This window comes from Tyto alba, unplaced genomic scaffold (genome assembly GCF_018691265.1).
Source record: "Tyto alba isolate M040663 unplaced genomic scaffold, T.alba_DEE_v4.0 Super-Scaffold_19, whole genome shotgun sequence".
NCBI classification, from domain to species: domain Eukaryota; kingdom Metazoa; phylum Chordata; class Aves; order Strigiformes; family Tytonidae; genus Tyto; species Tyto alba.
Genome location: NW_024881281.1, coordinates 4,165,069 through 4,275,268, shown reverse-complemented (window position 1 = coordinate 4,275,268; position 110,200 = coordinate 4,165,069). Strand labels below are relative to the sequence as shown.

At 46.2% G+C, this 110,200-nt stretch overlaps 4 protein-coding genes and 3 non-coding genes across 13 annotated transcripts; 3 read left to right on the top strand and 4 right to left on the bottom strand.

The window, feature by feature from the left end:
• The first annotated feature begins 221 nt into the window (after window positions 1-221).
• On the top strand, window positions 222-35,001 carry DOC2B (double C2 domain beta). Of its 2 annotated transcripts, XM_033004786.2 has the most exons (10): window positions 222-764; window positions 12,053-12,132; window positions 13,684-13,707; window positions 18,345-18,419; window positions 21,092-21,201; window positions 30,553-30,679; window positions 30,883-31,040; window positions 33,102-33,183; window positions 33,427-33,523; window positions 34,115-35,001. In XM_033004786.2, exons 1-10 carry the CDS (start codon window positions 434-436, stop codon window positions 34,249-34,251), a joined length of 1,221 nt encoding a protein of 406 aa, XP_032860677.1. In that variant the 5' UTR covers window positions 222-433; the 3' UTR covers window positions 34,252-35,001. The 2 variants fall into 2 exon arrangements, with proteins under 2 accessions (XP_032860677.1, XP_032860678.1); XM_033004787.2 differs by lacking the exon at window positions 13,684-13,707.
• Window positions 35,002-37,466: 2,465 nt separating this feature from the next.
• Window positions 37,467-40,576, top strand: LOC104367715 (pinopsin-like). The gene is given in 10 exon segments (XM_033004896.2): window positions 37,467-37,532; window positions 37,848-37,923; window positions 37,926-38,012; window positions 38,015-38,152; window positions 38,715-38,777; window positions 38,780-38,896; window positions 39,419-39,577; window positions 39,774-39,972; window positions 40,427-40,476; window positions 40,479-40,576. Coding segments are annotated over 10 exon segments (1,053 nt in total).
• A 3,003-nt stretch (window positions 40,577-43,579) lies between these two features.
• TEX14 (testis expressed 14, intercellular bridge forming factor) lies at window positions 43,580-76,272 on the bottom strand. The gene is made up of 32 exons (XM_033004714.2): window positions 76,137-76,272; window positions 70,522-70,636; window positions 70,052-70,217; window positions 69,169-69,305; window positions 68,427-68,508; window positions 67,837-67,967; window positions 66,918-67,031; window positions 66,332-66,404; window positions 65,390-65,568; window positions 64,154-64,305; window positions 63,157-63,347; window positions 62,821-62,971; window positions 61,615-62,474; window positions 60,694-60,800; window positions 59,455-59,531; window positions 58,648-58,914; window positions 58,369-58,458; window positions 57,992-58,092; window positions 57,556-57,672; window positions 56,761-56,854; window positions 55,971-56,061; window positions 54,597-54,659; window positions 53,381-53,508; window positions 52,386-52,576; window positions 50,677-50,728; window positions 50,072-50,143; window positions 49,182-49,259; window positions 47,553-47,670; window positions 47,273-47,368; window positions 46,167-46,285; window positions 44,804-44,867; window positions 43,580-44,615 (listed from the first exon to the last, which is right to left on the bottom strand). Exons 1-32 carry the CDS (start codon window positions 76,270-76,272, stop codon window positions 44,582-44,584), a joined length of 4,446 nt encoding a protein of 1,481 aa, XP_032860605.2. The 3' UTR covers window positions 43,580-44,581.
• On the bottom strand, window positions 71,158-71,369 carry LOC116964667. Its single transcript, XR_004408876.1, has one exon. It is a non-coding gene; the product is annotated as a small nucleolar RNA U3 (small nucleolar RNA).
• On the bottom strand, window positions 73,082-73,293 carry LOC116964666. The gene has a single exon (XR_004408875.2). It is a non-coding gene; the product is annotated as a small nucleolar RNA U3 (small nucleolar RNA).
• On the bottom strand, window positions 75,165-75,376 carry LOC116964669. Its single transcript, XR_004408877.1, has one exon. It is a non-coding gene; the product is annotated as a small nucleolar RNA U3 (small nucleolar RNA).
• Window positions 76,273-76,810: 538 nt separating the features above from the next.
• RAD51C (RAD51 paralog C) lies at window positions 76,811-95,396 on the top strand. 6 transcript variants are annotated; one of them, XM_033004715.2, is made up of 9 exons: window positions 76,811-76,975; window positions 78,082-78,340; window positions 78,599-78,765; window positions 79,731-79,864; window positions 82,601-82,732; window positions 85,033-85,099; window positions 88,708-88,768; window positions 91,363-91,423; window positions 95,074-95,396. In XM_033004715.2, the coding sequence occupies exons 1-9, from the start codon at window positions 76,858-76,860 to the stop codon at window positions 95,173-95,175; spliced, it is 1,101 nt and encodes a 366-aa protein (XP_032860606.2). In that variant the 5' UTR covers window positions 76,811-76,857; the 3' UTR covers window positions 95,176-95,396. The 6 variants fall into 6 exon arrangements, 5 of the variants coding, with proteins under 5 accessions (XP_032860606.2, XP_042647327.1, XP_032860608.2 ...); XM_042791393.1 differs by having other exon boundaries at window positions 91,363-91,475; window positions 95,074-95,132; XM_033004716.2 differs by lacking the exon at window positions 76,811-76,975 and adding an exon at window positions 76,985-77,200.
• Window positions 95,397-110,200: the final 14,804 nt, after the last annotated feature.

The window sequence follows — 110,200 nt, the reverse complement described above, 5'->3', positions numbered from 1 at the left end:
AACTTCTGCTTTGCACCCCCTGGGCATGGTGGGGCTTTTCTGGGGAAGGGGCGGGGGGGGGCTGACTGCCCACGCTGGTGGCTGTGTGGCCGGGGAGGCAGGCCGGCCACAGCCCTCATTCCTCCGCTCCTCGGTACCGCTTTGTTGCTAGCTGGTGACATCACCCGAGAGCCCACCCCCTGCCTCTTATCCGTCTCTCCGTCTCGCTCATTTATTCACAGGCAGCGCTGGCAGGATCAGGGGCTGTGCGAGAGCCAGGGCTGGCGGCAGCAGCATGCGTGCGGTGTCTGAGGCTCAGGGCACGAGAACCACGTAAGGTGCCCACTGGAGCCTCCCCCCTCACCTGCCTCTGCCTCCCCTGGCAAAAACTTCACGGCTCTCTCACGCACAGTCCGGGCTTCTCCGGGGGGGCTTGGCACCGACAGCCGCATGCATGACACTCCGAAAAGGAGAGAAAATGACCATAAGTATCCAGGAGCACATGGCTATTGACGTCTGCCCCGGCCCCATCAAACCCATCAAGCAGATCTCCGACTACTTCCCCCGCTTCCCCCGCGGGCTCCCCGCCGCCGTCGGCCGCAGCAGCACCCTGCGCTCTGCCGTCAGCCAGCCCTCCGTCAGCCCCGCCGAGGCCCCCCGTGAAGAGGACGAGGACGTGGATCAGCTTTTCGGGGCGTATGGCACGACACCCACCGAGCAGCCGGCCAAGTGCCAAGCACCCGAGGAGCTGGTGGACCCCGAGGGCTACGAGTCTGACGACTGCAGTGAGTTCCTGAGTTTCTATGGGAGTTTTCTGGGTGCTGAGGGCAAGGGTGGGTCTTAGGACTGGTCCCCCATCTTGCCTCCCAAGCCGTGCACCCTTCCCAGCTGCTGGCCACGCTGTCCATCCCTGGGCTTATGTTGCAGCAGTGACAAGCCCTCTGCTCTAGCCAGGGAGGCTGTCACAGCACTGCTCCAGCGCTGTCCCTGGGTGGAGGGAGGCCCTGGGAGTGTCCCTGCTGCAGCCAGGCTGGCCACTGAACCCAAACTAGGGAAGTCTCCCAAGAGCCACCAGTTGCTGTGCTTTGCCGTTGTGGTTGATGCACTTCTCTGCCTCGTCCCTGCTCGGCTCCTTGCCTCCAAAGGCTGCCAGCCAGGCTCAGACCCTTCGGTTAATCTGTCTCAGTGGTGCAGCCTGCTCCAGCCACCCTGCTGATTAGCTGGCAATACGCTCCAGCATCGCCCGGCTCCAGATTGGGGAGATCTGTTCAGAATGATAGCCGCCCGGGGAAGTCTCTGCCCTCTCCCTCAGCCAACTCCAGCGTGTCATTCCTCACCCTCTGGCTTCAGACAGAACCCTGCATGAGACCAGGAGGGGCTTTTCAACAGAAGGCTTTGGTTCTGGTAGATGCAGGTGTTTGCAGTGAGGTTTAACCCCTCCCCACCCAAAACGTCCTTCCCACCCAGCTCGGTGGAGCTTGCAGGCTGCAAAGCAGCTGCTGTCTGGCTCTGTCAGCCACAGTGGGTAGTGTTGCTTTCCTTGAGGTCGGTTAAGACCCAAGGTCTCGATTCAGCCCAGCATTTAGGGGCCAGATTCTGTGAGGGGCTGAGCACAAAGTTTGAAGCCGAGAGATGCCGAGGAAGGGAGTCAGTGCTGCTGAGAGGTGCTGTGTGCTCATCCTGGGGGAAGGAGGGAGGCTGAGCTGTTTACAGCCCAGCGCTGGGCAGGCGGTGGCTTTTGCTGTGCAAAATGTCACAGCCCTGCCTCGGCATCGCTCCCTCGCTGCTGGGCACTGGGCTGCTGCCATCTATGCCAAACCCCAGAGCATGACCCCAGGGAGAGCTCCTGGAAGGGCTGTGCTTGCTGCGCAAGGCAGCACGGCAGCCCCAGTGCCCCCCTCTGCCTGCTGACCACCAGCTCTGGGAGAGTCTGGGGCTCTGCGTGCAAGCCCAAACTCTCCCCATCCCCGTGTCAGGGTCACGCTCTCTTTGGAGGAGGCAATAGCCGCTGCACTCCAAGGGAGAACATCTCTGCTAAGCCACGTTTATCCCAGCTGGGCAGTTAACAGTGACTTTAACCGGATTTGGGTTATTTGCTGCTCTAATTATTAGATTATCTTTGCTCATCCCGGCAATAGAAATGGGAGCAGCTGAGCTTCAGGGGGCAGGAGCTAGGGCAGAGGTGTGTGCGGGAGCTGAAGCTCTCGGGGCTCTGGGGTGCAGCGCTTGCACTGGGTGACTTGCAGGGAAATTGCCCAAGGTGCTGTGTTCTGCATTTAGCTCCAGTGGGGATGCTGGAAGCGGCTCGGCTCTGTGCCAGGGGCTGGCGGGTGTTTGTCTCACCCCGGCTGGTGTTAAGAAGAGTGTTTCTTACAGCGTAACAGGTGTCAGGCAAACTGCTGAGGCTGTTTTGCCAGATGTGGTGGGTTTTCAGCTGACAAAGACACAGCGGTGCCAGGAGCAGAGTGGGAAGGTGGGACTGCTGGTGTCACATCTCTGCAGACAGCACGGGATGGCCCCAGCTACTCTCAGGGCACTGGTTGGCATAAATGTGGAAGATGAGACCGTCACTCCTCCCATGTTTAGCAGCCAAGTTGCAAAGCCAGATGAGGGCTTGCTGGCCCCATTTCCTGGGTGGGGAGCTGGGAGGGGATTCGTGCAGCCTGACTTGAGCCATTTGCTATGCTGGGGAGTCTTTCAGCTCCCCCACATCCCTGGCAGGTGATTCAGGGCTGCTACATTAGTCACCTGCACGAAATTTCCCCTGGGGAACCTGTCTCTGCCTGTATGGCAGGACGGTGTTGGGGTTTAAGTGGTGTCAGTTCCCTTGGGTGACACACAGGGTTCAGAATGTTGACCGAGGTCTCTGGGGATGGTGGTGTCAGAGCCTGAGTGCAGCACCCACCAGTCGAGGTTTTGCTGGGCAGGGGGGCGTCTTGCCTCACTCCCCAGAGATGCTCCCAGCACATCTCTGGAAAGATGCAGGGAGAGGGATTTTGCCTTGGCAGGATCCATTGGGAGGAGGAGAGGATGGCTCCTTTCCCGTTTGTCCCACCTGCCTGTGGGTTTCCCTCCTCCAACACCAAAGCAGAGGTGCTGGCTGGCCGGGTGGGAGGAGTAGAGCTGCCCCTGCCTGAAGAAATGCGTTTGGCTGGGTTTCCCCTACACTCATTCCTGCCCGGGGTTACTTCTCCAGCCTGGTACTTCTGGGTTTCCAGCAGCACCAGGCTGATGGGTGACGGGGCCGTGTTGCTCAGTCACTGCAGGGTGGCATCAGGCAGGGGCTGGATCCCCTGGCAGGGCTGCAGGGAGCGATGCAGGGTAGGTTCTGCCTGTGCCCTTCTGCAGCTCCCCTGGGCTGGCTCCCTGCACTGCATTTCTTAATCCTTTGCCAAGTGATGTTCCTGACCCCACCAGCAATCCTGGGAGGTGCCGGTGGAGCTGGCAGGAGCTCCTCTCCCGCAAACAACCTCTCCCTGGGATGTGGGCAGCCCTAGAACAGGGCAGCCCTGGGAGAAGCATCAGTGTCTGCTCCCATCCAAGCAGGGTGGCCTGACCCAGCGGTTTGGCATCCACAGGGAGCAGGGAGCAGTGTGTGCATGTGTGTGTTTGGTGCTTTGGAAAACCAAGAATCCCAGGGCTGCAGGAGGCAGGTGGGATCTGTCCAGAGATGAGTAGGGACCCGGACAAGGTGCGGTAGGGTGGGAGGGGACCTGCTGACCAGGGTGTTTGCCACAGGCAGATGGCACTGGTCACTGGGAGGCTGATGCAGAGGCTTGATGGCTCTGGGGCATGTGGGGCTAAGGCCAGCGGTTCTGGGCACTGCAGTGCAGCCCTGTGGAGCCAGGGAGTGCAGTGCTCAGGGGAGCTGGGGAGGTGCCAAGGAAAACAAGCGTGGTCCCTGTGGGGTAGCTGTAAGCAGCCTGTTGAATGCAGCGAGTGGCAGGGAGCAGGCAGGGCCGGGGAGCTGACAGAGCAGATAATGAGCAGAGACGTTGGGGCTGGCCCTGGGAGCACTGGGAATCACGTGGAGCCAGCCTTTCCCATCAGACCTGCCAGCAGCAATGCTGTGAGGATTTTCAGGGTTGTGTTCAGCATCCTCTGCCATACCAGGGCCTTTGGGAGACCCCTGGGAGAGGGACTCGTCGCTGCCCTGTGCTTTCTCTGTTCCACCTCTGCAGGGGCTCTTCAGGACTGGAGCTTAAGCTTGACAGAGCAGGACTCTTCCCGCAGTGGGTTTGTCCCCAGCAAAGCTGCTGAGGAAGGGGGAATGAGGCAGGAGAGGTGGGAAAATGGGCGTTTGGTACCAGTGGACCAGTGCTAGCATCTGCTGTGAGCTGAGAGGACCAGCAGGGATTTGGGGATGGGAGGCGGGGGATTTGCTTTTACTACCTCGGGACACCCGGCTCTCACCTCATCTTTGGTTCTCCCGTCTGGACCCTGGTGACAGCAGCAGTGCCTTGTCCCCTGGGGTCCCCAGCCACCAGGGATGCTTCCTACCCAGTTGGGTGGCACACTGCCAGGGGAACTTGGTTCACAAGAAAAATAAGCAAATGCCAGCTAGATGGCAATGTGCCACCTGCAAGGAGCTGGATCTCACCTCCCATCTCCCCTGATTCCACACAAATCACTGCCCCTTGAGTGGCTGTGCTTTCCCCTCACCAGCACCAGTGTGAATTTGTACCTGAGGGATTTTTAAAGGTCTCTGAAATCTCTGCATAAGCAGCACAGAGGTAGAAACATGGTCTCTCTGAGGGAGCACAGCCATGGCTGCTTTTGCTGGGGGACAGCACTGGAGGAAGCAGTCATCCTTCTGTAATGTGCCAGCAAGTTTCTAGCCCTTGAAAAAATGTTCTGTTCCCCTGAGCTGCTGTTTGCCTTTGGAGCAAGGCTGTGGCCGGTGCTGGAATTTCCTCCTTCCTCTATATGTGTTTGGCTCTGGGTTTCCAGATGGGGAGGCAGCCCAAGAGCAGGGGATTGCAGTGGGAGCTGGCATTTCTGGAAGAGCTGCCCCATACTGTTCCTGCCAGTGCTTCAGGGCTGTTTATATATGTACAAACCCAGCCAATTTTATAGCGTGCCCAGCTTTATTCATGGGAGAAGCAGGCTCGCAAGCTCCCAAGCTGCAGTAGCATAAAAACGACTTCTCCAAACTACAGCTGAGAGGCCTGTCCTGGTGCACGGCTGCTCGTGACGCCTGCTGCAAGGCAACGGCACAGAAGTTATTTAGGAAGACTCTTATTTTGAGCAAAGAAGATAATTAGGCAGGCAAAGCCGTCACGCAGATATTAATTACTGGCTGCTTAAAGACGTAAAGAAGAATGAAGGTCTTAAGGGGTGCAGGGTTTGCAAGTCACCTGGCAGTGCTTTTGGCCAGACAGGAGGAGGCAGGAGAGATGATGAGGGGAAATGTGCATTGAAACGATGAGGATATTTACTTCTGAAACGCAGCTCCTTAGCATATGTTGCCACTGCTATTTATAACTTTTGAATCGTCTTTTCAATCCAGATAAGGCCAAAAGAAGTACTTTTTTACTCGGGAAACTAAACAAACCACTGCTGATTTCGGCAGAGCCTGGAGCATCGTTTTGCCAACTGTACCACAACCTGATCTGCTTACACCAAAGAAATGTGTGTAGGTACCAGGCAGTGTCAGACCCGAGGTTTAAGAGTATCGGGGAGCTTGTAGCCCTCTCAAGGTAGACATGGTGTCTTAACCAAGGTGACTTTAGATTAGATTTTGTCTGGTTTCCCGTGGGATACCCAGGTATCAGGAAGGTGCTGGCGTGGGGTGAGCTCTCGCCCTGTCCTGCTGGCCGCCTCAGCAGCGATCCAGGTGGAGGCTGCACGTCGGGTGCTCCTGGTCCTCCAAGGAGCCGAGAAGCCTTCAGCCCCCAGAAGTACTTGTTCTCAGGGGGTGGCCATGGCCAGGGACACCCTGCAGTGCTGGAGATAAATGCGGGACGCTCAGTGAGGCCAGCGTGTGAAGGCGAGGAGGGTCTGTCCAGGCTTCCCCTCCTCCAACAGTGATGGAGGGAGCATACAAGTTGTGGCCTCCAGAGTCTCTGCTAATGAAGGGGCCGTGTGGGTGCTGGTTAATGAGGGGCCCTCCTTCTGCCTGGCTCCCTCCCTCCCCAGCAGCCTGCCCAGCCCTTCACCTTCCCCTGCTCCCAGCGTGCAGGAGGGGAGGCAATGCCTGGATGGAGGAGCGAGGCTTCCTACCCCACAGTAGCTCTGCTGCTCTCGTCCCTTCACTGACACCCCTCTCTCCAATGCGCTTGAGCCCACGAGGTTCCCAGATCTTTTATCTTTGTATTTAACACTGAAGGCAATTTTGGGGTGTTGTTAATTGTGATACCGTGTTTCATTAAGGGAAGAGAGAGGGAGAGATTTGAAGGCCATCTCTAAATTGAAATTGCTGAAAGTCTAATTGCTGCTGACATCAGGGACCATTTAGTGCTGTAAAACATAATTGCATCTCTGAACTGTTCTGAGCAGATAAGTGTTCCTCTGAACACTCCTCCTGGAGAAGACAGAAGAGCTGATGAGCATCCATCAACCAGCCTCACAAAGAAGCAGCTCCCTACTCCGGAGCTTCGCCAGGGGCTGGCGCTGTGTCTCCAAAATGAAGAAATAGTAATTGCTGTAGATTTTAAGTGAAAAACCCGTGACGAGGTAGGGAGCAGTTGCAAGAAAGAAAAGTTGTGCTTGTTCTTCACTCCTGGTCCTGCTGAATTCAACCACACCCATGGAGCTCCTGAGGAAGGAAGTTCACCTGCCTGTGTGCTGGATCCAATCCCTGCTGGGTTTTTGTGTAGACTGGGAACGTCCTTCCTTGCCTGCAGCAATGGACCGGAGTCCCACAGTGCTGCCAACTGGCACCATGTGGTCCAGGTGCCGACAAGAATGTCTGTGTCCCAGCGTGATGTGCTGCCCCTGGGACACGTCCCAAAACCTTCCACAGGACACCTTTTTCATGGAGTAGCTCATGGTGATGCTGACTTTCAGAAGTATCCCGTGGCCACCTGCCTTCACCACCTTCCCCAGCTGATGCTGAAACCCACAGCGATGCCAGTGGCTGTAGGTTCATGCCAGAGGTCAGTGCTACCGTCAGACCTGGGGGCTCACAACCATCAGGGTCTGCAGCGCCTTGACTCAGCACCTTACAGGATCCATCCCTGACAAGCCAAGCACCCTCTCCCCTTGGAGGCACATGAGTTGTAAGCAGCAGCCCAACTGGGTCTGTGCACAGACCAGGGGCGCTGCAGCTGCTGGGCCAGCTTGGCCCCAGCTGTGGGAGGCTGCTGAGACTGACAGTGCTGTTTTCCAGGGGTAACTCTGGGGGGCACTCAGGGGCTTGGGGCTTTCAGGGGCTCGTTCCCATGTGGGGCAGGGTAGTCAGTCCTTGAGCCTGCCCTGCTGCTCGCTGCTGGTCGCTGCCCCATCGTGTTCTGCTGGACCTGGATAAGGTGTTACTGCGCTTGGGGAGGCAGGAGCGAGCACACACAGCCTGCCACCAAAGCAATCTTCAGCAGCCCTGCTTGGAAATGGCAAGAAATAATTTTTGTTCCTCCGGAGGAGTCATTTACCGACATTTTACATGGGGCTATAAGTGCACAGAATTACTTGCTGCCTTTCAGGACCTTTAAAATTATCTCCATTGCAGAGGAAAATTAAAGCAACAGAAGAATAGGGACCTATCTTTTATAGTGCATTAAAAAATACCCAGTCTGAAGGTTACTGAACCTGTGCTTTCTGTAAGGGAGAGCTAATCCAGACAATCCCCAGCAGTCTTTTTACTGCTCCACTCTGATCTCCCTGGCACAAAATCCTTGAGCAGATTATCTTGGGAGCAGCAATGCTGATAAGCAGAGGGACTTAAAGCTTTTGGACTTCTTTTTAATTAGTTCTATAGTGGTTTTTCTGTGCACACCTCGATTTCTCCCAGTGTGGAACCTTGCTGAGCTTTGTAATGGCAGTTGTGATGTGAAAGCTTCCCTGACTTTGGAAGGTAAGGAGCCCACTCAGTCATTGGTTCCCTCCTCTGCGGGCTGTGCTGAATCTCATGGGTCTGTGCTGCAAGTGCCGGTGCCTCTTCCAGGTCCTGAGCATCTCTTGGGCTGAGAAACTCTTCTCCATGGGGTGTCCCAGGGCCACTGAGGGGGTGGATTTGCCACCCTGCATGGGCCAGGCAAGGGTACGTAGCCTTCAAGGACAGGGGCTGGATAAGGGAGCAGAGCACAGATTTATCACCGCGTTTTGCCTTTCATCCCGCAGGTATAAATAGAAGCTACTTCAGCCTCCCCATCACCCTGGGCGCTGATGGGAAATGTCAGCAATAAACAATTTCTGCCGACTCCACCAACAAGGGCAGTAGCAGTGCTGTGCCAGGACGCCGCGCTGCCCGTGGGCTCTGGGCGTGCTCGTTGTATCCCACGGCTAAGCCCAGAGACACATTTGCTGGTTATGATGGCCTCTCATAATTTTGTGGCCCACTGAATTAATCAAAATGCCCAAAGGTCAGTGGGAGAAGAGGCCGCATTCCTGTGCAAGTCAGATTGATTTTCCTTTTTAGAGCCTGTGTTAAATGCCAGACCCTGGCTGGCACCTTCCCATCAATCTCTCCCAATTCGTGGAGAGGAAAGAGGGTCAGAACCTGCTAATGAGTTTAGCTCTTCCTAATGGTTATTTTATCATTGGAGCAGAATAATTGTAATAATAATGATACATCCTGCCTGCTGTCTGGAGAGCGCAAAGCTGCCTTTGTAATGCCTGACAAAGACATTTATTTATATTTTTTTATTTGCAGCCTGTGTGATTAGAGGGCAGCGTTCAGAATAGCCCAGTCGAGTTAAATACATCTAGTAACAGCGCTTCGAGTCTAATTGCTGCCCTTTTCTTTTTTAGGCACTCGCTCCCCTAATTAAGAGCACAATCGAGTTGCATCTCAGCTGCAAGGATGGGTGGGAGGGGGAAAGCAATCGGAGAAGGGCGATTCGGCTGCTCTGTGGAGGGCCGTGTTTGGAGCTGGCTGCTGCAGCCCGGAGGCTTTGGGCCCAATCCTGCCGGCTGGAGACTGCAGGTCTCCCACAGCCAGGGCTGGATGTGCTGCCGGAGGTTTGCAGGAGGGCTGAGAGAGGTGAGACCCATGCCAGTGTTTTGGTGTTGGCTTGCTTAGCCGCTCACTCGGTGTGCTCCCCACTCTGGGAGCGCAGGGCTGGCTCTCCGACTGGGCTGCAGTCCCGTGGGGGTTCACACAGAGCTGTTGCGGGCTGCAGCATGGTTCCCACCCTTGGATTCAACCGGAGGTCTCCTGCCATTTCCTCAGCCCCCTGAGCAACCCTGGGGCCAGTCTGCCTGGGAGCAGCCAGCCAGGGACGTGGGCAGCTTGAGCACCAGCCTCGTCTCTGCCTTTGCCACTGTGCTGAATCCGGTGGCGCATCCCCAGGAGGTAACAGAGGCTGTGGGGCTGCTCCCATGGGAGATGTGTCCTCAGCACCCGCCGCCCTGCTGGGTCCTGGCTCTCTCAGCAGCGCTCGCCCTCAGCTCCACAGCAGCACCTTAGCTGCCAAACCCCAAGTTAGCTGATCCCTTTTGTCAATCTCCATATGGCCGCAGTTTTTAAGCAATTAGCACAACACGTTCTGCTGATGTTTCCACATCCCTCAGCTGCAGGCAGACCCTTCCTCAGGAATCAAGACTCACCATCAATTAAAAAAACTCCCTGCGTAGAGGAAAACCCCTCCAGGGCTGGAGGAGAGCCGAGGAGGGAGCCCAACAGAGCTAGGGGGTGTCATGCACTCCTGTCCATTCCCTCCCATCTGCAGGCAGCTCCAAGATGAATAGGAACTGCTTAAGGTTTGCTCGTGGGCCACCAGTGCTGAGGAGCAGGACCTTAGTCCCCATCTGCAAAACAAGCTTTTGCTGACGGTGCTTTTAGGTTTTGCCCGTCTCGCCGGAGCGGGGCTCCCTGCTGCCTTCACCCCTGGGGCAGATTGCAGCGCTGAGGGGACAGGAGGCTTTGTAAATATTTCCTGGCCGAAGTCTGTTTTCAAGCCAAGCTTTTAATTTGTTTTATAAATTGCCAAATCCAGCAGGCTAAGCCGTGGGCCCCTTTCAGCGATAAAAATAAAATAACAGCTTGAACTTGGGAGGGCCGACCAGTGGGTCTGGCAGGAAGCGGCTGATTAAAGGGCAGGTGGAAATGATGAGGCTCTGAAACTGGAGGCTTCATCTTCTGCTCTCGAGCGAAAATGCAGATTTGCTGAGTTTTGCTGACTTGGCTTTCACCCATGTGCCGTGGAGCCTCCCGGCTGCACCAGCCCAGGGCTGGTGCTCTGACACTGCCGTGAGCTCCCCATCGCCAGGCAGGGGACAGCCAGCCCCCAGCACGCTGGGGCACTGCTCCGCTTTCCTCCTTGCATGATATGGAGCAAGTTTGGCCATTAATTGCTCTGGAAATGCCCACTTGGGCCAACCCCAGAAATGATCCACAAAGTGTTGCAGGTTTGGCCTCACCCTGTATCAATTCCATCTTCTCTGAGCCCTGGCAGGTAAACCCCACTGATTTATGACTTACCTAAACCAATAGCTAATGTGCCATGAAATTACTCCAGAATAAGCGGGGGGGGGGGGGTGGGGTACATTATTCTGGCAGAAATTTCTCTGAATATTTGCTGTGCTTTGAAGGCAAGATATTTGCTCTGGAGCAATGATTTTTATTTGCTAGCAGGCAAACCTGTAGCTCACTTGTGTTTGGGCTGGAAGATCTCTGTGAAATTGCAGCAGGAAGGTTTCAGTCCCCTGAACATTTGCTACCTCCTGGGGTGCCTTGCTACAGAGGCTATTGACTCTGGGAAAAAAAACGCCTTATTTCCTGCCATAAAGTTTGTCTAACTTACCTCCCAGGCAGAAAACCCTGCTTTGATATTAAGCAAAATTGTTCTGGTTTTTATTAGGGATTTTTTTTTTTTTTCCCCTGCTCTGAACCTGCGTGCGTGGCGGGAAGGTGCAGTTACCTTGGAAACAGCGGTGGGATGCTGCGTGGTGGCGGCAAGGCAGTGCTGGGGCAGACCCCTTTTGGGAAGGTGGGCCTGGAAAAGTGTGGGCTGCCGGGTTCAGAGCCACCCTGGAAGTTCAAAGCTGGTGGCAGGCAAAGCTGTGCTGGGGGAGCTGCTGCTCCGTGGCCAGGCTTTGGTGTGCAAATCGGATCCGGAAGCCTTGGAGAAGATTAAATGATGCTTTTGGAAAGCGTATCTTTTTAAGGTTTTTCCTCTGCTTTGGATTAGCGCAACTTGCTCAGATCGTCTAAAGGGAAAGAATTTCTCAAATCAAATGTACTTTTGCTGCTGAGGTTCCTGTGGTTTGTCCTGATCTCCTGTCCCTTCCCTGTGGTCACATCCCACGAGCTGCCCCATTGCTGCCATTCCTGGGTTGCAGATGCTGTAAGGGAACACTGCTCAGATTAAAAGCTGTTGGTGTTTTTCATTTTGACCATAAAAGCATTTCCATTCTCACTGGGTTTAATTTACAGTTTGCAGCCAAATTGGAGCTGGGAAGGGATCCCATTGGTAGCTCATTTGTTTGAAGGTGTCAGTGTACAAATACTCATTCTGGGAATGCCAGTGGTTCTGGAGAGGGGGAGATGTGCTGAGAGCAGGTCTCGGCTGTGTCCCAGCCCTGCCTGGCTCTTCCCAGACAAGAGCCTTCAATGCCTGGGGCCCGGGAAGCTGCTGGCTGCAGTGAGGCTGCTGATAGATGGGGGTGACCCGTGTAAAAGCCCACAGAGGCAAAACCTTTGCGCTGGCAGCAGTGCCTGGGCGAGCCGCAGACCTTCATCCCTCTCACTCCTCTCCCAGGGCTGTGCCAGCCCCACTGGCCAAATGTGAGCATGGCCATCAGCCTCTCAGCATGAAGCCATGTTTCATAACAGGGCTCACAGGGGGATGCTTTATGTTTTATAATGTCTGCAGCCATTTGTCTAGCATCTTCATCTGCTCCTTTTGTGCTTAGAGGGAGAAGAGACAATGTTTGCTGGCCCCCACGGGTTAATAACATCTTTTCTCCTTTGCAGCCACGCTGGGGACGCTGGATTTCAGCTTGCTCTATGATCAAGAAAACAACGCTCTCCACTGCACGATCAATAAAGCCAAGGTACGTCTCAGCGCTGGGCATGTGGACAGCAAAGACTGAATATACCTGGAGCTGGCCACCTCTGTTCTGCGTTGTGGGGCCACCAGAGCCCTGCCAAAACCACAAGGCCACGGGGGTGCTGTGCCTGTGCCAAACAAATGCAGCAGTGAGGGCAGCACGTGGGGGCGGCCAGGTGTCCCCCCGTCCCCAGGTTGTGCCAGTGGCTCTGGTGACCCCAGCTGCAGCCATCCCTTTGCCAGCTCTGCTCCTATCCTGGCAGCCAGTGCTTCTGCCCTCTCCTTCCCCTCCATCCCTGCCTTTCAGGGTGTTTCCAGTGGGACAGAGATGGCTGCTCATCCCTGTGACGAGATGGTCGCAGCTATTGATGCTTTTTTGAAAAGCACCCAACCCGATGTTGTTATTTACTTGATACTGTGACTGGCTGTCAGTTTATAAATGGCTCTTTTAAATGCTGCTAATCATTGCCACAAAGTGCCCTGCCTCAGCGCCTTTGCCGTCTGCGTGATTGAAGCAATTAGAGGTTTTTTGCACATTTTGGAGCAGAAACAGATAGCTGAGGTCCTGATTCTGCCTCCGGGCCCATAGAAGGTGCTTCTGGGTGTTGCTCAGTTCCTCTCTGCTTTCCCTGGCACGAGGAGTAGAGCAGTGAGGGCTCTAGGTCGATACGGCTGGGCCCCGACAGTGGTGGGTGGGTGGAGGAAGACCTAAGTCTCTGTAGATCTTGGGAAGGGGTGGAGGGTTTTTACAGAAGACAGGAAAAACTGCAGGAGAACATGTTGTGAGCTGAGCCCCCAGAGGATCAGCCCACGCCATTTGCCTTCATAGGATGTTCTTCTTCCCTCCAGTTGCAACTGCCTTATTTGCAGCCCCCACCCTAGAACCCACTGCACTGGGTGCTGAGCTGGCTGCTGAGAATGCATGTCCTCACCCCAGGGTTTTCCCCATCTGGAATAAGACCCCAAGCACAAAAGCTTGGCTTTGGGGCTGAGCAGGGAGGAATGTGCCCTGGAAGACCTGGAGCTGCTCCCGGCCGGGGGGCGAGCCCAGCACCGGCAGCTCCCGGGGCAGGGGTGAGGCAGCTGGCAGGTTTTGCTTCCCTCCCCGTTTCCCCCCTGCCTGTTGCCGGTGAATTCGCCGGCAGCCTCCGGGTCAGGCTTCCCTTGGTGCGCTCGGGAGCGGTGCCAAGGAGGAGGTTTCTAATTGGGTTTGCAGTGGGTGGAAGACAGGGAGGAAGGAGACCTGCAAACGGCAAGTGATAGATCTAACAGCAGCGAGAGCAAAGGCAGGGCGGATGAAGGAGAGCCCCGGTCCCCACAGTGCCCACCCAGCTGTACAAGAATAGCAATTGCTGACCCCGTCCCACGGGGCTGGGGGGCAACACACGGCACCAGCATCACCCCTGCTCACGGGGTGGGCAAGACCCCCCCTCGCCGCTCTGACATCCAAGCGTTCGAGTTCTGTTCATTTCCATTCTGCTCTCATTCTCCCATTTTTCTCTTTTATTTACGTTGCCATCTGCTCGCTCTCATTTCATCTCTCGCCTGGGGGAAGCTGCCAAAACTTGACTTCAAAAAGGTAAGGGCCAGGACCCCGGCTGCTGTCGGTGGGAGCCGGCGTTGGCTGCGTAGATGCTAGAAGTAGTGCTGTGGAGCGGGTGTTGCGGTAGCCAGGGGAGTGCCAGGGACATGCACGTGAGCCACAGCACAGCGCTGGGATGTACATTGCCCTCGGACCTGAGCTGGGGCTGGCCTGGCTGGTGTCTTGGGTACTAGGTTCCAGGCCCCCAAGGAAGGTGCCCTCAGGACATGCCCCAACTCCAGCAGCTCTTGGAGCCTCAGTGGCTGCCAGCAGACATTAAAACCTCGACTATTGTAGCCATGCAAGAAGTATTTTTCTTTCTCCCGTTGATAATTCCCCCAAACAACCCTCTTCTTTTAGATGTTTTTGCTTCTCTCTATGTATTTTAGTCTCCAGCACTTTTGTATCTGCCAGTCTCCCTCCCAAGTCCTGTTGCTGGCTCCTGGGGAAGGGATTAGCAGGCTCTTGGAGGCACTGGCAGCAGGTTAAATCCAATCTGTTGTGCTCTGCCACCAATTTTCTGCTCTGCAGCCATCAGCTGCAGGAGGTCAGGATAGCCACTCTGTGCGGGGGGTTTGCTCTGGTGCCGGGTGCCTGGGGACATCTGAGGTATTTCTTGGTTTACATTCACAGAAGGATCTGCGAGGTACTGACTGTTTCTCAGGTCAGCCTATATCCCAGGTTTGGATGGAGCTGGAAGGGGGAATGAAAGGAGGTTTGGAGCTGGTGTAGGGAATGAGAGGAGGTTTGCTTTGTTGTGGGAAGTCAGGCTGTGGAAGCTGGTGGCTGCAGGGCTCTCCCCAGGCTGTGTGGTTACAGCAGGAGTGAGGCACATGGTGCATCAGTTTCCCTTATAGCACACAGAGGTGACCTGCCATCAGGAAGCTGATTTTGGAAGGCATCAGGTTGTCACCCCTGGGCAGCCTCGGGGCAACTGCAGCAGCATTAGAGCTCGCTGGTGCGGCACTATGGGGCTGAAACAGATGCTGTCCTGGGATATCACAACACCAGGGAGGTAAAGACCAAGAAACCCCATTACTCCCTGGCTGGGGCAGGGCTGTGGTGGCGTGCCCAGCATTCCTGCCACCTCTCTCTGGCCGCGAGAAAGCTCAGGACCCTGTGCAGGCAGGAGCAGGCAGGCTGCCAGCGGCTGCCTCGTGCCAACGGCTTTCAGTCCTGGCAGCAGCCCTGCCCGTACCCTGCCTTTCACACTTCAGGCGCAGCTGAACTCAGGCACGTTGCAGCTCAGCTCGGATCAATGGGAGAATAAATCACGGCGGTGTGGGAGCCCATTTCTGGACTGTGGGGCAGGCTGGCAGGAGGGCTCTCCCCCTGCAGCCCGATGCCGTGTGCTCTCCCCGGGGTTATGTTGGACTGTAGCATCATGTGTGGGAAACAGCCAGCTGCCCCTGGGCTGCGCTGGGCATCACCCCCTCCTATAAAATGTGATAGAAAATGATGCGATTAACGTGCAGGCACTGGGGTCTGTGTCCTGGCATGCTGGGCTGTGGCTTGGGTGCGGGTCTCATTTTCTGCTCAGTCCTGCAAAGCCCGACCTGCTGCACGGAGCAAGATAATAATGTGGTATAGGGGGATCTCTAGGGGGGTGAGGCAGTGCAGACGTTGTGGGGCTGTGCCGTCCTGTAGCTCTGTTAGTCTCCTGCTTTCAGGAGGAAGATGCCCTGGGCAAGCTTCAGGTGGCTGTGCAGGCAGCTCCCTGGCCCCAGGCAGGACGTGCAGAGCAGACACTGCCCGTCCGAGTATACCTGGGTGCTCTCCCTGCACTTCAGGCTGCGGCCACAGCTAGAAAACACTCAGGAGTTTCCACCCTTCTGAGCATTTGGATGCTCCCCTACTTCCAGCCAAAGCTGAGCGCTGGAGGTCTGCACTGAGCATTACTTATGGATTTACTCATAAATATTCATCACTGCGGGGAAATTCCCATCTCCAAGCTGTGTGTCTCTGGGCTGTCAGGGTGGAAGCACAGAGTTTGCCCCATTTCAGAATGGTATGCCGTGGCCCCGGGGAGCCAAGGAGCAGGCTTTTGGCAGCAGGGAGCCTGCTCACTGGGCAGGCAGCTTGCTGTGGGGTGAATGATGGAACGAATCTGTCTCCTGTGATTTCTGTATGCCTCTAGCGTGGCGTTAATCGGCAGCCCGATTAGCCCAACTTGTAATTAAATGCTATTGATTAGCTAAATGTCAGTGGCACTGAGAGCAGCTGGCAGCAGCTGGGATGCAGCGGGATTGTTGGTCTCTGTAGGATTGCAGCAGGGATTTTGAGGTTGAGTAGAGGAAGGGAAAAGATGAAACTCAGTCTCAGCTCCATTGCCCGTGCCATGATGCACAGCACTGTAAACTGGTCCTGACAGGAGGACTGGTTGGAGCTGGGGCTGCGCTGGCTGAAGCCAATGGGAGACTCTGCCCCCAGATATGAGCCCTGTGGCCCTCCTCTGCCTCTTGGCTCTCTTGGAGCAGCTTTGGGCTGGAGGTCCCGCCATTCAGGGGAAAAAATGGTGCTGGGTCACCCTGCGTGTCCCTGGGAAGGGTGAGCTCCCACAGGAGCAGCTTTGCGGGGCAGAGCCATAGGAAATGCTCTCATGTTAATTCAGCCCTGTGCCAAACTTGTATCAAGTGTCATGGGAGGGAGGTAGATGTGACATTGGGAGCCATTTTCCAGGTTCCTGTCACTCCACCTTCCATAGCACATCTATTTAAAAAGCCTTTAATAGCCTCCTCAGAAGGTAATTTAATTGAACTGAATTGATGGGTGAATTACAGAGCTGTCTGTCTTTCTCCGTCCATTTTGATGGGAATTTGCTTGCTTGCCTCTCATTTCACTTGCTGCACAGCGTTGGGCAGGTGAAGCTGGGGTGAGCCTTCGCTTTGCTTGGCTGTGAGCAGTCTGTGCGCTGGGCCGGCCGGACCCCTCTGCAGCCTGGGGGGCCAGCTCAGCCCCTTGCTGCCATGTCTGCCCAAGGAGCCCCAGCCGATACCAACCCCCTTCCTCTCATCCTCTGCCTTCCTCTTCTGCTGGGCCAGGGACATCACCTGAGAAGCACTGCAGTTAAAGCACAGCCATTTAGCCTCCATTCACTGCTGATATTTTTATCCTTTTGGCTCTGCTTTAGAAGCAAAGTCCTCTTTGCTGGGCACCATTTGGTCTCCCTTGCCCCAGGGCAGAGTGCTTGTCTCTGAAGCAGAGCCTGCACCAAGGTCAGGAGCAGCTCGGGCCCTCAACCGAACTGTGTGAATCAAGGAGGACGGGTGGGACAGGGGCATCCTGAGGGGCTGCCTTGGGGCTGTGGGGTAAGCTGGGTGTGTTTTTCATACGTGTAAAATATGGAAGGCAATTTCCCCAGCATTTCCCTCTTTGATTTGTCCAAACCCAGGCTTTGATGATTACATTTTCATTTCACGCAGCCTTTCCACCAGCCACCCATACGAATGCTTTCCTGCCAGGTGGATCCCTGGCAGCTGCACACGCTCATTAAACCCAGGCACTGAATACTCTGCTCATCACACAAAAGGTGTGACAAGTCTTTAGCATCACCCAGCCTGGTTTCCATGCCTGGGTTGGAGTCAGGGTTGGATGGATACCTCTGGAGAGAAACCTTCCTCTGATCCAGGCAGAGGATTGCCTTCAGACAGCCTAGAAATAATTCCTGCAGGAATCCCGCAGCCAGGCTGGAAATAATCCAAGGACTTTCATGATGTATCCATTATAATTTCCATTTAGGACTGGTAAAAATTAGGCTCCATTTTTCATGCTCCTATGTTGCTTCCCTACCCTGTGGAGTTTGTTTCCCTGCAGTCTGTGCAGTAATGGCTTTGAGCTGAGTTTGTGCGTCAACCTTGGATAATTTTCAGCCCTCTGGTTGTTTAGAAGAGGAACAGGTTTGTCTCCTCCCTCTGCCCGAAGCAGGATCAACTCCAGAGCATCTCTATAGCTAACATGATCCATGTCATCCTTTAAAAGCTGTGAGGGTCTCATAGAAAATCCATCAGGAATGGCCGCAGTGAGCATTTCCTTATGTCTGTGCTCCTGTACCCACAGATTTCCCTGCAAATGCCGTGGCAGTCGGCTGGTGACAGCCTCCCACTGGCCTGAAAGCTGTTCTTCCTTCAGCTGTGCCTTAATAACAAAGAGTAGGTAGGTGCTATCACACCCTCTGGGAGCACTTAAAAGTAACACCACAACAGCAGAGGTGTATGTTTGCTCATAAGCAATTATTAAATGACAAAACCCTGTAATTTCAATCCTTGAAAATCACTGCGCTGATTTACTTAACCCCCAAATTAATTGTGATCAAGGTGTCGGAGTCAGCTGCTGGAAGAGCAGAGGTGCTTTGCGGCCGATGCCAAGTGCAGGTGAGGAGTTTTCTTGCAGCTCCTCCTCAGCGCAAACCGCAGACGTCGTCTGAACACTGAGTGTGCTCAGCTTTTGCTGTGCAGCCCGGATCCTGCACCGACCGTATTCTCCTCCTTCCCCGATCCCAGGGAAGCGGTGCAGTTACTCCGTGGACCGACGACATTCCGGGGAAACGGGCATCAGTAGCTGGGCTCAGCGAAGCCACCCCGCCTGCCAAGTCTCGCTGGTGTCCTAACTCCTGCTTTTTACTGTTTCCTCTCCAGGGCCTGAAGCCAATGGACCATAATGGTTTGGCTGATCCATACGTCAAATTGCACTTGCTTCCCGGAGCCAGTAAGGTGAGATGCGTTTTCGCTTCTCCTTCCCTTCCTGGGGGTGCACCTTTCCCTTTGAAATCAGGGCTGGGAGGTTCCCCAGGGAGAAGCTCTACACTCAGGGGCTGCTGCAGCCAGACCTCAAGTCTCCTGCCCGGCTATCACTCAGGGGAGCAGGAGAGAGCAGCAGCAGGAGGTAAGAACCGGGGCTAAATCCGTCCTTGTAGGGGTAGCAAGTGCCTCTCCAGTAAACCACTGCCTGGGAGCCGGGTGCCAGCCTGACTCCCCACCCTTGGGAGCAGGGGGTGTGAATGCTGCGCTCCAGAAGCCCCTGGGAAGCACCAGGTGAAATGATCTGGAGCTACAAACAAACCAACTCTTTTTTTTTTCCCCCCCTTTTTCTTTTGCATTTAAAACCCCTCGGATCATAATAAAGCAGAGTATAAATCGTAAGGGAAATATTTCCATCTACTTAGGTTCAGCGCTTGCTGGAGAGAAGAGTAATTAAAGATATTGATGTGTAGCAAGAGCTTGGTATAGCTGATGGGGATGTTGAATTTAAATGTTAAATGTATGTGTTATGAATATTAATTGCATTCTTATTTTACACTAAAGGAAAGACCTTTTGGGGGGAGGTATATTTACTTGTTACGGTTCAGTTGAATTAATTCATAATGTTTAGGGCGGTAGAGGGAGTTTTTAACCACATTTCAAGTTCCGTTGGAAACAGGAGAGCCAGGAGCGTTTTCATCAGCGATATTATGTCATTTCCATGTTTTGAAAATGCATTGATTAGCATTTCTTCTGGAGGTGATGGAGACCAGAGAGGCAGGAGGGAAGCGGTGAGCTGAGGGTAGCGCAGGAGCTGCAGCCTCTACAAGCCCGGAGCAGCCGTGGGGAGACCCTCTCCTTGCCCCCACGTCCCTCTGCTGCTGTGGTTGCTCTGTTCATGTGCCCCGTTTCCAAACAGCACTGCCCAAATCTGCTCAGGGGGAGGTGAGAAGATCTGGGGGGGTCGTGAATGTGTCCTGGGCTGGATGTTTCTGTACAAGTGTTCCAGCAGCAGGACAGTCCCCAGGTCCTTCGGGTGTTTCTGTCCCAGCCTGGGGCAGGCAGGCACCTGCGGCAGAGCCCAGGCCAGAGCCGTGGGAAGCAGGGTTGGATTCAGTCACCTCATGCACAGGTCTCCATGTGAGCTGGTTACTGACTATTAAGTCATTCCAGATGGGAGAAAAAGGCGCTCCGGGAGCTCAGTTCCTCTGATTTAATTCGTGTCCCTTGCCCAGGGCAGCATTAGCTGCTGGGTGATGCCCATCACACTCCCCCCTTTGGATAAACCCACGGTCCTCCCTGATCCCTGGAGTCCCAGCCCCAGGATCAGGCCCCACCAGGTCTACACAAGCAGTGGGTACCATCAGGGCGTTTTCCCTGTTGTCCTTGTTACCACTCAGCAGGCTTTACACTGAGGCAGAAACAGCTTTGGAAACCTAAATGGAAGGATGACACAAAATAGAGACTTTATCTCCAAGAGATCAAACCCAGAGCAAGCAGCTGCTTTGCACAAAGCGTTTGGGAGCGAGACGCTGTGCCATGGTCCCTCAATGGCTCCGTTGCACCAGCAGCTCCTCCGGCCGGTGGCCGTGTCTAGTTGATCTGGAAGACACTGTGTGTTTGGGGTGTTTTTGGTGGGGAAAGGACATGCCAGCAAGATAACCCGTCCTGCCTCTTTTGCTGGAAGCACAAGCTCTTTTCTTCACCCCATGCTTTGCATCCCACTCGTATTTAGCTTAGGGCTGGTGAACCAAAGCTGGTGAATGTAGCACCTTCCCATAAAGACACACGAGATGACTCTGAAGTACTGATTTCTTGAGAGTTCCTTATGCCCAGCAGTGGCTGAGGCAGGGATTGAACTTCCTGACTTTATACCTTATTAGAGGGAAAATTGCTGCTCTGTCAGACTGTTCCAGGGAGAAGCCCCATCTGAAGCCTGCAGCCCTTTGCTTCTGCTCCCCAACAGAAGCAGGTGGCCCAGGGGGTAAAAAAATTAATGTCCCCTGACCTCGGGGAGTGGCTGTGTGCCAGGATGACCCATCAATGCTGGGGACACGAGCAGGTACGACAGCTCCGCTGTCCCTGGCCTCCTGCTCTGCAGAGCTGCGGTGCTGGAAAGAGTTGCCAGTGCTAACAAAATGTGTATCAAGGAAGTTATTTTGAGTCAGGCAGGAACAGGAGCTCTGCTGGGAGCAGGAATGCAAATAAACAGCCAGAACAGCAAATTGGTATATTTTAATGAACCTGAAAATACATTTTTTCCCCCCCTCTCTCTCTCTCTCACTCTCACTCTCTCTCTCACTCCTCCTGCATAAATGAAATCCCCGTCCTCTCGCTGTGCTCTGCCAAGGTTCCCATTTTGCTGGCTGTTTGCAGCATGTGGGATGTGGGGTTGGATTGCTGTGCAAACGAGCCAGTAAGTCACTGTGTCTCTTCCCCTCTGCTTATTGCTGTGGTCGGGGTGGGTCTAGGCCACCCCATCGAGGACCGTCCGGTTTACGGCACTGGGGCAGAAGGGTGACAGCACCAGCTGCCCCTTCATCTCCAAACTGTGCTTCCTTTTCTCCCCCCCTCTCCGCCCATTGCTGCCTAAACAATCGCCTGGGGCCAGATCCTGTTGACCACTGTCTCCTTTGCTTTTCCAGGCAAACAAGCTGAGAACCAAAACGCTGCGCAACACGCTGAACCCCACCTGGAACGAGACGCTCACCTACTACGGCATCACCGACGAGGACATGATCCGCAAGACCCTGCGGTAAGAGCCCCACGGGGTGGGAGATGTGAGGGGGTGAACAGGGGGCTGAGCCCAGCGCTGGGGGGGAATGCGTGTCCCCTCCCCTCAGGGCCACCCCAGGCATCCCTCCCCATCCCAGTGATGATTTCCCGGGAGAGCTCACAGGGACCCCCAACCCCCCAGGACGATCCTGGCAGCTCCTTTGAGAACAGCAGTGCACTTATTACCCGCCAAAGCCTATAGCTTGTGTGCATGCCCTGCACACATCCATCACCCCCACGGTGATCGCCACTTGATTTATGGGGAGCCTGGGCTGGAGCAGCCTGTGAGGAGTGTGGTCCTGCTTTGTCATTAACTTCATAACTCACTCATGGGGCTCCTGACTGCAGAGGTGCTGTTACTTGGTTTTAACCTCTTTGTACCCAGCTCTCATGGGCACGTGTTAAGGCTTTGCAGTCACATCTTGCTGAGAAAATCTCTCTGGGAAAGCTCCGGGCCCCTTTCAGGGCAGATTTTTTTGACAACAAGCTGGAGGCATCTATATATTATTGTTAAACTAAATGAAGAGCATTTGTATGTATTTCTTCTATTCTCTCGGTTTGGTTCAGTCTCCGTGCATTCAGCATCTCCCGGCAGCATCTCCCAGGGACTGGGAGCTCTTGTGTGGAGCTGGAGGTGGGCAGGGGCAGCGTGGTGGGGCTGTGCGAGCTTGGAAGTGCAGCTTTTTGGGGGGCAGACCCCTGCGAATGCAAAGGTTTTCATGTCTTGGCCACCGTCCCACCTGGGTGAGGGCAGGGAGTGACCTGGAGCCTGCGGACGGATCCTGCCTGGGGGAGGGTGCTAGGCAGCATCGGTCGCTCCATCACCTCTCTGAGCTGGGACTGCTACGCAGGAGGGTTTGCTTTAAGATCTGCTGTCACACAAAGGAGGATTTTGCATCCTGCTCTGAGGACTGGAGGCTTTGTCAGCTCTGTGGCTGGAATCTGACCCTCCTTATTTGCAGGTACCCTGGGAGTTTATTATTTTCCCCACGACAAGAGCACAAAGCTGCCTTATAAAAGGTCCTGCTCAGAGGTGAATTTGGGCAGAGCCTACCTGTTGTCTGCAATGTGCATAGAGATGAGAAATTTAGCACCACAGATTATTATTTCACATGGAAAATATTAGTCATGCTAAAAGTGCTGCAGGCTTGTCGGGCTGAAAAGCTTCTGGTTTATTATTATTATCGGTGGGTATTTTATTTATTTTTTCACTCCAGGCTTTGAAGTTTTTGGCCTCTTCAAGTGTGGAAATTGGTTTGTAGAGAGACGTTTGTCTGAGTTGTTTGGTGAAAGGCACCAGGGAGCAGAAGGGCTTGACCCCCACCTTTTTGGGGGCCTGGTAGCTGCTTCTCCCTAGGGAAGGGTTGCGCTTGCTCCCTCCTGGGAGGCAGCGGGAAGGTGTGGGATGCTCAATGGCAGCGGGACACACAGAAATGTGTGCGTGGGCCAGGATGAATTTGCCATTCTCTCCACAAAAATCAAAGAACCACAGAGTGGTTTGGGTTGGCAGGGACCTTAAAGATCACCCAGTGCCACCCCCTTGCCACAGGCAGGGCCCCCTTCCCCCAGCCCTGTCCAACCTGGCCTTGAACCCTTACAGGGCGGGGAGAGCCACAGCTTCTCTGGGTACCCTGGGCCAGCGCCTCACCCCCTGCACAGTAAATCCCTTGTTAGCACATCCCCGCTCCTGCCCACCCCCCTGGGTGCTGTGGGGAGCCGAGTGTGGCCACAGGCTCCCCCAAGGCTCAGCACATGGGGCTCCTTGTGACCCCTCCAAAGCTAAACGCCACACATAGACCCCTGTACCCCACTTGCAGGACCCCAGGGTGATGCGCAGGGACCCCTCGCTCTGCGGGGGGGATGTGGTTGAACGGAGACAGCGTTTCTGTCTTGGGAGCTCTGTGGGGAGCTCAGGAGATTGCTGGCAAGGTCGGTTAACAGCCAATTAGCCAAAGCAGCTTCAAAGGGCACCTTTCCGGGGAGGCGAGGGAAGCCCCCGGCTTTCCTGCGGTGCAGTTGCCCTGTGTGAGTTCCCAGCCGGGCGCTCTGCGGGGAGCGAAACTCCCTGCGAAGCCTCATTTGCTTGTGCAGGGGCAGCATCCCTGGGGTTTGGCGTCTCCTCGTGCCATCAGAGCCATCTATCTTGTGCCTTCACGCCCATCGAGCTGCCACTTCACAGGGAGTTGCTCAGGCTCTCCAGCGCTCTGCACAAAGCCTGCACTTTGTAGCTGAGGTTTCCTTGCCAGCAGCCGACCCCGGTGAATTAAGTGATAATTAAGGATCAAAATCTTCTCCGCGTGGAGAGGAATAGCCAAGTTCTGACTCATCGGCATTTGCAGCTAGCCAGCAGGGTTTGCTGGATCCTGTCCCCATGGAGGTGGCGAGCCCCACGGCGACGTTGCCATCAGGGCAGCCGGGGGCCACGCAGATCCCCACCTCACCTCCAGGCACAGGGCTGGGGTCTGGCACTGCATCCAGTTGGAGTGGGCTCCATCCTGCAGGATTTAGCCCCACCGCCCCAGCACTAATGAGGCTCAAGGTTTGGGCTCCTCAGCAGCATCCGTGCTGGTGGGCATGAGCAGCCTTTTCCTGTGTGGGGCAGAAAGGGGAATCGCATCCTTGGTGTTACCATGGCAGTCGGCACGCCAAAGGTGACCTAAAAGCCTTCAAACTCTGGGGTAGATGTTACGTTTTTTTGTGAGGGGCTCAGGTGGCTCCACCACCTCCCTGGGAAGGTTGTATGAACAGAAAAGTGGAGAAGTGGAAAGTTGCGGCTTTGGTTTTGCCTGGAAATGACTCCAAAGAATTAAAGAAACGAACTTTTGGGTGAAGAAGGTTTCCCATTTGGCACCTCTGCTGTGGGGCTGTCACCCAATGCGTGGGCCAGCTCCTCCCCTGGCTGTGGTGGGTCTTCCTGGGGGTTCAGCCTATTCTCTTGTGTGGACCGCAAAAAATTTTCTAGTCAGGACTCAGATCCCTTTAAAAAATGTCCCACATGTAGATGGGTGCGTAAAAGTTCCAATGAAATAACATTTCTTGGTCCCAACTCCAAAACCAGTGTACTGCAGGGTGGGTGCTGGGACACCCTTGATGGCCCCATGTCCTTCCTTGTGCTCCGTGCTCCTTCCCGTGCTGAGCTTCTGCTGGCACAAACAGCCATGGCAGTGGCAGGGCCCAGGGAATTCCTCTGCTAAAACAAAGCTTCTGAGCACCCTGGCTCCATTTCTTACCTTGCATGGCAGGGGAGCCAGAGCCTAAAATTCACGTGGTCTTCATTTTCCATAAGAGCAATGCCCCAGACTCCTTTTTTCTCTTCTCCACCTTCGTGGTTGAAGATACTGGCAAAGGAGATTTTGTTTATCCTGAAGCAGGTTTAGGTGAGAGGAGGCTTCTTGCAAACCAGCTGCAAGGTAGAAAAATCCATCTTTTCTTTTAATTCCTTTCTTGGATTTTCTTCTTTTCAAACACTGGATGTTTAGTTGAGTAGAAGGATGTAAGGCTGGGAAACGTTGCATCTCCTCATTTAGATACTCTCAGACTGGTGCCCTCACCACCTGGCTGGGAAGGGATCTTTGGTTTATATGAGGAGGGATGGATGGGCTGGGGTCCCTGCTGGCTGGGACTCACCGAAGATTTTTTTTATTTTGGTGTGGGTTGAGCTGTTTCTCTTCTGTGAGCCTCTCCCTAACACCAGTGGCAATGGCCCTTCACCCTCCTGGTGCCGCTTCCTGCAGGAAGCATCTCCTGTGCCCTGTGTTGTCCTGCCTTCAGTGTTTCGCTTCGCTCACCCGCCATCTCGGCAAAATATCTCCTTCCCCGTTAGGAAAAGCCGACTTCAAAGCTACGGGATGCTGGCTTTTCTTGCGCTAATCAGGCGAGGCTCCTACAAGGCAGCTGTTGGTAGTTGAAAGAGCATGAGTGATGTTCCCCTCGGTCTGGGAGGTGATCATTCCCTGGCTGCTGAGATTCACGGAGGGGCAGGGAACACGATTGCAAAGTCTCTTTAATGTAAAAATAACGGCGGAGATCAAAGCTGCCGCCAGCCTTCGCCTCCCTGCTGCCTGGAGAGCGTGTGATGCAGCAGAAAAGCTGGAAAAGCACCCAGAAATCTTCCCTGCCTACCTGGGCTCTTGTCAGGATGTGTCCAGCATGGGTTGGTGGGTCGGTGTTGGCACAGGGCTCTCTGCCAGTGCCTGCAACCCTTCTGGGGGGAGAAGAGGCATTCGCCTTATCGCAGGGGCTGCACTAGGGGCATCCTCAGCCTCTTGGGGAGCAGCATAACAGACCCCCTCTTGCCCGAGCCCCCCAGCCCCACGCTGTGCCCGGACAGGCTGCCCCTCATCCCTGTGTGGCCTCGTCTGAGCTGGTCAAATGACTTTGCTGTGACGGCCCCAGGAGCCGTTGATGTTCACCTCCCCAAGGGAGAAGGAGAGGTGAAGGCAGCCCAGCTAGTTGCACTGGCAAGCAGGATTTTGTTAATGAATCAACCCCCTCAAAAAACACCAGATACTTCAGATTTCATGAAATGCGGCAGGTGGGAGGATCTTGAAAGGTCTCGTCCATTCATTGAATTAAATATCCTTGAGTCTAGCCCAAGGCTTAATAGCAGTGAAACCACCCACCATCCTGAGAGAAGGCAAATTCAGAGCCGCTCAAAAGATTCTGGGCTTGGAGGGCCGGGGCTTGGGGGACAGGTTCTCTGCCAGCACGAGGGCTAAATCCTGCCCTGCAGTCCCCGCTCCCAGGCCCTGTCTGCAGGCACCACTGCTCCCGGCCTGCGATCTGAGCCCGGCCGTGCCGCAGCAGCTCGGCCACGGTCTCCGTGGTGGGAAGCCGGGGTGCATGACAGGGGGAGGCAGAGAAATGCTGCAGGGGAAATTGGAATAGGCAGAATACAATCGCCTACATTTAAATAATACATGTAATATGCAATGAATAGATTGTGTTCATAATAAATATCAGAGCTGGCCAGATACTGGATACAATTATTCATATCCAGATACATTGGCGAAGTGATGCATTATTCATATGATAGCTAGCCCACGAATGCCAGGAATTCTTTGTTTAATCATGTGTTTGACAAACATCATGACTCATTAAATACATTATTCAGAAAATAGTATTTGATCAGGTCTAATAGGCGTACTGCAGACACTTAGAGATTTGGGGTCCCAAATTGCTTTACTCCAGAAGCGCTGAATGAGAATTGCTCCAGAACCGCAAGCACACTCATAATTTCCTCTAACTTTTACTGTGGTTTCTGTGCTCAGACTTTGAGGCATTTTGTGATGGAGCCCAGCACTGAATCCTCCTTTTGGTTTTAGGAGAGCTGGACAGGCCCAGGACACCGCCTTTTTCTGTTTTCTCTCCTTGCCAGGCGCTGCCTGTCCTTAAGCCAAGCAGGCATCACCTGCGCATCTGCTCCTCAGTCGAGAGCCTCCCAAGTTGCTATAGGGACCATAAGGGATCTTAGATACAGGAGATGCATCTTCAGGCTCCACTGCCTGTTAGGTGTGTGTGCATTGTGGAGAAGGGTCCTCAGTGACCCCCCTTCTCCCCTTTCCACAACAGGAAAGAGGCCGGGGGAGCGTGTGTGCGTTCAGAAGTTGTGAGTCAGCAGAGCGGGGTTGCTTGAGCTGCGCGGTGAGTCAGGACTGTAACCCAGGAGCCTGGGCTGAGTAGGAGGGAGAATAAGTTTAATGAGCAATGATTGTTCACTTGCTGCTTAGTTTTCTTCCAAGGTAGATTTTACTGCCCTTAACTTAAAGATCAGGACCCCTCAGAGGAAGCTGTCAAATCAGAAGCCGAGCTCAAGGGATGGGGTTTATTAAAGAGAGGCGAGGGAGGGGGTGATGTTTGAGTTAAAGGGCTCGGGATGGCAGGTGAGCGTGGCTGCCAGAGGCGTCTCTTGCTGTTCGTCAGGGAGCTGATTTTCTAACCCAAGGCATAAAAATTCCATCACATCGATTTCTCGTAATAAAATTCAAGCCAGTGTAATTGCCTTATGCCTGTTTCCAAAGGGAGGGCTGGGGCCGGAGCTGTCTGCTCGTCTGAGTCACTCTTGCTGCCTTCGCTTATGGGGCGGGTGCACTACCAGCCTGCTCGAGTTAAAAATACCGTCCTGGTGAAGGTGAACCGCAGGCAGTCAGAGGGACTGGGGTTCAGGGGCTGGGTCCGAGAGACTGGGAGGGCTGCCACGAAACTTTGCGGCTGAACCGCCTCTGGTCATCACACCCAGATGGGCACAAAATGTGGGGACCCACCTGAGAGGTGGCCAGAGACGCCGGAGGGAAATTGGGGCTGGGAGAGACCTGGCGGCGTCTCTGGCTCCGTAGTGCTGCTCGGAGACAGGGGCAGTTCCCACGTCTTGCAGGTGTGCCAAAAACTGCCTCGCAAGGGACCCGGCCCTGCACAGACACCTTAACCAGCCTGGGACTTCAGCGGGGACAGGGAAGGGGGCCGTCGCCCCCGCGCTGTGCCCGGCTGGGCTGCCTCCAGCACGCAGCACGTGCGGGTCTGCTCGGGGCGCTGCCGGTCCCGGGGGACGAAGGGGGATGTTCATTCCGCGGCAGGCCGGGGCTTGGGGACCCTGACGCTACCCCCGATTTGTCACCTTTCTCCCTTGGGGGAAGGGTTTGCCCTTCGATGGGCTGCAGCGGGGCAGCTCTGGTGGTCTGGCTGCTGCAGGGCGTCCCTGTGCCCTGGCTGCTGCAAAGGGCGGGCTGTGCGGTGCGGGGGGGACAGGAGCCGTCCCGGGGGCACACGCCGGGGCTGGCGGCTGCCCAGGGCTGAGCTGAAGGTCTCTGAGCTGTAACACGCTGCAAGGGGTTGGTGAACTCAGAGCTGCTTGTTAAGGTGGGAGCAAGGGGCTTCCCGTGTCCCCCTGGGCAGTGGAATGGGGCTCGGTGGGGCTCTCCAGCCTCTCCCAGTACGACACTGGAGATGCTGCTCTCCCTGCCACCACCGCTGAAGTTTTCCAGCCATTTCCTTCCCGGGATTCCGCCTGTCCCAGGTGGTTCTGGGGCTTCCCAGCAAGTAGGACATTGCATTTGGTATTTTCTTGTGCTTCTGGGTCATACCCAGACCTTGTCAGAGGAAGATCTTGTTACTCATGTTCTTAAGAGGCAAAAAGCAGTATGAAACCCTGCCTCCCCTGATTGTGCAGGAGACGGCACCACTCTGCAATTGCCGGCTGTAAAAATAAACCCCTGGCTGTCAGCTCCCTGTGAGGGCCACGCTCCTCTCCTCTTCAGCCCGGCTTTCATAACTGTGCACTTGCTTTCCCTCCCCAGAGCTTTGGCCAGATGGGTGTGGGGTTGTGCACGCCTGTGCCGCTTCTCGTCTGGAGCTGCTGCTGCTGCTCCTTTTTTGGTTTTGTTCTTTAAAGGAGAGGCGAGAGGAGGAAGGAAAATAGGAGATATTGTGCCTGCATTTGAGATTCTCTTTGAGGATTTTACTGTTGCGGTGGGGTGGTTTTTTTCACGGGTATCTATAGTAACGCTGCATCCAGCTACAGTTTTCTGGAGAGCAGCATTCCCCATCTTCCTGCTTGTATTATTTTTTTCCCAAGCCCCCTTCCTTAGCTGCTCCCCAGCACTGACAGTCCTTGTGCTGTGCGACTGAGCCATCCCCATGTCTCCCTCGCTGCCTTGTTATTCACTTGTGAACGTGAGAGTGGTCAAACCATCCACGGATGATAAACATCCATGGATGCTGTGCAGGCCAGAGGCATGGTGTGCAATTAGTTTGAGGCGGGATTGCAGGGCACTATTTATCTTTAATTACTTCTAAGCCTTCCTGAATAGGTCCTGTTTGTCAAAACCTGGCAATGTGGAGCGTGGTCCCTGGAGGCGGAGGTGCTGCCTGTGAGAAATGGGCACCAACAGGAGTGGGTGAAAGAGAGAAAAAAAATCAGGCAGCTAAAGGACAAGAAGACACTGCAGGAAAATTTTTAAAAAGGGGAGAAAAGAGAGAAGGAAAGGGAAACGCCTTTCCTTTATGGACAGGGAGCCCAGCTGGTCCCTGTGTGGCTCTGCTGGGGGCGTGGGATGGGGGGTGCTCCCTTTGGAGGGGGCTGGGACAGCTTTCCCTGGCCCCAGCTCCAGGCTGCGCTGCTGGGGGACGGCTGGTCCCTCACAAGGCAGCCACCGCCCTCCTGGTCCCCTCTCTGGGATTGCAGGAGCTGCGAGCAGAAGCTCCCTGCAAACACTAACTTTGTTCTTGTGTCGTTCCTCCTGACGCCCAGAGCGGGCTGGGAAGCAGCAGAGAAATGACTCATTAGCTGCCAGCTCAGGAAAAGGCATTTATAGCTTTTGCACAGAAAACAGCCTTCGCGCAGCATCGCCATCACTGCCCTCAGATGCAGGCTGCCATCACGGGCTGCATCCCGGGACCCGGCCCTGCGCAGGACCCCGCGGGGGCCGGGAGAGCGGCGCTTGGCTGAGGTGTGATGCCTTTCGCAGGCTGGGTCTGCAAATCCCTCCTGGTCTTGTCTGCAAGGTGGGAGAGGAGGTGGAGGACCCACCCTGCATGTCCCAGACAGGGCAGCCAGGTCCCCCACGCCAGGGGACACCCTGGGAGCTGCCACCCTCAGAAAAGGGCCCGAGTTCCTCGAGTGGGGAGCGAGGGAGGGACGCTCCTCCTGACCACACAGTCCAAGAGCGGGTTTAGGAAGAGCCTCCTCAGCCAGGTAGGATGCAGCCAGGCTGGTGGAGGCTCAGAATAGTTTTGCTTTAGTCACCAACGGCTTTGATGTTTTAATGGAAGCACTGTTAGGATGCTTGAGGCTCCAGGTTGCTTTTCTGAGGGTGCCGTGCGTCAGACACAGCGACTGTGGCGCCGCAGGGTTGTGATGGTCAGGGTTGGTGAGCCTGTCGCCGGAGGGAGCCCAATCCCCAGGGCGGTGACAGCCATGCCGAGGGGTGCAGGAGCCTTGGCCACGATGAGCTCTGAGCAGGAGAGACGGCCATGGTGGCCACGGGGCCAGCCGGGGCGTGCAGGCAGCTCTGCATGGAGAGACGGGAGAGGGGGCTGGGGGATGTGGCGCGGTGCAGCCTCCACCTCCTGCATCTCTCTCCTTCCTCAGACCCGGCCCGTCCTCCATCCCGGCAGCCTCGGGTCGCAGCTGCGGAGGTAAAGCAAACCAAGGTCTTGGGTGTCGCATTTAAACATCATGAGCTGCCCTGGCTGGGCTGTAGCAGGTGCCTGGGGAAGGGTGGCCTCGGAGTTGTCCCCTTGCTGGGGGGACCTGCAGCGTGACGGGGCAGCCCCTTCCCTCGCGCCAGCGCCTCCCCTCTCCCCGGCGGGCCCGCTCACCCCGAGCTTGTTGCAGGATCTCGGTCTGCGATGAGGACAAGTTCCGCCACAACGAGTTCATTGGGGAGACGCGGATCCCGCTGAAGAAACTGAAGCCCAACCAGACCAAAAACTTCAACATCTGCCTGGAGAAGCAGCTGCCGGTGAGTGGGGGGGATCAGAGCAGCGTCCCTCACCGTGGGCCCGCAGATACAGCATCTCCCTGCACCGTGTGGGAGCGTGGGCTCGTTTGACCCCTCAAACGTGATCGGGGATGGGGGGAGCCTCCCTCGCGCTGGGGAGGTGGGTGTCGGGCTGCGGCTGGGTCCCGAAGCAGCCCCCGGACTGGGTGCGTTCCCTCCCCCAGATAGATAAAACAGAGGACAAATCGCTGGAGGAGCGCGGCCGGATCCTCATCTCCCTCAAGTACAGCTCGCAGAAGCAGGGGCTGCTGGTGGGCATCATCCGCTGCGCCCACCTGGCCGCCATGGACGCCAACGGCTACTCAGACCCTTATGTCAAAACGTGAGTGCTGCTCCGCGGCCGGGCCGGGCGAGACGCTGCCAGCCCTCGGTGAAGCTGCGCTGTCCCCTCTTGCCTCTCCCTGCAGTGGAAATTAATTGATCTCATTAGGAGATGCAAATGAGGGCGTCACGGCAGCAGCTTGCATTCGCCTGGAGCGCGTTATTCCCCGGCAATTATTTTCCAGCGCTGCAAAGTACGGTGGGTGGGGGATCTGCCCGGTGGTGCGTGGCCGGGCAGCGGCTGGGTGGCCGTGGTGCCCCGCAGCTGGCTTGGTGCTGCCCTCGCTTGGGAGAGGGTCTGTGGCAGGGATGTGGCCCTGGGGACAGATTTGGTGGCCCAAAGCAGACAGGGACAGTCAGGTTTTGCTGGCGGCACGGTCCCAGCCCAGCGGGTGGTGGGGATCCCCCGAGCAGGACGGTCCTGGACCCTGTTCAGCCTTCGCTTTCCTTCCCGGTGGTGCCCCCCCAGCCTTTTTCCTCTTGGGAGCCCGCCCAGTCCCTGCTGGGGTGGGGACAGCTGCTGGGTCAGGTCTGGCCCCCCCAGCCGGTGACTTTGGGGTGCAGGCATCCCCCTTCCCCAGGTCCCAAGGAAGAGGAGGCTCCTACCGAAGCTCCCAGCCCAGCAGCGGGGCCACCGCTTAGAAAAGCTCTAATTACAACGTGCATGTAATTAGGTCAGACAGCACTTTAATCGCAACCCGTGGCTCCAGAGCCTGATTAACAGAGCTGAGGGCACATTTACAGGTCCCGCTGACACTTTCCAGTGTGACAGGGAGTACCTTCCTTTTGAAAAATACCAGCACCATTAAAAAAAAAAACAAAAACAAAAAACTATTAAAATGACTACAGTGGGCTGCTGCGACTCGGTGTCACCCAAGTGATTCGTGGAAGTCAGTGTCATCCCGGGGCTACTAAGGGATGCTGAGGAAGATGATGGTTTGCTGGTGCAGAGCCAGGCTGGCGCAGGGCCCTGCGTGGCTGCAGCTCCTGTTTTTTGGGTGGATGGTATTTTTCAAACTCGCTCGCCGCGAAGCAGGGGGGCCCCTGGCAAGGAAGGGCCGGCAGCCCCCGCTGTGTCCATCCCACATCCCTGTCCCCCAGGCGCTGACCCAAACTTGGGCACGTTCCGGGATGGTCTTTGTCGAGGGACAAACTGCACCTGGGAGGCCAGTAACGGAATTTATCGGCAGCACGCTTTCACCTTCCTATTTAATTGCTCTTTAGTAAGAGTGGAGGTGTTCGCATAAAAATCCACTCTGGATTTTTAAATGCTCACTAGAGGCTCAGTCCCTGAGGTAACATAATTCCTGTTGCTCTACACAGTTGTTTTGTAGGTGCCCGCTGTGCTGTCTGCAGAGGGTTGCACCTGCAGGGCTTCAATTGGAGCAGATAGGCAAGTGATGCTTCTCGTTACAAGCCCTAATTTTTTAATTATGAGCAAGATTGGAAAGTGTAAGGAGGAAGCAGAACGGGTGTTTAAAGGAGCAACACCACCACGGAACAGTGACTTTGGGCTGGCCCGGATTTCAGGCGCCCTCTCTGCTTGATGACACTTTAATCTCGTTTACTTTTAGGCCCTGGTGCCGCGTGGCAAAACAGCTGCAGGAAACAGCCCCGCACGAGGCTGCAGCCACTGCACTTGCTCCTGCTCCCTCTTACACGCCTGCGTGTGGTTTTTGTCTCCTGGCAAGGCTCTGGATGAGCAGAGTGGTCACAGAGTCCCAACTCTGGGCTGGGAACGTTTGATTTTGGAAGCTGGGAGTGTCTGTGCGGTGCCAGTGTCCCCTAGGGACTGGAGATGGGATAATCGGTGCTCTCCAGTGGCAGCCGGTGGCTCACCTCGTGCGAATGTGGGGAAATGCCGCTTCCCTCCAGCCAGCTCCAGCACTGTGGCAGGGGAGGAGCGAGCTGCAGGTTCGGGGGGCTCAGCCCTTCATCTCACCCTGCCCCCGCTGAGGAGCGGGTCCCCCAGCCGCCCCCCCCCCCCGTGCCCGGGCTGCCCCCCACGCTGACAGCGCGGACGGGACCTGCGTGTGACCGCGCTGCCTTGCTTTCGTTGCAGTTACCTGAAACCAGACGAGGACAAGAAATCAAAGCATAAGACAGCGGTGAAGAAGAAGACGTTGAACCCCGAGTTCAATGAGGTGGGGTTTTGCCGGTTGGGGTTCTCACCCAGGGGCTTTTCTCAGTCCTCGGTCTTAAAAGGGGGAAAAAAACTAAACCCACCCTCGGTCATTAGGTGAGGGATCGAGGTTGAGTGCCCTGGGGGTGGGAAAGGGCAGCAGCCCAAGGAGGAGGATGGACAGCCCCAGCCCCTTCCTGGGGGTCCCAGCCCACGCAGGAACCCAGCACGGGTCTGTCCTGACTGTGTCTCTGTTCCCCAACAGGAGTTTTGCTATGAGATAAAGCACGGCGACCTGGCAAAAAAGACCTTGGAAGTCACAGTGTGGGACTACGATATCGGGAAATCAAACGATTTCATAGGTGAGTGGGGCGTTCCAGAAGGTCTCCTTGGCCTCTTATCATCACCTTCTCTGCCTCTTCTTTTTTCATCTGCTGCTCTTCTGCACTTCTCCAGCCTCCCAGTTTTTTCTCCATCCCCACATTCATTCTTGCTGGGTTTCTGTTATACTTTTATCCCTCTCCTACACCTGAGCCTTACGTCCCCCACTGCCCTTCCGTTTTCAAATATTTTCTTCTGAATAAAAACCAGGTTTAGCAGGGACACTTCATGCATCTCTGTTGGATGTCGAGGCTTCTTGTGATTTTGTTACTGGTCACGGTGATTTATGGCTACCAAGTGCCCAGTAGCTCTGACAGCCGCTGCAGCGGCAGTGAGCATCCAGCCCTTGGCGCAAGGACAAGCTGCCTGGGGCAGGTCCCAGCCCGGAGCCCTGAGGGGCCGGGGAAGCCGGGCTGGGACCGCCCGTGTGTCACGTCAGGTTGTGGCATTGGCTGCTGTGAGAGCGGCTGCGTGACCTGGCTCTGCCCGGCCTCCCCCCGGCGCCCCCCAGCATCCCTCGCAGGGCTGATGCTCACCCCCACCTCTCCCTCTCCCCCTCTCTGTCCCTCAAGGTGGAGTCGTGTTAGGAATTAACGCCAAAGGCGAGCGGCTGAAGCACTGGTTCGACTGCCTGAAAAACAAGGACAAGAAAATCGAGCGCTGGCACACGCTAACGAATGAGCTGCCAGGGGCCGTCCTCAGCGACTGAGCGCCACGGGGCCGCCCCGGGCGGGCACAGCTCTGCCGGCCACGGCCTTTGGACTTGGCGCGTTTGCGGCTTTGGATACGGGGGATCGTGGTACCGGGGCAGCCGGGAGAGCGGGACGCCCCACGCCACGGCCTGGCTGCAGCGAGACCCTTCCCAGGGAGCGAGGCAGCGGCGGTTTGTTCTGCTCGGCAGGTCCCGTCCCCTGAGGCTTTTCCAAAATGCCTCTTTGCACCCTGACACACTCACGCGCATGCACATGCACGCGCACACACACACGTGTGCACACACACACACACACGGACACCACACGCCTGCATGCACTGCAGTTCTGACTCCTCCCCTAACTCTTTGCTATACTGAATTACCTTCTCGCTGCCTTGCAATTCAGTGGCAAAAATGAATGCATCAGTCTCCGTTTGTGTATTTAATATGAACAAAAGGCATCACTAAAACCCGGAACTATTTTCTCAAGGCGATTGTGCCATATTTCTGGTGGTTTGTCAGTCTCTGTGGTTTGGGCCTAAACAGTCTTTTATGCATTTAAAGCTCCTCCCTTGGAATGATTGTGTCCCCTGGTAACCTAGGAAGACTATTTGCTTTTCTTCCAGAAGTGTTGTGCTCGTCCTCTCCAGTACCCGATGGGAAGTTAGCCAGCAAGCTGAATGCGCTGTGCGGACCACGGCTTCCCTCTCGCGGTCCCCGGGATCGGGTGGCTTCATGTTTGCAGAGGTGGGGGGCAAAATAAAAATCTCAGCGAAGCCGCCGGCTGTTCCCACCTCCCGGCACCGGCAGCAAAGTCTCTCACTGCCCTCGCAGCAGCCGCTCTAATGCACCCACGCCTTCCCGCCCGGGGCCACGCAGCCAGGCTTCCGCAGGGCTATTTTCCCAGTACAGTTCGCTTTCAGGCGAAGTTTTTCTATCACTTCTCCCTTATTCATCTTTTTCCAATTCTTGCCGTTACCTAAACCCCAACCGAGGCGTGTTGCGCTGCGAGCCGCCGGCGTGCAGTGAGCTGAGGCGTGGGGCTGAGCCGGCATCGTGTTTGCAGAGATGCTCAGTGCTGACACAGCCGCCAGCTGGGTCCATTTTCCGCCTCAAACACCGTCCAAACCAACTCTGTGTGTACGGCACGGTAATAATACAATAATACTTAAGCCCAGCTCTCATCCTCCGTGACCCATCCTGGCCGGTCTCTGCATCCTCAGCCCCCCCCGGCACCGGCTCTTGTGCAAACACGACTTTGGTGTGTTTGCGCAAGAGCCGGTGCCCAGTGGGCCGAGCTGAAACTTTCTGCGAAATGCTGCACCTTGCCAGTTTTTGAAGCCTGTAAACCATGATTTCTTAGGAAGAGCTGCTGTTTCCCCAGGGGTCTCAATTACCGACAGCTTCTGAGCCCTGTAGCTGTGTGTGTGCGTGCGTGCGTGTTGCCGACTTCTCTTTTTTTTTCAGAAAGCACTTGGATGGATCTCTGGAAACCTATGTTTACTTTTCAAAGTGACGATCGTGTTATACCTTGTTTGATATGGGGGGGGGGGGGAGGGGAAATCAACATTCATAGGGGCTTTTTTAACAACTTAATATTTGTAATGCATTCTGCAGATATGCATGGATTTTATTTGAATGCTGGCAGTGTGTCAATTAGGCTGTTCCTGTTACTCCTCTCTGTCTGTCACTGGTCCAGCACCTTAAAACCTGGTTTGGGACTGAGCTTCCAGGAGAGCAGCGGGAGCGCCGGGCCGGCTGTGCTTCCCTTTTCTTGCAAAGTTACTTTCAGTCCATCCCTTGTTTCAGCACATCTTGTCCTGAAACTGGTTTATGCCTGAGGTGGAATGGGACATGATCTCGGTGTGTGAGGGCTCCTTCACCTTGTATCCCAGTCTTTTTGAAGCAGACAGTCTGTCTGTCTGCCCCAGCTGCATGCAGAGTGGTGGTCGTTACGCCAGGCCTTGCAAAATGTTTGATACCAATGTTTTGCTACCGTGTGAAGGCTGCAGAAACTGTCCTTACCTGCATCCTAAAAAACTTTTGTATTTCAGTATTATCTGTGTACTTTTTGTCAGATTTGTTAATATTTATAACGAGAACCCAAAATAAAAAGGGAAAGAAAAAAAAAAAAAAAAAAAAGGTCAGTAGTGGCAGTGCAGCTTTTGAATCTCCCCACATTGGTACGCTGGTGGGTGAGCTCGGCCCATCAGAAGTTTCAGCTGGAGCACTGAGTGACCCAGAGGCACGAGGTGAAGAGCTGGGGCCCAGGGAGGACTCGGGGAGCAGGGGATGGTTATAAACCAGAGCATCAGGTGCTGCTTGGCTTTATTCTCCACCTGCCAATCTCTTCCTGCTGCAAAAAAAAAAAAGCCCCAAACCACTGCGCTGCTCCATGTCCCCGCTCTCACCAGGGTGCTGGGAGGTCGCACAGGGACTGTAAGTGCCGGCGCTGGAGGGTGGGAGGGAGATTAGTCAAGGGAGGATTGAAAAAAACCACCCCAAATCTCTGGTCTTTTTGAAGGTTCCGTTAACTTTGCATCACTTGGGGCACCATTCAGCAGCACTAGTGGCCAGGTGGTGGGGACGCCCGTGCGGTGCCCGGGCCAGTCTCCCCGGGGATTTTTGCCTGTCTGTGCCTGTCCCAGACCGGGGCGAAGGTGCAGCGACACCTCCCTGCGTGGGGAGGGGGCCGAGGCGCCGCTGCCCCCGCTCCAGCTGTGCCATTTCATGTCTGGTTTCCTCACTGGAGCTTTGGTTGCACGGATACCATTGGAGGTTACCAGTCGGGCTGCTCACCGGCGCTGAAGGCTGGTGGAGGCTGTTTCCCTTGGGACACCAGGATGGTGGCAGCTCTCCACACCCACTGTGCCCTCCGTCATCGCGCCGCCTCGGCCGGGACTGCTGCGGTGAAATTAAAAAGCTGCTGCTGGTCCTTGTGTGTTACACCGGCTGCTCCTGGCTACAGCAGCGTGTGACGGGGCACGGGCAGGTACTGCACTTCCCTGCTGCTCGGCCCAAATACGCACAAGTATGGCCCAAAGTGAGCTGCCCTCCTCGACACACACACACATATATATATAGCCCTCTACACCAATACAAATATACAGTTATACACATATTATATATACATATATACTTACACACATATGTGCATATAGGCATGTATATGTGCAAGTTATGAACAGACACAAACATATAGTTAGTTAACTTTTTGAAGAAAAAGGTTTGGCATGTCTGCACCGTTTTTACTCGCTGACAAAGTGCAGGAGCAGCAGCAGGGACAGGCACCAGAGCAGGTGAGGGACACGTTTACAGGGGAAGGCAGGTGGGAAGCACAAGGAAAAAAATAAATATATTTCCTCAATCAAATGATGCAATATTCAGTCATCAGATATTTTTTTTTTTAAGTCACTCTTTATGCCCTCTGGAATAAAGAGCTCATTATCAAAAGGGGGTGGGGGGTGGGAGGACAAACCTTTCAGAGTGAAAAAAAGCTTAAGGTATCTTAGTGCAAAGCTCCTCTGAGGTGCATCAGGCCCTCCTGCTTTGTAACAAGGCTTTGCTCTTGGGGAGGGTCACCTGCACCAGCTGGACCACTGCTGGTGCTCCAGAAGACCGACACACTCCAACAGCTCACAGGGACCCCAGGGCCCCCCCAGGCCCCGTGGGGCACGTACCTGTCAGTGCTGATGGCAGCGTTGGGGTCTCCGCCTTGACTGTGAATGGTTTGGTCATCGTGGTTTCCATCAGGTACAAGAAACTTCGGTCACTCCTGACCTGTATCTGGAGAACTTGGCCATGGCCATCCTGCTGGTGACCCTCTGTGGCAGCTCCATCAGCTTCAACAACATGAGTGTCTTCTTGGTGTTCAGCAAACAGCTGTGTGAGCTGCAGGGCTCCATGGTCTGCCTGACAGGTAAGGACACAAACCTCAAGACCTGTCTTGGTCTTTGGTTGGTGCTGTTGTGTTCAGCAAAGAAGCTTTGGGGAATGTTTCATCAGCTTGCTACATCTCCTAAAACTCATATCCTTCAGCTGTTCTTTGGTGCAGGGAAGGGTCATGTAGATGGCTGGCTGTGCCAGGTCACCACATGCTTTTGTCTTGGTCTTCATGGGGTGGGAAATGTCACTTGGGCACATCAGGAGTCCTCACTCTGGATGTGCTGTGTGGGTGCTGGCTGCTGTGTCAGCACACGGATGGTTATGTGCACCAGAAACGTGAACCACTACACAAAACCTTGTGCTGAGGACACTCCAGTGGAGAAACTGTGGTTGTAACCGCCCTGTGTCACAGACACCCCATTGCCAACTTGATTTTTAAGGGCCAAATATCTTCACAGCTATCCCTGCCATAAGAAAAACATCTGACTTCTTGTTACAGCAATATTTACTTCAGCAGCTCTTAATCATCGTCTGCCACGTCCCAGCGTGGGTAGCAGAGCCTGTTCCTAATTTGCAAGCCCTCCTCCTCTCCCCAGGTATCGTGGGGCTGTGGTCTCTGGCCATCCTGGCCTCTGAGTGGTATGTTGTGGTCTGCAGACCCCGGGAGACTTTCGGTTCCAGCACCAGCACGCTGCCGGCAGCTACACCTTCACATGGAGCAGGTCACTGCTCTGGACAAGCCCCCAACTCCTGGGCTGGAGCAGTTATGTTCTCAAAGGTAGGGGAGATGTGCTTCAGACTCCACAGCATCACCTTCTTGCACATTGCTTTCAAGCACAGGGTAATCGGAGAGTGTCTATACTGCTATTTAAAACGTTAACACTTCCTGCTTGCTCAGTCAATAATCCTCTCTCAGAGGTTGCTCTTCAGAAGTTACCCACTGCTTGACAGGCTGCAGCCGTCCTTACACACCTGATGGACACGGGAGCTGCGAGCTGCTCTGGCTGCCAGAGCACACCGAGCAGCGCCCAGCACACACCTTGTCCAAATCTGCTTATGTAGAGGCTTAGCATAATGCTGCACGCCACAACAAATCACCCTCCTACATCGACCAGCCAAAAACCACCGTGGCTGATCTCCCGGTCACTGGGGATGGATGACAAGAGGCGCTTGGGCAGCATGGCTAAGGGAAGGCAGAACCGGCGTTTGCTGTTTTGGAGCCCATGATTGCTTCAGGCCCATGAGACCCCGGCCAAGCCCATGATTGCCTCAGTCTTGCTTCGAAATTTCTTTGTTCCAGGTCTCAGAACCTTTTGCAGACTCTACTGGAACACCAGTGGGTGTAGCAACAGTAGCTCCATCTTGGCCTTGTTTGTCACCTTCATGCTGCCCCTCAGCCTGATTCTCTTCTACACCAACCTGCTGATGACTCTGCAAGTGGTAAGTACGGTGAGTCCAGGTGAGTTAATGGCTTTCTGCCCACAAAACTGCAGGCGAGGCACATCTCCAACGGGATGAGGAGCCACACGGCAGGTTTTAGTGACAGTTGGTGGAGCTGACATTGCCTGGCACGGATGCCAGGGCACCTAAGGGATGGAAATGCTTTGGAAGCTGTTAACAGGCATCTCTCTCTCTTCAAAACTCCACGGCGGCAGGAATCAGACACGGTGCAGCAGGAGGTCACGCGATGGTGAATGCGATGGCCTTCCTCATCTGCTGGCTGCCCTACACCACGTTTGCAAGGGTGGTGGCCACCAACAAAGCCATTGCCCTCCCACCAGCTCTCACACCCCTGCCCTCCTACGTCTCTAAGACCACCACAGTTTACAACCCAACCGTCTACATCATCAACAAAACAAGTGAGAGAAAGCCATTAGCTAACAAAACCACAGCTTCACTGGGGCTTCTGGAGAACAACTTAATGACCTCATAAAACATGGAGGAAACCCCTATCTGGACACATAGACATAGGCTTGATCCAGGAGTTGCTGTATAAGCAGCAAGGTTTTGGGGGAATAAATCGGAGAGGGAGTAGCCTCCGAGTCCAAACTCATTTTCAGCATCTGTGATTTTATGGGGTCAGGCAACTTAATTTATATCACAGGCTGCTCACTGAACACACAAAGCAAACAGAAATTAAACATTTATCGTCAATAAACTGCCAGGGTCTGTAAAGAGTTGGGCTGGGAATTAATACAGATCTCACCTAAAATACAAGGGGCTGAGAAGCATCCACCCTGTAGCCTTTGCCTCTAAGTCTCAAGGTGGCTGCCAGCTTTCTGCCACGACACTTAACCTGCCATTTCCCTGCCCAGTTTCAGAGCTGCCTGCTGAAAACGGTGTCCTGTGGTCAACACCCTGGGGGGCAGAAAAAACAGCCCCAGCTGCCCCCGGCCCCTGCACAGGCACTGCTGCAGATGGGCTGTGGAATAAGGTGGCACCATCTCGCCGTGCCTAACTGCTGCCACATCCTGCCTGCACTGTCAGCTTCGGGATCCGCCAGTCCCCCCAGCCTCTTGCAACAGGAGCACAGAGAAGGGCCCAGTGCTGTAGCTGCTCCCCACACCCAGGAGGTGGGTGGCTCTTGGAGGCTAGAGAGGTCCCCAGCTGCCCTCATGGCGCTCCCCAGAAAGACATGACATAGTCTTCTTGCAGGAGAGGAGCCAGCTCATCACAGGATAAACTGCAAACTTTTATTTCACTCTCCTAAGGAAACACCCCTCCCTTCCAGCCCCTCACCTCAGGGAATCAGGGGTCTCTTAAGAACAAAGAAAATAAGAGCAGTTTTTCCTCAATACAAAACATCCCCAGTGGCTGCTTGGTCCCAGAGTCAGGCTGAACCCGGCCAGGCTGTGACACCACCTCCAAGTGGTCCCTAGGACTGAGCTGCATGTTTGCCATCCCTAGAGAGACCACGTCCTGTTTGCACCACCCAATCTCACAGTGAAGTTCAAGGTCATGCTGTAAAACTTGCAAAAATCCAGCAGGTATGCTTAAGAGCAGACTGCTTCAATAAACACTGACATGTTTACATGCATCTGTCTTACCAGCTGATAAAAGGTGCAACAGAAAACACTTCACCTCCTGCTACCACAGCTGGCCCCACTTCTCTTGTGGCAAGCGTCATACATGTCCTCATAACAGATAGCAAGAAAAAAAATACAGCTCAGAGACACAAAGCTGTATTTTTTATTTATATTTAAGGTAATAAAGAAACAGCCAGGTTGGAACAGGCCCTGTGGATCCTGAGGAAAAGGCACAGCAGAGCCACTGCTGTCCGAACTGCCAGGACATTCATAGAAAGCAAAAGATGCCAAAGCCTCTAAGAAAAAAATAGGACAAAAAATCCTCCATGGGGTTCCACAGCCACACACCTGATCTTGAACCTCAAAACAAAATGTTTATCTACAACAGCTGCAATTACACATCTGGACTGCAATGCAGATTATGTGATTTAGGAGGCTACGGATAAGGCTTCTAATCACAAGACTTAGGCAATACCACAGACAGCAATCCCCTGAGACTGTTTTAGCATTTTTAAAGATAGAGGAATTTGATACCAGCAGCCCATCTGCCTTCATAGCTAATTCTTGCGAATTTTGATTCTGAACACTTAAACTGCTTTCTAAATGAGACTGAACCGTAGTCACAAGATTTAAAGGTTCCTTCTCCCCTCTGCAGTTCGTTTCTATCACACATCATCAACAGGGATGATCCCAAAACACACCCCAGTCCTCTTCTCCAACCATCCACAGCCTCTGCAATTGCAGCAAGCCCACAAAGGAGCTGGAGGGAAACAATGCTGGAAGTTGTTCCTCACCTCACTAAATGGCCTCACTAGCACGCAGCCCACAGCCCAACAACAGGCAGTCAGAAAGGCAATTTGAACTGGCACAGATTAGGGTGAGATGTGGGAGACCGAAAGGGTTTTTCTGAGATTCTCTGTTCCGAGACAAAAACACCACAAAAATCCCCAAACCAAGACCAGTACAATGACAGGTCCAAGTGAGCTGCTTACAGAACAAACATTTGCTTTTTTTCTCACTTGTCTTCACTCAGAGTTATGGCAGGGTCCTGCCAGCACCTCCAGAGACACACGTGCAGCAAGTACAGGCAGTGCGGCGTCCCCGGCGCAGGGGGACGGGACCCCCAGCCTCACCCCTAGCCCTGTGCCGCCGCCTCCCTCGCCCTGCAACCGCTCACACGCCAGGGGCTCCGAGAGGAATTAGTGCTCAGTAGCACTATTTTAATTTAATTAATTGGCCTTTCATTCTCTGGGAAGCTGAGAAGCAGCATTAGATGGGCCCCCTCTGATCTTCTCTGCTGTCTTTCGCGGGTCCTTGTTTAATTGTTCCTGTTAATTACAGCTTTTGTGTCTATGCTCTAATGTTATTAGGATGATTTACATTCGTGTTAAACTGAAATCTGGAAAAGTACAAGCAGCTGAAAAACTGAAAACGGCTGCATTTTGGTCTCAATTAGGAAAGCAGACAGGCTATGGGACTATTTGAAAGGCTTTACCAACAGCAATAAAAATTCTCCACATTAAGATTGAAAAAAAGATAGGGAAATGGTTCACAGTCCGCTCACCATTTGGTCTGACAGATAAAATGGAAAAAGAAATCCAAGACACTAAGGAGATTTCAAATGTTGCAAACCAAAGTGATTCATAATTGCATGCATGTAAAAATGCATGTGTGCTTGCTTCACTCTACCACATTTTAATTACTTTTTATTTAAATGAGCAAGTCTATGAAACATAACAAAACATTACCCAAAGCGAGCAGGAATGACCCTCAGCTACTTGTCAGTTATGGGTCACAAGCCACTATGAACAAAAACACACAATAAATTTGCAATTTAACTTTTACATCCATTTGTCCCATTTGTCATTACCCCCTGTTCTTTGAAACAGGCAGTAATGTAACACAACGCTTTGCATAGCCCCAGGCCGATGTAAAATAGGATCTTGTTCCAGCAGCTTGTATGGAGAATATAAAGTTCCTCTGCCTGCAGCAAGGATACAGAACTTACACACAGAGAAAGCCACGTACCTGCAGTTGATATGAGCCTGGGTTAAAAAATATTAAAACTCTTACCTGGACAGAATCGTGTAATGCACAAAAGTGAGCCCCGTTTCCCATGTGCTGGCACTGCTGTCAACCCAAGGTGCAGAACTCAAACTGCAGCCTCCCTGCTGCTGGTGCTTCTGCTCTAGCTCTAGCACTACCGTGACATGAATAAACAGATGAAAGATTTTTTTTTTTTTTTTTTTTGATCTCTTCTGAAGGTAGTCTGCCAGTTAGAAGCATCTTCCCTGGAGTAGCTCTATTGGTATCTAGCTGTATACATAGTCTGACAATGGGAAACACTGTTAACAACAAGTAAAAAACAATCCCAAAACCAGAAATGAACCCCCAAATAGAACCTCCAAAACCAGAAGAACCACATAGCAGCACAATAACCTTGGAAACTTTTATTAGTATTGTTAAACGAAATTAATTAACTGTTACAGATATGTAGCATTTCCCTAGATGAACAGGAATGAAAAAGCAACATGTGGTACACCCAGCTGCAAGAAAACAGCTAAAATCCAGTGTCTGTCAAAAAGGGACAAGGACCATCTTCACACCTCCTGCACATGAACAGTATTTATCACAAGAAAAGTTAAATATGAAGTTGCTGCGTTCCTCAAAATCCTGATCCAAAGCTCAATTATATCCAGGGAATTGGCTTTTTGGATGAGGCCTACCAAAAGTGTGGTTTAATTAAACAACAAGTATTTTCATAATACTGACCAGATTTCCTCATATTCTTTTCTAATGCTGGCAGAAAATGTATTGCTGCACTTGCAATCTCTGGAGAACACTGCCTTTTTCTCATTAGTTTTTTGCACAGCAATTAATCCTCTTAATCAGTCAAATCAGTTCAACACTAAATCACAAAAGCACTAAGAAAAGAGAAAACAAGAAATTACCTTGTTAAATTTAATGAGCAAGGAAAAACATACACTGTGTGTGCTGTAACAGTGCTCCACATTCCAGCATGGAAAAATGTAAGTGCCTGAGCAGTAACAGGAGCCCACAGAATGACAATCATTATGTCTCTTAACACTGAAAACCGTGTAATGCAACAGAGCGAGAAATTCTTTTGCTTATGAAAGTGTGTGTGCACAGAAAAAAACCCCACCATATAGCCAGCTTCATAAGGATGTTACATTCAGAAAACAGTTCAGTTCTGTGGTATTATTGATACTGCCTCTACATGCAACGATGGCGTAAAACCAGTACAGACTGTGTTACAAAGTAGAGCTTTAGATTTTCTTCTGTACTTGCTGCTGCAGTTAAAGGGAGTTGGAGCTTTACAGTTGTTTATGTGGCCAAAAAGGGTTGCAATTCACAGGGTGTATACTGTACAAGCAGCAGTAAGCAGGTGATGTATTAGAACTTACTATCCATTTTAATCATGGAGGAGAGCTCTGATCCAAAACAATTATCCTGTAGGGGAAAAAAACTAAAAGTTACACTTTTTTTTTTTTTTTTTTCTTATACCAAATTACAAGTTGAATAAGATGTCATATTGCCCCCTTCATCTCCTCAGTGTGAAAAACAAGAATGTACCTCATGCAGCCAGCAAATACACAAATTTCTACCAAAAGCCCAATTTAATTCACAGAGAGCCTCACCTGAATGGTGAAGATGAAAACAGCTGTTCTCTTAAGTGGGATTTCTGATCTTCAGGACACATGTCTAAAAAACATGTAAATTCAGCTCTAACCAAGAACATATACAGAAAAGAAAGCTCGAGTTTTGACAGCACATAGCAGCATGCTCAATCAAGCTCTGCTGATCTCTTTGCTAGGTCCATTAAGTGTCACTTGTAACCAAAAAACAGCCTCAGCTCTGTCGCTACTGGGTGCACTACACAGGACCCTCTTTGTGATCAGAAAATCATTCTGTTTTCAAAACCTGAAGCCCAATCCCTATCAGCTCAGTTCTGCTGGAAGTCTGACAGAAAATAGAGTCATACAAGTTAATGAGCAAATAACAAGCACAACGATGTTACTTCCACATCTCTAGGTTTAAAAATAGCCATCAACATTTCCAAAAGGAACTAGTGACCTGGGACATTTCAAATTTTGGGTGCCTAACTCGAAAGCAAAACCTGTGTTGTAGAGCTGACTGCTGTAGAAGTGTTAAATGCCCTCAACACTGAAGATCAGCCTCCTTTAGGCCATCTTGTGCTACATACTGAAAAATCAAATGGTCTCTCTGAAAACAAAAGGCTACCTCCTTTTTCTTTCCAGAAAAAATGCCAGTTGTTTCATATTTTTTGCACAGCACTAAATGCACATTAACTTAATGCAGGTATGTCAGCCTGTAACAAGAAACATCTTTAACTGAGAAATGTTGAAAATGGCAACCTTATACTTTAGCTGTAGGATACCAGTCAGCTTTGACAATTCCTAATGGAGATTTGGACTTACAGAACAGAGGAGACACTTTTATTTTATCTTGTGTCTCCTTCCTTACTTCTAGTTTCTATTAAAGGAAAGCCAGGGGAGAAGAGAATGGAACAGATGTTTAAGGGATCTGATGGCATTAGCACACACATCACAGGCATGTACCAAACCACACTGATGGTAACTGAAGCCCTTACAGTGAAGCATTTGGGTGCCCAAGCCAGGGAAGTTAAGCACTGAACAGGACACAGGTACAGAATATCAGATACAGTCTTGCAGTGCTTTCCAGTCAGTAGAGGAAACCACCCTCTCACTATGAGAGACACATTCTGTAACTCCAGCAAACCGTCCATCATGCTGTCAGTCTCAACTGCCCCAAAAAATTAGAAAATTTTCAAGTGTCTCTGGAGAGCTTAAGTCTAGAGCAGCTTCCTCTCTTTTAAAAGCACAGGGTAGAAAAAGGACCCAGGTGGGGGAAATAAAAAAAAGAGGCAAAAAACCTAGCCCGTGCAAGCTCAACAAATTCAGTGCTAACAATGTAATAAATGCAATACTGCCCAGCACAGCATCCAGTAGTGTTACAGACCAAGAGGATCTTCTGAACTCCCTGCACAGCTTTGTGGCGCTCTGCCTCTGGCCCCGGCTCCACCTTCCTCTATTCCCTTCTTCCTTCCAACACCTTCTGGTTCTTGAAGGCTTGCAGCCCTTGAATGACAGAGTTTTGTGCATCATCCCCATTTTGTTATTTTCTTTTAGACAGGATGAATACAGACTACTGAAATACAGAGCCTCTGGAGATAACAGATGCCTTTTTATTTTTACCCTGACCTATAATGGGCATCTGCCCTCTCCAACCACCAAACAAACTGCCTCTCCCCTCCAAGACTACAGACATGCTTTAGTTTTACATCCATAAGCAGACTCCACTGATTCTTTACATAACAGCATTAGGTAAATGCAGCCTGACTACATGTGTGAATGAGCTTTGGATCAGCCATTTATGAACATGGCAGTATATATACTGCAAGAATCTCTCTGCCCTGTTGGCAAGATCCTCCTGGTTATCATGAATTTGCCTTCTGTGTTCAATTAAAAAAAAAAAAAATCCCAATGCCAAACACAACAGTATCTTGTGTTCCTTGGTAATATATGTTAGGAATGGCTTATGAGTAGTCACTGGCATTTACTGTGGAGTGGTTCAGAGTTACTAGGCTCTGATCTTTAGTTCTATGAGGAAAGAAGCTATCTGGGCTATAAATCTTTTCCTTAAAGTGATGTATATATGACTTCTGCCATTTTCTTAATTTCTTCCTATATTGCCGTGACACTATAACCGTTTTCCCAAACTCTTCTTTAAAGTCTTTTCTAAAAGGCTTTCATGATTCTGTTCTCTTAATGTACATTCTTCTCCAACACCATTCTGTCAAATCATCTCTGATTTCTGTGAAGACTATGCACTGCCTTCCAAGCCTATTGAAATATTTGCTTTCCACCTACAGGAAATTATATTAACAAAACGTTCTTTTCCCTCTCAGTTTAGTATGGAGAGTTCAGATCGATGTCTCCAGGCAAGTTCCCTGACACACTACTCTCTAAGGAGTAACAACCCATTTTCTGAAAAGTCCTGCATAGGTCTGTACACAGAACATAAGCAAAATAGACTTATGAACAAAGTATCAACTATCAGCTAACCCAAGAGTGTGTCCCTGAGGTGGTTCTTGGATCTCCTCATCTCCAGGAACTGCATGCAGCATTCTTTCTAAAATATCATCAAGAGTAGAGTGAGCCCTGTCAAATAAAAGATTTAAGATGGATGCTGGCAAGTTAAATACTACACATTTTGAAAGAAAACAGTCATAATTATCAGGGTTCTTAAAGCTGGCTTACAGTAAGCCCTGAATCTTGCTAAAATATGCTGGAACCACTACTCTAAAGCTCTGTAACTCAAAGCCAAACATGCCTTTGTTCATACCTTTCTGTTTCCTCTGTTAGATTAAACGACTCCTTAGTCCATAAACTATGATTGCTCTTCTTATTTCTCTCAGGTTCTTTTTCTGACTCTCCGTTTTCCACTTTAATTTGATCGGGAACTATTCACATAAACAAAATTATTTTAATATCAAAGGTATGAAGGAAGATAATAAAGAAATTAAAATACGTTTTTGCTCACTGTACTTGAGGAACTTCCAGTTGCCCACTTCTCAATTATTCTTTCCGCAGTCATCTGATTTTCTACCCGTTAAGCAAATTCACATTACCTACAAAGGTGGCCAGTAGCAAGACCTAGATAAATATTTTACTATAGCACATTTTTAGATTCACAGGACTGAACATTTTGCTTCATACTAAAATGAAAAATGCATGTGGAAATTAATCTTTAATCTCTCCCCTTACAATCCTAGATATGGGAGAAAAATCAAAAGAAAACCTGTGGATGTTAGCTTTGTTACCCTACTTAGCAAAATTCAATGATGTCCCCCCCAAGACTTATCTCAGTAAGTTCTTTTCCCTACAGCATGTGAATATATTCAGCCACCTTCTGCTAAGCTATGATAAGCAGGAAGCAGTAGGCTGTCACAAAAATGGAGTCTGAAATAGCTGTACTTTATGCAAATACAACAAAACCACAGTGACTGAACAGCAAGCAATACAGGCTGCTGCATTCCTTACCACCTAAAACCAAGATACTCCTATGAATAAAGTCACAGTAGCTTCTCTCCTTTGGGAAAAGATCTAACAAAGCTGTAGGATAACACAAACAAGCGCCAGTATCATTCTCGAGTGACTATGCTATTTAGCTTTTTTACAGACTAACTCATGTTGCGCCTTTTTTTCTTTTTTTGTCTCTTTTCTTTTTTAAAAAATGGCTCTTCACTTTCTGACTCATTGGAAACAAATGCAGAGCCTATAAAGATTTAGGTTTTCTGCTCCTCTGACATTACTTGCAGTACATCTAAAAATTATTCCCACTTATTACTATTTGCAGTTTCAGAAGCACAGAGATTCACTACTGCTATCTTTGGTATCTCTGTAACAGAACAGGAAATATAATATTGATTACCCCAGTGGATGCTATTTTCTTACACTATGAGATCAGAGACATTATTTCATTATGGTGAATAAGAAACTTAAGCAGTTAGTGTGCACTGTCCACTTTCTCAGCTGAACCACTCTCCCAGCAAGGAAACCTCAGCTCTATTTTACATCAGCTGCCTACCATCTATCCTTTTGGGGGTTTTGTCACTTGTGTTTGAACGCAGCATACATTACAGTGGCATAACAAAGTACAAGATTAATTCTGATAGTTCAGACCTGCAAGCCTTCCATATCAGATTCCCACAGACCTTAGAGCATGACTACCCAGAGAAAGACAGCAAACACTGGTGGAAGGGGGTACTATTAGTAAAAACCTTGCATATAACCTCACCAAGAAAGGGAGATCCTCTCAAATTTCAGCTGAACCACCAATACCAAAAAAAGCTAAAAATTGAAGTTTATCATACAGCTGTACATACAGTGACAAGTATTCAGAGTAATTTTGCGGCAATGTAAGGGTGATTTTCTATTTGTAATCTCTACATTAGCACTATGATCAACTAACCATTGATTTGCACTCCGTAGCCACACAATCCCTTCTCTTTAAAGTCTTGAGTGAGGGAATCTTGCTGCTTTAAATATTCTGTTAAAAACAGCATATTTCCTTATTGATATATATACTCTTTCTAAATTTGATATATATACTCTATGCAATCTAAAGTACCACATTACTTTATCCATCCAAACCCAGATGAAAACTTACATAATCTAAAATTAGTTCATATATTAATCCTATGAGTTGTCTCTGACCATCATTTATTCATTTGATGCCAGTCTCCACATGTCCTTGTTTTGGTGAATGAGGAAGTAAGAAGATTAGAATGTGTCTGGGTGCCTCATTTCTAAAAGAGCATAGGACTTAATTGATTATCCCAATGCCTGGTGTTAGTTTAGGCAGATATTGTAGTTGAAGCAAAGCAAATTCTTCTGTAACACACACTAGTAAAAACAATGCAGAGTTCCTGCACTGTGTTCTGTCTGAAGATGTATGTGATTACAAAAAAAACCATAAATCACTGAGACTAAGCTCTGTAAAAATACCTGAGAGATGAAGCTGCCTGGCTTGCATTCGTTTTAATGGAGAACATGCATTGCTCCAGGACATCTTTGAAAAATTCAGTCTACACAGAATTCATCTCATTGTTAAATTATATCTGCACTCAATAAGCTAGCTGCTGTCAGCAGCAGCAACTAACCATTACACAAAATGCAGAAACTTCGAGGACTAACTTAACTGCCAGTTATTTAAGCTGTTGATGCCTAACTTCCTAATCATTGACCTGACCGCAACTAATTTGGAAGCTCTTGTGTATTTTAGTAGCGAATGATTTGGGAGAAATCCTGATTGAACACAGCTGGCAAGCCTCATACCATTTTGGTTGAAGTGCCTCTTACCAATTTCATCCAGCAGCTCTTGGGCTGGTGGAGGCAGCTCATCAGTGAATTGGTTAGATGGCTGTGAGAGTGCTGAGATAGAAAAAAAAGGAGTCTAGTTAATTAGCAGTGATTAATCCTTAATAACTGTGATATAGGTTTACATTATGACAGAATCTTGCTGACATATTTCATTTATCAACCTGCACGAGCCTGGCTCATTCACATTTTATCAAATATTTAAATAATTTCATAATAGAAAAACCATTTAGAGCTAGACTTGCACATTCAGCTCTCAATCCTGTATTGCAGATTTTAGGCCAGTATTATTTACACTTCAAACATAGGTTGATTAGAGGTCAGAGCTCTTAGTCTGCAGGTGCAAACACAAAATCCATAACCTAGTTACGACTAGCAATACACAGTTGTGTGTGAAGCTATTTATACCTATAAAAAGAGAGATGCCCGGGAGGGTTGGGGTGCGTGTGTAAAAAAGAAAAAAAAAAAAAAAAAACAACAAAAACAACAAGGAGGAGGGAGAAGGAAAAGCGCAAAATTTATTTACAAATCTGTTTCTCTCTTTATTGATCATTCTATTTGGGTTGGGGCTGGGTTAGGAGACTTACCAGATGGCTTCCTGGTGCTTCTCAAGCATGAAGCAACTTTTGGCAGCCTATCCTGTGTAAGATCATACAGAATGAAACACAAGAAAGTAAACTGCTGGTCTTCAATCCTCTCCTTCAGTATTCCGAATCCAGTATGAGGTAAGACCTTAGTTAAAGCCTTAGCTAACCATTAAATTTTAAATTTCAAAATAAGCTCTTGAATCAGTTCAGAATATGAAAACAGAGGTAGCATCCAGGTAAGCCAAATGCACCAAAAATTCTGCCTAGGCTGCTGCACACTCATCTCTTAGCCGGCCATAAGATACTGTCAGCTACATAATCTTTATCTATTTCAACACTCTGTGTGGACAACTAAGACAGGAATTCTCTGAAGGAACAGTTCCAACATCTCTTAAGTTCCCAGTCTCTGCTTTGATTACTTAGTTATTAGAGCCAAGCAGACCTATTCACAAAAGGAGCCCCCAAAAATCAAGAATTTGTAATCACTGTCAAGTCCTCACTATCCTCAAAACAGAAACAGGTGCTTCATGCACTTAATCCTAGAATAAGATTTAGACAAGAAAGTGACACAATCAAATACCTCTGTCAAGCCAGGCAAGGCAGCACTGCACTGTTAATGGGCTGAATGAATTCCAACTGTCTGCTACACAAGGAGAAAGACACAGACCTAACCTGATGACAATGAATGCAGTCGCTACTGTTCTGGTTGAACAAACTCTAATTTAATCTTTAAATGACAACCCCATCAATGAGTAACAATAAGAAAGGCATACAGGCAACTATTTTATATATAACTGTCTGAAAAGACAGTTAAGATAATGCTGTGGCTCCAGAACACCTTCAGTTCCAGAAAGATTACTGGAAATCACTACAGTGACCTTGGAAATTGTCAACTCCAAAGAGAGTATTTTTTGATACAACAAAGTTGATAAGATTACATCACATCTGTGCATAAAAAGGACAAACTTAATCCCCTAATACAAGGGCTTTCTGAGTTTACTTGCTTCCAAACTACTACATGAAGGCTTCCAGCTTAGTCTTCCTCCTCAAAGAATCACTCATTTACATATTCATTTACCTCCCCCACTAAGGTTTGAGAATTCTTGCACTTTCACATGAAATCTTATGTACTTGAACACACATGCACATTTATTTTCATTAAACTTTATTCCCCACACGCACATTTATTTTCATTAAATTTTATTCCCTGCTTCCACATAGTCAAAACCCTATAGTTCACAAATCACTTGTAAATTTAGAGTGGTTTACAAAAGCAGCTTGCTGTTGCCTCACCAGAACAACTGATTGACCCCCCTTCTCCCAACAAAACCACATCTTTCCTACCCAACCATTTTGCAGATACTTACCACCACTTTGGTGTTCCAAGATTACCACATCCCAATGCTGGGAAATGGCAATTCTTTACAGTCAGCGGAAGGGATGGAGGGCAGGCAAGACCACTTTGATGGTGGTCAACATTTACACATGATTAGGCCCAAGGGGAAGCCAACTCTTTGTATAATCAGTGGCACGCACTGACTGCTTTGAAATCAATCAGAAATTTTGTCATTATGTCAACAGATCCAGGATTCCAAAATACTCAAAGACCTAGAAGTACTTTTGTGCTTCACATCTACTTATTTTAAGGAAAAGTATTTTAAAAAATATTTTAAAGAAGGGATGGCATAAGGTAAATTTTCTAGACTTACAGGCTCATTCAATTCAGATGAGCAAACTCCTGAAGCAGCCGAGGGAATTTCAGTGCTCCTTCCCTCTTCATAGGCTGTAGTGAATGTCCTGGACACTGCGGAGGAGATCTCTTGAGAACCACAAAAGGAAGAATCTGAAGCTACTTCATGGCAGTGTTTGTATTTCTCAAAGGCTATTGGAATTTTTTCTTCTAGAATTAAAAAAAAAAAAAAAAAAAAAAAAAAAAAAGAAAGAAAATAAAAAGATGATAGCAAAGCTGGATTTTTTTTTTTTTTTAGCAGAAAAGGGTTTCTTGTACTTCAACAGGCACCTAGCACAGGAAACTAAGAAATTGTTGTCCATAAATGATCTCTAAAAAGAAGTGCAAGCTGATTACCTAGGGGTTCCACCTCTGACATTATTTATGCAAAACTTCGCCAAGTGAGAAATTTCAACTACCGTATTACACCAAATTAATGAAGTACAAAGCAAATAATAATTCATTGCTCTTAAACAAGTTCAACAAACATTGAGATTACTTTGTCAACACTCAAAACATATTAAGTGCTTATTACATTGTCGTTAAAATGCTAAAATCTACATGCATCACTCCAAATCAATTTTAAAGGACTAAAACAATTTCTGATTTATGAAGGCCACTGCTAAATACCATGTAATTATCTTTCAGAGACTCTTTAGATAGTGGCTTTTTCAGCTGTGTCCCTGTAAATTCTCCTTTAGTTCTATGTCAGGGATTTCTTTTGACCAAGCAGGCTCTAGATACAAAGCTGTAACTATCCAGACCACAACAGTGAGATTTCAAAGAACAGGTACAGCATTTCCTGGGGTTACTTATTCCAAGCCTGACATTTCTGCATTGGTACTACGTGAATGGAGTTTCCATGATTCACATCAATGATTTTTACATTAGCAAGTCTTGGCAGAAAGGTCTGACTCCTGGCATAGGAAGGTTAAGTAATTCACTGGTTCTTCCTTCTTCCCTCTCTGCAGTTACCTGAGCTGAGTGGAGTGCTGAAGCTCGTTGGTGCATGACTCGCTCTGGGCGTTTTACAATCTATATCCCTGCAGTAGTCCTCTTGCTCACAGGGGATACTCGACAAATCCTGAATATCTGTTACCGATCTGAAGTATTGAAAGATGTTCTGACAATTAGAATAGCCACTTCTTACACTTGTGAACTGATAAATTCTGCTGTTTTCAGGTAAAGTTTTAATTATGTTCAGTCTTATCTACTCTTCCAGAAGGAAGAGTTACATTCCCTTTGAAATCTTCCCACAGAATTCTTGGAAGGCTAAAGATCACCATCTCCAATACTCTTCCAGAGACAGAAAAGGTTAGTTGTTTTGCTTTCCCTTCCTTTACAGCATTTCTTAATTTTAATAATTCTCCCACAAAAGCAAGCTCAGGAAACTGTCTCCAGAAAGGGAAAGAACTTAAAATGTGAACCACTAGATAAAAACTCTCTCCACAGCCAAGGGAAGACCTCAAAGTTTACCAAAATTAACTGTCCATTAATTAAGACCATATATAGGTCTTAGGAGCTTTTAAAAGAATTACTCAGATAAACTGAAACTGCTGAAGATCTGTGCAAGCAGTGATGTCGACTAAAGTTACAGAAATTCTTAAGTGGCAGTAGGACTGGGATTATATTAATCAAACCAACATGTTCTGCAGATACACCCTGGATTACATTGTCCTCAGAAGACCATGAACTGAACAGACATCTGCTGTTACCAAATCAGTAATTTTTGTGCAAATCTCCATTGCCTGTAACTAGTAAAGTCACAAACCTATTCTGCAAATTTTTCCTGAGAATCAAAATCACAAGACTATTTTTGTGATAAAATTTATTTAGTTACATACTAATGATTTGCTCTTTAAAATAATTTTATTTCTTCTGTCCATGTTACACAGAAGAAACAAGAAATCCTAACACTTCACTTTAATGTGAAGAAGCACACCTGGATTGACACCAAATTAATTACTTATGAATATTAAAATATTTCAAACAAAGGACAACTGTATATGATAGCTCTTTTACATCAATCACCCAATTTATCACAAGAAAGTATTATTTCAGTATTTCAGATATTTTTCTCTCTTTCAGTATTGGTCTGTCTCATCTTCCTGTTCTGCATCACCACAAAACTTCTACAATGATAATGACCACCTTCCCGAAGTTTTGATATAAAATGGTCTGTGGCTCTTACACATCTTTTTCTCTGCATTCTTCCTGTGGCTTGCAGGGTATCACTTCTTGTGCTGCTCCAACACTGGAATGAGGGAAGAAAGGTGATATACATTGATTCTCTCAGAGAACTATGAAAATAAATGTATTTAGTTTCCTCTCTCTCAAAAAGTTTAAAGGGCTACCTTCTCTCTGAGGAAGACTGCAGCTTATAAATAATTTTTGCTTAAAACCTTAGAAAATGGAGAGTGCTAGGAAAAAATTGCTATTTTAAGCATATTATGGATTTGTATCCAGTAAGGAGAATTGACATATGCAGTTTCAAACCAAAACTGGAAGTTAAATAAAAATCTGCAAATATACATCACTTCATTGTTTTATCATCCCTTGATTGGTCTGCATTGTAAGCTGCTCTCTCAAACAACCCCAGTCAAGGTCAAAGACGCATTCAAATAGAACCAGTCAGATGGTCAGAGAGCAACAGTCCTCTGTCCTGCTGGCAAAAACTCAATTCCCAAGTGAAGGGAGCGACTAAAACCATTACCTTCTACCTTAAGGGCAAGTATTTACACGCTTGCTGCCTGCCTTTGACACTGGTAACTCATTTCCTCCAGTGGAGAGAAGGGAGTACAACACTGACAGTAAAAGCAGCTCTCACTGCTGCACTGGGAGAAAGAGGGCAGCTGCTAACTCTGGGAGAACACGAAGAAAGCTAAGCTACAGGAGAGAGGCCAGAGGCTTTTAAGAAGCCTGAAAGCCACTGCTGAAAGACCTTCAGGGTGAGGACTGTTTCTTTTTAAGCAAAAGGAGCCCTTGCAGCATGCAGTGGTGATTCTGGCCAACATCTCTTCATACTAGTAGAACATAAAACTTAAAACACTGGATCAACACCTCACGTTTGACAGATGAGACTGCGATTCTCCAAGCATGGGCTAATGCTATCTGCAGGCAAGATACAGTGAGCATACTTGCATGAGACTGTTCCCACAGGAGGGGAAAAGGCATGATCTTCATGCCACTTGAGCTCCAAAACCAAAGCACAACAAAATTAAAACAGATGACTGAAGCTTTAATTTAAATTATCTTCGCTCTGTTTAAGACTGCAGTTTATCAGTGTAAAAGGAATTGTAATATATACATGACTTATTTTTCCTGTTTTAGCTTCTTCCTTAAGCAAAACAAACAAAAACCAAACACCTGAACACTGTAAAAGACAAAACTGTAAGTCTTGTGAAAGTCCTTTTAGTATTTTCTTAGCAAGGAACTATGGTATGTAGATAATCATTAAAAACAACACTGGCATCTTATTAATTCTACTTACATATCTCATATTCAAATAAACAGCACATTTTATAACTCACTTTATGCTTGAAATAACAAAAATAAGTCTATCTACCTGGCTACAGGCATATGGCTAAGTTGATCAACTCCTAGTGTGTTACGGCCAGAGTTCTGCACCACCGTGCTGCTGAAGAGTATTTTTCCTCCTGAATACAAATAACAAATGTTCCCTGTTATTGGGTTTTGCGAGTACAAAAGAAAGCAACACAACTCATTGAACAGGAAATTACAACTTTATTACATTTTGTAGTTCCTGTGACCTTTGTTGTTGTTGAGAGACAAATGTGTTTTAAAGATGCATTTTCATAAACATGCCACAGCTGCCAGACAGTCAAACACTGAAGCACTGGGGAATATGACAACATTTACAAATCTGAGCTAAGAGAGAGGCAACAGACTAGAGAAACAATGATGATCCTTCCACTACTCTGCATACAATGTCAGCTCTTATTGCTAGAAGGATCTTGAGCTTAAAAACAGTAAGAATATTATTGTGTAAATACAACTCTCATTCAGTTTCTAGCACCACAGCAAGTTGTATAAAAAGATTAAACTCAGCCCTAGGATAAAAACAAAATGGTTGCAAACAAGTTTTGGTTTGGGTTTTTTTAACTGCAAGTCAGCAAGTACATGATCATCACACTCAACAATATTTCAGTGACTGCAATGTCCAAACCTCATCTTCCAAAATCCTGAGCGTCCTGAACTCACACTACAATAATGAGCAATAAGAGACCAAGTGATCCTGAATAATCAAGCTCCAGCCTTCGCTGACAAAAATCTAAGTGCAACAAGCCTCTGTCTCCCTCGCTCAAAAGTTCCTTCAAAAGAAAAAGCACATTTACCTGAAACCTGAAGACCTGAACCTGCATCATCAGCTAACTGTTTCTGTAAAAATCCTTCACAAGCATCTTCTAATTTGCCCTCAGCAACTGAGGTCTGAAGGTGGGGAAAAAAGGAAAATTAAGTCAGTTTCTCACAGGCAAGCTGTGAAGAGTAGGACAACTCTCACAGGATGATGCTCACAATCATCTGAATGGAGACACAAACTTTTCAAGAGCTTATCAGCAAACAGCATGGACTGGATTTAATAGTCTATACAATAGTTTAAACTCCTGAAGAAATGAAGATTGTTTTAAGACTACTGAGTACTATAATTAATAGAGCTCTGAAGGAAAGGCTGAGGTTATCAACTGCCTAAAACTTCTCAGTCACAGATTATGTAATTTCCTAGTAAACAAATTAAGAAAACATGCCCCTGGTGGTTTGGGAGTCTTGGTGTTTGTGGGATTGTAGTTGTTTGGTTTGGTTTTTGTTGTTTTTGTTTGTTTGTTTGTTTGTTTTGGGGTGTGTGTGTGTGTGCTTTTTTTGTTTTTGCTTTTTTTTATTTGTTTGGTTTTGTGGTGTTTTTTTTCAGGGGGGGTGGTATGTTTTAAAGGAACGGGGTTAGAATTTTCTTACTTTTAGATAAATCTTTATTTGTAGATATTGTTTCAAATGAAAAGAATAAAAATTGTCAATTCTTCCATTTCCTACAGCTCTTCTTCAAATCAAATGGGAGCGTAATAAAACCATGTTATATAACTTACATCCAAAGTTCCTGATACATACTTCATTCTTGTCTTTTCTGTTATTTTTACCTCTAGTTCTGAACTTCCCTTAGTAGGAGGAATGAAGTAACCAGGATCAGGAGTCAAGAATTCTTCAGACACATCAGGAGATGAATTAAAGGAACAATGTAATTCCCTTGAATGCCCCTGTGAAAGACATTATTTGAGATGCTTTCTACACTCTCTATTAAAGAATATAGATTTTAGTCAATAATGTTAAATAATACTGCATCAAATTGAAGTTATGTTTAATTTTATCACTCTGATTTTCAATCCACTCTTTACAGTACCTTTATGGTTTACAGAACCAAACAAAAAAAATGGAGGAGGGGAGGACAGAGGGTTGTTAGATCACAACTGAAAAGATCAGCTGTCATGGTAGTTCAGTGTGCAACATGAAGAGATCACGCTAAACTCTTTTACAGTTAACTAGCTGCAACTAGATTTCTTGGATTACTATACATACTCTAGAGAGATTCTCAACTTGTTGGGGAAGGACTGCATCCTTATGAATGGCTATTCCAGACTCTGCTTGTTCATCTTGTGATGATGTTGGGCAACTTCTCTCTAGGATGTCAAAATGGTACAAAATAATTAGGCAAAAAATAATATGCAGTGATCTGAACCTCTGATAGAATGTCAATGAGAGCAGACAGAGAAACTACATTGTCTGCCAGGAACACAGAGAAATAATGACATTTAAATGCTAATATTTTTAATCTAGGCATGTAAAGCTTTCCTTGTTCCTTTATCCATAGCTACTAGAAAAGCACTACCCACTATGCTGCTACATAAAAAGCATCCCTACAGTCCAGTTGAAAGAAATAAAGTGTGAAAGCATACCTGCAGCACTGAAAGCTTTGGGTCTCCCATGATGATACATGGTAATCAATGACAACGAAGGGTCTCCCTGCTCATGGGGGTGACCTCCACCTATTAACATGTAATATTCAATTTAGTCTATTATTTCTGTTCACCAGTGACTGAGTGAGTGACCTGCTTTGGGGGCAAAATTCTGGAAAATAAAATTGACAATTATTGTAATAAAATCACAGAAGCTGAAATCTGCTGGGATATAGAAATAGACAAAAAAATAAACTATTTTTTGTTTTTCACCCTTACCTCCAGGACTTCTGAATGCAGACTCCACATCACTCTCCTCAGATTCAGATCTATCCTCACTGCCCAGATCCCAAGGCTCAACATTACCACCTGTCTGCCACCTGTATCTTTGTTGGTCTTGACTTTTTTGATCTCTAACAGTGACATGTTGAAAGGCTTCCTTTATACTCTCTGCTTCACTTTCAGATGTACATTCACTGGCGGGGTATAGAGAGCCAAGCTCCAGTTGTCCTGAGGCCACTCTTCTGGCCATTTGTTTTACTTCAGCTACACAAAAAGAGTAAAATTACCAGTTCACACAATAGAATCTGGACCTTCAAAGCATTCCCTGTGTCTGCAGACTTAAAAATGCCAAAGTTACTGCCTTTATCATGAAAAGAGCTAAACACTTCCATTTTAAGGAAAGCTTAAAACCTATATAGATTGATATGGATGAGTCATTGCAAGAACAATTTTTGTTAGTTTGCCTTCTCTGGTTTTCATGCCTGTACTGCCATCCACTGGACATTGCTATACTACCCTTCTAAACTCATATGTTGTCCTGCCCTTACATCCTCCCAAACAGGGCTAGAAATTCCATGAGCTTTATAATCAAACCATCTTAGTGTGGCTGTGATTACTTTATGCCCTGAATGTGCAAGACACAGGAACCTACTCATCTGGTTTTCATCCAAGAATAGCCTAATAGAGCTTCAGCCATTAAGGCACACAGGCCTTTCTTAAGTAACAAAATGTGCTGAGTTTTAATGCACTGCACTGCGGTAAGACTTGCTAAGGTTAATGCTGAGTTAACACAGATTTACTTACTCCTCCATTCTGACCGCATCCTTCTCTCCTCACTTACTTTTGTACTGTATATTTCAGATCTTGATTTTGGATAGCACCTATAATAAACCATTATGAAATGCATCAAACCCTGTTAATGCACAAGTGTACTGTGTTAAGTATTCTCCAGTCAGTAAAAGACTAGAAGTTGGTTTAATGTTAATTAAAAGGCTGAGAGCACACATGTTCTAAGAACCCAACAGAACTAGCAGATTGAGCCATCACAAGCTTAGAAAGCACAGACAGTTATTTAGGTCTGTTATAGATTAACCAGGCAAGCTGTACATTAGAAGCCAGATTTCAAACACTGTCAACTGCCTTCAGATGATGTATCTGTATAAACACTAACAGACAATGAATGCTGTGTAGATGTGTTTTATTCAGGTCAGGAACGTGATTAGTTGTCCACTGATTTTGAGAACTTCAGACCTGCATAACTACAATCCTATCACCAACCCAATTCACCAACCTAGAGTTCACTCACTTGACCATCTAACCACATGCCAACACCAGCATGCTTATGTTCTAACCAAGTATGTCCTTCACCAACGGGTCTTGTTGATCCAACCGCGTCATGAATCAACTTTAAAACGGCAACAGTTTTCCCAGCTAATTTGACCCAAACATCGAAGGAGGTGCACGTCCCCATCTTTCCAACTAATAAGATACCTAAATTTGCACAAGTTTTGCCAGGTACTTTTAATATGTACTTTCCACCCATACTTAGAAATACAAAGGGACAACATTAAAAAGCACAGCAGACATAACAAAGAAAGGTATGCTCTGCTGTCCCTGGGTCTAGCAAGACTGTTCTACTCCCACAGGACCTAACATAGGTCATAGTCCTACACCTATGAAAACCAAAGTATTTCTACTGAGAATTGAATGAGGCTGCGCAGAGAGAACAAACCTACTAGTAACTTATGAGATTACTCTCCTTAAGCACCGCTACAGTTTTCGACCACTGACCTCCATCAGACAGACATTTGGAATCTCTCTGAACACCACTCTTTAAAGTAACTGCCCTGTCACAGCAATTACCCCATCAGCTCTGCAGCTGACAGTGACTCACAGTAAAGTCCTAATTGGACAGATGGTTTTTGGCTTACTGAAAAAACATTTAATGCCATCCTTGATCCTGGATGTGTCTACTTTTGACAGTAGCTGTATCAAGATGAATCTGCTAGAATTAACTCTTCTGTGAATACAATCAAAACTCACCACCTCTCTTCTGCACTTCCACTTGCTGCAGAATGTGAATCACCTCCTCTCTGACACTGCAAGTTGAACTTTTTTTTGCATCTTACAGATACACGTGGGAGTAAATGCTGAAATGAGTCCAACAAGCCATGATTCAGCATGCGTCGGGCATTCTGGTAATTACTAAATTTGAGCTGTCTGTGAGCTATACTAAGAACTGGACCATGCAAACTTTATTCCCTAGGTTGCATTTTTGTAGCACTGCTCATGAGAAAGGATGACAACTCCAGGCCTTAGCCTAGTGAAAACTCTGCCCTGGATTTATAGCAGGTTTCATACGCACGCAGGCAGACTATCAGAACACATAGTTCCCAGGGGAATGAGCGAACCTAAATGACTCAAGATTATTCCTACAGCAGATATGTACATTAATTTCTCTCTTTCTCTCTGGGCTAAGCATGTCAACTACTTATATTTAATAATGAAAATTATCTAGAAGCCCTTACTAATGACAGTTTAGACCTCCTCTCTGCTTGCCCTTTTCCCTGACAGTCCCACAATCTCCATTTTAGTACAGGATTTTACTCCCTCCTGAGCCACTGGACTAGTGTTTTGCCAGGGGAGGGAGAAAAAAAGATAGAATTCTACTGTACTGCTGAGTTGACTATTTTCATTCCTATATATAACAAATATGGTAGACATGTATTTTAAAAGACAGATTCATCCCTCCTTTTGTACACCATCCATAACTACGTCTCTCTACCTGCTAAGGAATACAGAAGTGATAAAACACAGTCACCCTGCTCAACGCTTTACCTCATGGTCTAGGCTCATTTGATCATTGAGGCTTTTCACCTCACTGAAGCTGAGATCACGATGGTTGTTTTCATTTTTACTCTTACTCATCTCATGAAAGTATTTCCACTTTTCATTTTGAATTACCTCCATTTCCTCTGCTGTCTTTGAAACAGCTTGGAAACTGTCTCCATTCAATGCTCCTTGTGGCTGATGTATTATCTGTGGTGGAATATAGTCACTTGATGGTGGACCTACAGCCTTCCAGAAAGAATTATTAACTCCAGAAAAAGCGTTACCGGTATTTTGGGAAGTATCATCAGATCTGCTCCAGTGTCTTTCTTGAAAAATTTGATTGGAAAGCTGATTCATTCTGATTTCCTGGAGCAGCTTCTTTTGCTTTTCAGTGGCCTCTAATTTGTCCAGTTTCTCCTCTGTTCTGCACAGGGAATCTGCTGCCTGCTGCAACATGCTCTGAACAATTTTTAAATTAAGGACACATTTGCTGATGTGTTGCTCATTTTGGGACAGACTACTCGTTCTCCTCCCAGCATCTCCTCTCACCTGTGCCAGCATGCACAGCTCAGAGGCCTTGCTCACACTCTCCTCCTGTTCTGTAGTGTACTCTGTACTCGACTCTGAAAAGCCACTTTCCTCATAACCTAGCTGTTCCTCACAGTGCACTTCAGGGGACACATACAGATCTCTCGGGGCAGCCTTATCTTCTTCCTTTTGCTGCCTTTCTTCATCCTTTAGAGTTGGACCTAATCCAGTGCCTTCTTCCAGGAAGTCTTCATGAAGTTCTGGATAACTTGCAAAGATTTCATTGATTTCAAAGCTACGGAGGCTGTCATCCACATCACTGACACTGAGGGTTGTCTGGAGTTCAGAAACTACATCACTATTTTTGTCCTGGGCAACTGGCTGGAGATTGGTTGATACCTCTTGGTCCACTGAAGCACTGTTCTCCTCAGGAAAAAGCGAGTATCTTGAGGCAATAGAGCTGCCTGGAAAATTTGATTTTAAGCGTTAAGTCATTTCTTCAGATGTCCATCAAGCACACTGCTTTCGTGCATATATTTAGGAGTTAACGTCTTTTAGAGATTACATGAGCAGCATTTAACACCTCTGCTCAAAATAGCATGCCTGAACTTCAAATATTAACCAGACTTACAGTCTTGAGATTACATTAACAAGTAGGGTGGTAGCTAGAATCCAAAGAAAACTGCTGTCTATTTTCAAACTGTCATAGAATCTGTAAGTGCTCACATTTTAATTATTTATATTAGACCTGTATGGACTGAGAAACATGTTAAGTAAAGGACACATGACATCTTGCTAGAAGAAACTCACCATCCACAGTTATCTCTTTACTCTGAAATTCCAGTGTTCTCTGCCGGTAGCTAAAAGCTGATGGCAAACAGATGTTCACATCTGCAAAAACAGTAGGTCTTTGTGCTTTTGACATTTCATCAACATGACCGGTTTGAGACTTAGTTAAGTCCTGTAATACAAAAAAACAGAATAAAAGACAACTATATTTGACAGTTCAGTGTCTCTACATTCTCTTTTAAGGTGGTTTGTCTCCATGATCAGAAAAAGATACTCAATGTTTAGATTGCCTCCCACCTAAGGGACACAAAACTCTGCCATTTCAAGTACATTAAAGGCTACAATTCTGGAAGTCACCTTTAAGTAATTTTTCAGTATATACTGAATATCCTGAAGTTTCAGGGAACGGTTCTTCTGTTTAGGCTCTAGCCCTGACTTTATGATACCATAATAGGGCATAGGAAGCCTGACATCTGCTTCTAACTGTTGTCCTGAAATTATGAGCTGTTTAATAACTGAATCTTCAAGACCTTTCCAGGGAGGGGTCTCTGCAAGACATAAATATAGACTTTATGTCAAAACCTCTGTATCAGTGGTACTGAAAATAAATAAATAAAAGCAAAGATAAAAGAATGAGAGATACTGAAGCATTACTGTCTGCACATTCCCTAATTTACAACTAGTCACAAATCAAATGAGCACTCAGTCCAGTCTGGCATCTCCTCCCCATCTTATTTCAACAGTGGATGCTTTAAAAGGAGCTGATGGCAATCTCTAGAGGACAGTTATATTGTAAACCACGCTCTGGATTCTTCATTACCAACTAGCTAATAGAGGGTTTCATTTTTAAGGTAATTGTTTATCCCATTTCACTGTCAAAATAGTCAAAGTCAATACATAACACCCATCACATTATCTGTAATAACAATACATTATCTCTAAGTTATAACAGTGATGAAAAAGATGAAAGCTGCACAGGCTTGTTTTGCACGTTGCAAAGAATTAAGTGAATGTTTTGCTGTCCTCATATGAGCAAGAAAGATAAACAGCAGAGAAACACCATACACAAAATTGTATCTCTCTAACAGCAACCATTAATCTCATCCTTTAGTTAATGCAATTATAAGTTTTTTGATTACATTTTATAAAAGTTTCCAGTAGTCTTTGCTATGGTCATTAACATTTGGGTTTCTTGCCTGGAGGATTCCTTTTCCAAGTTAACCCTGTGCAAGCCATCACAATGAGGTTTTACACAGTCACACAGGGGAAATACAGACATTAAGGGGCTGGCAGTCTGCACTGAAAACATTCAGTGGGTTACCCTAGTGATAAAAGCCTAAACCTACAGATATACCTGTCAAGGCCTCCTGCACTACTGTACAGAAGCTATAGATATCCGACTTGACTGTGACAACTTTTTCAAGGATTACTTCAGGAGCACACCACTTATACAGCTGGACTGGGACAGGAATACGTGTCAGATCACTGTGTTCCCCGCCATCTTTGCTGTATAAAGGAAAAAAGGTTGTAAATTGGGACATACGGCTCACTTAAATAGAAGGTATATCTTTTGGAATTAAACACGTGAGTTTGTTGTATCTGCTTTCAGTTTACATACCTAAAAGGTCTAAAGTGTACCTGCACATAAAAATGTATACTGTTTTCAAACCAATAAATGCATTATGGCACATTACAGAAAAGATGTAACACCTCCTATAACAAATTTACACTAAAAAAGAAGTCAGAGAAAGTTGAAAATTTCCCAATAAAAATTTTACAAACAACTCTTTAGCTGTGGCCAGTGTTCTCTGGCCATGGACAAAATGCAAGGTGTTGTCACCTAGCCTGTCAACGTTTACTTTGCAGTCTATACCTATGTCTAGAAGATAACTTCCTCCTCAGATTTAACTATAGTTGTTTTTTGTTATTCATTCCACAGTAAGCTGTACCTGGAATATCCAAGAAATTGCCAAGATTTATTAACAAATTGAGTTTGCAAGGAGGTTAAGAAGTATCTTTGCTCCTTTCAGGACATTGCCATCAGCAGATTTTTGTTTATTATCAATTTTACTCCCCTTCTTTACAGTCTAACCAACCATTTACTTCCTTTCTAATCAGACTGCACTATGTGAAAGTAAAAAAAAAAAAAAAAATATATATATATAAGTAATAATTTACCTGGGTTAAATGAATGGGGACCCTCATAAAAGAAATACTCTTTTTTTCAATGGTGGCACTTAATTACTACCAGTTCAGCAGCAGAATTAGCGAGTCAAAGGAATTTCATCTCTATTCCGTAAGATTGGGTTCTATTTCTCTATGATGGTATTTTTACACTCCATGAAAGAGCTGCTTCTTTTACTAGTTTCTATTTTCAGATACTTGTAACATAGAAACTACGTCTACCTGAAGCTTGCCGTACTGCCTGTGGCAAAGTTACCATACTGAGTTCTTTACTCCTGTAACTCTGTTGCCTGACTCAGAGGCAGGAGTCCCTAGTCATTAAGACGGATATTTCTGTGGAATTTAGCTCTAAATTTGATTTATTTGTATTTGTCCCTTTCACAGAAACAGTGAGGAAGCCCTTTACCTCTCTATCATGTATTCCAGGTTGCACAGCTTTGCCTCACCGGAAGAAACAACCTGAATAGCATAGGAGGTAACTGAACGGTGGATGAATCCACGGGAGTGTAGAAAACGCAAAGCATCGCTAATTTGAAGCAGCACATGCAAAATCGTCTCCATGTGCAGTACTGGGAATTCTGTACGCTAAAAAAAAAAAAAAAAAAAAAAAAGCCAGAAGTACCAAATTTGCATTGCAGGTCTTTAAAGCTTGATGTAGAAGAAAACTATTATTGTACAGAACAAGGTAAAGAAAGAAAACATGAAACATACTGTAGTAAAAAAATCAGACAAATTGCACGTGCTAAATAATGTTCGTTCTCAATACCAAACCAACTAGTAATACCTTAAAAAGTAATTAAAAAAGAGATATTGACTATGCCAAAATTCACTCTGAAGCTGAACAAACTTCAAATTTCTTGCCTTTGACTGCAGTTTCTCCAAGAACTTATATGTCTGCATTCAAACAGTTAAAGAAATAAAATAACTCAACAGCAAAAAAGCAAGAGAAAAATATTGAATGAGAAAAATAACACACAGATCAGTTGGGAGGAAAAAAACCCAAAACTGAGTTCAAGCCTTCACTTCTATACACAGGCAGTTTGCAATGTACTACTTGCAAATATTCAAGGGCAAAAGCTGGTGTCACCACATTTGCAGTGTACAACCACATGCAGAAGATTAGATGTTGAATCGAATTTAACAGCAGCCATTTTAAGACCGACAGCAAACAAGAAAAATCAATGCAATTGCACCTAACCATTAACTGAAGCATCTGTCAGTTACAAACTTCACCAGAATAAAACAGAAACCAGGATACACAGGCTGATGATTTTGTCTTCTTTGAGTAAAGTTACTAAGCTTCTTCCTCTCAACTGATCGCTATTTAAAAAACAAGTATTACAATTACCCTTTCATGAAGGATGCTGTACAGTGAACCAAAGTTCACCCTTTCATATACTAAACGGGTTTTCTCCAAGTCACTAGACAGACAAACAGACATCAACTGTAGCAAATGAGGATGACGGAGTTTACTGCAAAGGGAGAGGAAAAAAAACAAAAAAAAAACAAAAACAAAAAACAAACAACCTGTAAGGCAAATTTGAGATTAAAAGAGAGAGTCCTACCCTTCTAGGTGTTTTTATCAATAGAAGATGAATGCTTCTAACTTTTCATTAGAATACCCAAAATTTTAAAAGAACTGTAGATTAAGAGACATTTAGGAAACAGTGCTTACTGTCACAAAATAAGCCACCCAAGAAATGTGCAACAAAACAATTCACCCAGACATATAAGAAGAGCATTTAATCTTCTGTATTATCCACTGGGGAGCACATGGAGTGGGAAGAGACAGGAAGAGAGACACCTGTATTTCTCATTTGGAGGAAAGTGCAACCACAGCCTAACAGTCCTCCCAAGGTTAATCCCATTTCCTCACATCACTAGAGACATCCAAACCCCAGGAGCACTTCTGGCTACTGTATGTTCGTTCTTACCTACTATGCTCCTGCTCTGCAATGAGAAGATCAGCTAAGCGTAGTTTGCTACAGTTCTGATGGGGCTCAAAGCCAAGTTCCTTCACTGTAACTCTGCTGCCTCCCCACATTAAGCTACAAGGAGAAGAGGAATTTCTATGAGATGCTTTCTGTGGTATTTTTTTGCAGTTACAGGATTACTTCAAATAGTTTTGTAATTCTGAAATGCTCTCCTACTGTTAATAACGTTACATTGATGATCCTGCCTATAGCACATATTCTTTCAAATTGACAATAAATTCACATCCTGTTAAAGACTGGATGTAGCAGGACAGGTTTGCTGTGCAAAGATGCCACCCTTTCATGACCCAAGGTAAAGAGTAAGGACACTCTAAAACTCCTTTCACTAAAGGCCATCAGCCCACTGTGATACAAGCCAGAGCTTTGGGAAGGTTAAATCACCAATTTGTCAATTTTCTGGATATCTCTGAGGCACAACTACTCGCTACACAATACAAAAGAGAAAAAAAAAAAAAAAAAGCCCCATCTGCACTTGCGACTCTAAGGCAGGCATATCCAGAGACCTCAGGTCTGACCCAACAACTACAAGGACTAAACACAGAACGCCACAATCTGTGCAACCTCCCAGCAACATATTTCCCACCACAAAAGGAATCAGTACTGAAACACTGCTGTTGATGAGTAACCATAATTGGGTTAATATTGCTGGAAAGGACAAGAGTAACCTACAGGTATCAAGTGAGCCTGAAGATGATGTTAGTCAGCGGACTCCAGAAAACAAATTGCAAGCAGAAAGCAGTGGATGAATATAGAATAGACAAGGAAAACTATCCAAACAAAACATCTGGTACAACAACTTGCTGCTTAATAGTAACAGATACACGCTAAGAGAGGCTGAAATCCCTTTGATAGCACTTACTTTGTCATGATCATATATGGTCCAACATGGTAAGAAAATGTTGGCTCATCATCTGCCTGGAACACATCTTTTTCACCAATAATAGGGAGAGATGCTAAGTACCCCAGATGCCCGCTGCCTGCAAGATAAAACTGAAACGCCAAACGCCACCAGTGTATAACCAAAAGGAATATGCAACAGTTCCCAAGATCTGTCACATCTGCTGCAAGCTCACTAAAAATGTGAGTGCAATCACTGCAATGAGAGCATCAGCCAAAGCATCAAAAAGAGATGTTAAGATATGTAAGGCAAAAGCTTAACTTTCTAGTGAAGCTGAAAGAGGGAAAGCAGAAACAGCCATTAAGAACTCTCCCAGATGACATTTAACAGGAGAGTTTCCATTGCCTGTTCCAAACCAGCTTCCTCTGACAGGGTCTACTGACAACTGCGTATTTGCCCTCTCCAGTTTTTTACCCTCATTTCAGTAGAAATAAGAACACACTAAAAATTAAGAATAACATAGGTGGGGTGATTACTGTGAAGAATTACTGTGAAGAAGATTCTGAAAAACTACAAGTATCATTAGAAAACCATTATCCACAGCATCTTACCTTCCCGAAACCAAAGCTGTAAATGTTATTGGCTGCATTAGCTCCACCTTTTAGAAATCTACCCAGAGGACTGTCAACATTTCTAAGTATCAAAAACATAAGCAATAAGAGTAATTAATATGTCAAGGCTTTGAGTAAAATGCAATAATGAGAGATAAAAATGCAGAAATTCCGCAAAGTCTGTGTATTTCAAACGTTGCGCTTGAGTAGGCCCCCCACAAGAAGTATAATGCGGATATTGAAATTCCAAGTTATTGTATAACTCATTAAAACTTTTCAGATATACTGTTATTTGTTTAAAGCAAGATAATCAATAATAAAATATATATATATACACACACACACCGACATCCTGCATTGCTTTTTATCCACAAGTATGTATTTTTCCTAACAGGTATTCATCATAAGAGCTCCTGAAATGGTTGGAAACACACCCCCAAAAGATTTGCAGTGACCTTAGGAGGTCAAGAAAACAACTACTTTGTGTTACCCCCATTTCCATACTATTAAAATCCAGTACTTCATATTGCTGATTTCAAGAGTATCTCTTAATATACAACCATCAAGTTTCTATTTGGAGCTCTCACAACAGAAACAAAAAGGATCATCATTCCTAACACACGCTCATTTTAAATCTGGTATTATCAAAAAGAAACAAGAGCGTGTTAATTTTAATATAACAGAACATGAAAATAAAAATCCTTTTAACTCAATCCCTCAATATTTGCAAATATATTCTTACCCTTGAACAAGGCCACCAAATCTAGATGGACTGCAGACGAGTGCTTTTGATGAGCCAACCCTCCTGAGTAGATCAGAGGGAAAATTTTGAATGGCAGCCTGCATGTGGAATGTACAACGCTGTATAAATTCCAGCATCTATGGGGGGGGGGGAACCCAACAAAATTACTTCAGAACTGCAAGATAAACCATTTTAAATTAATAGATCATGACTACTGAAAAAAATAACTCGTTACCTACAGTATTCAAATAAGCATTTCAAGAAATGGATACCTATAAAAACTTGAAGAAAATAAATTACATGAAAATGTGAGAGAAAGCTTGCTTCAAAGACTAGATGACTAACTTTCAAGACATTCACCCACTGAAAGTTGTACTTTCTTTTTGAGGAGCATCATAATAACAGGAAATGGTAGTATTACGAGTTTTAAATTGTACCAGTCATGAATACGCTTCTTGATACAGCATTTTGCTACCATGCTAGCAAAAATTATGTATTTGCTGATACTGTTCATGCACAAGCTGAGATATGCTTGAAAAATACTTAAGGTTTACTCCTGAATTGCACATGCATGCAAACAAACTACATACAGGGATCAAAGACAAGGGCCTGTCATTCTCCTCACTGCACCCCTACCCATAAAGGTCCTAACAAGTTACAGACACACATGCCACGCGCCTGCATCTGCGCAAAACCTTAGTTAAATAATCTGAACCATGAGGACTTCAAAATACCATTACTGACATTGAGAAATAATGTTCAATAATTGTTCTAACATGTAAAAGCAGAGAATTTCTCCCTGGAATAATGGAGTTTCTTCACTTTGAGGTGAAGATTTGAACACACTCCTTGCACATATTCAACATGTATTACACACACATACCTGAGCGCTGCTTTCTTTTCCAGCTGACATAGCCCAGTACTGAGGACTTTTTCCATCTTTATCGTGTACTCTCAGATCACCTCCTTCATCCAGTAACTTGCTAAGAATCCACTGATTTCCCGAGAATGCAGCTGCATGGACTGGGGTGCTTCCATCGTAGCAGCGACTGAGGAAGATCGAAGCAGAAATGTTTCAAATACCCCTGCTACACTCAACCTGCTGTGCTTCTGGGGGTAAAAAAGCAGCTTAGCGAGAATGCTTATGTACTCCCAAACAACAACACACATGATGAAATAAGGAAAATCAGGCACCTACTTACCTTTGAGGGTCTTTGGCTAAAATAGCAACATGCATCTTAAGCACTTGTTCATTTATATACAGTGAATATTGTGAATTACATTGACTAAAACCGCTGAAAGATTAAACACTAATTTCAATTTAAGAAAAAAAATTTATTTTTTATACTTAACTGATTAGCATCTGAGCCGTAATCCAACAGCACATCCACTATTTTACTGAGACCTAGCAATGCAGCACTGAAGAGAGAAGTTTGACCCATGGAATTTACAGCATCAACAAAAATACCTACAAGAAAACAAAAGATTGTAAGGCAAGTGGTTGTTCCCTCCCACCCTGAATAAAAGGCAACGGCCCATTGACACTGAAACCAACTGCCAATTCCCTCGGAGGTACTGGAAATATGAAAATGTACTAATATTAATGGGAATTGAAAAAAGAGCAAGCAACCTTCCTTGTGACTTTCTAGACAAACCATGCACTGCTTGTCCACAATGTTTTCAAATAAAGTATGTATAAATATCAGAGGCAAAGTACTGACCTGGATGAGCACGGATAACATTGGAGGAGCCCTTCAATAAAAAAACAAATTGTTCTAAAGCAGTAATTAATAGTTAGATTGATATCTTGTTATTTGAACCCATTTTCTTAAAAATAAATAATTCCATTCTGCATTAAAAAGAAACCAGATAGCCTAGAGAGGTCTGGATCTGAAACCACTGCAACTTCAGTCACATAGGAAAAAAAAAACAAAAAAAAAAAATTCAACTGGTTTTAGAACTTTGAATAAAAAAAAAGAAGGGCCACAAACCACTCAGCCCGTGCTCTCTCCCTCCCGAACCCCACAGGGGGCCGGGAACGGTCATCGATGGCGGGCGGCTCCTGCACCAGCAGCACCGCCCGCCCGCCTCGCGCTCAGGAGACAGCACCACGCTCCTCCTCGTGGCTTGTGACGCCGATCAGGGACGATCACTCTCCTCTAGTGACCAACTACAGAAATGATCCCTGAAAGTATAGTCCTAACCAACACACCCCCGACAACGCCGCCCCACCGCCGCGCACCCACCCCCAGCACACGAACACCCACCCGCACCCACCCCCTACCACAACCCAACAACACCCCCCCGCGCTCCCCTCGCCGCGGAACCGCGCACCGCCGCCCACGCTCCCGCACCGCCGCCCACGGCACGGCCGCGCGGGGACACACCGGGGACACGCCTCTTCATTTGCATTTTCAACAGCCGGCGCCCAATCGGACGCGCCGCTCTCAGCCAGCCCCCGCGCGGTTCCGCCCCTCGTTCCCCGCAGCCGCTCGCTGCCCCCCCGCGACCGGTGCCCCGTCCTCCACCCACGCAAGGAACGCTCCGCACAGCCGCGGCCTCGCAAGCAAAACGGGCTACACCCACCCGAGCCCGGGCCGGATAACTGCGACGCCAACATCTCCTTCCTCTCCGGGAACAGAAATCAGACCCTGGCGGTAGCACAGCACGTCCCGCCCCATCTCGTGTGGCCGCAGCTCTGTCAGCCGCTGACAAAGATCATCATCTCCCGGATGGTGACTGCTAAAGAGCCCGAGGAGACGCCAGATCCCAGGCCTGCGGAGCCACAGACAAGTTACAGCTAATGCAGGAGCCTACACTTTCTTCAATGTCATCCCGAGGCTATGAAAAGCCGCCTCCTCGACAGCTGTAAGGAAAATCTAATTTTCTAACTGGTGTACCAGTTAGTCTTTATAGTACAAAAACATCCGAATTTTGTTAGGATGTGTAATTACATACTGCAGTGTCACGGTCAAGTGAGCGTAACTAAAGGACGCCAGCTCATTGCCAGGAGAAGGACAGCATCCACCCTGAAGATAATGACTTTTATTTCTCAGAACCTTAAAAGCTGCCCAGGAAGCATAAGAGCTAGCCCTGGACTACCAGAAAAGGCCAGCGCCCTTGCCACTTCTGTGAAACCCTCCTGTTATTGGGCATCACAGATAAGAAACTGCAGCAGGACAGACTCTGTGGACACCCAGATGGACAATGAAACAGGATTATAGTTGTTTTGCAGAACAGTATTCTGTGTGTAAGTAGAGACAGGTCAAACAATCTTGTACCTGAAAAGTGTAGGAACCATGTGTAAAAAGGCACCCAGGGTTCAGCAGTTTGAACAGGCACCTCGTGTATGAATAAAGAATTACTCTTGTAATTCTATACTTTGCATCCCAGTTTCGTTCCTCAGACGGCATGGGCCAGTTATGAAGTTTTCATGACACAGTAACAGCGATGACCATCTCAGTCCATGCTCCCTCTGCCCCACACACCAGAGAAGAGGCCCAGATGCCAACGCCAAGCAGCAGTGCACCACCCTTGCCTGGCACTCTGAGGGGCTGCATCAGCTTCATCACTGTGCCCTGCAAAGACGGCTCGAGAACACCTTCTCTTGCACACCCAGCTACTAACAACCGTTCACAGCATTTCTTCTCACTGAATAACTAACTTCACTCCCTCAGACATTAAAGATTAAACCCGCCTGCAAGCCCGTACTGCCGAAAACGCACCGAGAGGCTGGTGAGAAACCGAGTACCACCCGCTCCTGAGACAGGGGGGCACAGCCCGGAGTCTGAGCACTCCTAGTGGGAACTATTCGCTCGCAGGGAATCGCCCGCAGCAAAAAACAATAGTTTCCCCCCCACAAAAACAACCTCTATTTTTAAAACTTTAGAATAAAAAAAAAGAAGGGCCACAAACCACTCAGCCCGTGCTCTCTCCCTCCCGAACCCCACAGGGGGCCGGGAACGGTCATCGATGGCGGGCGGCTCCTGCACCAGCAGCACCGCCCGCCCGCCTCGCGCTCAGGAGACAGCACCACGCTCCTCCTCGTGGCTTGTGACGCCGATCAGGGACGATCACTCTCCTCTAGTGACCAACTACAGAAATGATCCCTGAAAGTATAGTCCTAACCAACACACCCCCGACAACGCCGCCCCACCGCCGCGCACCCACCCCCAGCACACGAACACCCACCCGCACCCACCCCCTACCACAACCCAACAACACCCCCCCGCGCTCCCCTCGCCGCGGAACCGCGCACCGCCGCCCACGCTCCCGCCCCGCCGCCCACGGCACGGCCGCGCGGGGACACACCGGGGACACGCCTCTTCATTTGCATTTTCGACACCCGGCGCCCAATCGGACGCGCCGCTCTCAGCCAGCCCCCGCGCGGTTCCGCCCCTCGTTCCCCGCAGCCGCTCGCTGCCCCCCCGCGACCGGTGCCCCGTCCTCCACCCACGCAAGGAACGCTCCGCACAGCCGCGGCCTCGCAAGCAAAACGGGCTACACCCACCCGAGCCCGGGCTGCGGCAGTTTTCACGATACAAGACACGCCTGTCTCCGTCCGTGCTCCGCCCCATCACTCGGCCGCACTGCGGGACTCGCCGGCCGCTCTGTGGGGCTGCATCGGCTTCTGGGGGCTGCCGAGGCCCATCGCCCTCAGGTGTCTCTCACATACCAACTAAAACAACCCCACAGAGTTCTACTGTAACTAACACTATCCTTTAAATCTCTGGACCCAGCCTGAGCACCAAGGACATCCACACCACAGCATCAACGCAATATTGTGCAGCTTTTCCCAGCCCCTGCTGCCAGCAGACGCCCTGTGCCCCCAGAGCCAACCTGGCAGCACAGGGCATAAAGACCACAGCAGCAGCAGTTTCTCCCTGACCCCCCTTCAGAGCCTCCTCAAAGGTTTACCGTGCTCCAGGTCTAACCTGAGTGACAGACTCCCACAACTTGTCAGGAAATGAGAAGCCTGAGGAGTTTCTCTTCAGCTCCTTGTTACTCTGATGATCAGTTCATCAGAAAGAACTCCACAGCACCCACCATGTCACCTTACCCTGTGATACCTGTGAACTAAGATTATTAGAAAGTAGATATCTGAAGAATAATTAGGATCAATTTAAGCCATTTTAACCATTTAACCATTGTGCTGTAGAACAAATACTAATTTTTTGAGGAACAGTTAGAATAACTGTAGGATAAGGAACTCAATCTTGAGACAGTTTGGGTCTTGTAGTAGCAGGTGCAAAGAAACATAAAGATAATGAAGCTGCAAATTAGCACCAAAACCAGACCAGACCAGCCTTGAAGGACATGATATACATGACCACAGGACTGATTTTGCACAGAAGTAAGGGCCAACTGTCAGACACAGTGAAGAAGACTATGAGCCTTCATCTAAAGACCCCCGACAACCACCTGAAGGCTCTAACAGACATGCGCAAGAGATGTTAACATAGGCTAATGAGTTCCTGAAAATGTTGTATGATAAAAATGCAATGAATATGTATCATTAAGGTAGTATAAATGCTTGTTGATTTTGTTTTCACACACACATATTAGGAGGAGCTATCCCATGTGTGTCCAGTACTGTCATAAAGAATGCCTGCTTTCTAAAACTCCAAAATTGAGTCTTAGAGAGTGAATTAATTATCACTTTCTGGTAACATCTGCACAACAGACAGCTCGAGAACACCTTCTTCTGGCTTGCACACCCAGCTACTAACAACCGTTCACAGCATTTCTTCTCACTGAACAACTAACTTCATTCCCTCAGATATTGAAGCTTAAACCTGCCCTGCCCGTGGAAGGCCGCAAAGCCGCTGCTACCAAAAAGCCACCGCGGGGATCGGGACGCAAGGGCAGCCCAGGGTCCTCCCACTGGGAACTATTCGCTCGCAGGAAACCACCCCCGGCAAAAAACAATAGTTTCCCCCCCACAAAAACAACCTCTATTTTTAAAACTTTAGAATAAAAAAAAAGAAGGGCCACAAACCACTCAGCCCGTGCTCTCTCCCTCCCGAACCCCACAGGGGGCCGGGAACGGTCATCGATGGCGGGCGGCTCCTGCACCAGCAGCACCGCCCGCCCGCCTCGCGCTCAGGAGACAGCACCACGCTCCTCCTCGTGGCTTGTGACGCCGATCAGGGACGATCACTCTCCTCTAGTGACCAACTACAGAAATGATCCCTGAAAGTATAGTCCTAACCAACACACCCCCGACAACGCCGCCCCACCGCCGCGCACCCACCCCCAGCACACGAACACCCACCCGCACCCACCCCCTACCACAACCCAACAACACCCCCCCGCGCTCCCCTCGCCGCGGAACCGCGCACCGCCGCCCACTCTCCCGCACCGCCGCCCACGGCACGGCCGCGCGGGGACACACCGGGGACACGCCTCTTCATTTGCATTTTCAACAGCCGGCGCCCAATCGGACGCGCCGCTCTCAGCCAGCCCCCGCGCGGCCCCGCCCCCCGCACGCACCGCCCCCCGCGGCCGCCCCGCCCCGACAGCGGATGCTGCTGAGGGCCTTGGCAGCCCAGCCGAAACAGAACTGCTTTAAATATTAGCTTTCATTTACAAAAGTCCCTGTTCCCATGTAGTTAAAAATCTAAGTGCCAAAAGTAGCCAGTATCTATACTATACCTTAAGCATTTTGCGATTAGAAGTTAAAATCCCATTTAAAGAGTATATTCCTAAAGCAGAATCAGTTTTACCTCATTTCCTCATGACCACCTTACAGCTAAAAGCTTCGTTTTCTTCACAATTTATTTTCATATCGTCTTCCAAATGCTATAAGTACTACCATTTACCAGAAAATGCCAACTGTAATACATTTTGCAAACATTTCACTCACAAAACTGAATTGTACACACAGCATCCTATTTTCCACCACAAATATAAGCATTCACAAAAACGTCAAACTTTTCTGCCAGCACCTGTCTAAACTTAGCTTTTACCTTTTTTCAGAAGCTTCTTCACTTTCACATAGTTTCCTTGCCTGACATACTCATGCAGCTGAGCTTCCAGGGAGTCACCTTTTATACTTCCAAGCTGGACCGGGCAGGGAATTGGAAGAGGGAGAGAATGAGCCATCTTCTTTCCTCAACAAAGCTAGGAAAAGGCATGGAACTAACGAAGCTGCAAAACGCCACAGCTCAGAGAGCTTTTTGACTTCAAAACCTTCAGTAGCTGAGACAGTCAGTTATGGCTGCTTTTTTTCCAGATGAACCCCAAGATGGCGGGTAGAAGCAATTTAACCTAACTGTGCTGTCTGAGGAAAGGCCTGCCCGTGAGACAAGCTGAAGAGGGACTGTCCGTGGGCCAAGCCTGCCCAAGGAGGAAAAGGGAAAGGTGGCAATGAGGGGATGACAAAAAAAAACCCTAAAGCCTGTCAGGTGCGCAGGTAAAGCCAGCCCCGTTCCTGGGGCTCGGCTGCTCAGGCTCCGCAGCCCTTTGGGGCGTTTTTGTCCCCTTTTTCTGCAACTTCAGAGCCGTCACTCCGGCCGCGAGCCGCGCATCCCTCACCGCCGCCTCACCCAACGCCCGCCGCACGCGCGGCCGCCGCCTCCCGCCTCCCGCCTCCGCCCGCTGCGCATGCGCGGCCGCCGCCGCCTGCCCCTTCCCGCCTCGACTCGGGGGCGGGGCCTGTCGCGCCGTGTCGCGGCCTGTCGCGGCGGGATGCAGCGGGACGTGGGCGGCCTCCCGCTGGCCCCCGCGTTGCGGGCCAGGCTGGTCGCCGCCGGCTTCCAGACGGCGCAGGAGCTGCTGGAGACCGGCCCCTGCGAGCTGAGCAAAGGTACCGGCGGGGGGGGACGGGCTGCTCCCCGCCGGCCGCGGCGTCCCCGTTCCCCGCAGCCCTTCCCTGGCCGGTTCCCTTCCGCCAGACTTCCGTAGTGGCTTGTTAGCGAGGGTGGGGTTTGAGGAGGGTTTCGCTTGTTTAAGTGGTGGGTGCATATGAAAGGGATTAGGCAGATAAGTGATGAAGTGGGAGCTCCCCTGAGAAATGTCACGGAGACCTCAGGTGAGTCTAGAGAAATGGGCAAAGGAAATATTTACTGACTTTCATATGTGCATAAGTAAAAAAAAAAAAAAAAAAAAAAAAAAAAAAGAGTACTGACATAAAAGAACCTTCATACACTCAGTGATAGTTGTCAGTAGGATACAGAAAAACTCAGATGATTCTCTCATTCCTCTTCTTTCCCCAACTGTACATGCTTTAAACAAAACTAACTTCTATGAAGTCAGAAAGTTGCCTTTTTTGAGACACTAAAATAGGATTTGTGCAGCCACTGTAAGAAGTGTATCGTTATTTTGATTATCGGTAGTTTTATTATCTATGATAAAATGTGGTAATAGTTTTGCCTTGAAGATCAAAGCTGGATCCTGACAGGTATGTGTGTACAGACAGACACACAGAGATATCTGCAGGTGTCTCATGTCTGTTACTCAGTCTGTGTTTCAAATCTAGAAGTGATGCATAAGGTGCTCTGCCCTGCAGTACCCTGAGAATTCAGAGTGAGATCAGTAGGTGTCACTGTCACTTACTAGTCTGCAACCTGACTGCTTTTTCAGGACCTTATTTGCTTCAAATGAAATTAATGTGATAGCTCATTCAGTGCAGAATAGGTGAGTTGCTCATCTATTTTTTTATTTGCAGATAGCTTACTGTCACCTGGATTCTGAACACAGGCCATCATTGCTCTGAGTTCTTGTGAAAATCACATCACTAGCTCCAGAGATGTTGGCAAGATGGGTGTATCATTATGCTAAAAGGATTCATATTTTTGTGTTACCCAAAAGAATGCTCAGGTTCTGTCAAACAAGCTGAATTATCTCTTCACACTTCAAATAAATTGCTGTTTATAAAAATAAGGTAGTGTTTCATGTTTTTGACTTTTCTAGAAATTGGAATCTCCAAAGAAGAGGCGCTGGAAGCATTGCAGGTTGTGAGGCAGGAATGTCACAGGGATGCAGCAAAGACAGCTGGGGGATCAGGTGCCACCAGAAAGTGCACAGCACTGGAACTTCTGGAAGAAGAACAAGCCCAGGGCTTCATCATCACCTTTTGTTCAGCACTAGACAATATTCTGGGAGGTGGTGTGCAACTAACAAAAATCACTGAGATCTGTGGAGCGCCTGGTGTTGGGAAAACACAGCTATGGTATTTTATTTTTAGACTACTTTTGTACAACTGAGAATCACTTTTCTTCGTTTAGTTTAACTGTGCAGAGAGTTAATTTTTCTTCTTGTGATGGCTGCAATCTCTGATCCTTCTACAGCATTATAAATATAATCATGATAATGGCTGCACTGCTTCCTGTTCCATGTCTTCCTCAGCAAAAATGTCACTTTAGGAGTGATTTGGGAGGGGAGAGCTTTGTGATGTAAATATTTCTCTTTTTTCTGTTTCCCATGGCAGTATGCAGTTGGCAGTAGACGTACAGATCCCGGAATGCTTTGGGGGCGTAGCTGGAGAAGCCGTGTTCATTGATACCGAAGGAAGTTTTATGGTAGACAGAGTAGCAGAGATTGCAACTGCCTGTGTGCAGCATTGCCAGCTTATTGCCGAAGCTCATCAAGAAGAAGGTACACTGCTAAATTGTTTCTTTCTGCCTAGTAGGCTAGGATCTGAGTGTCTTGGAGGCTGCAGTTTTACAGTTTGGGGCTTTCAGCAGCAGTGCTGGCTTAAGGAGTTCTGGCTGCCAGCCTTTTTATTTCCACTTGTATGTATCATACCCTGAACTGCATGTAGAAGTGGAGCCATGCTGCAGGATGAGCTCATCTACTTTAAGAAAAATTCTTTTTTCACATGAAGATTTGTGGGGTTTTTGGCTTTTTTTTTTTTTTTCCCCTCTTTAGCACTTTAATGATTGAATTTACAGCAAAACCCAAACACAATTTTGTCAGCAAAATTGAGGGATAATGCGCTGCACCGCAGCTGGGGAAAGAGAAGAGGAATAACAGACTTTCTCGAGGAAATGTTGCTGCTGAAGCCCTGTATTGTAAAACTGTAGTTGGAATTCAGCTCCTTCATAAGGTAAATATAGCCAGGTTGCATTTAATGAAGAGCTTTATTCTGTAAGTCATCAGTGTGTTGGGGATACTGACACAACTTTTATGTTACTCTTAGAATATTTTATGCAGCAAACTTCTGTTTGAACAGAGGAAAAAGGACAGCATATTAAATGAGCTACTACCTGTACATTAAACAATGGATGATTAATAGTCACTGTTCTCTAATGGTGTTCTGGCTTGGAAATGATTTACTGGAAAAGTTGTTTATTCAGAAATAAATTTTTCACTTTTGGAGAGCTCCCTTGGAGGCTCCGATGTATCTGTGTGCAAATGCTGAGATAGCATCTGCTCACCTCCTTCTTGACTTTCAAGCCAGATGGAAGGTATGTTTCCTGCACTCTTTACCTTGACTGTTTCTGTTTCTGGGGGTTTTGCTGTTGCTATATGTGGAAGGCATAGTTTGGTAGAATGATGAAAGTAACAGTATACTAGTACAGACTTCTGACTCATTTACGCATCTATTTATTTGTCCTCAGATCATCTGAAAGCTTTGGAGACTTTCTCTCTTGAAAGTATCCTTTCTCATATATATTACTTCCGTTGCTGTGACTACATAGAGCTTCTTGCACAGGTCTACCTCCTCCCAGACTTTCTTTCAGAGCATTCAAAGGTAAGGGTTATTGCAGACTTATCAGAAGATAACACTCTTCTTCACACTAAAGATTTTCAGGGATGTTCATCTGTTTTCAGGATGTTCATCTGTTATAGTAAGAGTAACGTGAGTAACACCTTGATACCTCATCAGCTTGGCAGTAATATATTGGCTGATGCCAGAGTACAAATGTAAAGCTTGCTTGCTTGTTTGCTTTTTCATTCCCATCCCAATTACTCTTGAGAGTAATTTGCTTCTGCTACCACTGCTGCCATCATCCTGAATCTCCCCTTTGAGGCAAGGATACTGGATCTATGTTGCCACATGTTGTTACATTTCTATGAGCACTGAGCTATGAATCAGCACAAAACTGCTTTACAAAAGAGTCTCTGAGCCAGGTGTGCATGTGATGACCATGGCATAGGGGGATCAGAAAGGCTTAGTGCCATTTTTTTTCTCCTAGAAGATCACTGAGGACCAGAAGCATCCTGCACTATCTTGGCATCCAGAAAGTGACTCTTTTCCATCTTTCCAACACATCCTCTGTTGCTAGAAGCAGCCAGAACCTGCAGCTTGACTCCTGGGTGGACTACAGCCAGAAAGTTTCCTAGTACCCAGTGCCTTAGTGAAATGCTATTGTAAGGCAAATTTTTGCCACCTCCCTTCCAGATTTCTAGATCCTGAACAGCAGATCACTCACTAACAGGATTTGGGAAAGGTGACTTGTGCCTCATTCTAACAGAGCACAAATCAATGTTGTTTAGTTAGATTGTCTTTTGCATATCACTTCAATTTTTGGAAGCTGTTGTGTTCTTGAAAGCGCAGATGGGAGTCTTACTTTTGCTTAGTGTAGTCTGGTATTTCCCTTTCTCTGCCAGGTACTAACGGTGCCCTGTTGTGTTTGCTCTTGTGGAAAGTACATGGCTTCATTAGCACAGTTACATTGGGCTGCAGTTCTCTGGTACCATCTGTGCTGATTATCTGTGCTTGGCCTGGAGCCTGAAATACTGAAGGTTGCAGGAGAACCATAAGACCTTCTGGTGATTCCTTGGACAGGCTGTAAGTGTCTTGACAGATTGCTCATCACAGTCCAGCTCTCATTAAAATTAGTCTCATCCCTCGGTGCAGACCTGGAGCTGAGACTGGGACAACAGGAACCCTCCAAGTTTTAGGGTTTCTTTTTTTTAGAGAGAGAGAGCGTTGTAGAGAGTGTAATTTGGAAATATGCGTTAGTTTGAGATCTTGTTAATAACATGAAAAAGACTACACTAGAAAATATTCTTGTCATAATACGCCTAATTCTTTAAGGTCTAGTAGAGACAAACTGACATGGAGAAGGCATGTGTTACCAAGTTTTTTCTGTATAGCCTAGTTTTGAATAATTTAAATCTACTTGTTTGTTATTTTATAAGATGTGCAACTGGGAGAAAACAAAGTAAATTGCATCCTACCTGGACATATTAATCTGATAGGCAAGTTGTATATTTATATATACATTCTTTTCTAGCATGAGTCATGTTTATACCATTAAATTGATTGTTCTTAAAGTCAGAAAATTATGCATGAGGAAGATGTACAGGTTTATAGAAAAGAATTTGTAGGAAAGAGGAAAAATGAGAAAACAGAGTAATATCTTCTTTTAATTTTAACTATTTAATCTTCTTTTTCAAATTACGATTTATTTTTTTTTCTGTTAGAGGCCCAGGGCCATTTCAGAGAGTGATGTTTGCTGCAGGCTTGGATGTTCCAGTCACAAAGCAACTTCCCAATAAGGAGTTATAAATCAATAACACAGAAAATTCGTTTTCTTGTGTTGTTTCCAATTTGTTATTTTGTGCATTAATGCAAGAACTTGTAGATACCTAGGATTTGAGTGACATCTGAACATGCAGACACTGTAAGACTATCCATCTCCCTTCTGTATTTCAGACAAACTTGGGTCATCAAAACAGCTGCAACAAATGAAGTTAGAATAAATCAAAATCCCAGACTAATGTTTATATAGTGTCTTGAGGGTGACGAGACAGAAGCAGCATTGTGCTGTATCTTCAGCCACAAAAGAAATAATTCAGCAAACCAAACATCTTCAGGCTCTATTGCATAGTGTCTGGAATATCTTTAAGCATTTGTTAAGATCTGTATTTCTACGATAACTCATCTGATTCTAAGGGTCATATCAGTGATCTGTCTTAACAGGGGCTACAGACAGCATGTATTCTAATTTTGGTTTGGATTTAATTTTTGAGGGAGAAGATGAAATAAATTAGTGTTTGTGGAGAGATGATTGAAGTACAATTTTGATGTTTAATGATATTTTTTTCTTCAGCTTCTCTTCTGCAAGGCTTTAAGTCCAGCTTTGTTATTTTGCATTCTGTACCAGGTGCCACAGAGATAAGTCATGCAAGCTCTGAAACTGGAAACAGTGAGAAGGGAGGCTCTGCACTGAGTTAACTAATGGGAGAGCTTAGTGCAGCATTTTGTTTAAACTAGTGCAGCTATGGTCTGAGCTAGCATCCTGCACTTAGCAAGTGTACTAGTGTGTTTGGAGCTTGAGGCCCTTTACCCTGTGCTCTTGTGAGGTGCTGATTGTCTCCAATATAGAGAAAGAGACAGTAGGTGTGATGCTGTCATGCACATCTGAGTATGAATAAAAAAGATTGTCGTCACCCTGTGCACTTAAAAAGAGGTCTTGTTGCTTTTTGTCATTTGTTTGTAGGGCTGTAATGATAGTTTTTCCCTTTCTTCTGCATTTAGGTCCGACTGGTGGTAGTTGATGGAATTGCATTTCCTTTTCGCCATGACTTTGAGGACCTCTCACTTCGAACAAGGCTTTTGAATGGTCTGGCACAACAGCTGATCATCATAGCAAATGATCACAAATCAGCGGTAAGTCTGGGGCAGGTTTAAATCACAAAAGATGATACTTTGGAGAACATTACAAAGAATTAAGCAAACGTGATTTGTGATTGTCTATAAATAGCAAACTAAAACTGCAAGAATGTCCCTTACATCTGTGTTTGCCAGTTTGGCTAGTAAATATAGATGGAACCCACAGGCAAAACTGTTCGGGTGGAAAATTCCTAGACTTGCCAAAATAAGTAAAATTTGCATTAAAAGCAACCTGTGGATCTTAATTAAATAGTAGCATATCAATTTGTCATGCTGTTTCACATCATCTTCTTTAATGATTTAATTGGACAAGGGATACTCCTTTGGTGACTTCTACCTACAAAGCGGATGCATTAAAACACATCAGAGTATTTAGCAGTTCCAACGTAAATTTCCACTCTTTATTTAGAAATAAACTAAAGTCTTAGCAGTGGAACTGTTCTTAGGGAGGAAAACCACTTTATCTGCTAGTTTGGCTTGCTCTTCTGGCATCCATGGAAACCCATAGCTTCCTTCCCGGGCATTGTTTCTACATCATTTACGCCAGTATGGAGGCCAGCAAATCTGCAGCCTCGTAGCCAGCAGATGGCACTCAGAAGCTACATCTGTTCCAGAAGTTGTTTTGGCAAGTCTTTGACAGCACAGAAAAGCATTGTTCAGGAATTGAAGCTTATGCAGGCTCAAAATGGTGCTTGTGCCTGTAACTGTTTCCAGGTGACTTGCAACCTTGTCACCCACAACCCTCTTGTGCAATTGGCTTTTGTTCCTAACTGCTAAAAATAAGCTTCCCCTTGTGCTTCCTCTGATAGCTGCAGGAAGGGAAAGAGCACAGCAATGCATTCCGCCTGGGTTAGGCAATTGGGCTTGCTGCTGAAGGTGTTACCTTCTCTCTTGCCCCAACCTGAATTATGAAGCTTCTTCTTGCTGGTGTGGGTACCAGGGGAGACAAATGTTATGATACTGCTGGATTTGCACGGCCTCCAGTTTAGTGAGTGCTTTCACTTATAAATTGGGTACCTGGTGACCTTGAACGAGAGCAGTTGTCATTGTACAGTCTTTTTTCCTTTGGTCAAGGGAAACATATATAACATTTCTATTGGACAAGTGAGCAGTTTAGTATAAACGCTTGCTAAATAAGCACTTGCTAAAGAAGTGACCAGTCACAGAACTTCAGCAATGATTTAGCTCAGGGTGGCCCTCTTGTTAGTTTCTGAGTTAGTTCCAGGTAGCTTGCAAGCAGTCTAAATTCAGCTTGCATGCCAGAGATTGCGTGTCAGGCAGCAAAGCCGGGCAGTCTGAATGCTCTAATATGGTAGGAAGTAAGTTCCTTTAGTTTCGGTGGGTTGTTCTAGGATGCCCAGACCAGCCCTTCTCCAGCAGTGATATGGGGAGCCTATTTGGGGCTGTTATAATCCATATATGATGAATTACTTCTCTGAAATAAGCGATATATGCCTTGGGGCTTTCAGCTATGTAAATGCTTTGGTGTGTGCTCCATGTGCTCAGTGGAATTGCTTGCTCTAGCACACTTTTCTAACTGTTCAAGAATCATACTAGCATGTCAAACAATGAAAACCCATAGGGTTTAAGATAGGTACAATTTTTTATTTTTCATTTTTAATGAACTTTGCAATTAATATTCCTGGCTCTTTTCTGTCTCACCCACCCCCACTTCTACCAGGGATCTAACCTAGACTGTCTGTGAACCTCCTACGAGTGATTCGTACTGCGAAAACACTCCCCCGCTCTGTCTGTTCACTTTCATTCTGCTTTGTATTGTACCCACTTGCGCATTTTTAGACTACAAGGTGCAGAAATTTTGTTAATCACTAGGCTTATGCATGTTTTGAGCAGCACCACCAAGTTCATTTATGCCACAGTGACTGAAATCTATCTCTTTATAGAGGGCTAGTACAAGTCATGTGCATCTAAATACAGATCCAAACAGTATTTAGTACAGATACGGTGGAACATACAAGTTATGTAGAGTTTGCATTCCTTGGGAAGGGAGAAATTTAGGTTTCTTCAAAGACTTGAATGAAAGAAATCTACCTTCCATGTAAACTGAAAATATATTTTACAGGGTTCTCTTATTTTGTTTTGGCTATTGAGAAAAGGTGAGGCACCTTTACAGTGTCTTCTTGTTAACACAGAAGCTTCATCACAGTTGGCAAGAGTTTTGACTGAGTAACTAGTTTATTGGTAAAAGTTTTTTGAAAAATCCCTCTCTTTCCTCCCACCAGTCTGCTTCTTTTCTGGAGATTCTGTTGTTTGTTTGCTTCTGTTTCCTCTTTTAGGTAGTTCTGACAAACCAAATGACAACAAGGTTTGGACAAAGCCAGTCCACATTGGTACCTGCTTTAGGTAGGTGTTTAGCTTGTGAGCTGAAAACTGAGTTAATCTTCAAATATATGACTTCCTTTCTGTTGGCACTGTATACGATGAAAATGAAATTGTCTACTGAATTTCTTCAGTGTAGCTGAATCCATGGTGAAAATATTAGACCCATATGGAAAAGCTAGCATTGTGGAACTCTACAGCAATGCTTATCTATGGCAGCATTGTGATGATAATTAGCAACTATCAAATTTTATTCTAAATTCAAACATGGGGTGTAGATTAGAATCTTGGTTAGATTTTTGATAAGGGATTACAGATATTTTTTGAAGTCATGACATTTTCAGATTGCAGAAACTCACAGATTGAGAGTATTGCTTGATTTATATATTTTTTTTCCCTTTTAAACCAAAATTTTTAATACTAAGCTTGATATTAGATCTATTAGTGTTCCTTAAGATGACTGAATCACCCTTTATGGGGAAGCACTAGGTACTAAGAGCTCTCTGAATAACTAGGTTTTCAGACATGCAGGTAATGTATTGCAGCCTTCCCCTGAGGATCTTGGGCTGTGGGGTTACCTCTATTCCAGCTGCAGCTGTGCCAGCTAAGGAGGCCAGTACCTCTGCTGGAGGTCACTGCCACATCCTATATGCTGGCTGAGCTGTTTATGTGATCGTCTCCTAATCCATTTCTGCCAAAAGTGGGCCAGGTAAGATCAAGATATTTAAGTAATAAGTAAACCTCTGATAAATCAGGTAATTTAGACTGAAATTGGCTAGTGAATGATCATGCAAAAAATGTAGAGGTGGACCTGGGGGCAGTAAACCTCTAGCAGGAATGTGGTGATGAACAGGTTACAGTGCTAACAGAAGAACACAGCTTCATGGTTGCACACCTCAAACTTTGCTGCAATTTCCTAAATTCCCTGAGAATCATTCACGGCCTCTCCAAAACACTTTAGATTGTTTATTTTGCTATTACACTTGAACACATTCCATTAGTTATTTGCAAAGGCGGTTCATATTTGCTGCATAGCTGGAACTCTTTACCCATTGCTCTCTGCAGTTACAAGGTAGAGGGAAGTTCTGTGTTGGATCCTCAACCACAGCCTGCCCTTAGTGAGTTTAAGTGTTTTTTACAGGCTGCTCCATTTTGCCCTGTCATGAGCAGAGTACCGTATACAGACTTTTGCTGCGGTCACAAGGGAAAAACAGAACAGTTCTTCTGAAGTAGAGGTTTTGACAAATTAGGAAGAAGCTCAGCGTTTAAATCTTATTTCAGGTTGTAGCTCTGTATTATTTTATGATGCACTTAAAGGGCACAAATTCTCTGTCCACAGCTTCAATTTATGTGAACTAAGTAATGATTCCCTTGTTCTGGAGGGGAGGCAGAAGAAGGGGACAGTACAAAGGCAAAGGTGTTCTCAGTGTCTGTACAGGCATTGAACTGTTTGGCACAGATGCGAGATAAAATGAACAAATACAGACCATCTCCTTTGAGAATGTGAAGAATGTGGAATTCTGAGCTGTGCATGCAGATAAAGACCCAGCTTCCAGTATCTGACCCTTTTTGTTGTTTTTGCCTCTTGCTCTCTGATGTATTATTTTTGGCAGCCTTTCTGGCTACAAACTCAATTAAAGCTAATAGATTCTGTCTTTTTTCAATAGCCAGTGTTGTTCGAGAGCTCTTGTGTTTATTGATTTATGGGGACAGTAAAGAATGTGAAGACATTCAGAGTAGGTTGTAATTCAAAGATATTGTGCATTGTCTTGTGCATATTATCTTTTACAAACATTTAATTTGACGTAAAATCATATTGACCATAAACTGATTGTGACTTTCACCAGAATACGTGTGTAACCACAAAGTATTGTTAAACTGAGTAGTGTGTACTCTTGCAAAAATGAAACTTTGTACCAGTTGGTAAAATATTTAAGCGAAGAGATATTCCCCTCATCCTAAACATCAATATTTCAAGTTGAGCATTTCAGAATGGTACAAAGCTGTTTTAATTTCGACATGAATTTATTCCATAGACTTGGTGTAAGTACTGAGCTTGTGGATTACAAGGTAGTTTTTATGACCCACTCTGAAGGAATGCTATTTCAACAGTCTCCTTCTAAAGGCTAAAGAACCTCCTACTCCTCCATGCTTGGTTGTAGCCAAAGAAAGTATTGAGGGAGGGGTCAGCAGCAAAACCTCAAGTAAAATCAATCCTATTGCCTTCCCTAAATAGATTTTTTTCCCCATTGATTGGTAAGCCGTAGAAACAGCCTTTTCTAAGATTTCACAAGAGCATTAATCTCTAAACTCTTATTCAGCTTCCTAGCAGAAGGGAAGTTCTTAATTATGAGGGGAAAAAAAAAAAAAAAAAAGCACAGATGCTGCAAGGTATTAAGCCAAGAGCTTTATGAAGGGGACAGCTTTCTTTCTCACTAGTGATAGCTAAGCTGGGTGTTCCTAGACATTTCTACTGGATATATTTAGAAAGGAGGTCAAATATTAATCTACAGCCAGTTTAACTCAGAAATATCTAATTTTACAGTAGCATTTTTCTCTCATATTCGATACAGTTAGAAATATTCTGGTGTGGAATTTGTACCCATTGTAAAATGTGTTTTGATCTCTGAGTTGGAACTGTGTCTGATGGCCAAAAACTTTAATCTCAACTTAGATATAGTGGAGCAAGGTCTGGCAAGATGCCTAGAGGGTCTAGGTCTTCATTACAGTTGAATCATTTGTTTCCTTCTCTGTGCTATAGTGAATACCAGAGCACATGGGGCATGGGGGGCTGGTGACATGATGGAGACTGACAAGCGATTCAGAAGTTACAGGGCTTTGTGTGGGTGAATAGAAGAGGCTTGCGGCACTTAACCAGAATGGCTGTTTTAAAATGCAATCCATCTTTGGGCTACTGACTGTCTTCCCAGGGTGAACGGAGGAAAACACCCAATAAAACTGTCTATAAATTGAATGAGCTTGTGGTCAGGTGTGAACTGAAACAGTAGGACTGTCCCCTGAAATAGGATAACAGTCCAAACCTCCTTCTCTCTCTCTTCTCCATGCCCCCCCCCACCTCCCAGCCCCTTGCTTTTGGTTGTGTTCTTTTGCATTTTGCTGTCAGAAGCAGAAGACTGCTTCAGGGGCCCTTAATACTTTAATAATCATTGACTTTCTCCCAAAGCTTGTATCCCAAAGGGAGTGATGTTTGCTCATAATTATGCCTGAGAGACAGAATATCACAGTTTTGAAGTAGGATTTAGACATACTCACCAGACTTTAGTAGTAATTAGAAAAATCTTTATTCGTGTTGCCTTTGTTTTCAAGATTTGTCTAGTACCTGTCCTTTATTAGGTATAGATATAATCTTTCTACAAACATGGAAGTATTGCATCAAGCTTTCTATAAAACGCACTGTGAGTACAGAGGTTATTCCTTGTCTCAGTATATTTGATAAACTAGTTGTAAAATCCTTGCACATATGAAGATGATGTGATTCATTACTGCAAGAAAGGTGTGTATGTTTTAATCAGCGTTTTTTTTTGAAGACTGGTCTAATTTCAGTTTGGTTTACTGATAATGCTGCTGTTATAGGAGATAAATAAAATGACCTGTCATTTTGTGTCACCCAGGAGAAAGCTGGGGACATGCTGCTACTGTCCGTTTAATTTTTCACTGGGACAACAGTCAGAGGTAAGTGAAAATGTAGGACAGTAAGTTACATAATAATACTGACAAATGGGATATTTGAGAATCCTTTTCAGACTGGCCCTAGTAGCCAGGCAGGGATTTGAATTTGACTTTTGGCCTTGGCCTGCCATGTCCCAGGCTACTGAGGCCCAAGAACTTTCTAGCTCAGCCTAAGATGGTGTGGGCTGAACAGACACGCTCCTCCTTCTCACCATGGTCAGCTTGCTGCAGTGCTGTACTTTTCTTTCTGACGAGATGCCATGTCTCATCAAAATATAACATCCTAATGGAAGTTGCTCAGACACAACAATTTAGGATCTGGTGGCTAAGCAGAAATATTTTTTTTACTATCTGCATTTTGTAAGCAGGGACTAGAATTTCTTCTCTTCAGTCTTTTAGGCCCCAATCTGTACAAAGATGCCAAAGAAGACTTTCCACCTAGGTAGTGATTCTCAAGACAGACCATAGCCCTGCTGACCCCTGAGCCTCAGTAGCAGCCATTGGACCTTTTGGCTTTTGAATGCAGCAGAATGGTTCTCCAAAACTGGACAGCTGTGCAGATACCAAGTTACAGTGACTGCAGAGAGGTAGAAAGAGAGCTGCATTTACTCCCAGTGCAGAGCTGACCTACAGAGGCTGATTTTAGAAGCCCAAAGGAAAGAGGATGACCCTTCTAAAAACAGTATGAAGATCTGTCTGTTGCAGTGAGGTCTTTTCTAGAAGTTTCCTGGTTCTTCTTTCCACTCTTCACTATACTGCAAGCTCACTTCTCTTTCCTGGTCAGTTAAATTTGTCTTGTATATAGTATCACAATGCAGCAATTTGAGATTAAGCAGCCTTGCTTCAATTCCCTAATCTTCTGCAAACAGCAAACAAAAATGCTACTGGAATGTTGTTGTGAATAGTTTTGCTCGTTAACCTTGAAAGAGAAATGCAGCTCCACACTTTCTTGTGGAGCTTTGCTTTTTAAATTCTAAGTTTGAAGGCAATGCAGAACGATTACAGCAGGCTGTTTAATTTGGAATTAAATTAACATCACTGATTAGTTAACAGCCTTTATAAGACAGTAGTTGCATCAACATAATGATTGCAGAGTGAAGAAAAGTTAATTTTATATATCAAAAATAAAGAGCTTTTTTCTTCTGCAACACAGCTAGGAAGGCTGGGGATACAGGTTGCAGAAAGCAAGCCAAAGATAGACAAACATGTTTTATTTACTGTTCTAAATATGCAGCTAATATGGAGCAGGGCCTGCAGAAGCATAGCAACTCTGATTACAGCTGCCTATCTGTAAAAAGCAGAAATAGCTAGGTTCTGTTGCATGAACTACCTATACCTGATGATCCATCATGGTTTTGTTCTTGGTTTTTATACTAAGCTACTTAGGCACAAAGATGACCATTTGAGAATCCATTTTGCATTTTTTTTTTTTTTTTTTTTTTTTTTTTTTTTGTGCTTTGGCCAAATATGATACCTGTCTCCTTTCTCTCTACTACTGAAAATGTCAGAGTTTAATTATAAGGGTTCTCATTGCTGTGAGGAAAGATCTTGTTAAGTCAGAGGCATGCAGCAGAGCTCTAGCCAAGTGCTTGTAAAAGTATGGCTTCTGCAGCTTCAGATTTAGGCTATTTTGTAAAGTATAACCCACCACTTAAATGTTCTGAGGAATTCCCTGTGTAGCTAATATGAAGTGGCAGTGTTCCTCAGGCTGTAATTACGTTCTCTCTAATAGAATGGCACCTCAGGGAGAAAAAAAAAAACCACAAATAATTAACAGCATCTTTGGCAGGGTGTCTCGATACAGAGAGCAGAACACCTTCTGTACTGGCTTTACGTAAGTGTAAGTTTTGGAAAGGTGGGCATGGTGCAGACTAGCAGCCCTGGGACTGGTTGAAAAATCCTTGCTTTTGAGCTGCTTTGCAATCTTCTATCTATATTACGCAAGCATATTATTGGGCTAGGTGCTGTATAAGCACAAATCAGGATGCATTGCTTAGAGTCTAAATGCACAAAATCAAGCAAGTGTTAGAGGAGAATTACAAGAGAAACGATTTTCTCAAGGTTATGCTGTATGTGAGTGGCAAGGTCAGGCTTAGAAATAGAACATCTCATTCTCATTCTCCATCCACTAGGTTATATTGACATGCTTGTGAAATCTCTAGAAAAAACTACCTAGAAGTATTTGAATTCTTGAGGGTATCTCCCAACTTTGAGAGGTCAATGAAGAAATGATTGCTTAATGGAGTAGGAAAGAGTTGTGCTCAAAACCTTTTTTGTTTGCATTTTAAGAAAGTAGCATTTGGAATTAATTCATAATGAATATTGTTCCAAAAATGTGATCAAATACTGCAATGAAACAAGGCTAATTAATCATTCAGTCTTTTCAGTAGGTCTACATTGTACTTGAGCTGACAGGTCATGTAAGGATGGGAATTTGGCATCCACCGTTTAAATGACCTATATGAAAATACATACATAAGAATTCCTCTGGTCACCTACCCCATGATTGTGGAAAAACTTGGGTCTGCCCATTTGGTTACTTGGAATTTTTATTATTACATTCACTAATTATAATTATCTGGTTTTTGTTTAACCAGGTTGGCAACGTTGTACAAATCACCGAGTCAAAAGGAGTCAACCGTACCCTACCACATTACAGTTAGTATTTCTTTTGGGATGGAGATACAGAGATGGGAGCAAGTTGTTAGCTGTAAAGGAATTTTCAGACACATAGACAAATCTGAGAATGATGTTTGCTTTCTTAGTGTTGCCTTTCAGTTGCCTTTTGAAGGTAACCAGTAATATTGGGATGCCACTAGGTTTATCAATATTTTGCACCCTTCTTTTCTCTTTAGAAAAATGACCCGGCATGTTAGTTCTCCTAAGAGTTAAAACATTTTGATTTCCAGATCAAATTTACAGGCAGCCTGTCCCCATCTGTTCTTGTGCTAGTACTGCTTATTTTATCTGCCCTTGATGTTAACTTTTGGCCTGAGTGCAATTACAGAGAACAGTCATGCACTCTCTGAGCCTTCATTTTGGGAGACTTGAACAAGCCAAGCTGTTTTCTCCCTTGTTGGGTTGTTTCCCGAGTGGCTCTTCTCTGCATCTGTTCCAGCTGAGTTTATCTTTTTAGGACAAGGGTGACCAGAATCATACATGGTACTGCAGAGTTCTCACCAGTGCTTTGTGCCATAGATATTTCCACATCTCTGCTTTAAGTGTACTGCCTGATATAACCTAGGTTGTATTTATCTCTTTCATAGCTCCATCCTACTGGTGACCGTATGACCAGCCAACATATACAGAATTTTCTCTTCTGTCACTATCATATGAGGAGCTTCCAGCTTAGGGCTGGAGTCCTTATTCATGCCTAGCTAAATCCTGTGATTATTTTATTTTGTGGAGTGCTTAGATACATATTAATGAGAATACATACTGTTTAAGCTGTATTTAGGTTTAAAAAAAGCCCAGCACTCGACTCTTATATCTTCAAATGTCAGATACATAGGTACATACCATAACTATTTGCTATGTGTCTTCATGGAAACACGTTGCCATAGCATTTCCTGCAGATACTAACACTGCCATAAGATGAGATCTTCTAACTATTGAACAGAATCAGAAATTTTTTTTACTCCTGAATGTATTCACCTGGACAGAAGAAATACTGCAAATACATAAATTCTTAGTTCCGTAAGGACTGGAAGGGTAGGTGGGACTACATCCCAAGGTTGTTTGGATCATGTGATGTGAGTATGCAGCCCTTTCTCTCCAGCTGACAAACAGATGGATTTTATCTTAGACAGTTTAATTCCCTTTTCCTTTCAGTTTTATATGCATTATAAAACAGCTGTGCTCACTTCTGTGTAAATGCACACAGTCTTGAAATATAGTTGAGAGTGTATCCTAATCAGAGATTAGTTAACCCTTTCAGATTATCCCTGTGTTTTTTCCCTTAATCCCGTTGAGCTGCTTCAGCATATGGTTTCTGTAAGTAAAAAAATGCATTATCCCTGTTCTTTCATGAAATTCAGGACTGATGATAACAGTCTGCTGTTATCATTTCTCATTCCCATCTCCATAGTTAAACTGGAATATGTAAATACGTGTTCAGTGTTTCCAAATCTGATCTAGCACATCTATGTATAACCAGCATACAAAAAAAGATAAAGAAATAAATTCTTCAAGCCTATTCTCAAAAATGATTAGGCTTATGCAAATTAGATACTTTGGTACCATTGACAAACTGACTGTTCAGTGCCTGTAAGATGATGGAGAAGTGTGTAATTTAGTGACCGAGATCTGGGGGGTTTTTCAGCTGTGTCCTTTCCAGCATATTGGCAAGTCGGTCACCACTTTGAGTAAGTGTGGAAGCTGTGGAACACTGAGCAAATGAAATAGTTTCTTTCACAGGCTGATAAGGATTCATTCTTAAATGCAGAGTATAGAAATGTAAATTGATTTATGCATGAGGGAATAAGTAGATGATCCGGTTCACCTAAATTTCCCAGGTAATGTGACCTGATTATTTCATCGTGAAAGATAGAGACCCAGGACCTATCTTCTGGGTAGGAATTGTCAGTATTTCCCTGAACTGTCAAGAGTCTGCCAGACTAGCAAGGAGAATACCACTCCAGTAGTAAAGCCATCTACCTTTGTCAATCCTGATGCTGTCAGTAGATGCCAGAAGACATTAACGAACAATTCGAAATGACCATGGACTATCTGAGCTTTGTAGGTCCTTGGTTCCATTAGCCACATTCTCACCATCTAAAAACCACCAATAAGCTTCACAAATATACACACAATTCCTGCAGTCTGAAGGCGCTATGCCCGGAAGGTACGTGACTTTAACTAAGTGCAAAACTTCCATACTAAGCAGCCTACTTTATCGTGTTCTGGCCTTTATAACTATTGGAATGCTTTTGCTGGGAGTCTAGCATGCTGGATTAAGTGGATTCTTGGCTACAGATCCACCTTTGTGCCTAAGGGAATGGCAGAGATTAGATGCAAGCAGCAATGAAACAGTAAACTTGAAGATTCCCCATTACACTATTTAGAATAACACTCGAGTTGCTTATAATAGCAGAGGGACTGCACAAATTCTGCCCTTGTGGCACCTCTTGCGGGCTGTTCCCTTAAAAGCATAAGCTGTGTGAGGTGAGGCATTGAAATAGGAATACAGAGGTGGGAAACTTCAGCAAAACATTTTGATTGGGTTTTGCTTTGGTTTGGATTGATCTTGGTGTGGGACATACTGGCATTTTAGAAAAATCATGTCTGATAGTAATCTTACCTGCCTTTCACACTGCACCAACCTAAAATGTCAGCTTTCCTGAAAGAAAGCCCACATTGTCTCTCTGTGAGCACTTAGGATCCCCAAAGCAATTTATTTTTCTGATTAACCCCTTTTCCTCTCTAAGTCTGCACTGCAGTGAGAGTCTTTACTAAGCTGTCAGCAGCGCTCCCTGCACAGCATTTGTCTGGAGGTGAGAAGACAGACAGTTGCAGGCTTCACATATCATCTCACTATCTCCATCTGCATTGATGACATGTTTAACTAACTGATTTTCCAGATCTTTCATATTTTAAAATCTTTTAAAATCATTGAATTGTGAGCTAAAGTAACAGAAAATACAAATGGTACTAAGCCAAATAGATCACTTTAAGCTGTCTCCTGAGTAGCAGCATCTAGTTTTCTCTTCTCCATTTAGTGTTTGGCAGTTAAAGGTTCTCATCCTATTGTGTCCCATATATTACCATGCTGGACAGTCCTTGCAGTCTAGAGACTGATTCAGAAATGCTGTTCTCTTACAATGTCTCACTGATGTTTTCAGTTCATTAAGTAGGTACATGAAACAAAAATATCCTAAGTTTTAGAAATTCACAGTTTTGTTTCTGAAAATGACTGAGGCAATTAATCCAGTCTCCTTGCTTCTGTGGGAGCTTGGATAAGGGCTGGAGGATTTGGCTTTTAATTTATTGAAATAGGCAACATAAGTTAATTTCCAGAGAAGCAGTGCTTCATAGCATAGCATAGGGATTATTAGTGGTAAAATTAAAATGATAGCCTGGTTGGTGAAAGTAAAGTATCTTTAAAAAATAAAATAAGGAGACTCAGTTATTAGTTGGCATGTGTGTTGAAAAGCTTGCAGTTCTGACCTTAGCCTGGTCTATAAACGCTCTGTGGCTGCTCATCTAAAATAAATGACAGCATCATACCTTATTCTGATCTTCCCGGAACTAGTTACTCATGCCTTATATCCATAGAAGCGTTACCGCATGATTTTGCTTATATGTTACAGTCTCATGGCTTCCGAGATGTGCAGCCTCCAGCTGTCACTCAAAATGCAGAAGATACTGAAATGAACCCTCGCAAACGGCCACGGAGAGAAGAGGAAAAGTAATAGTGATTCAGAAGTTGAATGTTAAAAAATGTGTGCTACATAGGAGAACAACTGCATACTGATCATGCAACCAGAGGTAGCCTGAGAGACTCTAATTTATAAATTCCTTCTCTGGACATTATTTTAACATTAAGACTGCAATATGCAAATTTATGTCACAGGAAATTCCTTTGTGTATGGCATAATTTTCCTTTTGTAATAAAAATCTATGTTTTCTATAAGAAGAGGCTTCAGGTTTTTGGGGGACGATGGGGAGAATACAACTACTTCTTTTACTCTGGGTAAAAAACCAATGAAACGGAAGCATCTAGTATGGTACATTTAATGACACAGGTCTTGATCACTCGTCTGGTTTTGTGTGTATCTGAATTTTAATGAGGTTTCATGCAGCAGTCTGTTCAGATGCCTCAGACCAGGGCAGAAGGCAGTGGAGCTGCTGCTGGATGTTTTAAGATAAATACATGCCTCAATGCTATGCCAGATGGGGGCATTAGCCCTTACCTGCTGCAAAGTCCTTGATCAAGGACAATCAAAGCACTGTTTTGAACTTCTCATTTATCTTGTAATGGTAACAATAGAGATGAAAGACTAGGTCTGAAGGACAAAAGATTTAATCCAGCATGGTAATTTTATGTTCCTATCTTAGTAAGAATATTTTGCCATCACTCAGGCTTGAACCAAACTGCTGCATAGACTTTAGATTCTGTGTTCTTTTACCAAAGCATTCAGAATGAAGATTCTGTAATCAGGATCTGTTTTGTTTGTGGCTTTAGTAAAGAGGAAATGCAAGCTTCTTAGACACCAGCAATAGATTAGCAGCTCCAGAATCTAAACCAAATGAGAGAAAGAATGTACACTAAAAATACAGCAGGGATTTATCCTCTTTTTATTAAGAGAAAACAAGTCGATAAGATTATTAGAGGAGAAAAAAGGTATTGCAGTGCAAAACAGTAATTACTTCGATTATGAGAAGTGTTTGTCTGTACACATGCACACATATGACCCCTTTCTAGCATAGTGCTTGATAACGTTATAGCGGAGGGAAGTCATGCAGCAGCCTAAATGGAGAATTCAAGTTGTGGGAGTCACTATCTTTAAATCTTTAATTTAGTAACACTAAACTGACTTTGCCATGAAACAAAACTCAGTGCTGAATCTGAGTCACAAAACCCCTCTATTCAAAAAGCTGAAAAAAAAAAAAGTGGCAGGGATTTCGGGATCATTATAGTGTTTAGGTATAAATTACATAATAAAGTATTAAAAGGAAAAGTATTCAACTGCCATGCAGAAAACTGGGCTGTGTCAAAATTTAAGAACTGAGTCAGGGAGAAGCTTTCAAGCAGGAATGACATAGAGGAAGAAAGGCAACGGGATTTGTGACTCAGACAAACATTTCAATGCAGGAGACACAGGCAAACAAAAGGATCCTACCGCATGTGATGTCAGCAAGCAAATGCTCCATTTGGGAATAATAGCTTCCTACGTATTGCAGTGCAAGAGGCGGGGGGAGCTAGCACAATACACATGCCTACGTAGCCACAAGGAAAACCATCCATTAAGAATGTTGTAGCAATATTTTAAGAAGCACTGCTGGTTAATAGTGATAGCTGCTTTCTAACGTGTTTGATATTTATGGAAAAATCAATTTCTCTCAGTTTATTGTGTTCCGCTTTAATATCCTCAACACATTCTTCCATGTGTGAGGAGAATAAGGACATGTCTCCAATATACTATTAATTTCAGCTGACTGTGGTTTTTTATTTTGTTTGTAACATAGAGTAGCATCCAGAAGCCCCAGCTGAGATGCTGATCGTGTTATACCAAGATAAATTGTTTTGTCAGAGTAAATGTTAGATCTTCCAGTATTCCAGGTGTCATCAAAATAAAAAAAAATGTGTAGTTATTGGCTAACAGTGGGAGTTACAAAACATTCAAAGGAAGCATTGGAGGCTCTCTATGCTGAGATTTAATTTTTTTTTTTTCATATTGAAGCTATTACAAAAATCAGCTCTGCAGACCAGAACTAGAGAGAAGGATCTGTTGGCAGAGACAAAATTAGATTAAATGAGCCAGATTTCGTTCTCATCTGCTGGAGACAAGGAAGCTGTTCCAGGCTTAGAATTGCGTATATAGAAAGAATTTGACCATTGCCTCACCAATAAATCTTCCATGGCAACTTGATATTTTCTTACATGTGCCTGGAATTCTCTTGCATTTCACAGAATCAGTGCACAACAGTGAGTGGTATGAGAGAATTTTATGACTGCACAAAAAGTAAGATTCTAACTAGCCAAAATCATGGCACTGAATCAAAAATAAACATAGGTTGTTTGATTTGCTGCTTACATCCCAGTTTTCTGAAAGCCAAGAGCTTTAACTATCATGCTGAATTTAGAATTATTCCATTTTGTAGGGATGACATTTACTTGTGGTGTAGGAATCTACTTCGTCACCACAACAAGAATACAGTATCTACCACAGGGCCTGGCAACAGAAAAACATTGTGGTCACAGTGTACTTCTCCTCAAGCCCAGAATCCTGCTTTGAAACTGTAGTTTGGACATAGAAAATAACAATTTATTTCTTCCTGATGTTATGTGTTCTGCACCTTTTCCATTATGAAACACTCAGAAACCATCTAGCTTCCAACTAGAAAACTGAAGAAAACACGGAGAAGAAATAGCTTAACTGAATATAAGAAGGTGTAGCCAAGGTTCAAGTTATACAATCAAACAGTCTGGTATTGAAGTCAATTACAAACTGGTTGACTAACACGGAAGGAGATTCAGCTGCTAGCCTGAATGTTGAATACAGTGCTGAGAAAAGTATGGTTAAAATATAACATCTACTTTTCTGTTGAATGTCAGTTACTGTTCCTTTAGTTATTTCAGAAGACTAAACTTAGAATCAGATTTATTCTAAGTTATCTCATGGACTAATGACAAAGGTAAAATCCTTACTGCCTGCCTTTTTAACTCCACCCTTTTTCCGAAGGAAAGAAGATTATATAAGTTGGAAGGACAAGTCATTGTGTCCCAGCTTCCCAGAAATGATCGTCTTTACCACACTTGGGATCATAATTATTTAGAAAGGCACATTACACTGTATTATACTGTTTTAACACATGCTAATCCTATATTTGATTAAGTTTTGAAGTATGGTTTGATGCTTTCTTATCCTAAGACAGAGTACCTTGAGGGAAACTGAACAAATAGAGCGCTTACATTGCAGTAACACAAATATTACAACAGAGGACATAAGGGAAATACTACTTCTTTTTACAGGATGAGAACCAGGGAGGTTCACCTGTGGTTCCCAAACCAGCTCAAGCGCAACAGCCCTGCTAAGGGTGGGCACACAGGAGCCTGGCTGTAGGGGAATGTGAGGGCTCCGCTGTTGGGGCTGTCTCAGGGCGGCGGAGCAGCCTGCCCAGCCCTCCTCCGCACCAGTCCTCCCAGCTGGAGGCACCAGTGCCCGCGGTCACCTGCTCCTGGGCTTCCCCCCGCCCTGGCTCCCCAGGACGCGTGTGTACTCCGCGTCTTGTGGCTTCTAGCCATAGAGTCGTTTGGGATGATTAGAGTCAGGAGAGCTGGCTTCCCCTGGCTAGTGCAAGATTGCTGCGTTAATGTTCTATATTGAAGAATGAAATCGCCGGGAACTGGCCCCGTTCCCAGTACCGAATTTCACCCACAAATGCACCCACTGTTAAACTGTAAGCTACCGTCTTGCTTCCTACAAGCAAGAAATATTCATACAATATGCACTATTTATTAGTCTAAGCTCTACACAGTTTTAACTAGAGAAATAAGAAATTGTATTAAAAGTAGTATTTCGATCACTATACAAGCAGTAAAAATATTAGCTTACATGCTGAAAGGATGCAGAGAAAAGTATGTATTTTACTAAGTCATTCTTCAAGAATTATAGCTAATACTGTTCATTTTATTACAGGAATTACTTGACATTGATTTAAATGCAGCCAGACAAGCATCAGGATATTAAAAAAAAAAAAAAAAATCACATTTCAGTTTCAAACAACAAGAAGGGGGAATGTTCAAAATATAAAATACCTAGCAACGTATACAGCAAAGTAAAAAGGAAACTTTACAGACCTCAATAAATGGTTCTGATTGGATCTGGATGCTTTTCTCAAACCCTCTAAACGTGCTGTTTGAATACTTGCTCAGTTTCTCACATTAATTTGGAGTTTTAAATTTGTGACATGTCTACTTCTAATACTCTAATTTATTTACTGTGAAACACTACAATTTTAGCAACACAGTTACAACTACACTTACTGATTCTTTTGTTATTATATATGTTGCTAAAATAAAATGGTTTAGACTAAAGAACAAGTTGTCTCCTTAGCATGAAAATTATGAAGTACAGCATGTCAATTTGAGATTGTAACACAATTTGTAACACCTTTTTTTACTATATAAGCTTACTACACATTTGACTGTAAATGTTATGGATTATATCCCATAAACATATCTCTTCAAAAGTCATTTATTCATTCATAATTTTGTATAAGTTTCTGTGGCTAAATCATAGAGTATGAGACTGTTCAAAGAAGTTAGCATCAGCTGCATATCCACATCCTGAATATGTGGATATTACAGTAATAAAGGCGAGAGTCTGGACACAGCAGTGGTTGGTTTCTGGTCCTCATGTAAATGGCTTGGGGGGCGTTATTTTTATTTTATTTTTTTTTTTAAGAGACATTTCTAAGTAGATGACTGTAAAATTCAAGGACTTGTGACTGGAGCAGGATACCACCAAATCAGGAATCTAATCTACAGTAAAATGATGAACAAGCCATTTAAAGTAAGTCTGTGGAAAAAACAGTATATTTTTTTTAATCCCCCTAAGCACCTACCTTAACAAGCCTGGCTTAAACTTTGCTCTCATTTTAGTATGAACTTCACCCTCTACCCCAAAAGCGCAAAATACGCACACACTGTTAAATCCCTAGAAGAGAATATAAATGGCTTTTAGGCAGTACAACTTTTTGTTTGTCTGCTCTGAACAAAATTGAGCTTCAGGCTTAGAAATTCCAGTAGTGCTATATTCGCCCAGTATGGTACTGCGGGACTTCAGCCTCTGATTAAATGTGTTGCAAAAATGGAAAGTACAGAGGAAGGGCCTGGCACAGTAACACTGCCAGCAAGCTCTGTTGTTTGCTGATATCCAGGAGGGCTGCACCCCTCATCTCCATTTAGCAGCAGAAGGAAATTATGATAATGAAGAGTGACTGATTGCTGAAGTGGATCAGCCTTAACAAGAAGACAGCGGACTCTGGTGTGCTCCTGCCAGCAGGATGATCTCATGATCTGACAAAATCCAGACCACATTACCAAGTGTTACATGGTCAGCTGTGTTTTGCTGAGGCAATCCCATGAGCACTGATCTGCAGTCACACTTCAAACCAAAGGTTTTATGATGTAACAAATTTTGCCTTTGCCTTTGTTAACAGGAAACAGGGTATGTTGTGCTGTATCTGCTTTGACAGCGTTCCAAACGTGTTCAGTCATTCTGAAGGGCTCAGCTTTTCATTAGTTCTTTCTTCCACACACTTTTCTCCAACAGATTTTCAAATATAACTAAATAGGCATGGACTAATATCCTGTTTCTCACTATGGCTATTCAAAGAACCCCCTTTCCTAAACAGGGGTCTGAATGGAAGGCTGAAAATGGAATTTTCCTTTGGAAAAGGATTGGAAATTTCCATGACAGCTGGAAGTGGGATTCAGGCCTGAAATCCTGTTTTGCAATGGATGTGGATATTTCAGAATAATCTTTGACTCTTAAACTGGAAAAGCTGACTTGACCTCAAAACCCTTTTCTTTTAGAAAGAAAAAAAAAAAAAAAAAGGCAAGAGAAAGAAACAGAGATAAGGACTTCAGTATTTGAGAACATTCGAATATAGTGCTTATTATGATAAAGGAGCCAGTAAAACTGTGGTCACAGAAGTTACTGTGCTTTTTAAAACTGCCGTTGAACAAAGACTGAACCTAAGAAAATTAACTGGAGCTTGATGCAGCTTGTCAACAAGAGCCTTCTCACTGTATTCCTTTCAAATTCTTGCGTTCCTACTCTTAAGCAATTGAAATTATTTTAGTGAATTGAACAATAATTATCACATGGAGCTTGAAGAGCTATAAAAATAACAGACATGTATATTCACATTCACAAGGTGACTGATACTGATCATGTGAATACATAGAAAGAATTTTAATCTCTTTTAACAGTAAATTATAAGCATCATTTCATGTATTATCCCATATACAACACTACATTCAACAGCAGACATGCCTCCAAAATGAGAACAGCCAAAGGCTTGGAAATAGTTGCTCTTCTGGTGGTTTCATCTGGCCAGGAAAAGAGAATGTAGCTTTGAAAATTACTTCTGGTTTATTGCAAGAGCCCTATTTTTTAATGGGATTGCTTTAGAAAGGCAATTTATTTACCATTAGGTTTTCCCACTATACTCTTTTGTATGGTATCTGAGTGTGTATCATAAGTATATTAAATACTGTCAAATCATTCCTACTGCTCTTACATGTTTTCTACTTGTCAGTGTACAGGAATCTCTTCCAAAGGTTACAAAAAATTAAAATGCACCTCTTTTTGCACTTCATACAATTCAGGTCACCTCCCCAAGGACCGTTCAAATCCTCCTTATTTCTCACCAGCAAAATGAGAAAGAGGAAGACATCATTTTAAGGCTAAAATAAAACTTACTTCTTCCAGAACACCACTGTAAAACCTTCTTTAAAAAAATAAAAATTAAAATGCAACATGATGAAGCTGGAAAGCATACAAACACCTATGTTTCCTTCTCAAGTCAGGTAAAAGTCTTATTCTCTGTTTGACAATATGTTGCAAACGAATTATTACAGACTCAAAATTTTATGAATTGTGAATTTATTCCATCCACCTAACCTCATCACATTGGAACCACTGTGCTACTCAGCAATCCAGGGTGCACTGAGGCATTCTAGATTTAGCTTCCAGAATTACTGAACACTAAAAGGATTTCATAACAGTACCAAACAGACCTCTCATAGATTAGAGCTTTACTTGACAATACATTGTATTTAGAGCTTCCTTTTCTGGACAGCAGTAAGGAACAGCGTGGCTACCTTCTGCGGTAATTGCCTACCCCACTGTCTCCACACAGTGAAGTGATCACAGGTTCCTGGCTGCCTCACTTAGCCGTACCACCCACAGCTACCGTATGTTCCACATTGCAGGTTAATAAGAATGGTTTTTCACCTTTCCCTCCCAGAAACAAATGTCAGCATGGCTTAGAGCCATAAGGTCTTTATTTAATCTTGAATCAAAACAATACTAACTTGACTGTAGTGCCAAAACTTGACAAAGTATCCCGAGTACAAAGTTCTACTCTAGTTCGTTTTAATTAGTGTCCTTTGCAATTAGACAAATGATGAAAAGCACATGGGGACTGCCAAGATGAATCAAGGACATCTGGTAACTTTAACATTTCAACATGAAACAGAGTAGGTATACTCTTATGTTCTGTTTAAAATAACTAAAAATACACACAGTTAACAAAAATGTAAGAAAAATACTATCTAAATGCTTTTGAATCTTTTCTTGGATAGCCTTAATTGCTGTTTGTCACACAACATGAATCTGATCATACATCTTGTTGAATTAGCTGTTACTTCCTTAAAATGTTGTTATTACAGGAATTTTTAGAATTGAGATCATACTACACTAAGATTATCTGGATTATACTTTCTTAGAAACTCCGACTGCCTATGAATTACTAGTGAAAAACAACTAATCGCGAACTTAAAACTGCTTTTTTGATACTTACATTGATATTCATTCTCTTGAGGCTTGTGACTCATTCATGATGCAGTACACACAAACCTAAAAAAATAAAAACAAAATCCAGCAATGACATCATCAGCTGCAACTGCAGGCTATCTCTTCAAACCCACCCAGCATGCCTGAATACATGAATGTTAAATTTAAAATATATAAATGGTATACTGAAAAAAAAAATACTTGGAGATATTCTTTCAGGAGCAGCTATGCAATTTTCTGTCGCTTTAATAGCTTTTGGCTGTGAAAGACTAAGACTAACTGTGACAATCACATTTTTAACTCTCAGGGCTTTTACATATTCACAAGATTGCAATATGATCAGTCAATGCAGTTGCCGGAAATACTCTAAAATTAGTTTGGTTCTGAAATAACAATTCACCACACAGAAGACAGATTTACAGCAGCACCTGACATGCAGAGGTAATTACTACAATGCAGAGAACAACAGGTTTCAGCAAGCTACTGTCCTTGTTACAATCCATTAAAATTTGAGAATATTTTTGCATATGAGGCTTGTGATTTGGCCATTTTTCAAGGTACATCTGACATTAAGGATATCATTCCCTCCCATGTGTACAAGCTATTTTAAATGTGTAGCAATTATACCTGTTCTTTGTCGGTATTTATGGACTTGATAGCTCTGCAAATAGCTTTTCAGATGCAATTAATAAAACAAGCCAAAATGCCTTTCACAAATGAAAGACATTTATTAGATGGAAGCAGAATATCAATTTGTCTCCCACTGACTGACTGTAACTTTTATGTTTCATTCGGTGCAGCATCTTCAGCTACTTATGAACTCCCCTTCAGCAGAGCATCGAATGTACAGGTATCGCGTGCTGCATCATTTGTGAATCCGCATGGCTATTCATACAGCGGCCGTGAGCGTTTATCAGCGTCCGAAGTTTTGTCGCTAAGCGTTGGGAATGGGTAGATGTGACCCCGAAGCTCCCCTTCCCGGGAGCACGGGGAGCGTGCGTGGAAAGGCGAGGGCTGGGGATCCGGGGGCTCGCAGCCCGGCCCCGGGGCAAGTGTGGCGAGCTCAGCCTCGGCCCCACGCCACAGACCCGCGCGGTCACCGCCGGGCCCACGCACGCTACAACCCCAGGGTTCCCCGGGAGGGCGTTTTTGCTGAGGTAACCGCGTGTTTAATTGCCAGTCTCCCCTCACGCTAACCCACTCTGATTTCAAAACCGCTGTTCGGAGACTCCGCCTGGCAGCCAGCCCGGGGCAGCGATGCCCCCGCATCGCGCTGCGAGGCCGGGCCGGGCCGCCCTCAGCCCACCGGCCCCGCTTACCCCCCGGCCCCGGCCCTGGCAGCGAGCGGCAGCTGGCGGAGGCGACACCGGCGCCGGAAACGATGAGCGCAGGGAAATCCTGAGGCAGAGATTAGGTAATAGGGAATGTGCTCTCAGGTTTCCTTCGGGTTCCTGTGAGGAACCTACGCGTCTGGCTGCCTTCGCATGACTCATCACATCGGCGCGGCTGTCAGCGCGCCTGCCCTCCACCTGCCTCCCCGCTCCCCCGTCCCCTCTCCGCCCGCTCGCCCTCCCCTTCCCGCCGCGCAGCCCGGCCTCCCCCTCAGGCCGCAGCCCGGACCCCTCAGCTCCCCCCCCCCTCAGCACCGACCGCGCTCCCGCCGCTGAGGCGCGCTCCCCGCCCCCCCCCCCCACCCCGTTCCTCCGCCCTCGCTCCCGCGGCGTGCGCGCCCCCGCGGGCCCGGCTACGGGAGCGCGCGCGCAGGAGGGCGGCAGGCGGCTGCCGGCGGCGGGCAGGGAGCTCTCTGCGGGCGCAGTGCTGATCCGCCGGCGGGCGGCCGGGAATGCGAAGCGATGGCCGCGAGCGGCTCGGGCAGCAGCAGCGGCGGCGGCAGCGCGGAGGAGAAGAGCTACCGCCGCTTCCTCGAGCTGTTCTTGGGCGAGTTCCGCGGGCCCTTCGGGGCAGAGCCGGAGCCGGAGCCAGAGCCGGAGCCGGAGCCGGCTCCCCCCGCCGCTGCCGACGCCGCGGCCGCCGCTGACGAGGACCCCGGGGCAGAGGGAGAAGCGGGAACGGCCGCCGAGGCGGAGGAGGGTGAGGGCGACGCCGGCGACCCTCAGCCGCCCGCCCCGCCGCCGCCTCCCCCGCCGCTGCCCCCGCTGCCCCGGCCGCTCTCGGAGTACATCACGGAGGAGGAGGTGGAGGGCGAGTGCCTGGACCTCTGCCTGCAGCAGCTCTACAAGTAGTGAGTGCTGGGCTGAGGGGAACGGGGACAGGGCGTGGGGCTGAGGGGACCCTCCCCCCCCCGTGTGTATGTGTGTGTGTGTGGGGGGGAGCTGAGGGAACCCCTCCCAGCCGTGTGTGTGTGGGGCTGAGGGGACACCCCCCTCCTCCCCCGGGTCTGTGTGGGGCTGAGGGGTCAACACCCCCAGCCGTGTGTGTGTGGGTCTGAGGGGACACCCCCCTCCTCCCCCGAGTCTGTGTGGGGCTGAGGGGTCAACACCCCCAGCCGTGTGTGTGTGGGTCTGAGGGGACACCCCCCTCCTCCCCCGGGTCTGTGTGGGGTTGAGGGGACACACACACACCCCGGGTGTGTGTGGGGCTGAGGGGACAACACACAGCCCCCCCCGGGTGTGTGTGGGGCTGAGGGGACACACACACCCCCCTCCCCGGGTATGTGGGGCTGAGGGGACCCCGTCCAGGGATCCCACCCCCTCCGTTAGGGTGGGAGGTGGGGGGCAGGATGTGGGGCTGAGGGAATCCCTCTTGTTTGCGGGGAGTCTCCTGTGTGGGGCTGAGGGGAACCCCTGCTCGGTGTTTTTGGCAGGGCGCAGGGCGGTGGGCCTCCCCCCCATGCCGTGGGGCTGAGGGAGACCATCCTGCTGGGGCAGCGGAGGTCGGGGGAAGGTCCCCCAGGTAAGGAGTTAAGGACTTTGGTGGCGCTGAGCTGTTGGGCATCAAAGCACCCTGCTAGGTCCTGTTCCCCCCTGCCCAAAAGCTCTCAACCCCCCTCCTTCCCTCTCGCTGGGATGGGGAGCAAAGAGGCGAAGGGAATAGACAAGGGAGAACCACGAGCATCCATCTGGAGAGCAGCTTGCTTGAGGAGGGAGAGCGGTGGGGGAAATGTCTCACGCTCTGGTGCCAAAGCAGGAGGGGGGGATTGCCTGTGGTTGGTTGTATCGAGGCTTGAAATTGAAATGTTCCCTGTGTGAGGGTTTGTAAATGGGGAAACCTCAGCCAAGAAAGAAGGGGAGAACAAGGGGCAGGGAAAGACAGGCAGTCTGCCCCCTTCCCCCCTCCAAGAAAAACCCACATCGAGAAAACCACACTGTGTATTTACAGACCAGGGAGAAAAGAGAAGTTAGAAAGCCTTAGAAGAAAGCTATCTATAATCATGGGGCTCTTTCTACCGTCAGCTGGGGAAAGCCAGCTATACTCTACTCTGTACAGAGGCAGTTTCCAGATCTGTGCTTTCTAAAGGCTGGTGCATAAAGAGGAAACAGATGGGATCTATTCCCAGTGTGAAAAGTCTGTGGACTGAAACCTAAAGATCAGTTACCAGTGCCTTGCATTGTGCTCAGCTTTGGCTTTGAAGGCTTGAAATAGAAATGGTTGTTAGTGGCATTTCTTTAGGAACCTTTTTAAACTGATGCCACAGGAGGAGACAAATGAACCTGTGAAAATATGCACAGCACACCGGGGAGCTTTCTGCCATTGAGCTGATAATTGTAATGAGAGGTGTTACTCAGTTGCAAAAATAAATAAATAAATATCCAGGTTTTACAACTGCACGGTCTGTTTCTATTTAATTCTCATCTGCCCTCTGCATTTGTGGACGATAGGAACAACACAGTGATAGCCGCAGAGGACAAAGCTCTCCTATTCACACATGCTCACCCTGCCACCTTTGGAAAGTCTTTCTCTGGAATACAGCAGCACATTCAAAGGATGTGGTAGAGAGGAGAGAGCCAAGTCCCTTCTACGTGTTTAGAACGTGTTTTGGGTTTGTTTAAACATAATTGTTAAATCAAAAATCAGATTACTGTAAATAAAGTTTTAGACATAGAGCAGATTATTTTAAAGTATTATTTTAAGTATATCTATTAAATGATTTTGAACTTGAATTCTCCCCCTGCCCCCTTCTCTCTCTGCATGTCCCCATACCCCAGGACAGGCAGACTTAGATTGCCCAGTTTCTGAGGCCCATATTCATGTGTGAAATTATTAAGAAAAAAAAAAACAAACCATAAATATATAAAGAGTCCTCTCAAAATTATAGGGATAGTGCCTGCCAAGTTGTGGGGGGTTGTTTTTTTCCAGCCTTTGTATAAATCTTTTGATGGCTACTGAATGAAGCATCTCTTTGGCTTTGTTTATGGTGAAATCAATGCAGACTTCTTTCTGTAGGCACCTACATTATAAAGCAAAAAGCAATATCTACTTCAGAATTAAGCAAGCAGGGGGTCATGTAGTAAGAAAATTGTTTTCCAAAGGCTTAAATATTTTGTCAATATATAGAAAATTCATTTTCAAATAGTAAGTTATTATCTTTTAACTGAAGATTGATAGACATTGATTTATATCTGTCTAGCTAAGATAACTGCAAAATGTAATTCTTTAAAACATTTTAAAATATTATAAGCCAAATCTAGTAACTTTTAATACAGAGAGCTAAACTGAAATAGCTTTGGCTTGATGGTGGTGGAATCTGAGGTAAGTACAAGTATGCAAAGCGGTTCTTCAGATGAAGTATTGTATTTTTAGTACACTCCTCAGTAACCAGAGAAACTTACAACTGTCACAAGATTATAAAACAGGCAAAAGTAGAATGCCTTTCCACTTTACAGCTAAGGGTTGAGTTGATCAGATGATTCCAGAGATGGGAAACTTCATGCATAGAAATAAAGCTAATCTTGTGCCAAATGGTTATGGTAGTGTTAAAAAAAAAAAAAAAAAAGGCACAGGAATGAAAACTAATGTGAAGAGGAATAATTTATTGGTATGTTATTAGCAAGAAAGACTATATTGTGAAGGCATGTTTTCTGTAACTGTAACTATGTATTAGTCAAATGACTGTTTCGCATTATATGTAGCATGAGGATAAAACCCATTAGTGTGAAAAATCCAACAGCTGTTTTTCGGCTATTTTAAGCACACCACTTTAGCTCTTTTTGAGGGAAGTAAGACCATCTCAGAAACTAGAACATATTGCTAATAATGAAAAAATATAGTCATTTTCTGCCACTATGTAGATAAGTATCAAAGAGTTCCTATTTATGGGATTTTCCTGCTATTTTCCAAAAGACTCATGTTTCCCTTTGAGATTTCCAGTTCCTGTTTTTTTTTTCTTGAGACAGCACATGGTTGGAAAACTAGATTACAGTGATCTTTATCTAAATGCAACAAAATGTGCACTGTGTGCTTTCTTAATGATCCCCAACAGAATTGAACTGATCAATAGGAGGTATGTTAGATGAACAAAATAATCAAAAGAGTAAGGTTTGAAGAATTGCATGGGAACATTGGCTGGTAGCTTGAAAGTTCATTTTGTGATTGTCTTCTACAATATCTTATTCAAGAGAAAGCTATATAATTTAAATAGTTTTTATGTGGAAACAAATGTATTAAGGACTTAATCTGATAAATATGAGACCCCCCGTTGATTGCTTTCACTGATTCAGGAGTGGGAGTTTCAGGAGTTTGACTTGCTTTAAAGAAAGAAGTTACTAAAATGATGTAACAAAGTTGTAGATCATGCTCTGTTCTTTTCTTCTTCCTACTGATACTTTTCTTAAATCTCATGTATTTAAAAAGCTGGTTCTTGACAAGACATCTGAGAAACTAATCAACAAAGATGTGGTTGCTAAGAGAGGAGAGGGCCAGACTTCGTTAAATAGTGCACCCTTAGAAGTTGTGCCACTAGGAAGAACAAATTTATCTTGCTGTTACTTTTTTTTTCCCTATACAAATGAAATAACTTGAAAAATTCAGTTGTATATTGTTCTTGCTTTTCTTTTTTTCTTTTTTTCTTTTTTTTTTCCCTCAGGCTTTGATGGGAATAGATATAGTTGGTATCATTTGTAGGTTCAGGTTTACTTTCTGTGATTTTGGTGGTACAATATTTTGCTTTCAAATATTCTTTTAGAAACATCTTTAGCAAGCTTAGAAAGTAGGCCTATTTCTCCAGTGTGGAAATTTGCAAAAGATGGTAAGTAAAATAAAAATATGATGTTATATTGTCTTAAGTGCTTAACTAAGGTGCTGATGACAAGATTAGTATTTTGAGGGCTGCAAAAATCTTGCTCTGACTTGGAACATGAAAAGAAAAACTTGTAAGCACTGCCCTTTTAGATTTCTTCACAGAACACTATGCAACATTCACAGAATATCATAGATCCCAAGTTTAGGATTAAAAATTGCAATATTTAAAGTGATATTTTTTTTTAAAATTAATCCTTTATTTGTTTTAAAGAGAGAAAATAATTTTGATTAGGTTTATGTATTCCCCACAGCCTTGATGTGAAAAATCAAGTAAGGCGATATCAGCTCAACCATTTAGCATTATATTTATGTAAAATGTGGCCAGTAAATAAGAATGGAGCTTTTGCTCCTCAGCTTGCAATTTTAAGCTAGAGGAAGAACTTTACACGGTAACTTTATGTGAGCAGGAATTTTTTTTTATAAAGTAAGCTCTTAACTTGAAAGCAATGTTCTGTCTGCTGTCTCCATCACTGATGAGTGAAGAGACTGTATCCTCTCCCTTTAAAAAGCAGACGTACATGTCTTTAACTTGCTTTCTTAACCCCTATCATATGAAAGCTGGTGTTGTTGTCACTATCTGCAAGTTGAAATTCATATATTATGCTAGATTGGCTTTCTTAACATCGTATTAAATAGGCTGTGATGCTTTCCTCTTTTATAATTTGTCTTTTATCACCTACTCTGTTGATTGCAATCTCAAAGCCCTTTTAGGAAATATAATTAGCTACTTGCCATCTCTAATATTAATCACAGGGACAAACAAAAAGGAACTACCACCCTTTTTAAGATGGTACTTGTTTCATCTTCTTTTGTGAGGTTTTACAATGGAAATGATGATAATATTGGCCTGTGCGCCCAATAAACGACTGGAGTAGATGTTTGCACCTGTTTTAGGAATTTTCTAATGGTTGATGAGGCGGTTTGACAG

What these genes read in the sequence shown, in the direction of transcription:
- TEX14 (XM_033004714.2), bottom strand. Translation starts at nt 76,272, where the DNA reads ATGGCTCATTCTCTCCCTCTTCCAATTCCCTGCCCGGTCCAGCTTGGA. An exon ending in TTCAGGTCTTCAGGTTTCAG is followed by an intron (nt 56,062 to 56,760) that starts GTAAATGTGCTT and finishes ATTTGTATTCAG; the next exon opens with GAGGAAAAATACTCTTCAGC. An exon ending in AGCCATATGCCTGTAGCCAG is followed by an intron (nt 54,660 to 55,970) that starts GTAGATAGACTT and finishes CCCTCATTCCAG; the next exon opens with TGTTGGAGCAGCACAAGAAG.
- DOC2B (XM_033004786.2), top strand. Translation starts at nt 434, where the DNA reads ATGACACTCCGAAAAGGAGAGAAAATGACCATAAGTATCCAGGAGCAC. An exon ending in CAAAACTTGACTTCAAAAAG is followed by an intron (nt 13,708 to 18,344) that starts GTAAGGGCCAGG and finishes TTTCCTCTCCAG; the next exon opens with GGCCTGAAGCCAATGGACCA. An exon ending in TGAACCCCGAGTTCAATGAG is followed by an intron (nt 33,184 to 33,426) that starts GTGGGGTTTTGC and finishes GTTCCCCAACAG; the next exon opens with GAGTTTTGCTATGAGATAAA.
- RAD51C (XM_042791393.1), top strand. Translation starts at nt 76,858, where the DNA reads ATGCAGCGGGACGTGGGCGGCCTCCCGCTGGCCCCCGCGTTGCGGGCC. An exon ending in GTTGGGAAAACACAGCTATG is followed by an intron (nt 78,341 to 78,598) that starts GTATTTTATTTT and finishes TTCCCATGGCAG; the next exon opens with TATGCAGTTGGCAGTAGACG. An exon ending in ATGGGAGCAAGTTGTTAGCT is followed by an intron (nt 91,476 to 95,073) that starts GTAAAGGAATTT and finishes TATATGTTACAG; the next exon opens with TCTCATGGCTTCCGAGATGT.